The 103,178-nt window shown below is 44.1% G+C and overlaps 1 protein-coding gene across 4 annotated transcripts; it reads right to left on the bottom strand.

Annotated features, from left to right (window-relative positions):
- Positions 1–26,636: 26,636 nt before the first annotated feature.
- On the bottom strand, positions 26,637–74,759 carry LOC121566673 (matrilin-4-like). Of its 4 annotated transcripts, none has more exons than XM_045223978.1 (14): positions 74,493–74,759; positions 65,023–65,159; positions 64,590–64,765; positions 63,871–64,261; positions 63,329–63,451; positions 61,213–61,335; positions 48,268–48,390; positions 46,474–46,596; positions 34,340–34,462; positions 33,379–33,501; positions 31,760–32,164; positions 31,343–31,495; positions 30,862–30,966; positions 26,637–27,772 (listed from the first exon to the last, which is right to left on the bottom strand). In XM_045223978.1, exons 2-14 carry the CDS (start codon positions 65,090–65,092, stop codon positions 27,714–27,716), a joined length of 2,097 nt encoding a protein of 698 aa, XP_045079913.1. In that variant the 5' UTR covers positions 65,093–65,159; positions 74,493–74,759; the 3' UTR covers positions 26,637–27,713. The 4 variants fall into 4 exon arrangements, with proteins under 4 accessions (XP_045079913.1, XP_045079912.1, XP_045079914.1 ...); XM_045223977.1 differs by having other exon boundaries at positions 74,523–74,759; XM_045223979.1 differs by having other exon boundaries at positions 74,631–74,759.
- Between the last annotated feature and the right edge of the window lie 28,419 nt (positions 74,760–103,178).

Raw genomic sequence — 103,178 nt, 5'->3', positions numbered from 1 at the left:
CTGCACAGAGCGTTATCGACCCAGAGCATATCGGTTTTTCTGCCGGAATCACTGAATCACTGGACCTTTAACACCGGATCTGTAACGATCCCGGCAGTCTGAGTCGGGTCCTGTCTGTGGACTAGTTTGTTCTGCTCGTGATCTCCAGTTTCCCGAGGGTTCTGGAACGCTCCGGGGAGCTCTCTTGATTTCCGCACCTGCATCCCATCAGCAATCTGCACACCTGGTCCTGATCATCACCCTTCTTAGGCTCTGGCCTAACATCCATTCCCTGCCGGATCGTTAGCCATGAACATCACCCGTCCGGAACCTTCATCCAACCTCTGCCTGGTGGTCGGCGGCTGCCGACCCATGATGGGATCAACCACTGCACCCCCAACAACTAATCAACGCCGCCCGCTCTGTTCCCTGGATTATTCAGCATCACTCTTGAATTGTAAATAAACACTCACCTTCGTTTCAACTTACCTTGTCCTGGTCTGCTTCTGGGTTCTGGCTTTGCAACGCGTGACAGAACGATCCGGCCAGTAATGAACCCAGCGGACCTGGACTCTGTTCGCCATGCCATTACCCAGCAGGAGAAGATGTTGGGCCATCATAGCACGGTACTACAGGAGATCGCGTTGTCAGTTCGGAACCTTTCTACCGGTCTGACGGAGGTCCAGAACCAACGCCAGTTTCCGGTGGAGGATCCACTACCGGTTTCACCCATCTCGCCTGCCGCTTCTGGAGCTGTGTCCTTCCGTGAGCCCAAGGTTCCGACGCCGGATAAATATGAGGGGGAGCTGGGAAGATGCCGTTCCTTCCTTATGCAGTGTGGATTAGTGTTCGATCTACAGCCCTACTCTTATGCCACAGACAAGGCTAGGATAGCCTTTGTGATTGAGTTGCTGCGTGGTCGAGCGCTGGAGTGGGCTTCAGCCGTTTGGGAACGACAGGATCCCTGCATGGCTTCATACCAGGGGTTCACGGCCGAGATGAGGAAGCTCTTCGACCATTCCGTCCGAGGGAGGGACGCAGCTAGGCGCCTGTTTCGCTTCGCCAAGGAACTCGCAGCGTGGCCGACTTCGTGATCGAGTTCAAGACGTTGGCTGTGGAGAGTGGGTGGAATGAGGAGTCTCTGCAAGCGGCCTTTTACCAGGGTCTGTCGGAGCAGCTCAAGGATGAGTTGATCTCCTATCCGGAGCCTAGTGACCTGGACAGCTTGGTAGCCTTGTCTATTCGGGTGGATAATCGAGTCCGAGAGCGAAGGAGGGAGAAGCAATGGGTTCCGTCCAACCGATCAGCTTCTCAGGTTCCAGTCGGGTCGTCAAACTGCGCGGCTCGCTAAAGTTGGGAGGACTTTTAGCGAGCCAGTTTCGACCTCTCAATACCTCTGTCAGACCCCGTTTCCCGGCTACCCTTATGAACAGGAATCAGAGCTTAGCGATTAACGCTTTATCGATTCAGGTGCCGATGGAAGCTTTCTAGATGCCGAGTTGGTGGAACAGCTGGGGCTTTCCAAGGAGCAATTGCCGGAAGCCATTGAAGCTACCACTCTGGACGGCAGTAGTCTGGCACGTATCACGATGAGGACTGAACCGGTTAAGATGCTGTTGTCGGGGAATCATTCTGAGATGATTTCATTCTTCATTCTGCCGTCTTCCCATGTTCCTCTGGTCCTTGGATACCCCTGGCTGAAGGAACACAATCCCACGTTCGATTGGGTGACGGGCAAGGTAACGAGTTGGAGCCTTGATTGTCATGCTAACTGTCTCAAGACTGCCTGTCCCCATTCGGTTCCCAGTCAGGTGATTGAGGCTAAACCCCCAGATTTGTCCCTGGTTCCCGAGACATATCACGATTTGGGGGAAGTTTTCAGTAAGCAGAAGGCTCTGTCACTCCCTCCCCCACCGACCATATGATTGTGCCATCAACCTGTTCCCTGGAGCTGTCTACCCCAAGGGAAGGTTATACAGTATCTCCCGACCTGAACGTGAGGCTTTGGAGACCTACATCAAGGAGTCCCTAGCTGCTGGTCTCGTTCGTCCCTCGTCATCACCCCTGGGGGCAGGATTCTTCTTTGTGGGTAAGAAGGATGGCTCTCTTCGACCGTGCATTGATTATCGGGGGTTGAATGACATCACGGTCAAGAACAAGTATCCCCTGCCCTTGATGAGTTCTGCCTTCGACTCCTTACAGGGTGCTACGGTGTTCACCAAGCTAGACCTACGCAATGCGTATCACATGGTCCGGATCAGAGAGGGGGACGAGTGGTTGACGGGTTTCAATACACCGATGGGTCACATCGAGTATCAGGTGATGCCGTTTGGACTGACCAATGCTCCAGCGGTATTCCAGAGTATGGTGAACGACGTCCTGAGAGATATGATCGGTCTCTTTGTGTTTGTTTACCTGGATGACATTCTGATCTTCTCGAAGGAACCTTCCGACCACGTCCAGCATGTCCGGCAGGTTCTGCAGCGATTGTTGGAGAATCGCCTGTTCGTGAAGGCCGAGAAGTGCGAGTTTCACGCCCACACGACATCCTTTCTCGGGTACATCATCTCCAGGGGAGAGATTAGGATGGACCAGGAGAAGGTTAGAGCGGTTCTGGAATGGGCCCAGCCCGGTACGAGATTGCAGCTCCAGAGATTTTTGGGGTTTGCGAATTTCTACCGCAGATTCATCCGGGATTACAGCCGTGTGGCCGCTCCGTTAACTGCCTTGACTTCCAGTATCAGGACCTTCAAGTGGAATCCGGAGGCGGATCGAGCGTTTCTGGATTTGAAGAGGCGATTCACCAACGCACCGATTCTCTCTCAACCGGACACGGCCCGTCAGTTCGTCGTTGAAGTGGACGCGTCTGATGTGGGAGTTGGCGCCATCCTGTCGCAGCGATGCTCCACGGACAGTAAACTCCATCCCTGCGCCTACTACTCTCGTCGCCTTTCGCCTGCGGAGAGGAATTACGATGTGGGTAACCGGGAGCTTCTCGCGGTGAAACTTGCCTTGGAGGAGTGGCGCCACTGGTTGGAGGGGGCGGAGCAACCGTTTTTTGTCTGGACTGACCACAAGAATCTTGCTTACGTGCAATCGGCTAAACGTCTCAACTCCCGTCAGGCCAGGTGGGCGTTGTTTTTCGGACGATTCAAGTTTTCCCTGACGTTCCGACCTGGATCTAAGAACGGCAAGGCGGACGCCTTGTCCCGGATGTTCTCCAAGACGGAGGAGAGTGGGTCCAAGACCGAGACAATTCTCCCCCGGAACTGCGTCGTGGGAGCAGTTATGTGGAAGATTGAGGAGGAGGTGCTGGCGGCCCTTCGGACTCAGCCCGGTCCCGGTAACGGTCCACCCGGTCGGTTGTTTGTGCCTGAGTCGGTTCGTCCTGCTGTCCTCAAATGGTCCCACGCCAGCAAGATGGCTTGTCACCCTGGCGTGGCTCGGACAATGGCGTTTCTTCGCAGACGTTTTTGGTGGCCTGCCATGGCCGAGGATACTCGGGGTTTTGTTGCTGCCTGTCCAGTGTGTGCGCAGAATAAGAGTACCAATCGGCCCAGCTCTGGACTACTTCACCCCCTTCCTATTCCCCGGCGACCATGGTCGCATCTGGCCCTGGACTTCGTCACTGGGTTGCCCGCTTCTGAGGGGAACACGGTCGTTCTGACTATCGTGGACAGATTCAGCAAGTTCGCCCACTTTGTGCCAATTGCCAAGCTTCCCTCTGCCTCGGAGACGTCCGAGATCCTGGTTAGGGAGGTTTTCAGGGTCCACGGGTTGCCCAGTGATATCGTTTCCGACCGTGGCCCTCAGTTTACCTCTGCTGTCTGGAAGTCCTTCTGTTTGGCCATTGGAGCTACAGTCAGTCTCACATCTGGTTTTCACCCCCCAATCCAATGGTCAGGCGGAGAGAGCCAACCAGAAGATGGAAACCACGCTACGCTGCCTGGTCTCTTCCAACCCCACCTCCTGGGTCTCTCAGTTGCCTTGGGTTGAGTATGCCCACAATACTCTCCCTACATCTGCCACTGGGATGTCTCCCTTCCAGTGCCTGTATGGCTACCAACCTCCCTTGTTCCCTTCTCAGGAGAAGGAGCTCTCAGTGCCCTCTGTTCAGGCCCATATTCGTCGTTGCCACCGGACCTGGCATCGGGCCAGAAAGGCACTCCTTAGAGTTTCGGACCGGTATCAGCTCCAGGCGAATCGTCGCCGGATCCCCGCTCCCACCTATACCATCGGAGATAGGGTCTGGTTGGCCACACGGGATCTTCCGTTACGGACTGAGTCTAGGAAGTTGTTACCGAAGTTCATTGGTCCGTTTGTGGTGGAGAAGGTGATCAATCCAGTGGCAGTTCGACTCAAACTACCGAGGACGCTCAGAGTCCATCCCACCTTTCATGTCTCCTGCCTCAAGCCGGTTTTCCTCAGTCCTCTGTTGCCTCCTCCGCCTCCTCCTCCTCCTCCTCGGATGATCGGAGGTGGTCCTGCCTACACGGTGCGACGAATCATGGATTCCAGACGGCGGGGCCGGGGTTTCCAGTATCTCGTGGACTGGGAGGGGTATGGTCCTGAAGAGAGGAGTTGGATTCCGCGGCGACAGATCCTAGATGCTGACCTCATCCGTGACTTCTACCGCCTCCATCCTGGCGCTCCGGGAGTCCGCCCGGTGGCGTTCGTCGGAGGGGGGTACTGTAACGATCCCGGCAGTCTGAGTCGGGTCCTGTCTGTGGACTAGTTTGTTCTGCTCGTGATCTCCAGTTTCCCGAGGGTTCTGGAACGCTCCGGGGAGCTCTCTTGATTTCCGCACCTGCATCCCATCAGCAATCTGCACACCTGGTCCTGATCATCACCCTTCTTAGGCTCTGGCCTAACATCCATTCCCTGCCGGATCGTTAGCCATGAACATCACCCGTCCGGAACCTTCATCCAACCTCTGCCTGGTGGTCGGGCGGCTGCCGACCCATGATGGGATCAACCACTGCACCCCCAACAACTAATCAACGCCGCCCGCTCTGTTCCCTGGATTATTCAGCATCACTCTTGAATTGTAAATAAACACTCACCTTCGTTTCAACTTACCTTGTCCTGGTCTGCTTCTGGGTTCTGGCTTTGCAACGCGTGACAGGATCATCGCAACTAGCTAGCTGCAACCAATGGATGTTGTTATTGGCTAATCAGCCTTGAGCTAGCCTCAAGTCAGGCCCATCTCCCGGCCATCTACCTCTCTGTCAACCGGACAGGACCTCCTAGAGTCGACACGGAGCCCCGCCGATCCATCATGACTGGTCTGCCGACGTAATCGTCTGTGGTTTCAACGGGCTTCCCGTTGCGACGACCACGAAGATCCATCTGCTAGCCTGGCCCGCTAACACATGCAAACAACAGCCGTGCTTCCTGCTAGCCTGTGCTGTAGCACCAATTCGAACTGCTCTCGGACTCACATATTGCTGTTCACTGATCACTCAGCTGCACAGCTGATGCCTGCTGGACTGTTCCTTTACACGGTACCCTGTCCTGTTGAACTGTTTAGCCTCAGCCCAAACTTTCATCGCCATTACCAGTTGTTGTCTTAGCTCTCCCGAATAACACCTGTGATTGCTTTATGCCTCTCTCGCATGTCAATATGCATTGCCTATTGCTGTTCCAGTTAGTTCTTATTATACAATTTCACTGTAGACCCCCAAGTCCCTCTCAAACTGCCCAAATAGCTCCTTTGTTCCACCCCCCATACATGCGGAGACCGGCTCAATCGGTGCCTACAGTGATGCTATCTCTTTCATTGTTACCCAACGCTTAGGTTTACCTCCACTGTACTCATATCCTTCCATATCCTTGTCTGTACATAATGCCATGAATCTATTCTACAACGCCCTGAAATCTGCCCCCTTTATTCTCTGTACCCAACGCACTAGAAGACCAGATCTTAAAGCCTTTAGCCATATCCTTATTCTAGTCCTCCTCTGTTCCTCTGGTGATGTAGAGGTTAACCCAGGCCCTGCAGCCCCCAGTATCGATCCTACTCCCCAGGAGCTATCATTTGTTGACTTCTGTAACCGTAAAAGCATTGTTTTTTTTGCACGTTAACATCAGAAGCCTCCTCCCTAAGTTTGAGTTATTCACTGCGTTAGCACACTCCGCCAACCCTGATGTTCTAGCAGTGTCTGAATCCTGGCTTAGGAAGGCCACCAAAAATCAGAAATGTCCATCCCCAACTACAACATTTTCCGTCTAGATAGAACTGCCAAAGGGGGTGGAATTGCAATCTACTGTAGAGATAGCATGCAGAGCTCTATCATACTATCCAGGTCTGTGCCCAAACAGTTTGAGCTACTTCTAAAAATCCACCTTTCCAGAAATAAGTCTCTCACTGTTGCCGCTTGCTACAGACCCCCCTCAGCCTCCAGCTGTGCCCTGAGGATAGATGGGGGGCAATCAATTCACATATGGTGTATATGTGAATTGATTGCCCCCCATCTATCCTCAGAGTTCGTACTGCTTGGTGACCTAAACTGGGATATGCTTAACACCCCGGCCATCCTACAATCCAAACTAGATGCCCTCAATCTCACACAAATGATCAAGGAACCTACCAGGTACAACCCTAAATCTGTAAACATGGGCATCCTTATAGATATCATCCTGACTAATTTACCCTCTAAATACACCTCCGCTGTCTTCAACCAGGATCTCAGCGAACACTGCCTTATTGCCTGCGTCCGTAACGGGTCCGCGGTCAAACGACCACCCCTCATCACTGTCAAACGCTCCCTAAAACACTTTAGAGAGCAGGCCTTCCTAATTGACCTGGCCCAGGTATCCTGGATGGATATCGATCTCATTCCGTCAGTAGAGGATGCCTAGTCGTTCTTTAAAAGTGCTTTCCTTTCAATCTTAAATAAGCATGCCCCATTCAAAAAATTCTGAACTAAGAACAGATATAGCCCCTGGTTCTCCTCAGACTTGACTGCCCTTGACCAGCACAAAAACATCCTGTGGCGTACTGCATTAGCATCGAATAGCCCCTGTGATATGCAACTTTTCAGGGAAGTTAGGAACCAATATACACAAGCAGTTAGGAAAGCAAAGGTTAGCTTTTTCAAACAGAAATTTGCATCCTGTAGCACTAACTCCAAAAAGTTTTGGGACACTGGAGAATAAGAGCACCTCCTCCCAGCTGCCCACTGCACTGAGGCTAGGAAACACTATCACCACCGATGAATCTACAATAATCAAGAATTTCAACAAGCATTTTGCTACGGCGGCTGGTCATGCTTTCCACCTGGCTACCACTACCCCGGTCACCAGCTCTGCACCCTCCGCTGAAACTTGCCCATGCCCCCCTACAAATCATCTGGGCTAGCCAATCTGGACCCTTTCTTTCTAAAATTAGCCGCCAAAATTGTGGCAACCCCTATTACTATCCTGTTCAACCTCTCTTTCGTAACGTCTGAGATCCCCAGAGATTGGAAAGCTGCCGCGGTCATCCCCCTCTTAAAAGGGTGTAGAATGGCGCCGGAGAAGATGGCTGCCGTTTTACAGCCCTCTAACCAATTGTACTATTATGTGTGTTTTTCCGCGTTATTTGTAATTTATTTTGTACATAATGTTTCTGCCATCGTCTCTTATAACCAAAAAGAGCTTCTGGATATCAGGACAGCGATTACTCACCTCGTATTGGACGAATAATTTTTCTTCAACGAGGCGGCCGTGAAGGATATCCTACAGACATCTAACAAGGCCCAAATCCCCGTCATTCGTATGAGGAAGAGACGGAGATATCGTGGACGTAGGTCGGGGTGCCTTGTAAGGATCCGACGGCGAGCGAGTAAACTGCCGCTCCCATCAATCCTATTAGCCAATCTTCAATCATTGGAAAATAAATTGGATGACCTAAGATTACGGTTATCCTACTAACGGGACATTAAAAACGGTAATATCTTATGTTTCACTGAATCGTGGCTGAACGACGACATGGATAACATACAGCTAGCGGGCTATACGCTACCTCTGCAGGATAGAACGGCTGACTCCGGTAAGACAAGGGGTAGCGGTCTGTGTATATTTGTAAACAACAGCTGGTGCACAAAATCAAATACTAAGGAAGTCTCAAGGTTTTGCTCGCCTGAGGTAGAGTATCTTATGATAAGCTGTAGACCACACTATTTGCCAAGAGAGTTTTCATCTATATTTTTCATAGCTGTCTATTTACCACCACAAACCAATGCTGGCATTAAGATTGCACTGAATGAGCTGTATAAGGCCATAAGTCAACAGGAAAACGCTCATCCAGAGGCAGCGCTCCTAGTGGCTGGGGACATTAATGCAGGGACATTTACATCCGTTCTACATAATTTCTACCAGCATGTTAAATGTGTACCCAGAGGAATAAAAACTCTAGACCACATTTACTCCACACACAGAGACGCGTACAAAGCTCTCCCTCGCCCTCCATTTGGCAAATCTGACCGTAACTCTATCCTCCTGATTCCTGCTTATAAGCAAAAACTAAAGCAGGAAGCACCAGTGACTCGGTTAATAAAAAAGTGGTCAGATGACGCAGATGCTAACCTACAGGACTGTTTTGCTAGCACAGACTGGAACATGTTCCGGGATTCTTCAGATAGCATTGAGGAGTACACCACATCAGTCACTGGCTTCATCAATAAGTGCATCGATGATAACGTCCCCGAGGTGACCGTACGTACATACCCCAACCAGAAGCCATGGATTACAGGAAACATCCGCACTGAGCTAAAGGGTAGAGCTGCCGCTTTCAAGGAGCGGGACTCTAACCCGGACGCTTATAAGAAATCCCGGTATGCCCTCCGACGAACCATCAAACAGGCAAAGAGTCAATACAGGACTAAGATTGAATCGTACTACACCGGCTCTGACGCTCGTCGGATGTGGCAGGGCTTGAAAACTATTACTACTACAAAGGGAAGCACAGCCGCGAGCTTCCCAGTGACACAAGCCTACCAGACGAGCTAAACCACTTCTATGCTCGCTTCGAGGCAAGCAACACTGAAGCATGCATGAGAGCACCAGCTGTTCCGGATGACTATGTGATCAAGCTCTCCGTAGCCGATGTGAGGGCCAGACGGATTACCAGGACGTGTACTCCGAGCATGTGCTGACCAACTGGCAAGTGTCTTCACTGACATTTTCAACATGTCCCTGACTGAGTCCGTAATACCAACATGTTTCAAGCAGACCACCATAGTCCCCGTGCCCAAGGACACTAAGATAACCTGCCTAAATGACAACCGACCCGTAGCACTGACGTCTGTAGCCATGAAGTGCTTTGAAAGGCTGGTCATGGCTCACATCAACACCATTATCCCAGAAACCCTAGACCCACTCCAATTTACATACCACCCCAACAGATCCACAGAAGATGCAATCTCTATTGCACTTCACACTGCCCTTTCCCACCTGGACAAGAGGAACAAGCTTATCACTAAGCTAAGGACCCTGGGACGGAGCACCTCTCTCTGCAACTGGATCCTGGACTTCCTGACGGGCCGCCCCCAGGTGGTAAGGGTAGGTAACAACACATCTGCCACACTGATCCTCAACACGGGGGCTCCTCAGGGGTGCGTGCTCAGTCCCCTCCTGTACTCCCTGTTCACCCATGACTGCATGGCCAGGCACGACTCCAACACCATCATTAAGTTTGCCGACGACACAACAGTGGTAGGCCTAATCACCGACAACGATGAGACAGCCTATAGGGAGGAGGTCAGAGACCTGGCCGTGTGGTGCCAGGATAACAACCTCTCCCTCAATGTGACCAAGACAAAGGAGATGATTGTGGACTTCAGGAAAAAAAAGAGGACTGAGCACGCCCCCATTCTCATCGACGGGGCTGTAGTGGAACAGGTTGAAAGCTTCAAGTTCCTTGGTGTCCACATCACCAACGAACTATCATGGTCCAAACACACCAAGACAGTCGTGAATAGGGCACGACAAAGCCTATTCCCCCTCAGGAGACTGAAAAGATTCGGCATGGGTCCTCAGATCCTCAAAATATTATATAGTTGCACCATAGAGAGCATCCTGACTGGTTGCTTCACCGCCTGGTATGGCAACTGCTTGGCCTCCGACCGCAAGGCACTACAGAGGGTAGTGCGTACGGTCCAGTACATCACTGGGGCCAAGCTTCCTGCCATCCAGGACCTCTATACCAGGCGGTGTCAGAGGAAGGCCCTCAAAATTGTCAAAGACTCCAGCCACCCTAGTCATAGACTGTTCTCTCTGCTACCGCACGGCAAGCGGTACCGGAGTGCCAAGTCTAGGTCCAAAAGACTTCTCAACAGCTTCTACCCCCAAGCCATAAGACTCCTGAACAGCTAATCATGGCTACCCGGACTATTTGCACTGCCCCCCCCACCCCATCTTTTACCGCTGCTGCTACTCTGTTAATTATTTATGCATAGTCACTTTAACTCTACCCACATGTACATATTACTTCAACTACCTCAACTAGCTGGTGCCCCCGCACATTGACTCTGCACCGGTACCCCCCTGTACATATAGCCTCCCTACTGTTATTTTATTTTACTTCTGCTCTTTTTTTCTCAACACTTTTTTTGTTGTTGTTTTATTTTACTTTTTTATAAAAAATAAATGCACTGTTGGTTAAGGGCTGTAAGTAAGCATTTCACTGTAATGTCTGCACCTGTTGTATTCGGCGCATGTGGCCAATAAAATTTGATTTGATTTGATTTGACACTCTAGATCCAAACTGTTACAGACCTATATCCATCCTGCCTTTCGAAACTTTTTGGTAGCCAAGTTAACAAACAGATCACCGACCATTTCGAATCACACCGTACCTTCTCCACTATGCAATCCGGTTTCCGAGCTGGTCATGAGTGCACCTCAGCCACGCTCAAGGTCCTAAACGATATTATAACCGCGATCGATAATAGACAGTACTGTGCAGCCATCTTCATCGACCTGGCCAAGGCTTTCGACTCGGTCAACCATCGCATTCTTATTGGCAGACTAAATAGCCTTGGTTTCTCAAATCATTGCCTCGCCTGGTTCACCAACTACTTCTCAGATAGAGTTCAATGTGTCAAATCAGAGGGCCTGTTGTCTGGACCTATGGTAGTCTCTATGGGGGTGCCACAGGGTTAAATTCTTGGGCCGACTCTTTCTCTGTGTATATCAATGATGTCGCTCTTGCTGCTGGTGATTCTCAGATCCACCTCTACGCAGACGACACCATTTTGTATACATCTGGCCCTTCATTGGACACCGTGTTAACAAACCTCCAAACGAGCTTCCATGCCATACAACACTCATTCCGTAGCCTCCAACTGCTCTTAAACACAAGTAAAATTAAATGCATGCTCTTCAATCGAACGCTGCCGGCACCCGCCCACCCGACTAGAATCACTACCCTCGACGGGTCTGACCTACAGTATATGGACAACTACAAATACCTAGGTGTCTGGTTAGACTGTAAACTCTCCTTAAGCATCTCCAATCCAAAGTTAAATCTAGAATCGGCTTCCTATTTCGCAACAAAGCCTCCTTCACTCATGCTGCCGAACATGCCCTCGTAAAACTGACTATCCTACCGATCCTTGACTTCGGTGATGTCATTTACAAAATAGCCTCCAACACTCTACTCAGCAAATTAGATGTAGTCTATCACAGTGCCATCCGTTTTGTCACCAAAGCCCCATATACTACCCACCACTGTGACCTGTACGCTCTTGTTGGCTGGTCCTCACTAGGCCATCTATAAATCACTGCTAGGCAAATCCCTGCCTTATCTTAGCTCATTGGTCACCATAGCAACACGCACCCATAGTATGCGCTCCAGCAGGTATATCTCACTGGTCATCCCCAAAGCCAACACCTCCTTTGGCCGCCATTCCTTCCAGTTTTCTGCTGCCAATGACTGGAACGAACTGCAAAAATCTCTGAAGCTGGAGACTCTTATCTCCCTCACTAACTTTAAGCATCAGTTGTCAGAGCACCTTACCGATCACTGCACCTGTACACAGCCCATCTGAAATTAGCCCACCCAACTACCTCATCCCCATATTGTTATTTATTTTGCTCATTTGCACCCCAGTATCTCTATTTACACATAATCTCTTGTGCATCTATCATTCCAGTGTTAATACTAATTGTAATTATTTTGCACTATGGCCTATTTATTGCCTTACCTCCATAATTTGCTACATTTGCACACACTGTATATATATTTTCTGTTGTATTTTTGACTTTATGTTTTGTTTTACCCCATATGTAACTCTGTGTTGTTGTTTTTATCGCACTGCTTTGCTTTATCTTGGCCAGGTCGCAGTTGTAAATGAGAACTTGTTCTCAACTGGCTTACCTGGTTAAATAAAGGTGAAATTAAATAAATAAATAAATAAAGGTGACTAGACATCAGGATATATGATAACAGAGTAGCAGCAGCGTATATGATGATTGTGTTTCAGTGGGTATGTGTATAGTCAGTATAAATGTACGTGTGAGCAAATGATGGAGTGAGTGTGCATAGATTGTAGGTCCCTGTGAGTGTGCATAGAGAATAATAAAATACAAAGGTCAACTCAGATAGTCCGTGTAGCCATTTCATAGCTATTTAGCAGTCTTCTGGCATGGAAATAGGGGTGTTTCTCAAAGTGCATACTACCGTGCTCCGAGCACGTAAATTGGAGCACGGGAGGGTTGGATTATGAGTCTAAATCAAAGTAGCACGAAGGGCACTTCTCAAATGCGTACTCCGTTTGTACATATTTTGAAGCATGCATCGATGCAAGCTTCAACGGAAAGTATGCAAGTACGCAACCACGTAAAAAAGGACGCAAAATGTATTGAAATCGATGGCGGACATTATTTGAGCTGAAGTGACAGAAAATACACTCCGCGAATTCGGAATTAAATGTTGGCTGTTCACATCTCATATGTTGCCTGAGTCCAATATTTTATCTTGATACGTTAATAAATACATGCTGTGTTAATTCTGGCATGTTTACCTGCCTATGTACTGTAGATTGCAAAGCCATAATAAGTCAATACGGCTAACTGTTAGCTAGCTACCCACAAATAATCAACATCTATCTTGCAAAATATTTGTTTTAGGTCATTTTGCCTCTTAAACTATCTGGTTAGCTACATTATTAAGATTCACATATAGCTAGCTGATAGTTATGAAGTCAAACGGTTGCTTTGTGTATATGTTGTTTCGTATCTATTGCCATTATCCTGGCTGGAAGACGGTTCAATGAATGGGTAAGTCCAGGGCTAACGGGATAGATAGCTAGCCACGAAAAAATGTATATCTACCTTGCATAATATTAGCTTTAGGTCTCAAATGTAATGTTTTATGAATTTTCTACACTCTCGTCTTCACAAGAACATACTCAAGAGAATGTCGTCGGAGAATGCACTTGGAGCATGAGAGTGTGGAGCACGGTAGTATGCATATTGAGAAACATCCTAGAAGTTTTTCAGGAGCCTGTTGGTGTCAGACTTGATGCACCGGTACTGCTTGCAGTGCGGAGCAGAGAGAACAGTCTATGGCTTGTGTGATTGGAGTCTTTAACGACTTTCCGGGCCTTTATATCACACCACCTGATATACAAGTCCTGGATGGCAGGGAGCTCGGTCGGGGCTCTCCACACTATAGCGCCATGCAATTGATGGCAGTGCTATTGCCATACTACTGAAGTACAAGGAGAGGTTATTGTTCCTCACCACACTGCCAGGTCACTGACCTCCTCCCTGTAGGCTGTCTCATCGTCGCCGGTGATCAGGCCTACCACCGTTGTGTCGTCAGCAAACTTGATGATGGTGTAAAAAATGTTCCTCGTCAATCTACACACAAAAGCCCATAGTGACAAAGTGAAAACAGGTTTTTAGACATTTTTGCAAATTTATACCTGATCTGAACATGTCTGGAGAGACCTGAAAATAGCTGTGCAGCAACGCTCCCCATCCAACCTGACATAGCTTGAGAGGATCTGCAGAGAAGAATGGGAGAAACTCCCCAAATACAGGTGTGCCAAGCTTGTAGCGTCATACCCAAGACGACTTTACTGAGTAAAGGGTCTGAATACTTATGTAAATGTGATATTTCCGTTTTTTTTTTTTACTAAGCTTGCAAACATTTCTAAAAACCTGTTTTTGCTTTGTCATTATGTGGTATTGTGTGTAGATTGATGAGGAGAAAAAACGATTTAATCAATTTTAGAATAAGGCTTTAACGTAACAAATTGTGGAAAAAGTAAAGGGGTCTGAATACTTTCCGATTGCACTGTAGGTATTCCTCTTATCTAGGTGGGTGAGGGCAGTGGGGAGTGCGATTGCGTCGTCTATGGATCTGTTGGGGCGGTATGCAAATTGAAGTGTGTCCAGGGTGTCTGGGATGATGGAGTTGATGTGTGCCATAATCAGCCTCTCAAAGCACTTCATGATTACAGATGTGAGTGCTACAGGGTGGTAGTCATTGTGTCATGAAGCCTTAAAGTTCTTGGGAACAGGTATGATTGTGGTCATCTTAAAAATGTGTGGATTACAGACTGGGACAAGCAGAGGTTTAGTATTAGCGTGAATATACCTGCCAGCTGTTCTGCGCATGCTCTGAGAATGTGCCCTGGAATACCATAGGGCCCCGCGGCCTTGCGGGTATTGACCTGATTAAAGACTTTACTCACGTCGGCCTCGGAGAGAGAGTTCACCCAATCTTCTGGGTCGGTGGCCGCCCTCACACACTGCACAATGTTGTTATTGTCAAAACGTGCATAAAATTATTTGAGTTTGGTGGAGAGGCATCGTTGGGCAGATCACGGCTGGGTCTTCCTTTGTAATCCCCTGTAGCTCAGTTGGTAGAGCATGGTGCTTGCAACGCCAGGGTTGTGGGTTCGTTTCCCACGGGGGGCCAGTATGAAAATGTGTGCACTCACTAACTGTAAGTCGCTCTGGATAAGAGCGTCTGCTAAATGACAAAAATGTAAATGTTATCTGTAATGGACTGTAGCCCCTGTCACATTCAGCGGGCATCGGCGCCTGTGTAACATGTGACCGACCGCCATGATTCTGTCTTTAGTCAGCCACCAATTGTGCAAGTTCTCCCACTTAAAAAGATGAGAGAGGCCTGTAATTTTCATCATAGGTACACGTCAACTATGACAGACAAATTGAGAAGAAATAAATTCCAGAAAATCACATTGTAGGATTTTTAATGAATTATTTGCAAATTATGGTGGAAAATAAGTATTTGGTCACCTACAAACAAGCAAGATTTCTGGCTCTCACAGACCTGTAACTTCTTCTTCAAGAGGCTCCTCTGTCCTCCACTCGTTACCTGTATTAATGGCACCTGTTTGAACTTGTTATCAGTATAAAAGACACCTGTCCAAAACCTCAAACAGTCACACTCCAAACTCCACTATGGCCAAGACCAAAGAGCTGTCAAAGGACACCAGAAACAAAATTGTAGACCTGCACCAGGGTGGGAAGACTGAATCTGCAATAGGTAAGCAGCTTGGTTTGAATAAATCAACTGTGGGAGCAATTATTAGGAAATGGAAGACATACAAGACCACTGATAATCTCCCTCGATCTGGGGCTCCACGCAAGATCTCACAACGTGGGGTCAAAATGATCACAAGAACGGTGAGCAAAAATCCCAGAACCACACGGGGGGACCTAGTGAATTACCTGCAGAGAGCTGGGACCAAAGTAACAAAGCCTACCATCAGTAACACACTACGCCACCAGGGACTCAAATCCTGCAGTGCCAGACGTGTCCCCCTGCTTAAACCAGTACATGTCCAGGCCCGTCTGAAGTTTGCTAGAGTGCATTTGGATGATCCAGAAGAGGATTGGGAGAATGTCATATGGTCAGATGGAACCAAAATAGAACTTTTTGGTAAAAACTCAACTCGTCTTGTTTGGAGGACAAAGAATGCTGAGTTGCATCCAAAGAACACCATACCTACTGTGAAGCATGGGGGTGGAAACATCATGCTTTGGGGCTGTTTTTCTGCAAAGGGACCAGGACGACTGATCTGTGTAAAGGAAAGAATGAATGGGGCCATGTATCGTGAGATTTTGAGTGAAAACCTCCTTCCATCAGCAAGGGCATTGAAGATGAAACGTGGCTGGGTCTTTCAGCATGACAATGATCCCAAACACACCGCCCGGGCAATGAAGGAGTGGCTTCGTAAGAAGCATTTTAAGGTCCTGGAGTGGCCTAGCCAGTCTCCAGATCTCAACCCCATAGAAAGTCTTTGGAGGGAGTTGAAAGTCCGTGTTGCCCAGCGACAGCCCCAAAACATCACTGCTCTAGAGGAGATCTGCATGGAGGAATGGGCCAAAATACCAGCAACAGTGTGTGAAAACCTTGTGAAGACTTACAGAAAACGTTTGACCTGTGTCATTGCCAACAAAGGGTATATAACAAAGTATTGAGAAACTTTTGTTATTGACCAAATACTTATTTTCCACCATAATTTGCAAATAAATTCATAAAAAATCCTACAATGTGATTTTCTGGATTTTCTTTCTTCATTTTGTCTGTCATAGTTGACGTGTACCTATGATGAAAATTACAGGCCTCTCTCATCTTTTTAAGTGGGAGAACTTGCACAATTGGTGGCTGACTAAATACTTTTTTCCCCACTGTAATTGGTTGCACCAGATCTTATTTAGGGGCTTCATAGCAAAGGGGGTGAATACATATGCACGCACCACTTTTCCATTATTAATTTTTTTGAAATTTTTGAAAGAAGTTATTTTCACCAATTTGGATTATTTTGTGTATGTCCATTACATGAAATCCAAATAAAAACCCATTTAAATTACAGGTTGTAATGCAACAAATTAGGAAAAACGCCAAGGGGGATGAATACTTTTGCAAGGCACTGTACTTCCAGACACAAATGAGAGAACAACTCACTGACCATTACTCGCCCAAGCAGAGCTGATTAGGCTGTTTTTATGTTATCCAGAGCGTTGGTGACTGCAACTGTGCTGCTGACAACAATTTACGCATATTCAACGGGTGTTCATCGTTCGTAGATTCGTCAGTTATTCTGCGCTCTGGCACACTCAGATGATAGTGCTCTGAAATCGGATTAGATAGCCAGAGCGAATTTACCAGCGATGTCTATCAACAGTTGTCGAAGTGACATACTATTGAAGGGTGTGTTCGTGAAATGAATCTGGAGTGCCAGAGTGCGCTCTGGGCGTTCGTAAATTCAGAGCGTTGTCAGATTGTCCTTTCATAAATTCAGAGCGTTTTGATCTCGGAGCATTCAGAGTGCACACTGGACGCTCCGGCCGAGGAGTAGGGTTGATCTGAGCGTTCTGACCTCACAACGGAAGTCAAGCACCCAAGCTAACTGGCTAACATTGGCTAGCTACTTCCAGACACAAATGAGAGAACACCACTCTGACCATTTTACTCGCCCTTGCAGATCTGGTTAGGCTGTTTTCATGTCACCCAGCGCGTTGGTGACTGTAACTGTGCTGCTGGCAACACTTTTTTGCTAACGTTTTACTGACACCGGCCATATTCAACGGGTGTTGAGCATTCGTAAATTCATCACTTATTCTGCGCTCTGGCTCACTCAGACGTGCTCTGAAATCGGAGTAGACTGAATTTACAAAAGCACCCGAAATGGTTACTTAATCTTTTTTAAAGACATATAGCTAGCTAGACTATCTTACCCGTGCTCTGAAATCGGAGTAGATAGCCAGAGCAAATTTACCAGCTATGTCTATCAAAAGTTATCGCAGTAACATTCTATTGAAATGGATGCTTGCATAGTGGATACTTTTGTTAAGACATGTAGCTAGCTAGCTAGGTAAACAATGAACCATAATTCCAACTCATGACGTTACTACCCTGCATGAATCTGCAGGTAGCTAACCAACCAGGTTCAATGTTAGCTAGCTAACATTAGGCTATAACTAGCAAAGCAAATGGCTCTGAGATACGAATAATAAGATTATACACGTAACATTAGCTAGCGAGCCAGCCAGCTAACGTTAGCTAGTTAACAGTACACTTTAACTTGAAATGAAACCACTTTCTGTCCAAATTTGAAATGTGTAACATCTGAAAATGTAGCTAGCTAGACTATCTTACCCATATACATCATGGCTGGACGCGTCTCCCTGTCACGGATGCCATGGTTGCCCTTAGTTTGAAGATGTAATCCAGAGACAGGTGTTTTCTCCATCTCCTTAGCTATCATACTATAATTCCACTGATTTCAAAACTCGGTCCTCCAGAATGTGGAGAGCAACACTTTTACAGTTTTACTACGATATAAAAAAAAATGTAAAGCCGCGTTAGACAGGATTACGTACACATACTGACCAGCTCCAACAGACAGAAGCGTGCTATATGGCAGAACAATCCGAAGTCATCTCTCGGCATGTCCAGCCCGCTCATTATCTCAGCCAATCATGGCTAGCGGGAAGGTTGCTGTCTTTTTCTGTGGCTAAACCAAATAGGCTAGTAATTTAACAATTTTATTCATATTTACAGATGGCATTCAACTTTGTTATTAAGGCACATGCAAGTTTACATGTTCCAGAAGGCATTTCTACCAGAAAACGCATTTTGATTTAAAAGCAAAGTTTACGTTCAAATGACTCCCCTGTGAAGTAGTGACCCGCGACATATGATTCCACCTTATTCCTATATTGTCCTTTTGCATGTTTGATGACTCTGCAGAGGTCATAGCGGAACTTTTTGTACTTGTTCCTGTCCTCAGCTGTAGCCTCAAGGTTGTCTGCGATAGACCTGTGTGCGGTAGCCCTGTCCTTTAGTTTAGCGCCAACCGCAGTGTTAATCCAGGGCTTTTGATTGGGAAAGCAGCAAACTTTAACTGTGGGACAACGTCACCGATGCATTTTCTTATGAAGCCGGTGACGGAGGTGGTTAGCTCATTGATGTTATCTGCGGAGTCCCGAAACATAGTTGCTAGCAAAGCAGTCCTGTTGCATAATCTTGTAAAAAGGAAGCAGGAGTACGGAGTCATGATCTGATTTGCCGAATGGCGGATGAGGGAGGGCCTTGTATGTTTGCATCTGGATACAATAACAGTGGTTTAGGACTTTATCACCCCTAGTGGCGAGGGAGACGTGCTGATGGAAGTAGGGCATCATGTGTCTTAATGAAGCAGAATAAAAATCGCCGGCAACCAGAAAAGCAGCCTCTGGATGTACGTTTTCCTGCTTGTTTATAGCCTTATACAGTTTGTTATGTGCCAACTTTTTATTTTTCTTGTCTTGAGGTGGAATGTACAGTACCAGTCAAAAGTTTGGACACACCTACTCATTCAAGTTTTTTTTTTTTTTTTTTTACTATTTTCTACATTGTAGAATAATAGTGAAGACATCAAAACTATGAAAGAACACATATGGAATCATGTAGTAACCAGCTTTGCACACTCTTGGCATTCTCTCAACCAGCTTCATGAGGAATGCTTTTCCAACTGTCTTGAAGGAGTTGCCACATATACAGAGCACTTGTTGGCAGCTTTTCCTTCATACTGCGGTCCAACTCATCCCAAACCATCTCAATTGGGTTGAGGTCGGGTGATTGTGGAGGCCAGATCATCTAATGCAGCACTCCATCACTCTCCTTGATCAAATAGCCCTTACACAGACTGGAGGTGTGTTTTGGGTCATTGTCCTGTTGAAAAACAAATTATAGGCCCACTAAGCGTTTAAAATATAAACGCAACATGCAACAATTTCTAAGATTTTACTGAGTCACAGTTCGTATAAGGAAATCAGTCAATTGAAATAAATTAATTAGGCTCTAATATATGGATTTCACATGACTGGGAATACAGATATGCATCTGTTGGTCACAGATACCTTAATGCTATTTGCCATCTGCCCGGTACAGTTGAAACCGGGATTAATCTGTGAAGAGCACAGTTCTCCTGCATGCCAGTGGCCATCGAAGGTGAACATTTGCCCACTGAAGTTGGTTACGACGCCGAACTGCAGTCATGTCAAGACCCTGGTGAGGACGACGAGCATGCAGATGAGCTTCCCTGAGACGGTTTCTGGCAGTTTGTGCAGAAATTATTCGGTTGTGTAAACCCACAGTTTCATCAGCTGTCCGGGTGGCTGGTCTCAGACGATCCCACATGTGAAGAAGCCAGATGTGGAGGTCCTGGTCTGGCGTGGTTACATGTGGTCTGCATTTGTGAGGCAGGTTGGACATACTGCCAAATTGTTCAGTTTACTAGGGAAACATGCGTATGTATGGCATGCGCCAAGTTTATAAATCTCAATATTGTTGTGCTTGTGCAGTCTTTTCAGAAACAGCGCAGCAGATATTTAGTGTAAAATGTACGCAACAGTTATAAATGAGGCCCCTGGATGGTAGACTTGTTCTCACTGAAGTGCATTGCCCCTCATAAACCAGTAGGAGTCAATGTTCAGGCAGGAATCGTTGGACTGTGGCTTCATATTTGATTTCAATATACCTCTGTATTTAGATTTGATAGCATGACATTGAAACAATGAAGTTGATTCAAACATACCATTTTACTATCAACATTTAAACAAGGTGAAATAAAATATGTCTAATCAAACATGAAATTCAACATCATTTCAACCACCAAATACAGTGGGGAGAACAAGTATTTGATACACTGCCAATTTTGCAGGTTTTCCTACTTAGAAAGAATGTAGAGGTCTGTAACTTTTATCATAGGTACACTTCAACTGTGAGAGACGGAATCTAAAACAAAATTCTAGAAAATCACATTGTATGATTTTTAAGTAATTAATTTTTGCATTTTATTGCATGACATAAGTATTTGATCACCTACCAACCAGTAAGAATTCCGGCTCTCACAGACCTGTTAGTTTTTCTTTAAGAAGCCCTCCTATTCTCCACTCATTACCTGTATTAACTGCACCTGTTTGAACTCGTTACCTGTATAAAAGACACCTGTCCACACACTCAATCAAACAGACTCCAACCTCTCCACAATGGCCAAGACCAGATTCATTTGCATTTTATTGCATGACATAAGTATTTGATACATCAGAAAAGCAGAACTTAATATTTGGTACAGAAACCTTTGTTTGCAATTACAGAGATCATACGTTTCCTGTAGGTCTTGACCAGGTTTGCACACACTGCAGCAGCGATTTTGGCCCACTCCTCCATACAGACCTTCTCCAGATCCTTCAGGTTTTGGGGCTGTCGCTGGGCAATACGGACTTTCAGCTCCCTCCAAACATTTTCTATTGGGTTCAGGTCTGGAGACTGGCTAGGCCACTCCAGGACCTTGAGATGCTTCTTACGGAGCCACTCCTTAGTTGCCCTGGCTGTGTGTTTCGGGTCGTTGTCATGCTGGAAGACCCAGCCACAACCCATCTTCAATGCTCTTAATGAGGGAAGGAGGTTGTTGGCCAAGATCTCGCGATACATGGCCCCATCCATCCTCCCCTCAATACGGTGCAGTCGTCCTGCCCCCTTTGCAGAAAAGCATCCCCAAAGAATGATGTTTCCACCTCCATGCTTCACGGTTGGGATGGTGTTCTTGGGGTTGTACTCATCCTTCTTCTTCCTCCAAACACGGCGAGTGGAGTTTAGACCAAAAAGCTCTATTTTTGTCTCATCAGACCACATGACCTTCTCCCATTCCTCCTCTGGATCATCCAGATGGTCATTGGCAAACTTCAGACGGGCCTGGACATGCGCTGGCTTGAGCAGGGGGACCTTGCGTGCGCTGCAGGATTTTAATCCATGACGGCGTAGTGTGTTACTAATGGTTTTCTTTGAGACTGTGGTCCCAGCTCTCTTCAGGTCATTGACCAGGTCCTGCCGTGTAGTTCTGGGCTGAACCCTCACCTTCCTCATGATCATTGATGCCCCACGAGGTGAGATCTTGCATGGAGCCCCAGACCGAGGGTGATTGACCGTCATCTTGAACTTCTTCCATTTTCTAATAATTGCACCAAAAGTTGTTGCCTTCTCACCAAGCTGCTTGCCTATTGTCCTGTAGCCCATCCCAGCCTTGTGCAGGTCTACAATTTTATATCTGATGTCCTTACACAGCTCTCTGGTCTTGGCCATTGTGGAGAGGTTGGAGTCTGTTTGATTGAGTGTGTGGACAGGTGTCTTTTATAGAGGTAACGAGTTCAAACAGGTGCAGTTAATACAGGTAATGAGTGGAGAACAGGATGGCTTCTTAAAGAAAAACGAACAGGTCTGTGAGAGGAATTCTTCGGAATTATTTCAAATCAAATCAAATCAAATGTTATTGGTCACATGCGCCGAATACAACAGGTGCAGACATTACAGTGAAATGCTTACTTACAGCCCTTAACCAACAGTGCATTTATTTTTAACAACAAAAAATAAAACTACAACAAAAAAAGTGTTGAGAAAAAAAGAGCAGAAGTAAAATAAAGTAACAGTAGGGAGGCTATATATACAGGGGGGTACCGTTGCAGAGTCAATGTGCGGGGGCACCGGCTAGTTGAGGTAGTTGAGGTAATATGTACATGTGGGTAGAGTTAAAGTGACTATGCATAAATAATTAACAGAGTAGCAGCAGCGTAAAAAGGATGGGGTGGGGGGGCAGTGCAAATAGTCTGGGTAGCCATGATTAGCTGTTCAGGAGTCTTATGGCTTGGGGGTAGAAGCTGTTGAGAAGTCTTTTGGACCTAGACTTGGCACTCCGGTACCGCTTGCCGTGCGGTAGCAGAGAGAACAGTCTATGACTAGGGTGGCTGGAGTATTTGACAATTTTGAGGGCCTTCCTCTGACACCGCCTGGTATAGAGGTCCTGGATGGCAGGAAGCTTGGCCCCAGTGATGTACTGGGCCGTACGCACTACCCTCTGTAGTGCCTTGCGGTCGGAGGCCAAGCAGTTGCCATACCAGGCGGTGATGCAACCAGTCAGGATGCTCTCGATGGTGCAGCTGTAGAATTTTTTTGAGGATCTGAGGACCCATGCCAAATCTTTTCCAGTCTCCTGAGGGGGAATAGGCTTTGTCGTGCCCTATTCACGACAGTCTTGGTGTGTTTGGACCATGATAGTTGGTTGGTGATGTGGACACCAAGGAACTTGAAGCTCTCAACCTGTTCCACTACAGCCCCGTCGATGAGAATGGGGGCGTGCTCAGTCCTCTTTTTTTTCCTGTAGTCCACAATCATCTCCTTTGTCTTGGTCATGTTGAGGGAGAGGTTGTTGTCCTGGCACCACACGGCCAGGTCTCTGACCTCCTCCCTATAGGCTGTCTCATCGTTGTCGGTGATCAGGCCTACCACTGTTGTGTCGTCGGCAAACTTAATGATGGTGTTGGAGTCATGCCTGGCCATGCAGTCATGGGTGAACTGAGAGTACAGGAGGGGACTGAGCACGCACCCCTGAGGGGCCCCCGTGTTGAGGATCAGTGTGGCAGATGTGTTGTTACCTACCCTTACCACCTGGGGGCGGCCCGTCAGGAAGTCCAGGATCCAGTTGCAGAGGGAGGTGTTTAGTCCCAGGATCCTTAGCTTAGTGATGAGCTTAGAGGGCACTATGGTGTTGAATGCTGAGCTGTAGTCAATTAATAGCATTCTCACATAGGTGTTCCTCTTGTCCAGGTGGGAAAGGGCAGTGTGGAGTGCAATAGAGATTGCATCATCTGTGGATCTGTTGGGGCGGTATGCAAATTGGAGTGGGTCTAGGGTTTCTGGGATAATGCTGTTTATGTGAGCCATGACCAGCCTTTCAAAGCACTTCATGGCTACAGACGTCAGTGCTACGGGTCGGTAGTCATTTAGGCAGGTTATCTTAGAGTCCTTGGGCACGGGGACTATGGTGGTCTGCTTGAAACATGTTGGTATTACAGACTCAGTCAGGGACATGTTGAAAATGTCAGTGAAGACACTTGCCAGTTGGTCAGCACATGCTCGGAGTACACATCCTGGTAATCCGTCTGGCCCTGCGGCCTTGTGAATGTTGACCTGCTTAAAAGTCTTTCTCACATCGGCTACGGAGAGCGTGATCACATAGTCATCCGGAACAGCTGGTGCTCTCATGCATGCTTCAGTGTTGCTTGCCTCGAAGCGAGCATAGAAGTGGTTTAGCTCGTCTGGTTGGCTTGTGTCACTGGGAAGCTCGCGGCTGTGCTTCCCTTTGTAGTCTGTAATAGTTTTCAAGCCCTGCCACATCCGACGAGCGTCAGAGCCAGTGTAGTACGATTCAATCTTAGTCCTGTATTGACTCTTTGCCTGTTTGATGGTTCGTCGGAGGTCATAGTGGGATTTCTTATAAGCGTCCGGGTTAGAGTCCCGTTCCTTGAAAGCGGCAGCTCTACCCTTTAGCTCAGTGCGGATGTTTCCTGTAATCCATGGCTTCTGGTTGGGGTATGTACGTACGGTCACTGTGGGGACGACATCATCGATGCACTTATTGATGAAGCCAGTGACTGATGTGGTGTGCTCCTCAATGCTATCTGAAGAATCCCGGAACATGTTCCAGTCTGTGCTAGCAAAACAGTCCTGTAGCTTAGCATCTGCGTCATCTGACCACTTTTTTATTAACCGAGTCACTGGTGCTTCCTGCTTTAGTTTTTGCTTATAAGCAGGAATCAGGAGGATAGAGTTATGGTCAGATTTGCCAAATGGAGGGCGAGGGAGAGCTTTGTATGCGTCTCTGTGTGTGGAGTAAAGGTGGTCTAGAGTTTTTTTCCCTCTGGTTGCACATTTAACATGCTGGTAGAAATTAGGTAGAACGGATTTAAGTTTCCCTGCATTAAAGTCCACGGCCACTAGGAGCGCTGCATCTGGATGAGCGTTTTCCTGTTGATTTAAGGCCTTGTACAACTCATTCAGTGCAATCTTAATGCCAGCATTGGTTTGTGGTGGTAAATAGACAGCTATGAAAAATATAGATGAAAACTCTCTTGGTAAATAGTGTGGTCTACAGCTTATCATAAGATACTCTACCTCAGGCGAGCAAAACCTCGAGACTTCCTTAGTATTTGATTTTGTGCACCAGCTGTTGTTTACAAATATACACAGACCGCCACCGCTTGTCTTACCGGAGTCAGCCGTTCTATCCTGCCGATGTAGCGTATAGCCCGCTAGCTGTATGATATCCATGTCGTCGTTCAGCCACGACTCGGTGAAACATAAGATATTACAGTTTTTAATGTCCCGTTGGTAGGATAACCGTAATCTTAGGTCATCCAATTTATTTTCAAATTATTGAACGTTGGCTAATAGGATTGATGGAAGAGGCAGTTTACTCGCTCGCCGTCGGATCCTTACAAGGCACCCCGATCTACGTCCACGATATCTCTGTCTCTTCCTCACACGAATGACGGGGATTTGGGCCTTGTCGGGTGTCTGTATGATATCCTTCGCGGCCGCCTCGTTGAAGAAATAATCTTCGTCCAATACGAGGTGAGTAATCACTGTCCTGATATCCAGAAGCTCTTTTTGGTTATAAGAGACGATGGCAGAAACATTATGTACAAAATAAATTACAAATAACGCGGAAAAACACACATAATAGTACAATTGGTTAGAGGGCTGTAAAACGGCAGCCATCTTCTCCGGCGCTGTTTGGTAGGTGATCAAATACTTATGTCATGCAATAAAATGCAAATTAATTACTTAAAAATCATACAATGTGATTTTCTGGATTTTTGTTTTAGATTCCGTCTCTCACAGTTGAAGTTTACCTATGATAAAAATTACAGACCTCTACATGCTTTGTAAGTAGGAAAACCTGCAAAATCGGCAGTGTATCAAATACTTGTTCTCCCCATTGTATATATTGAAAAATGGAATTTTCAACCCAATCTCAACGTATACATAGATCTGATGAATATGTTGGAATTACATTGATGTAACAGTTAGGTTAAGTCAATGTATTTAAGCAGAAGTTTTATCCTAATTTCAATATCTACACTGCTGGTTGAAATGAGATGAAAACAGTACTGGTTGATTACTTTTTTCAAGTCTAATGTATTTTCCACATTGATTCCATGACACAATACGTTGACAAATTTTGCTGAAACAAAGTTGATTCAACCAATGTGTACCCGGTAGGTTGCTACCATGCTATGTGCCAAAACATCCTTGTCTGAGCTCCTCTGTTTCCTGCGCTCACTTGGTAATGTTACATCAGTCTGAAAACTTTAGAAGCAATTTGTTGTTGAAAAGTATTTGCTTATGTTTTTCCACAGCTCCTTGTGAGAGTCGAAGGCCAGGCTACCTTTTGGGACAATTAACATGTCTTCACCAAGGCTTGGGGGACCATCTGGCATTTCACATTCTCCACAGAGTCTTGGCTGGAAGTCAGGAAACACGGCAATGGAAAGAGGAGCTCCCTCCCATTAGCCTTAATTAGAAGGTACTGACAAAGGTCATCCATGGTGGGACACTTGTTGTGAAAATAACACATGGCATCCCAGGGACTTATTAGACCGTCTATGGAGATAGGAACTGAAGTTCATCACCATAAAGTATGTCTCTGTTTGAAAACAATAATGAAGCAAAATCCCATTACACATCACTCATCAATTTAGCCCTCGAGGGTACACCATAACTCATCTCTGCCCAATTACAGGGTGACTGCTCTCAGGTTGCAATGATCCTACGAGTCTGTTCAGAGTTATGAAGAAACAACACAGCGAACATTTCAGTCTTTATTCTGTGCCAGAATACAGAGAGTCTATGAACATTACAAAATAGGTAAATACATAAGAAGGACAGGTTACCAAATATAGGGGTAGAAATCTTTCCATCACGTGGTCGTTTAATACAAGACTAAACAAAGAACAACAAGAAACTAAAAAGGCCATCTTGTTCATTTACATAGCTCAGTGACATTCTCTCTATCCCTCAGAAATGCAGTAAAATGCATAAAAGAGAGGGCAAATCAATTAAACTGTAAAAAGCTCACTCCATTTAAAATAAACCATAGCAAAGGTGGGGCATAAACTTCCCTTTGTTTTGGGTGGTAATTTGATTTCACATAATATACCAATAAATTAATGACCTCATTCAATTTCATACATAGTTACCCAGTAAGACAATTAATGTGATCAAATTAATACAGTACTTGATCTCATCCTCTTGACAGTAATGTTTTGGTTTGATCTGGGTAATTGTGACGCTTGATTTCACTTTTGTGAATCCAGGAACCATTCGTTGTACTCTTTTTGACTGTGCTATCATTCATTCCTCTACAAATATTGCATTATATTACTTTCTATGAATCACTGATTGGTGCTTTGAAATTGACATTGGCTAGATCATATGGAGTGGTAATAATAACATTTCTTAATTTCTCTTTTCTCAGATACCTACTGCTGGTATAAAAATAGCCATAAATACATCACATTTAACAAACCATAATAAACAGATCAAGTATAAATAGGGCACAGAGAAAAACTGGTATCTGGTGTGTGAATGGAAAAATACTGTGTTTAAGTTATAAGCAATGGCTGTACTTTCTAGTTGCCTGTGCTTACATCTAGAGTAAGTAGTGTGCCAACTGTTCCTATTGATGTGCTTGACATTACTTAAGTCCAGTGAATGTGCACATTCATGCTCTGATACGAGATACTGTACATGAAATATTGTTTTGGGTAATTTACATCATGGAAATTCAATAGGACTTGTTTTCCCCCGTTACATTCTTGACAGGAAGAGTGCTCTATACTCAATGCATCTCCACATCCTTGTTGGGTTACATGGATGACACCCCTCATTTTCGTGACAGCAGCTGGTTCTCCAAGTGCTCCAATCGAGCAGTCATCCCTGCCAGTAGAAAAGGGTTAAGGAAATATACACATAATTCAATTTTATGGTCAAACGGGCTGTACGAATTAAGTTGGGCTGAGTTAAATGTTGAATTGAATGATATTGTGGTCAGTAGTAGAATAATCGGATGGTATTATAATGGGATTCATTTTGGTCCGAATCCTAACTTGAAATGTGTGCACTAAACTTGGACTTTGGCATAAATCATGCATTGATGTTGACGGGAAGATCTGTGCAAAAACTTGAGTTACACACACTGACGTAATGGGCCAACAGTATATCACTTAAATGCATATATATTAAGAACCTAAGGTACATTGCCTTCGGAAAGTATTCAGACCCCTTGACTTTTTCCACATTCTGTTAGGTTACAGCCTTATTCTAAAATGTATTAAATAGTTTTTTCCCCTCATCAATCTACACACAATACCCCATAATGACAAAGCCAAAACAGTTTTTTAGAAATGTTTGCTAATTTATACAAAAACAAAAAACTGAAATATCACATTTACATAAGTATTCAGACACTGTACTCAGTACTTTGTTGAAGCACCTTTGGCAGCGATTACAGCCTCGACTCTTTTTGGGTATGACGCTACAAGCTTGGCACACCTGTATTTGGGGAGTTTCTCCCATTCTTCTCTGCAGATCCTCTCAGCTCTGTCAGGTTGGATGGGGAGCGTTGCTGCACAGCTATTTTCAGGTCTCTCCAGAGATGTTCTAGTCCGGGCTCTGGCTGGGCCACTCAAGGATATTCAGAGACTTGTCCCGAAGCCACTCCTGCGTTGTCTTGGCTGTGTGCTTAGGGTCGTTGTCCTGTTGGAAGTTGAACCTTCACCCCAGTCTGAGGTCCTTCGTGCTCTGGTGCAGGTTTTCATCAAGGATCTCTCTATACTTTGCTCCATTCATCTTTGCCTCGATCCTTTCTAGTCTCCCAGTCCCTGCCGCTGCGTCATGCTGCCACCACCATGCTTAACCGTAGGGATGGTGCCAGGTTTCTTCCAGACGTGACTCTTGGCATTCAGGCCAAAGGGTTCAATCTTGGTTTCATCAGACCAAAGAATCTTGTTTCTTATGGTCTGAGAGACTTTAGGTACCTTTTGGCAAACTCCAAGCGGGCTGGCATGTGCCTTTTACTAGGAGTGGCCTCTGTCTGGTCACTCTACAATAAAGACTTGATTGGTGGAGTGCTGCAGAGATGGTTGTCTTTCTGGAAGGTTCTTCTAATCTCCACAGAGGAACTCTAGAGCTCTGTCAGAGTGACCATCGGGTTCTTGGTCACCTCCCTGACCTAGACCCTTCTCCCCTGATTGCTCAGTTTGGCCGGGCGGCCAGCTCTAGGAAGAGTCTTGGTTGTTCCAAACTTCTTTATTTAAGAATGATGGAGGCCACTGTGTTCTTGGGGACCTTCAATGCTGCAGACAATTTTTGGTACCCTTCGCCAGATCTGTGCCTCGACAAAATCTTGTCTCAGAGCTCTAAGGACAATTCCTTTGACCTCATGGCTTGGTTTTTGCTCTGACATGCAATGTCAACTGTGGGACCTTATATAGACAGGTGTGTGCCTTTCCAAATCATGTCCAATCAATCGAATTTACCACAGGTGGACTCCATTCAAGTTGTAGAAACATCTCAAGGATGATCAGTGGAAACAGGATGCACCTGAGCTCAATTTTGAGTCTCATAGCAAAGTGTCTGAATACTTATGTGAATAAGGTATTTCTGTTTTTTATTTTTAATAGATTTGCACAAATTTCTAAAAAACAGTTTGTGCTTTGTCATTATGGGGTATTGTGTGTAGATTGCTAAGGATGTTTTTCCATTTTAGAATAAGGCTGTAATTTAACAAAATGTGGAAAAAGTCAAGGGGTCTGAATACTTTCCGAAAGCATTGTAACTACTGTATGGTTATAAAAACATTTTTTTAAATATATATACTGTATATAGACTTCATAAAGCATTTCGTTATAGTAATTGATATCACAAAACAGTAAAGTGTTAGGACAAAATAACAAGGTAGTATCTGAAAAATCTGGATCAATGGCCATCAGTAAATCTACTCATACTTGTTAATCAATAGGCTACACTTTATACTCTCTAATAACACCAGTGATACCTTCTGCAAAAATGTCATAATAGGCTCTGCACAAAGAAGATGTCCTCCCAATGAAAAGTAGCCATGTGCATAATCAATCAAAAGATCGTTATGTGCTACCCAGTGCAATAGCATGATGGGGACTGACGTCGAATTCCACTGCAACAGAAGTGCCGTTGTAGGTCCTCATCACCTCTAACCGCTAAGCATTTACAAGACAAATAAACAATTGGTCTTAGAAACAAAAAAACGCTCTCAGACGTTGTCCTTTCAGATAGTGTTCCCTCTTTGGACAAATCTGTTTCTAGAGCCCTTGAGTAGACATTGATCCATTTTCCACAGTGATGAATTGGGGGCTAGTGAAAGATTTGGTATGTTATGCTTGAGTTAAAAGTGATAGTTTCCCATGAAGAACAGAACAGACATGGTCATGAATGTTACCTTTTACCGTTAATGAAAGTGATCAGAATCCAACACAAATGTACTGTATACAGATGAATTTAACCAAATCTTTCTTTTCATTTTGGGCCAATTCCCGGACACAGTTTAAGCCTAGTCCTGGACTAAATAGCTGAATGAAGAATCTCCATTGAAATAACATTTTCATCCAGGACTAAGCTTAATCTGTGTCCAGGAAACTGGACATTAACGTATAGATTGATGATTGTTTTGAGTATTCTTTATGCCCTTTGATGTCCAATCATGTTTAATATTGTCCAGAGAGCTAAACAATCATTTTACCAGAGATAACAAACACTGGTTGATTTTATGTTCAGGGCAATTTTCTGGCTTTGTGGGGGGAAGATTTTGGCAAGTGCAAAATCAAAGAAATAGACTAGAGGAACAGGCACCCTGACTAGTGTAAATGAACAATATTTGGGTGTGTGTTAGTTTTGCCTCAGCTGCGAGTGTGTACATAATTCATCATGCTACAACAGGTAAAGGACAAGCTACAAAGTTCACATTAAATGAACAGGAACTGTGTATAAAAGGATATGTTTCGTTGTCAGCTGCTCCAGATTGGTCATTGTGGCTTGCTGGAACTCAACCAGACTCTCACAGGCACATGGGTTTTTTACCTCAATCTCTCCCTGGCTCTCCTCTGAAAACACACATTCACATTTAAGTCATTTAGCAGACACTCTTATCCAGAGCGACTTACAGTAGTGAGTGCATACATTTTCATACTTTTTCCATACTGGTCCCACATGGGAATTGAACCCACAACCCTGGCGTTGCAAGCGCCATGCTCTACCAACTGAGCCACACGAAACCACACACACACAGTGAAAAAAAAACATTTCTATTTAATTCTATCACTTTCATAAGCTCTCCAAATTAAGAAATGTAAGGAGGTGTCTATTGTGTAAAAAGTATTTAACCTTATCCTCTCTATTATCTTTGCCTGACTCTAGATGGTGCTCTAAAATAACAAATTCTGACTGGTTGTGATTTGATTTGATCATAGAATAGAGTACCTGCACAGATGTTGAGCTTGAGGTTCTCTGCTATCTGGTTGATGAAAGTGAAGTCAGTGGTATAAAAGAAGTGCTTGTCTAGTGGTTCCGAGGCAATCTCGCGCAGCTCATCCTCCACGGCCTTCCCAACGCCAACAGCATACATCGTGATACCTGGCACACAGGACAATGCAGTATCTCACTAAAGTGGTGGATGAAGTCCTGAATTGTATTTGATTGCAAGTATTGTTTTGTTTAAAGAGCTAGCCACACACCAAAGTAGTAAGTAGTAGGCTTTTACATTTCAAAACCATCTTATATGACTTCTCATTATAGAACGATAATCTCATCTTAACACTCTTGGTCCTATGTAAACATTACTGCAGGAGCTTTATAATAAATCAGGCAAATAAATATTACAGCCCCTGTGTCACCTACCTGCTTCTTTGGCTTTCTTGGCCCACTCGGTGATGTCGTCCTGAGAGCGGCCATCAGTGAAGACCAGGCCCACGCGAGGGACGTTCTTGCGGGCGCCCTCGGCCTCTGAGAAGCTGTTCTCCACCATGTGCTTGAGAGCCAGGCCCGTCATGGTGCCCTTCTCCATGTACTCCACGTTCATCACCGCCTTCTTGATGTCATCCGCCGTCTGGTACATGTTGAGGGCGAACTCGGTGCGCACGCGACTGGAGTATTGCACTAGGCCCACTCGTGTCCCATGCGCCGACACGTCCAGGGAGTCCACCACCTGGTTGACAAACTGCTTGACCAGCTCAAAGTTCTGGGGACGCACACTCTTGGAGCCGTCGATGAGGAGGACCAGGTCGATGTTGGCTGATCTGCAGGCTGGGTGGGACATGGGGGGAATCAGGGCACTTTTCATACAGTAACATGCCCTTGTTGCATTTACCATGCAAGGATTGTAGGTATTTCATAAAACACTGTGGGATTCATCAGAAACAACAGCTCCTGGGGCTGTATTATCTCTCGATGAAGAAAAAGCTTTTGAAAATGTATATAAGGAAAGACGTAGGAGGACTATTCGTACCAAACTATAAATTGTATTTCTAGGCGCTAGCATTTCGCCCAATCCTAAATTAGTTTAGACATGATTCTTCCACCCCCTGGCTGAGTATAGAGAGAAATATGTTGTCTCCTATTGCCCTGGAAGAGGTGGTCTTCACTGATATATCCCTTAAACAATGTAAACATCGCTTCGGTCCTATTATTGCTCACACAATTTCTATTGGCGCAAAACGGTATGCCCATGCTCCCTATTTCACAATAATGCCTTGTGATCTGGAGGGCAGTCTTTTGCATCCCCCCAATAGTCCAAATGTGGAATCAGTACCCTTGCCAATATCATGGACAGTAATGGTTTGAGAACATTCCAAGATTTGAAAGATACATACACATTATCAGTCAAATAATCGTTTATATATTTACAAAATAGGTCAGCTATGCTGGCCTATGGAGTCCCTTGGGAAACCCAACTACCGAACCACCCAATGATGGGATTTATAAATACATTATCTGGGATGGTGACATGTTGGCTGGGCGGGGTTGGGAGAATGAGATGGGAGGTTGGGGGTGGAGGCCCACTTCTTTTTGATTTTATTTTCCTGTTTATACTGAATGTATTATTAATTAAACTCTGTATATATTTCTTAGTTTTTCTTCTTCTTTTGAGTGGTAGCCTGCAGGTAATGGATAATGTACCTATAACCTACCGAACAAAAAAACAAAACACATTTGGTATTTGTTTTTAAATAATACACTGTGGGATGTGCAGTTATTATGCATGTTACCAGGTACTTATTGTAAAACAATTATAATTCTCAATGACTTACCTGGCTAAATATTTTATTTAGGAAGAGGTTTTATTTGTAGGTTATGTAATTTCAGTTCTAGTCCTAGAGCACATTAGATATGATATTCTAGATACTACAGAGGGACAACTGAATAGTAGTAGTTGTATAGAGCCATTGCATCCTGGTGAACCACAGGAGTTGTAGAGGGTATTCATTATTGTACTCAGTGGGTGTGTGAAGTATGCTTACTTCCACAGCCTTTTCCATCCTCCGCCAGTAGCTGTGCCTCAGGGCAGATGCAGTAGTAGGATCCTGGGGTACTGACACACTGGTGCTCACAGCCATGCTCCACTGTGTTACACAGGTCAAGATCTGTGGACGACAAACACACATGGAGAGACTGACAAACTGAGGGGCAGTGGATGAGAAGTGTGTAGTGTCGTAGGTTATGTCCAGGATCAATGGAACGCCGTGGGGGATAGCACAAGGACACTGTCATTGGCAACCATTCAAAAAAGCTCATACTAACAAAGTGCACATTTATCAAATTTCGAAGAGGCTTACAATGCGGCAACTAAAATCAGATTTTGATAGGTTTGGCTGTTTCCGCTGCATAACATTTAGAAGTTGTCATTTTCGGGTGTAGAAAAATATTTGCTAAATGCTAACTCTTGTTCGGATAAGCTGGTAGCATAAGCTAGCCAGTAATTGCATTCTGTTACTAATGTAGTTAAAGATGAACTACATGGCTTAAAGGCAACTTAATGTTTTTTGATTGTGACCAACAGCACATATGTTTATATAAGAAACAGACCTGGGTTCAAATAGTATTTGTATTGTTTTGAATACTTTGGCTGCTTTTGATTGAGCTTACTTGGAGCACTTCAACCAATGACATAGTCCCAAATGTGCAAACTGGCACTCCTGGCAGGCTCAATCAAACGCTAAAAATCTAAGAAAGAAAACACATACTATTTGAACTCAGGTCTGATCAGAAATTTCAACAAAGTCCTGTTGTGTGCAAGTAATAAGGACAGAAAATATGTATTTTAATGGCGGGTCTCAAGCTTGATAAATACAGAATAGTATGTAGATTTGTTGAGCTCGCAATGTTCACCACAAATCTCACCCAGCAGCCACCTCAAATACGCTGTTGTATACATCTACCCCTATGCATTCTACTGTTTGGTCTGATGATGGCCTCACTAACGTGTGCAGGTCTTTTTGCCAGTGTTGAGGGTGAATCCAATGTTGCAGTCACAGGTGAAGGCGCCTGGGGAAGCGATGCAGATCTGCTCACAGTCATGCTTCCCCTCAGCACACAGGTCTGTCACTGTGTGACAGAAAAAAAAACAGAGACACTCATGTCCAGGTTACACTTCACTAAGACGTATAATGCATTATCCTGCAGTCATTATAATCATGTATCACATTCTTATAATGTCTTAGTATCATCCCATAATGACCCAGGGTCACCAGGGATCACCACCTTGCCGTGGTCAAGTTGCTGAGATGCTGTCTGGAGCTTAAGCTCCTGGTAGGGGCTCACCCGTGGCGGTAAGGTCAGAGGTTACAGGCAAAGTGTGATCCAACAAAGACCTTAACTGCAGAGCAGGCAGAAGATAATGGTCACAATGGTTGTAAAGGTGGAGGAAGACTGCAGTAGCGAGAGGTCCTCAATCGTCACGGCCTCCATGCCATTGGAGTTGCCAATAGGATCACCTCTTCTTCAGAAACCAAACATTTTCATTTTGGAGCGTGGAACGTTCAAACTCTGATGAACAATGTGAACAGTGATCAACCTGAGAGATGAACTGCGATCATTCAAAGAGAATTGAGAAGATATTGGATTCACAGTGCTGCCCTCGCCAAAACCCAACTGGCAGATGAAGGGCAACTGAAGGAAGACAAAGGCAGCTACACCTTCTTCTGAAAAGGTAAACCAGCTGATTAACCAGGAATTCATAGGGTTTGGCTGGGACCACAACCATTGAAGAGGCACAATTGAAAAGCAAGGTACCGGCAATACCAACTAAAATGTAGTTCTTCACCTAACCAAATGCAATACACTCTTCTGTCAGAAAAACTAATACAAAATATCCTGAAAAAGCTGCTGAAGGATGATTAATCAATCTAATCCCGGTGGAGAGAACTAATTACATTGTTTTGTTTACCTTTATTTGCTTCCTCTGTAAACGCTCTCATGGCCATGTGGTTGTTGCAAAGGATCATTAGTAACAGTTGATATTATTTAAAAAATGACATGTAGGCTTATTCAATCGTTATGGAGCAGAGCGCAGACCAAGCCGTAACAGTTTGAACCCGATGGAGACAATAGACGATGGTACTGTATAGCCTATACTGTACACTATTCTCCATATTATAATTCTATGTACACTGATCTTCCAACATTACCATGGGTTGTAGAACTGAATATCGCAACTTTCAGAATGAATCAAACCATTCAGGGACACCCTGATCTTTAAAATGGGGTAGGAGGCAGATTTGTGGGAAATACAAAGGCATTTCCCTCCTAAATACCACCAGGAAATTACTTACCTGCATACTGGCCAACCGACTCCTACTCCTGTCAGAAGAAATCCCATAATCGCAGTGTGGTTTTCTCCCATCCAGAGGGAAAACAGACATGATTTTCAAAGCACAACAACAGCAAGGGAAATGATGGGAGCAAAAGCAACCATGTGGTCATTTTAGACTTAATATAAACTTTTGACTCTTAGGCTAGATACCTCTACCCGAGGTAGAACAAAACACAACCATGTTTTTTCGCATCTCTAATGTCTCCCGTTTATGAAATTGTCCCTGATCTGGCAGACGAATTGTTCTTGCGTCTCTGTCTGCTTGAGGTAGCAGGTCTGTTAGGAAATGCCTTTGTCACACAATCTGGATAAGGGCATTTCTGTGCTGCGCCACAAATACTCTGAATGGGGAGATGGAGAAACTCTATTCGATTGGTATTATTATATTCCTCTTTCATTTACAAATCTCATGACTATGAGACGTGGCTGTATATTGGGGAATTTTTATTTTGCTGAGCCTGCTAGCTAGCCAGCTATCAATTGCTGTGAAGTCACCAAAATGATTTAAAATAATGATTGAGGTAGCTACACTATATATACAAAAGTATGTGGACACCCCTTCAAATTAGTGGATTCGGCTATTTCAGCCACACCCGTTGCTGACAGGTCGTGGTCAAAAGTTTTGAGAATGACACAAATACAAATTTTCACAAAGTCTGCTGCCTCAGTTTTGATGATGGCAATTTGCATATACACCAGAATGTTATGAAGAGTGATCAGATGAATTGCAATTAATTGCAAAGTCCCTCTTTGCCATGAAAATGAACTTAATCCCCCAAAAACATTTCCACTGCATTTCAGCCCTGCCACAAAAAGACCATCTGCCATCATGTCAGTGATTCTCTCATTAACACAGATGAGAGTGTTGACGAGGACAAGGCTGGAGATCACTCATGCTGATTGAGTTAGAATAACAGACTGGAAGCTTTAAAAGGAGGGTAGTGCTTGAAATCATTGTTCTTCCTCTGTTAACCATAGTTACCTGCAAGGAAACACGTGCCGTCATCATTGCTTTGCACAAAAAGGGCTTCACAGGCAAGGATATTGCTGCTAGTAAGATTGCACCTAAATCAACTATTTATCGGATCATCAAGAACTTCAAGGAGAGAGGTTCAATTGTTGTGAAGAAGGCGTCAGGGCGCCCAAGAAAGTCCAGCAAGGGCCAGGACCGTCTCTTAAAGTTGATTCAGCTGCGGATCGGGGCACCACCAGTGCAGAGCTTGCTCAGGAATGGCAGCAGGCAGGTGTGAGTGCATCTGCACGCACAGTGAGGCGAAGACTTTTGGAGGATGGCCTGGTGTCAAGAAGGGCAACAAAGAAGCCACTTCTCTCCAGGAAAAACATCAGGGACAGACTGATAGTCTGCAAAAGGTACAGGGATTGGACTGCTGAGGACTGGGGTAAAGTCATTTTCTCTGATGAATCCCCTTTCCGATTGTTTGGGGCATCCGGAAAACACCTTGTCCGGAGAAGACAAGGTGAGCACTAAAATCAGTCCTGTGTCATGCCAACAGTAAAGCATCCTGAGACCATTCATGTGTGGGGTTGCTTCTCAGCCAAGGGAGTGGGCTCACTCACAATTTTGCCTAAGAACACAGCCATGAATAAAGAATGGTACCAACACATCCTCAGAGAGCAACTTCTCCCAACCATCCAAGAACAGTTTGGTGACGACCAATGCCTTTTCCAGCATGATGGAGCACCTTGCCATAAGGCAAAAGTGATAACTAAGTGGCTTGGGGAACAAAACATCGACATTTTGGGTCCATGGCCAGGAAACTCCCCAGACCTTAATCCCATTGAGAACTTGTGGTTGATCCTCAAGAGACGGGTGGACAAACAAATACCTACAAATTCTGACAAACTCCAAGCCTTGATTATGCAAAAAATGGGCTGCCATCAGTCAGGATGTAGCCCAGAAGTTAATTGACAGCATGCCAGGGCGGATTGCAGAGGTCTTGAAAAAGAAGGGTCAACACTGCAAATATTGACTCTTTGCATAAACTTAATGTAATTGTCAATAAAAGCCTTTGACACTTATGGAATGCTTGTTATTATACTTCAGTATACCATAGTAACATCTGACAAAAATAACTCGTAACACTGAAGCAGCGAACTTTGTGAAGACCAATACTTGTGTCATTCTCAAAACTTTTGACCATGACTGTATAAAATCGAGCACACAGCCATGCAATCTCCATAGACAAATATTGGCAGTAGAATGGCTTTACTGAAGAGCTCAGTGACTTTCAACCTGCCACCTTTCCAACAAGTCAGATCGTCAAATTTCTGCCTTGCTAGAGCTGCCCTGGTCAACTGTAAGTGCTGTCATTGTGAAGTGGAAACGTCTAGGAGCAACAACGGCTCAGCCGCGAAGTGGTAGGCCACACAAGCTCACAGAACGGGACCGCCGAATGCTGAAGTGTATAGCGCGTAAAAATCGTCTGTCCTCGGTTGCAACACTCACTACCGAGTTCCAAACTGCCTTGGAAGCAACGTCAGAACTGTTTCATGAAATAGGTTTCAATGGCCAAGAAGCCGCACACAAGCCTAAGATCACCATGCGCAATGCCAAGTGTTGGCTGGAGTCGTGAATCACGCTTCACCATCTGGAAGTCCGATGGACGAATCTCGTTTTGGTGGATGCCAGGAGAACGCTACCTGCCCGAATGCATAGTGCCAACTGCAAAGTTTGGTGGAGGAGGAATAATGGTCTGGGGTTGTTTTTCATGGTTCGGGATAGGCCCCTTAGTTCCCAGAAGGGAAATATTAACGCTACAGCATATAATGACATTCTAGACGATTCTGTGCTTCCAACTTTGTGGCAACAGTTTGGGGAAGGCCTTTTCCTGTTTCAGCATGACAATGCCCCCGTGCACAAAGCGAGGTCCATACAGAAATGGCTTGTCGAGATCGGTGTGGAAGAACTTGACTGGCCTGCACAGAGCCCTGACCTCAAACCCATCGAACACCTTTGGGTTGAATTGGAACGCCGACTGCGAGCCAGGCATAATCGCCCAACATCAGCGCCCAACCTCACTAATGCTCCTGTGGCTGAATGGAAATAAGTCCCTGCATCAATGTTCCAACATCTAGTGGAAAGCCTTCCCAGAAGAGTGGAGCCCATGATTTTGGAATGAGATGTTCAACTAGCAGGTGTCCACATACTTTTGGTCATGTAGTGTATATGCTCTGCTCTTGAAGATCTGGCACAAGGAGAACATCTCCACACTCAGGGACACTCTGATTACCATCTTTTAAAAGGCATATTTGTGGGAAATACAGAGGCCTCTCCTTTCTGTACACCACCAGGAAAATACTTACACCAACACAAGCAAGGGGGGCCTTGTTTTTCAAATCCAAACACTGAGAGGTTTCAACCCCCAAAGAAAAAAAGTTGGTGATAACCAATCAGTGCAATCACTCAAAACGTATCACTAAAACTATTGTTAACATATCAACAGTTGACAGTCGGTACACAGTACCATGTGGTCTGGTGTAAGCCAGGCTAGCCATCAACTTCACAGGCCAACATTTGCATCAGGGAGTCCAAATGATGTACACAACAGCAGACTCTTTAACCTCAATAGATTGAGGTAAATAGCAAAGTCTCCACCGCATACAAGCTCCTACATCAGGGACTAAACATAAAAAGACACATATCCTCCACCAGCCATCTACCGTCAAGATAACACCAGGCGAAAAATACACATTGACAATCCCACCCTTGCAAATGGGGATTACATTTCCTATGGTGAAAATATATCAATTATAATAAAAGCACTGCATGAATCTATCATCTTATTTGCGGTCCAAGAAAAACATTTATTTTATAAATGCATTTAATGCAATTCTACGTCATTTTACATGACTGGAGACAAGTATAATATTTTGTAATACCACAACAGAGCATGACAACGAATGCGGGCATGCTGCAGAACCGGAAATTGATTTATTTCTATACAGGCTATTGTTAAAAAGGAGGATAGTCTAAGTTTGGAACAGTGCTAAAGTTGTCTATCAACTGTAAAAATGTATCGCAACAGAACCAGTTACAACTGAAGTATCTGATCATCAATGAATTCGAGAAAAAGCCATTCATTGTTTAACACAGCAGCCACATATCATCAGGTAGGCCTATATGCACTTCAAACAATTTTTTGGGGGGGAAATATAATTTTCACATTTATTCTATTTCATTCCATGATATTGTTGTTACAAAATAGATGTGTGTTGACTGTGATTAGGGCATTTGGAAAGTATTCAGACCCCTTCACTTTTTCCACAATTTGTTACGTTACAGCCTTATTCTAAAATGGATTAAATTCCTTTTTCCCTCATCAATCTACACACAATACCCCATAATGACAAAGCAAAAACAGTTTTTTTGACATTTTTGCAAATTTATTAAAAACAAAAACAGAAATACCTTATTTACATAAGTAACCAAGCCATGAGGTTGAAGGAATTGTCCGTAGAACTCTGAGACAGGATTATGTTGAGGCACAGATCTGGGAAAGGGTACCCCAACATTTCTGTTGCATTGAAGATCCCCGAGAACACAGTGGCCTCCGTCAATCTTAAATGGAAGAAGTTTAGTACCACCAAGACTCTTCCTAGAGCTGGCCGCTCGGCCAAACTGAGCAATCGGGGGAGAAGAGCCTTGGTCAAGGAGGTGACCAAGAACCCAATGGTCACTCTGACAGAGTTCCAGAGTTCCTATGTGGGAATGGGAGAACCTTCCAGAAGGACAACGATCTCTGCAGCACTCCACCCATCAGGCCTTTATGGTAGAGTGGCCAGACGGAAGCCACTCCTTAGTAAAAGGCACATGACAGCCCGCTTGGAGTTTGCCAAAAGGCACCTAAAGGACTCTCAGACCATGAGAAACAAGATTCTCTGGTCTGATGAAACCAAGATTGAACTGAATGCCAAGCGTCATGTCTGGAGGAAACCAGGCACCGCTCATCACCTGGCCAATACCATCCCTACGGTGAAGCATGGTGGTGGCAGCAACATGCTGTGGGGATGTTTTTCAGCGGCAGGAACGTGGAGACTAGTCAGGAGCGAGAGAAAGATGAACGGAGCAAAGTACAGAGAGATCCTTGATGAAAACCTGCTCCAGAGCGCTCAGGACCTCAGACTGGGGCGAAGGTACACCTTCCAACAGCACAACGACCCTAAGCCCACAGCCAAGACAACGCAGAAGTGGCTTCGGGACAAGTCTCTGAATGTCCTTGAGTGGCCCAGCCAGAGCCCGGACTAGAACCCGATCGAACATCTCTGGAGAGACCTGAAAATAGCTGTGCAGCGACGCTCCCCATCCAACCTGACAGAGCTTGAGAGGATCTGCAGAGAATGGGAGAAACTCCCCAAATACAGGTGTGCCAAGTTTGTAGCGTCATACCCCAGAAGACTCAAGGCTGTAATCGCTGCCAAAGGTGCTTCAACAAAGTACTGAGTAAACGGTCTGAATACTTATGTAAATGTGATATTTCCGGTTTTTATTTTTTTCCGTGGCCCCTTAGGGTTCTGCCGAGGTACTGCAGGTGGTCCACGAAAATATATATGTTTTTTAAGTGAAACAAATAATTATATATATTTTCGTGGACCACCTGCAGTACCTCGGCAGACCCCTATGGGGCCACGGACCCTAGGTTGAATACATTCATCAAATGCTATGCAAGAGCTCATATTTAGTTATCTTAATAGATGCAACATTACAATGACAGCATAGTGTCATCATTATGGTGCTTCTGCCAGTTAGTGATTATGCCAAAAGGGATGAAATGTTTTAGTACATTTTGAAAAATAACTGAACTAAATGACTATTGCCCGTGGCACTCACTTCTGTCATCATGAAGTGCTTTGAGAGACTAGTCAAGGATCATATCACCTCTACCTTACCTGCCACCCTAGAACCACTTCAATTTTCTTACCACCCCAATAGATCCACAGACGATGCAATCGCCATCACACCGCCCTATCCCATCTGGACTAGTGGAATACCTATGTAAGAATGCTTAGCTCAGCATTCAACACCATAGTACCCTCCAAGCTCATCATTAAGCTCGAGGCCCTGGGTCTGAACCTCGCCCTGTGAACCACTGCCCCCAGGTGGTAGGTAGGAAACCACTCCTCCACTTCGCGGATTCTCAACACTGGGGCCCCACAAGAGTGCGTGCTCAACCCCATCCTGTACTCCCTGTTCACCCATGACTGCGTGGCCAAGCACGTCTCCAACTCAATCATCAAGTTTGCAGCCAACACAACAGTAGTAGGCTTGATTACCAACAATGATGAGACAGCCTACAGGGAGGAGGTGAGGGCTCTGAGAGTGTGGTGCCAGGAAAATACCCTCTCACTCAACGTCAACAAAACAAAGGAGATGATCGTGGACTTCAGGAAACAGCAGAGGGAGCACACCCCTATCCACATCGACGGGACCGCAGTGGAGAAGGTGGAAAGCTTCAAGTTCCTCGGCGTACACATCACTGACAAACTGAAATGGTCCACCCACACAAACAGTGTGGTGAAGAAATTTGTCTTGGCACCTAAAACCCTTACAAACTTTTACAGACGCACAATTGAGAGCATCCTGTCGGGCTGTATCACTGCCTGGTACGGCAACTGCACCGCCCGCAACCACAGGGCTCTCCAGAGTGTGTTGCGGTCTGCCCAACGCATCACCGGGGGCAAACTACTAGCCCTCCAGGACACCTACAGCACCCAATGTCACAGGAAGGCCAAAAAGATCATCAAGGACAACAACCAACCGAGCCACTGCCTGTTCACCCCGCTATCATCCAGAAGGCAAGGTCAGTACAGGTGCATCAAAGCTGGGACCGAGAGACTGAAAACAGCTTCCATCTCAAGGCCATCAGACTGTTAAATAGCCTTCACTAGTACATTAGAGGCTGCTGCCTATATACATAGATTAGAAATCACTGGCCACATTAATAAATGGAACACTAGTCACTTTAATAACTGTCATGACTCTCTCCTTGGTGAGGATCAAAGATAGCCAGACCTCCCCTCTCTCCCACAGGAGAGGAGAAGGGGGTTGGGCCGGTTTTATGACTTAACAGCCGGTCATAAATAGTTTGCAGAAAAGGACACCTTTTGGTATCTAGTATGGAAAGAAAGAAATCAATTATCAACTATGCACAGTGACTAGCCACGCCCCGAGTGACATCAGAGATTGTGTGATCATAATGGAATGTCCCTTTTACCCAGAGGGCATAAAAAGCCTTGAAAAACAAATAAACCTTTAGACCAGAAAACGGGAGAGTGGCGACTGCACGTATAGAATGGTTAGAACATTAACATTAGACCAGGAAGCGTGGAGCTGTGGCTACATGGCTTAAAATGGTTAGACCAGAAAGACCAGAAAACGTCAGCGTGGCGACTGCACGTTTAGAATGGTTAGAACTTTGAATGAGAAAGACCAGCCGATGTGCAGCGGGAGCTGGACTTTACAAATGGTTGACACTCAACAGACCAGAAAACGTGAGACCGTATTCCATACGTTTGAAATTGAGAAACTTTGAAACTCTCAATCTCTACACGAGAAGAAGAACACGCACTAGACCTTATCACATCAGTCTGCAGCTGTACATGCAAAGTTGTCTAGAACTTTCACTAAAGACACGAGTTGGGAAGGACAATCCCTCTCAGACAACCGTTGGTACATCTGAAGTATCTATCTAACGAACACTCCAATCGAAGACACGCCGAGTCTCACCGAAGTGGGATAGGACACTCAAACCCCTTTTGAGAAAGTGTTCAACAGAGAGACGACGATCAAGGACAGCTACGCGTAAATATGCATTGCATTTCTTATCCGATTGAGCGGTGGTTTCCAAATGAAACAACGATAAGTTGAATCTCTGTCTCTCCCTTTCACTCGCTTTCTATTGACCCCTCCTTCCCCTAACCAAACAGTCATGCTATTGTTAGTCCAGTCAACTAGGGACCTGTTTCATTGTATTATGTTAGTAATCAATAACCTATACCGTGTGTGTGTGTGTGTGTGTGTGTGTTTGTATTCTGTGTTATTATTTATTTAGTTAGTAAATAAATAATTAAGCCAATTTGTGTATTGCTGATTCATCAATAAGGTTAGGGTTCTTGCAGGTTCAATGATTATGCGACGTTCAGAATGAGACTGATGAGGTAATGTCACGCCCTGACCTATAGAACTCTTGTTAGTTTGGTCAGGGTGTGCATGTTTAGTATCTATGTTATGTTTTCTATGTGTAGAATCTAGGTATTGTGTTTCTATGTGTGGCCGAGTGTGATTCCCAATCAGAGGCAGCTGTCGCTCGTTGTCTCTGATTGGGGATCATACTTTAGTAGCCTGTTTGTCATCATTGGCTGTGGGATCTTGTTCCGTGTAGAGGATTGTATTGGTGTTTAGCCTGTGGACTTCACTTCACTTCACGTTGTTTTGTTGTTTTTGTTTGTGTGTTTATTCTTTATAATAAACATGTATGCATTTCACGCTGCGCCTTGGTCTGACCCGTCCTTCAACGAACGTGACAGGTAATGATTTAATAAGTGACTGTTATCGGTATATAACATATACAGTGGGGAAAAAAAGTATTTAGTCAGCCACCAATTGTGCAAGTTCTCCCACTTAAAAAGATGAGAGAGGCCTGTAATTTTCATCATAGGTACACGTCAACTATGACAGACAAATTGAGAATTTTTTTTCTCCAGAAAATCACATTGTAGGATTTTTAAATTTATTAGTAAATATGGTGGAAAATAAGTATTTGGTCACCTACAAACAAGCAAGATTTCTGGCTCTCACAGACCTGTAACTTCTTCTTTAAGAGGCTCCTCTGTCCTCCACTCGTTACCTGTATTAATGGCACCTGTTTGAACTTGTTATCAGTATAAAAGACACCTGTCCACAACCTCAAACAGTCACACTCCAAACTCCACTATGGCCAAGACCAAAGAGCTGTCAAAGGACACCAGAAACGAAATTGTAGACCTGCAGCAGGCTGGGAAGACTGAATCTGCAATAGGTAAGCAGCTTGGTTTGAAGAAATCAACTGTGGGAGCAATTATTAGGAAATGAAAGACATACAAGACCACTGATAATCTCCCTCGATCTGGGGCTCCATGCAAGATCTCACCCCGTGGGGTCAAAATGATCGCCAGAACGGTGAGCAAAAATCTGAGAACCACACGGGGGGACCTAGTGAATGACCTGCAGAGAGCTGGGACCAAAGTAACAAAGCCTACCATCAGTAACACACTACGCCACCAGGGACTCAAATCCTGCAGTGTCAGACGTGTCCCCCAGTTTAAGCCAGTACATGTCCAGGCCCGTCTGAAGTTTGCTAGAGTGCATTTGGATGATCCAGAAGAGGATTGGGAGAATGTCATATGGTCAGATGAAACCAAAATATAACTTTTTGTTAAAAACTCAACTCGTCGTGTTTGGAGGACAAAGAATGCTGAGTTGCATCCAAAGAACACCATACCTACTGTGAAGCATGGGGGTGGAAATATCATGCTTTGGGGCTGTTTTTCTGCAAAGGGACCAGGACGACTGATCCGTGTAAAGGAAAGAATGAATGGGGCCATGTATCGTGAGCTTTTGAGTGAAAACCTCCTTCCATCAGCAAGGGCATTGAAGATGAAACGTGGCTGGGTCTTTCAGCATGACAATGATCCCAAACACACCGCCCGGGCAACGAAGCAGTGGCTTTGTAAGAAGCATTTCAAGGTCCTGGAGTGGCCTAGCCAGTCTCCAGATCTCAACCCCATAGAAAATCTTTGGAGGGAGTTGAAAGTCTGTGTTGCCCAGCGACAGCCCCAAAACATCACTGCTCTAGAGGAGATCTGCATGGAGGAATGGGCCAAAATACCAGCAACAGTGTGTGAAAACCTTGTGAAGACTTACAGAAAACGTTTGACCTGTGTCATTGCCAACAAAGGGTATATAACAAAGTATTGAGAAACGTTTGTTATTGACCAAATACTTATTTTCCACCATAATTTGCAAATAAATTCATTAAAAATCCTACAATTTTTGTCATTTTGTCTGTCATAGTTCACGTGTACCTATGATGAAAATTACAGGCCTCTCTCATCTTTTTAAGTGGGAGAACTTGCACAATTGGTGGCTGACTAAATACTTTTTTCCCCCACTGTATATATCTTCTAAGAGTTTAATTCGGGAGATGGTACTCATTAAACAACTTCTTCCGTGGTGCCCCAAATTCCAAATGAGTTAATTGTTACATGATTCATTTAATTGAGTGACAATTAAACATAGTTAGTTGATTCGATAAATAACAGTCATCACATTAATGCAAGTCACGTCACGACATAATGTTTACATATCTTGCATTACTCATCTCAGATGTATATACTGTATTCTATACTATTCTACTGTATCTTAGTCTATGCCTCTCTGACATTGCTCGTACATATTTTTATTTATATATTCTTAATTCCATTGCTTTACTTAGATTTGTGTGTATTGGGTACTGTATAGTCAAAGTTAATCGTTACCAATCATTTTGATTGATTGATTGACATTTTAGCACAGATTTTCACTATTCATATTTTAAAGGCGGGTTTCGGGCTTGATCAATATGGAACAGTATGTAGATTTGTTGTACTCGCAATGATCACCGCAAACCTTACCAAGCAGCCGGCTTAAATAAGCTGTTGGATAAATATGCTCCTAGCTAAATGCATTCAACTGTTTGGCCTCACTAACTTGTGCATGTCTTCTTGTCGTTGTTGAGAGTGTAGCCAGCATTGCAGTTGCAGGTGAAGACGCCTGGCGAGGCAATACAGATCTGCTCACAGTCATGCTTCCCCTCAGCACACAGGTCCATCACTGTGTATCATAAAAAACAGAGACACTGATTACTGCATTGCTGTGGTTTCATGTACAGATTACACTTCACTAAGGCACACACGTATTATGCATTATCATGCAGTTATTGTGAGCAGTTATGACAGTCTTAAAATGTCTTATCATTCCATAATGATCCTGAGGTAAAATATTTTGAGTCGTGGTGAAAAATTGCCAAATTGCGTTGACAGTAAAACAGTATGAGCTCATACATACTTATAACTAGTAATAATTTATTATGCATGTGCACCTTAGGTGAAGTGATACCCATTTACTTTATACTGGCAGTCCAGCTTACTACTAATGGCAGATCATCCCAACCATCTTGAACGTTATGCAGATTTGAGGATCAGCTGAGAAAAATCTTCCGTCAGTCTGTCTAATGTACTTTCTGACTGTTTTCCATGTGAGTTATTGTATTACCAATGATGTGTAGATGTGTATAGCACATAATTGTAGACACGTCTGGCACAAATAAATAACGTCCAGAACAGTACAAAAGTATCGGAGATACTTGCATACATTTCTGCGCGTATGCATGCGTGCATGTGATGGACCAATTGGAGAAATAACCAATACACTTTTTTTGGCAGATGTATGATGACGTAATAAATGAATAAAGGCTTTGATATTACGTTTGGCGGTATAGTCATCATTGGATGTGGCCTGGGGAAAATATAAGGTTTCACTTCATGGGACCTATCTGTCAAAGAGTAGTTTGATCTTGAGACCTTCTTGAGTATTCTTAGGTAAGTGACCATATCCAGTTGAGTCCAGTGGAATTTATTAAGTTAGAAAACTCAATGAACGTGAATTGGATAACAAAGGTTTAGCTGGAGAGCTTTTTTATTTGTTTGTTTTTAAGTAGAGAGGAGTAACTACTGTAGGTCGCTTATTAAGCTATTGTTTATTAATCTAGTGTTGGTTCAGAACATACGGCACATTAAGATGTATGGACTACCTGTAACAGTACACACAGATAATGGTCACCACTTTTTACATCCAAATTAGAGTAATTATTTTCCCCATGTAAAATAGAACAGCTGTACACCCAAATGGCTATGTGTAGACTCGTGTAAAAAAAGTTTTTTGTCAATTAATCTTACATAGACTTCAGTATTTGGCTTAAATAGTTGTTTCTATTTGTCAGTTTCCGCTGAAGCGGACCTTTGGCTTTATGAAGATTCAAGCCTCTTAAAGGCCCGGTGCAGTCAAAAACGTGATTTTCCTGTGCTTTATATATATATTTCCACAATATGAGGTTGGAAAAATACTGTGAAATTGATGATAATGCCCTTTTAGTGTAAGACCGCCTGAAATTTCAGCCTTGTTTGGTTGGATGGAGGTTTGGCCTGCCTGGTGACATCACCTGGCAGTAAATTAGCTAATAGACAAATAAGAGAGTTCCAAACCTCTCTGCCAATACCAGCTAGTTTTCAGTTTTCCCCTCCCCACTCAGACCACTCCCACGCAGTCCTAGCTAAATTCTTTCTTGAGAAATTGCTCTTTGCTAAGAAGCTATTTTTGTTTATTTTTAACCATTTTAATTGAAAACAATCTCAGTAAGGTACTGTACTTAATTGTTACCCAGAAATGATTTCATATTGAGATAAAAACGTCTGCATTGGACCTTTAAAGTGTGTAGAAACTTACTCTGGCAGGTCTTTCCATCCTCCTGGAGCGTGTATCCCACAGCACAGCGGCAGAAATAGCCATTGAGTACACCCACACACTCATGCTGACAGCTGTGATTCCCAAATGAACAGTAGTTGATCACTGAAGAAGGTAAAATGCAAGCAAAAATTATATGCTTATAGAAATTATATGAAGTTATAATGCATAATATTAAATAGTAATTCAATAATGCTGTTGATAGTATTTGTCACACATTTATGTAGTGTTAATGAAGGCTTTATGAAGGCTTTATAAGCTGCATGTCATTTAAAGCGGGACACTTAAGTCTATAGGAAATATTGCTTTAAGGTATGTATTATGGGACTTGCTTGGCCAGGATATGAGAAATATGCATGTCTATGATAAGCTGCTTTGTAAGCTCTATCTTAATGACCCCTTTGCATTTTCATATTTCTGCATGAAAACAAGGGTGAGGAAATGAATGAATCATGTTTTTGAGTGGAAGTACAGTATACTTACAGTGGATTTTACTGTTTTTTAAAAAACTATTTCCTCACACTTGTTCTCATGCAGAAATATGAAAACTCAAAGGGGTCATTAAGATAGAGCTTACAATGCAGCTTATCATAGACATGCATATTTCTCATATCCTGGCCAAGCAAGTCCCATAATACATACCTTAAAGCAATTTTTCCTATAGACTTAAGGGTCCCGCTTTAAATGACGTGCAGCTTATAAAGCATTCATAAAGCCTTTATTAACACTACATAAATGTGTGACAAATCATCTACAACTGTATGTCATGCACTATAAACGGTTCATAAATGTGGCATAACTGTGTGACTATCACCTATCTCAAATGTGACATAAACCTGTGCTTTATAAAGGGTGGCATAAGCACTGCTTAGTAAAGGCTATATAAATCATATCAAATTGAGGCTTCACAAAGCCTTTATAACCTTGTCATGCATCTTGGTAGAGCATTGCAAAGCCAGGATAGTGGGTTTGATTGCCGGGACCACCCATATGTAAAATTCTATACACGCATGACTGTAAGTCACTTTGCATAAAAGCGTCTGATAAATTGTATATACACTATATATACAAAAGTATGTGGACACCCCTTCAAATTAGTGGATTCGGCTAGTTCAGCCACATCCGTAGATGACAGGTGTTTAAAATAGAGCACACAGCCATGCTATCTCAATAGACAAACATTGGCAGTAGAATGGCCTTACTGAAGAGCTAAGTGACTTTCAGCACTTCCGTGTTATCGTGCTGATGTGCTGTTTGTTGTGACTTGGTTACCTGCCAAACTTTTCATTTTTTACTTTTAATAACTGTTTAATCAAAACTCTGCATTTAACACATTTACAAACTTCCGTTTTATCCTCGCGCAACTTTTTTCATTCAACTTTTTCACCCAGCTTTATTACCTGGATACCAACAACTGAGCCAGGCTACGAAAAGCTCAACTCATACAACGCTCTCTATAAAACGACTAAAGGAAAGTGCTAATTTCCAGCATATGAGTGTGACTCCAATTGTTGGCCAGTAAATACTGTAATTGTATGTTTTGTATCCCCCACGACTACAGACACTGGGAACACACCTGACACAGCTCTGAGAGGCTACACTGAACACAAACATGCAGCCGGGCCGGTGCGTAGAAAGGAACAGCCGGCGACCTGCCACTGATAACCGACCCACACATCACCCGCCCCCCTGCGCTTCTCTCTCGCTCTCACATTCAACGAGGGACAGACAACAACACAGTTGTGCGGGGAGCTGGTGGGGGCGTCCACGGCCATGGAGGGAGCATCTAAGTCCCCGGTGGAGCTGGGAAAAGTTTGATCCCTTAGACTGTCGGCGTGCTGCAGTCAAAACACATTTGAATCTGCTGGGTACTCGCGAGCTATTAAATGTATAATATGCGACATGTTCGTTGTTGTCACAGGGAAAGGTCCGATGAATACCTTCATTTGTGTATGAAAAATGTTTTGAACTTGATGCAGCTAAAGAAATGATTATTACTCTTCATGAAGAAATAAAACATTTGACCAAGCGCCTTGAACTGAATAAGGATTCTATGAGAATGTCGACATCTTCAAATGCTTCCTATCAAAACATCCAAGAGGATCATAATGGGACCTTCCTGGACTATGAACAATTTCCACAACTGCACCCCTCTACTAGCTTGAACCAGAAAATGGCTGCTCACTGTTCAACTCCAGGTGTCCCGCGTCCGGACTTAAGACCTTCAAATCGCTTTGAACCCCTGTACCAGCTGTCCTCTGTCGGGGGCTTGGGTGTTCCCTCCATGGCTGTGGATGACCCTCCAGTTACCTCTCCCTGTCCTAGTCAATCAACTGCCTGGGCACAGCCTGGGCCACCGTGGCCCCCCTCCGCTGGGCCGTGCTCTCTGGATCAGAGCTCTGTCCCTTTGGCGGTTGTGGCCTGCACGCAGTCTCAGCAGCCCACTTCTCAGGTGAGTTCTGTGGCTCTGGCATTGCAATCTGCTTCGAGACACGGCAGAGGCCGGATCATTTCGCTGATTGTGATAGAGAGTTCGATGGTGAGGCATATATCTGTACCTGGGGCAAAGACTTTGTGTTATCCAGGGGCAAAAGATCAGGATATCGCCAGGTTGCTTCCCAAGGCTGTGAGTCAGTCACCGGGGGCTGATACTGTCATGGTTCATGTGGGGTCAAATTACATTATGAAAGGCAGCTCAGAACAGCTGAAGATGGATTTTAAAGAACTGATTGGGTCTCTACTTGACACCAACAAACGCCCCATAATATCTGGCCCTCTGCCCTCCCTAAATCGTGGCATTGAACGGTTAAGCAGACCTTTAACCCTCCATAACTGGCTACAAGACTATTGCAGCTCTGTGGGTGTAACATTTATTGACAATTTTGATACCTTCTGGAAACAAAGCTTGTATTATGAGGATGGGATTTACCCAAATCATTTGGGTTCCTGGATCCTTTCACAGTATTATAAGTCTGTGTTGAGACAATTTCTTAATTTAGCAGACAACACTTGCGTATACTCATTTAATCCCTTACATTGCTTCGCTGAGTTGTCATAATGATTCAGCAAATGTACATTATCCTAGGGGTGTTGGAAGACACAATATAAATAACCTAATTTATGTCCCTCTAACTGCCCGGAATGCCTCTGCTGATCCTACAGGTATTGTATGAAGTAATCATATTTTTTTACATTTTAGTCATGTAGCAGACATTCTTATCCAGAGCGACTTACAGTTAGTGAGTGCATACATATTTTTTAATTTTTTTCATACTGGCCCCCCGTGGGAATCAAACCCACAACCCTGCCGTTGCAAGCGCTATGCTCTACCAACTGAGCTACACAGGGCCCATATGCCTATGAACCAGAGTAATACTGTTAGCACTAAGGTGGTGTGCCCTAGTAGGAAGTCCACTGTGTGCAGCTCTCCCTGCACTAATAAAAATTACCTGAGTATGTCTAGCTCTGCTAAGCTTCCCAGTAAAGCAAGAAGAAGAATCAAGCATCCCAGAAAAGTGTTAAAAATAGTCCACGTTAACATATGTAGCTTAAGAAACAAGGTTCATGAAATCAATAATTTGCTAGTAACAGATGACATCCATATTCTGACAATCTCTGAAACTCACTTAGATAATACATATGATGATACAGTGGTAGCAACACAAGGTTATAACATTTACAGAAAATACAGAAATGCCAATGGGGGCGGTGTTGCGGTCTATATTCAGATCCACATTCCTGTAAAGCTTAGAGAGGATCTCATATTAAATACTGTTGAAGTAATATGGCTACAGGTTCACCTGCCTCACCTAAAGCCCATTCTGGTGGGAAGCTGCTATAGACCACCAAGTGCTAACAGTCAGTATCTGAATAACGTGTGAAATGCTTGATAATATATGTGATATCAATAGAGAGGTATACTTTCTGGCCGATATAAATATTGACTGGCTTTCATCAGACTGCCCACTCAAGAGAAAGCTTCAAACTGTAACTAGTGCCTGCAACCTGGTTCAGGTTATCAATCAACCTACCAGGGTAGTTACAAACAGCACAGGAATGAAATCACCAACATGTATTGGTCATATCTTTGCTAATGCTGCAGAAATTTGTTTGAAAGCAGTATCCAAATCCATCGCATGTAATGATCACAATATAGTAGCCATTTTTAGGGAAACCAAAGTTCCAAAGGCTGGGCCTAATATTGTGTATAAGAGGTCATACAAGAGGTTCTGTTTTGTTTCATATGTTGATGTGAAGAATATTTGTTGGTCTGTGGTGTGTAATGACGAGCAACAAGACGCTGCACTTGACACATTTATGAAATTGCTTATCCCAGTTACTAATAAGCATGCACCCATTAAGAAAATGACTGTAAAAACTGTTAAATCCCCGTGGATTGATGAGGAATTGAAAAATGGTATGGTTGAGAGGGATGAGGCAAAAGAGATGGCAAATAGGTCTGGCTGTACAACCGATTGGCAAACGTACTGCAAATTGGGAAATCATGTGACTAAACTGAATAAAAAGAAGAAGAAACTACGCTATGAAACAAAGATAACTGACCTAAAGAATGATAGTAAAAAGGTTTGGAGCACCTTAAATGAAATTTTGGGCAAAAAGGCAAACTCCGCTCCATCATTCATTGAATTAGATGGCTCATTCATCACAAAACCCATTGATATTGCCAACTACTTGAATGATCTTTTCATTGGCAAGATTAGCAAACATAGGCATGACATGCCATCAAAAAATGCAGACACTACGCATCCAAGTATATCTGACCAAATTATGAAAGACAAGCATTGTAATTTTGAATTCCGTAAAGTAAGTGTTGAAGAGGTGAATATATTATTATTGTTGATCAACAATGACATGCCACCGGGGTCTGACAACTTGGATTGAAAATTACTAAGGATAATAGCGGACAATATTGCCACTCCTGTTTGCCATATCTTCAATTTAAGCCTACTAGAAAGTGTGTACCCTCAGGCCTGGAGGGAAACAAAAGTCATTCCGCTACCTAAGAATAGTAAAGCCACCTTTACTGGCTAAAATAGCCGACCAATCAGCCTGTTACCAACCCTTTTTAAACTTTAAAAAAAGGTGTTTGACCAGATACAATGCTATTTTACAGTAAACAAATTGACAACAGACTTTCAGCATGCTTATACGGAAGGACATTCAACAAGCACAGCACTTGCACAAATGACTGATGATTGGCTGAGAGAAATTGATGCGGCTTTTGACATTATCGATCATAGTCTGCTGCTGAAAAAATGTATGTGTTATAGCTTTACACCCCCTGCTATATTGTGGATGAAGAGTTACCTGTCTAACAGAACACAAAGGGTGTTCTTTAATGGAAGCCTCTCCAACTAAATCTAGGAATTCCCCATGGCAGCTGTCTAGGCCCCTTACTTTATTCAATCTTTACTAACGACATGCCACTGGCTTTGAGTAAAGCCAGTGTGTCTATGTATTCGGACAACTCAACATTGTACACGTCAGCTACCACAGTGACTGAAATGACAGCAACACTTAACAAAGAGCTGCAGTTAGTTTCAGAATGTGTTGCAAGGAATAAGTTAGTCCTAAATATTTCAAAAACTAAAAGCATTGTATTTTGGGACAAATCATTTACTAAACCCTAAACCTCAACTAAATATTGTAATGAACAATGTGGAAATTGAGCAAGTTAAGGAGACTAAATTGCTTGGAGTAACCCTGGATTGTAAACTGTCATGGTTAAAATATATTGATACAACAGTAGCTAGGATGGGGAGAAGTCTGTCTATAATAAAGCGCTGCTCTGCATTCTTAACAGTACTATCAACAAAGCAGGTCCTACAAGCCCTAGTTTTGTCACACCTGGACTACTGTTCAGTCGTGTGATCAGGTGCCACAAAGAGGGACTTAGGAAAATTGCAATTGGCTCAGAACAGGGAAGCACAGCTGGCCCTTGGATGTACAAAGAGAGCCAACATTAATAATATGCATGTCAATCTCTCCTGGCTCAAAGTGGAGGAGAGATTGACTTCATCACTACTTGTATTTGTATTGACATGTTGAATGAACTGAGCTGTCTGTTTGCACTACTGGCACACAGCTCGGACACCCATGCATACCCCACAAGACATGCCGCCAGAGGTCTCTTCACAGTCCCCAAGTAAAGAACAGACTATGGGAGGCGCACAGTACTACACAGAGCCATGACTACATGGAACTCTATTCCACATCAAGTAACTCATGCCAGCAGTAAAATTAGATTTCAAAAACAGATAAAAATACACCTTATGGAACAGCGGGGACTGTGAAGCAACACAAACATAGACACATGCATACAAACACACGATAACATACAAACTATACACACATGTACACATGGATTTTGTGTTCTTGATATGTGGTAGTAGAGTAGAGGCCTGAGGGCACACACTTAATATGTTGTGAAATCTGTTATGAATGTATTGTAATGTTTTTAAAATGTATAACTGCCTTAATTTTGCTGGACCCCAGGAAGAGTAGCTGCTGCCTTGGTAGCAGCTAATGGGGATCCATAATAAATACAAAACTGGCACCGTCATAGGATGCCACCTTTCCAACAAGTCAGTTCGTCAACTTTCTGCCCTTCTAGAGCTGCCCGATCAAATGTAAGTGCTGTTATTGTGAAGTGGAAACGTCTTTGAGCACCAACTGTTCAGCCGCAAAGTAATAGGCCACACAAACTCACAGAACGGAACCGGTGAGAGCTGAAGCGCGTAGCGAGTAAAAATCGTTTGTCGTCGAGTTCCAAACTGCCTCTGGAAGCCAGGTCAGCACAAGAACTGTTCGTCGGGAGCTTCATGAAATGGGTTTCAATGCCAATCGTCGGCTGGAGTGGCGTAAAGCACGCCGCCATTGGACTCTGGAACAGGGGAAACACGTTCTCTGGAGTGATTAATCATACCTCACCATCAGGTAATCCGACGAATGAATCTGGATTTGGCGTAGTGGCAACTGTAAAGTTTGATGGAGGAGGAATAATGATCTGGGACTGTTTTTCATGGTTCGGGCTAGGCCCCTTAGTTCCAATGAAGGGAAATCTTAACGCTACAGCATTCTAGACGATTTTGTGCATTCAACTTTGTGGCATTAGTTTGGGGAAGGCCATATCCTGTTTCGGCATGACAATGCCCCAGTGCACAAAGCGAGGTCCATACAGAAATGGTTTGACGAGATCGGTGTGGAAGAACTTGACTGGCCTGCGCCGCAGAGTCCTGACCTCAACCCCATCAAACACATTTGGAATGAATTGGAACGCCGACTGCGAGCCAGGCCTAATCGCCCAACATCAGTGCCCAACCTCACTAATGCTCTTGTGGCTGAATGGAAGCAAGTCCCCGCAACAATTTTCCAACTTCTAGTGGAAAGCCTTCCCAGAGAAGTGGAGGCTGTTATAGCAGCAAAGGGGGGACCAACTCCATATATATGCCCATGATTTTGTAATGAGATGTTCGACGAGCACGGGTCCACATACTTTTGGTCATGTAGTGTATTATGTTATATTACTCTAAAACATTTATCCTCATCAATCTACACACCATACCCCGTAATGACGAAGCAAAAAAACTTATTTTTGAATTTTTTGCAAACATACATTAATAAACCACTGGAAATATCACATTTACATAAGTATTTAGACCCTTTACTCAGTACTTTGTTGAAACATCTTTGGCAGCGATTACAGCCTCACATCTTCTTGGGTATGACGCTACAAGCTTGGTACAACTGTATTTGGGGAGTTTCTCCCATTCTTCTCTGCAGACCGTCTCAAGCTCTGTCAGGTGGGATGGGGAGTGTCACTGCACAGCTATTTTCAGGTCTCTCCAAAGATGTTCAATCGGGTTCAAGTTCGGGCTCTGGCTGGGCAACTCAAGGACATTCAGAGACTTGTCCCAAAGCCACTCCTGCGTTGTCTTGGCTGTGTGCTTAGGGCTGTTTTCCTGTTGGAAGGTGAACCTTCGCCCCAGTCTGAGGTACTGAGCGGTCTGGAGCAGGTTTTCATCAAGGATCTCTCTGTTCTTTGCTCTATTCATCTTTCCCTCGATCCTGACTAGTCTCCCAGTCCCTGCCGCTGAAAAACATCCCCACAGCATGATGCTGCCACCACCATGCTTCACCGTAGGGATTGTGCCAGGTTTCCTCCAGACGTGACGCTTGGCATTCAGGCCAAAGAGTTCAATGTTGGTTTCATCAGACCAGAGAATCTTGTTTCTCAATGTCTGACAGTCCTTTAGGTGCCTTTTGGCAAACTCCAAGCGGGCTGTCATGTGCCTTTTAATGAGGAGTGGCTTCCCTCTGGCCACTCTATCATAAAGGCCGGATTGGTGGAGTGCTGCAGAGATGGTTTTCCTTCTCAAAGGTTTTCCGATCTCCACAGAGGAACTCTGGAGCTCTGTCAGAGTTACCATTGGGTTCTTGGTCACCTCCCTGACCAAGGCCTTTCTCCCCCGATTGATCAGTTTGGCCGTGCGGCCAGCTCTAGGAAGAGTCTTGGTTGCTCCAAACTTCTTCTATTTAAGTATGATGGAAGCCACTGTGTTCTTGGGCACCTTCAATGCTGCAGACATTTTTTGGTACACTTCCCCAGATCTGTGCCTCGACACAATCCTGTCTCGGAGCTCTACGGACAATTCCTTCGACCTCATGGCTTGGTTTTTGCTCTGACATGCACTGTCAACTGTGGGACCTTATATAGACAGGTGTGTGCCTTTCCAGATCATGTCCAATCAATTGAATTTACACAGGTGGACTCCAATCAAGTTGTAGAAACATCTCAAGGATGATCAATGGAAAAAGGATGCACCTGAGCTCAGTTTTGATTCTCATAGCAAAGGGTCTGAATACCTATGTAAATAAAGTATTTCTGTTTTTGTTTTTTTTATACATTTGCAAAAATTCTCAACCTGTTTTCGCTTTGTCATTATGGGGTATTGTTTGTAGATTGATGAGGAAAAACATTAATTTAATCCATTTCAGAATAAGGCTGTAACGTAACAAAATGTGGAAAAAGTCAAGGGGTCTGAATACTTTCCGAATGCACTTTATACAGCCACGTCTCATAGTCACGCCATGAAATTTGTAAATGAATGATGAATATAATAATACGAATCGAATGGAGGTTCTTCATCTCCCCATTTAGAATATTTCTGGCGCAGCACAGAAATGACCTTATCCAGATGGTGTGACAAAGGCATTTCCTTACAGACCTGCTAACTTTCTTTGCTGTTACTTTTAAGGTTGGATCCAGCTCAGGGACAATGTACACTATTCACAACCCCGTGTAATGTTCAATGTAAATGTATTGCTGGACTTCTTGAAACTTAATGTATTTTTGTATTGTTTAAAACATTTAAAAATAAAAATAAAATGTATGGTTTAAATGTTATTTGTTTTAGCTGTTAGTGATAATTCCCTAAGTGTTAATACATTTGTATTTACATCAAGTAAGCCTTTATGTATGTGTTATGAATGACCAAAGGTGTCTGACTTTATAGTAAGTACAGCTTTATATGATACAAGGCATTTATGTATGTGTTATAAATTACCAAAGTGGTCGAACTTTAAAGTAAGTTCAGCGTCATGCAATATAGAGTCTTTATGGATGTGTTATGATTGACCGAAGGTGTCTCACTTCAAACAAAGTATTACAGGACACTACATAAAGTGTCAATTAATAGGTTATTAATGTTCTGTTGATTTATTAAGGTTCTCATGATCTACAGGAGACCAGGGCTTGATTACAACCTGTTACAATGGTGGCAACATTTTGTGGCTGATCTTTGAGCGGGGGAGTGGGTGAATGTGTCAAAGACCTGACGGCCCAGCACCGCATGGTATGGTTCGTCATATTGTTGGCTGCATATTTGTGTACTGAAAAACATGTAACTTGGTTCCAGAAGGAAGCCACTTTCAATTTCCTTATGTTGGGGACTTTCATCAAGGTAAGTGTTTCTTGGTGTAACGCTGTCCCCAGGCTATTGCACACACAGCACATATAAGCCTGGGATATCATCCATTCAAAGTTGGCCTTAGTGGGAGTGACCATAGAATTTTATGGGAGTGACTACTGAGTAAAGTATTTGTCATCAGGCTATGTCCTTTGATAGCAAAAACATTCCCCCTGGTCATCACGAGTTAACACAGCCACAAAGTATTAATTATGGCTGAACCCTGCCCATTTCCACAATTTCTCTTCTTCACATTTTATTGTAAACCTAACCCTATCTAATGAAGGCCAAGATTGATGTGTTCGTCCACCAGACCTTCCGCGCATTTGGGTGGAAGTGTCTGGGAACGAGATTAGGTGTAATGTGACTAACACGACTTCACTTTAGAGCGTGTGCCATCCTTCAGCATAACATGTCACCCTTTATAAAGCACATGTTATGTCACATTTGACATTGGTGATTATGTCACACACATACGGTTATAGATACTTTGTAACACATTATGTAGTAACTGGGGGGGAGGGGTTAAATGGGCAATCTGCAGATCAAACAAAAACAAAGTGGTCGCCCCGCTACTGTTTTGGTAAACAGCTGAAGGATGGGACTGGAGAAATGTAATTAATTGACAGAGCTATGGATGTAAGGACTGACCATCCATGAGATAAAAATTCTAGTTTTAACCATGTTTTGAGGCTATTATTACATTCTTTACAAACAATAGTGTAAATCAAGCTTATATTTTTGGATCAGATGGGGTATCACAGTTGAAGTACACTCGTATTAAAAAAGGTGCTAAGTAGAACCATGTAGGGTTAATCGGTTTGTCCCTATAGGGGAACCTTTTTGGTGCTAGGTAAAACCCTTTGCGTTAAACAAAAATGTATTCGTTTCGCTTTGTTGGCGGTAGGTGCACTTGATTCAGCAGGCCTTGCAAGGGGAAAGCAAAGTGTTCCCATTTTGAACCATTTCATGTGTATGAAGGTAGAACTCCGCCTACCCGGCAGGCCCAGAGAGCAAATCAAGTGCACCTATAGGCCTGCCGCTGGCCAATCAGATAGCTCAGATCATTGTGTCTGCACAATGAGCAATAGACGGTATAAAGTTTTGAGATTTCAAAACTTAAAAAACCATGACTAGAGAGAGACGCAAAGAATACAGCAAAGAGCTGCTCTTTTTATGAGTAAGTTCATGTTTAAAACTCCCTAGAGTCGATGGCCCCATGGAAATCTAATTATCATAATAAAAAACTCCCCATAAAAATCTGTCAGTTTAAGCTAGAGATACAGTATCTGGTATTTTGCATGGGCTGCGTCTCAATCCACCACATCCGCCAGTGTAGCCCTTCCGCATCTGCGGTGAAAGATGTCAGCGCTAGAGCAGTGTTTGTCAGACCATGAGACATCCGGAAAATCAGTCTTCTAACGAAAGCGTCTGTAGCGTCTAAACCGTTTGGGCTACACACTAATATGGTGGAAAGGTGAGTCTCTCACGAACACGTACATGTCGGTTGTTTTGCTCTATGATGCCCACAAGACAAGTCTGAAGGTAGCCGGGTACCAGTGAATTGTTTTTTATGGAAGTACAGTACCAGTCAAAAGTTTGGACACACCTACTCATTCAAGGGTTTTTCTTTATTTTTACTATTTTCTACATTGTAGAATAATAGTGAAGACAACAGTTGATGTTGAGATGTGTCTGTTACTTGAACTCGGAGAAGCATTTATTTGGGCTGCAATCTCTGAGACTGGTAACTCTAATGAACTTATGCTCTGCAGCAGAGGTAACTCTGGGGCTTCCTTTCCTGTGGCGGTCCTCATGAGAGCCAGATTCATCATAGCTCTTGATGGTTTTTGCAACTGCACTTGAAGAAATGTTCAAAGTTCTTGAAATTTCCGCATTGACTGACCTTTCATGTCTTAAAGTAATGATGGACTGTCGTTTCTCTTTGCTTATTTGAGCTGTTCTTGCCATAATACGGACTTAGTCTTTTACCAAATAGGACTATCTTCTGCATACCACACCTACCTTGTCACAACACAACTGATTGGCTCAAACGCATTAAGAAAGAAAGAAATTCCACAAATTAACTTTTAACAAGGCACACCGGGTTGAGAGAATGCCAAGAGTGTGCAAAGCTGTCATCAAGGCAGGGGAACCTTTTTGGTGCTATTTGAAGAATTTCAAATATAAAATATATTTTGATTTGTTTAACACTTTTTTGGTTACTACATGATTCCATGTGTGTTATTTCATAGTTTTGATGTCTTCATTATTATTCTACTGCTCGCTATTGCACAGTGACCTGTTGGCATTCAAGAAGGTAGAAGTTTCCATATGTTCTTTTAGTACCTAAAATAAGTGGTTCAATACATGGGCACTATCTGTTTATCCATGTAAGAAGCTGTTATTCAATGCGTTTCTATGGGCTAATAGTAGTAAGGCCAAATTCAGTGTTTCAATGCTGGAAAACTCCAATGAATGAGTATAGCAAAGTGTTCCTACAAATTAATTATTATGCACACTCAGCTGTGCCTCAGAAGTAATACAACTAATGATCTATTACCTTGTGTGATCATATACCTAATTCATATACCTAAAATGTTTTAATATAATTTCTAAATGATCTGAGAAGAACAACATTAGCAGGGTAATTCAGGCATAGCCAATATGCAGTGATAATGTATTGGGCCTATAGCTTACTGCACAAACCTCATTGCTACAGAACTGTTTTTAATTGGTTAATGTTGCATAGGGTTAAGTTTTTTAAGTAATGTTTGAAATAAATCTGAGCGGTAGATCTCGGCTTGCAATTTGACTCAAAAAGTGATCTTGACTCAGAAAAGGTTGGTGACCACTGGTCTATGGGTTTGGATGGATTATGCTAACCATGTTTCTTTTATTGCATTATATTGTTTGGCCTGATGATGGCCTCACTAACTTGTGCAGGTCTTCTTGTCGTCATCGAGGGTGTAGCCAGTGTTGCAGCCGCAGGTGAAGGCTCCAGGGGAGGGGATACAGATCTGCTCACAGTCATGCTTCCCCTCAGCACACAGGTCTATGGCTGTATCATACAAAGAGACAAAAATCACAGTTGCTGCTAAGTCTGTAACTGCTGGATCCTAATTTGACATAGGGCTCTATTCAATCTGAAGTGTTAAAGAATCTGTGATAGAAATGTAATGATAGTTTCCGATTGAGCCGACATATGCAGTGTTTACCGTGAATGCAGTCTCTGCTTAAGATGGAACATTGCCTTTAAATTTCAATCACGCTGTAAAGCTGAAATGCCGCAATGCATATTGAATAGAGCCCCTAGGCTACATGCTCACAGTTAAAACTTTCTCACAAATGTCCCATTGATATACAGTACCAGTCAAATGTTTGGACACACCGACTCATTCAAGGGTTTCTCTTTATTTTTACTATTTTCTACATTGTAGAATAATAGTGAAGACATTAAATCTATGAAATAACACATATGGAATCATGTAGTAACCAAAAAAGTGTTAAACAAATCAAAATATATTTTATTTTTGAGAATCTTCAAAGTAGCCACCCTTTGTCTTGATGACAGCTTTGCACACTCTTGGCATTCTCTCAACCAGCTTCATGAGGTAGTCACCTGGAATGCACTTAAATTAACATGTGTGCCTTGTTAAAAGTTAATTTGTGTAATTTCTTTCCTTCTTAATGCGTTTGAGCCAATCAGTTGTGTTGTGACAAGGTAGGGGTGGTATACAGAAGATAGCCCTATTTGGTAAAAGACCAAGTCCATATTATGGCAAGAACAGCTCAAATAAGCAAAGAGAAATGACAGTCCATCATTCCTTGAAGACATGAAAGGTCAGTCAATCCGGAAATGTTCAAGAACTTGTGCAGTCGCAAAAACCTTCAAGCGCTATGATGAAGCTGGCTCTCATGAGGACAACCACAGGAAAGGAAGACCCAGAGTTACCTCTGCTGCAGAGGAAAAGTTCAGTAGAGTTAACTGCACCTCAGATTGCAGCCCAAATAAATGCTTCACAGAGTTCAAGTAACAGACACATCTCAACATCAACTGTTCAGAGGAGACTGTGTGAATCAGGCCTTCATGTTTGAATTGCTGCAAAGAAACCACTACTAAAGGACACCAATAAGAAGAAGAGACTTGCTTGGGCCAAGAAACACGAGCATTGGACATTAGACTGGTGGAAATCTGTCCTTTGGTCTGATGAGTCCAAATTTGTCTTCGTGAGACGCAGAGTAGGTGAACAGATGATCTCTGCATGTGTGGTTCCCACTGTGAAGCATGGAAGAGGAGGTGTGATAGTGTGGGGGTGCTTTGTTGGTGACACTGTCGGTAATGTATTTAGAAATCATGGCACACTTAACCAGCATGGCTACCACAGCATTCTGCAGCGATAAGCCATCCCTTCTGGTTTGCGCTTAGTGGGACTATCATTTGTTTTTCAACAGAACAATGACCCAAAACACACCTCCAAGCTGTGTAAGGGCTATTTGACCAAGAAGGAGAGTGATGGAGTGCTGCATCAGATGACCTTGCCTCCACAATCACCTGACCTCAACCCAATTGAGATAGTTTGGGATGAGTTGGACCACAGAGTGAAGGAATAGCAGCCAACAAGTGCTCAGCATATGTGGGAACTCCTTCAAAACTGTTGGAAAAGCATTCCTCATGAAGCTGGTTGAGAGAATGCCAAAAGTGTGCAAAGCTGTCATCAAGGCATAGGGTGGCTGATTTGAAGAATCTAGTTTAACACTTTTTTGTTACTACATGATTCCATATGTGTTATTTCATAGTTTTGATGTCTTCACTATTATTCTACAATGTAGAAAATAGTGAAAATAAAGTAAAACTCTTGAATGAGTAGGTGTGGCCAAACTTTTGACTGGTACTGTATGCAAGAACCAGGCCCAGTTACTGTTAAATCCAAGTGCTGTGATGAAATTGTATACACTACAGTTATGCATGCACTTGACTGACATTATATATCGTTCATTATTTATTTTGTAACTATTACGTTGGCTCATGTATAGCCCAATGGACAGCCTACCTGTGCAGGTCTTGCCATCCTTGTTGAGAGTGTACCCTGGTAGACACAGGCAGTGGAAAGAACCAGGGGAGCTCTCACAGAGGTGCTCGCAGTCATGCTCAGACTCCAGGCATAGATCCATCCCTGGAACCCCAGCAATTGAGCAAAAAAATCTACCTTTAATCACTCTAACATTGGCATTAGGAAATATCAAGGATTTGCTCATACTGTTTTGAAAGATTATCAAGTTCCCTAAAGCTAGTGATGCATGTTAATTATAATCAAATGCTTGATATTGTGCTGCCAAGGATGTAACTTATAGCGAGAGCTGAAAATGAGTTGAGTTTATGAGGATAAATTAACATTTTACAAGCTTTAAAAGTCTCAGGTACGAATACATACCTTTGTGAACACTGGTGACCTTGACACTTCAGCAACTGTAAAGTGCGATTTTCTCAATACTATTGAAACTGAGTGGTATCTTGATAATTGCGTAAATCGCGTATATCGCTGAACACACATTTGATGATAATTCAATAATATTGCATATCAACCCAACCCACCGCAGAGCTTGTCCTGGAACTGCAGGCCAAACTGGTGTATCAGGTCAAAGGACTCCACCAGGAAGACATGATCCTCGAAGGGCGGCGATGCCATGGCGCGCAGCGAGGTCATATCCGCCCGGGCCACGCCTACCGTGTAGATCTCAATGCCCTTGTCCCGAGCCTCGGCCGCCACTTCCGCCACGCGGTCCTGGGGCCGCCCGTCCGTTACAATGACAGCCACATTGGGCACCTTGGGTCTGTCACCCTCAGGTGCCGTGAAGGCATGGTTCATGACGTACTTGATGGCCAGGCCCGTCATGGTGCCCTGCGCCAAGGGGATGATCTCATTGATGCCTTTCACCATGCCCTGCAGCTTGGCGTGGGTCTTGAGAGAGAATTCGTTCTGGACCTAGAGTCATAGAAGCATGCAAAGATTCAGTCACCTCTTCATGTGCAGGGTTTGCATGTCTAACTATCTCTATTTAGGTACAACTGAGTCTTTACCAGTGGAAAAAACTGTTTAGTTAAACCCTAGGAAAAAAACATGTGCATCGCAAAAGCTTTTAGCCTTTAGCTATAGTTCTCTAGACTTTGTTTGTGGAGCTACAAGACTGCGATTGAAAATGGAAGACAAGATAAGAAATACATGCCAAGAACTATCTTCCCTTTCCAAGCGTAGTTCTTCGCTAAGGTGTAAAAACACAGATCAATTAAGAATATGATACGAGGTTGTGGACCTGGCTGGAGTACTGCACCACGCCCACCCGGGTGGCGTTCGCCCCCACGTCCAGTGTGTGGATGATGTCGATCATGAACTTGCGCATGGTCTCGAACTCGTGGGGTCGCACACTGCGAGAGCTGTCAATAACGAACACCAGGTCCACTGGACCGGACTTGCACTTCTGCTCCGGTGCTGGATTGGGCGATGTGAGAATGTATGAAGCCAGAGTTGAAAATTAGCTGCAAGTTCATCACAAGCTACATGAATATGACATTATCTACGTACAAGTAAACAGTCATTTTGTATTCATTTCATTAACTTCCTCGCAATGCCGGTTCTCATTCTGATTGAATCTAAGAAAAAATTATGAGGCAAGAAGCAATTGAACGTGTGCCAAACTGTAATGCATTCATGGTCATTTTATTACTTCACAGTTGGATTTGGCTAACCTGCTTTTGGCCTAGCCACAGCCAGGGCCAAGGATAGCAGGACAGACACACAGACACACAGCTGTCTCATGTTCAGGCTGGGAGCCGGACCTCTCAGGGCTGGGTAAGAGCTGGGTTTAGGCAGGCTTCACACTGCACTGCAACGAGAGAACACAGAACAAAACATGTCAGAGACATCTACGGCTCCTTTACCACCAGCACATTCCTGCCCAGATCTGCCATAAAAACCCTTGACGCCAAACAGATGGCGGAGGTATACAGGAGTCAGTCCTATCCTAATAGACAGCTGCACACAGGACTAATCCTTCACATCACCGCAGGCAAGGGTTCAAACGCTGCACAGGAGTAATCGCTGGAAAATAACACTGTCTGGGTCATGTTTATGCGAAATGGGCATTACAAAAAGCACTTCTCTTCTTGGGTCCTGAGAGAGGGGTCCTGGTGAGGTTTATCGTTATCACTTAGATAACCGTACCTTGGAAAGTGGTTGTGGTCATTCATTGGCCTCATTTTGGTCAATTTGTGAATGCCCAATGGAAGCAACTTCCTCAGAGAGAGTAGACCGATACCACATCAAAGACAACAACTGTGGAGTGTGCTATGCCTACTTGGCAGCTGTTTTAGTGAACCATTAAACTGATGCCAATTGACATCAGCCTTCTGATATGAAGACGTATGTGAAATCCCACAGACTAATTTCATAGATAGCAAGAGAGCGATGGAATAAAGAAAAGAGGGATACAGACAGAACTAAGTGTGATGAGAAAGATAGATCAGGCCCTTGCAAAGAGCTCAGAGAAACCCTTATGCATTGTGGTCTTGATCAGTCTCACTTGGTCTCCTCTCAGACCCAGTGCAGAACTAACTCTAGACGTGTGTTTCAGAAGCTTCCTGCTGTAACCCTGTGCATGTGTGTGTGCAAGTACAAAGAAGCCTCAGTGTGCCCCACTACCAGAGTATGTGAGCGGAGGAGCTGTTGGAAATCCCGCTCATCACTCATGGAGCAGTGTGCGCTCTGGCGCTCCACGTACTTTCCGCTCCGCTAAAAACTGCTCGGCACTCGCAGGGAAAAAAAACTGCTGCTCCAAATTCTCTCCATTCATTAAAACCACAATTTAACCAACACCCATTTTTGTGACTACCTGGACCTACCATTTGGTTTTGAAGTATTGAAACCAAACCATATGATTTTTATGAAAAGTATTTGAATAAACATGAAAAGGGGAATGATCATTTCAAAAAGGCTACATGTCATATTAAACAGCATATAAACACTCTAAATAGGTCAGGAGCCAGACAGGGACCCTAAGAAGGAACTAAAATGAATTATTTAGGCTATATTATTTCAAGGCTATAGCCTACATAGAAATACATTGTGAAGCATTTGCGAGTGCGACACAATAGTCTGGTAGGGACATAAAGGGCTCAGCATTTAAACAACATTTAGTTGTATTAAATCATTATAGTCTATACATTGCAAATATAAGCTGTGACTTACTTAGAATGCAATACAAATTAAACGAAAAATTACTTATTAGTGCCTTTTGAATTCATTTTTTAAAATTTTGGCCAGTCTGTGGCTTCAGGCTCATGGTGCCTGGAGAACAGGCCAGCAGCGGAGAATATCCTCTCCACACTTGCAGAGCCACTGGGGATGCTAAACACCCCATTGGCCACTCTTGTCAGGCTGGGCAGAGATGCAGTTTTTTAAAATATATTTTATTATAGGTAGGCCTAAAGGTTTTTAGGCAAAATAACCCAATCAAAATGGAAATCTCTTTGAACGTGAGAATATGCCAGGACTATTGTGCCAAAATCAATGATGGCCTATTGTATAGACAATAGAACAAAAATAAACTAAATGTTTAAGAGATCTGATTTTTAGTTCATAAATACTTTGCTACAATGAAACAATTAGTTATCTACCCACCTTGTTCATTTCTTTTAGCATGTGCACGTTGTACTTTTCAGATTCCACAATGATTCTTTAGTTGTGGACACTACATCACCGCACTCACTCTCTTGCTCTTGGTCCTTATCTTAAGCACATCTGTGTTTTATCAGCTTCTTCATGAAAACACAGTTCATTCGGAAAGTATTCAGACCCCTTCCCTTTTTCCACATTTTGTTACGTTACAGCCTTATTCTAAAATTGATCAAATCAATATAAATCCTCATCAATCTACACACAATACCCCATAATTACAAAGCAAACACAGGTTTGTAAAATGTTTTGCAACTGTATTAAACATAATAAAACAGATACACTTATTTACATAAGTATTCAGACCCTTTGCTATGAGACTCGAAATTGAGCTCAGGTGCATCCTGTTTCCATTGATCATCCTTCAGATGTTTCTACAACTTGATTGGAGTCCACCTGTGGTAAATTCAATTGATTGGACATGATTTGAAAAGGCACACACCTGTCTGTATAAGGTCCCACAGTTGACAGTGTATGTCAGAGCAAAAACCAAGCCATGAGGTCGAAGGAATTGTCCATAGAGCTCCGAGACAAGACTGTGTCGAGGCACAGATCTGGGGAAGGGTACCAAAAAATGTCTGCAGCATTGAAGGTCCCCAAGAACACAGTGGCCTCCATCATTCTTAAATGGAAGAAGTTTGGAACCACCAAGACTCTTCCTAGAGCTTGCCGCCCGGCCAAACTGAGCAATCGGGGAAGAAGGGCCTTGGTCAGGGAGGTGACCAAGAACCCAATGGTAACTCTGACATTGCTCCAGAGTTCCTCTGTGGAGATGGGATAACCTTCCAGAAGGACAACCATCTCTGCAGCACTCTACCAATCAGGCCTTTATGATAGAGTGGCCAGACGGAAGCCACTCCTCATTAAAAGGCACATGACAGCCCGCTTGGAGTTTGCCAAAAGGCACCTAAAGGACTCAAGATTCTCTGGTCTGATGAAACCAAGATTGAACTCTTTGGCCTGAATGTCAAGCGTCACGTCTGGAGGAAACCTGGCACCATCCTTACGGTGAAGCATGGTGGTGGCAGCATCATGCTGTGGGGATGTTTTTCAGCAGCAGGGTCTGGGAGACTAGTTAGGATTGAGGGAAAGATGAACGGAGCAAAGAAATCCTTGATGAAAACCTGCTCCAGAGTGCTCAGGACCTCAGACTGGGGCGAAGGTTCACCTTCCAACATGACAACGACCCTAAGCACACAGCCAAGACAACACAGGAGTGGCTTCGGGACAAGTCTCTGAATGTTCTTGAGTGGCCCAGCCAGAGCCCGGACTTGAACCCGATTGAACATCTCTGGAGAGACCTGCAAAAGCTGTGCAGCGACGCTCCCCATCCAACCTGACAGAGCTTGAGAGGATCTGTAGAGAAGAATGGGAGAAACTCCCCAAATACAGGTGTGCCAATCTTGTAGCGTCATACCCAAGAAGACTCGAGGCTGTAATCACTGCCAAAGGTCCTTCAACAAAGTACTGAGTAAAGGGTCTGAATACTTATGTAAATGTGGTATAATTTTTATTTTTTTGCATATATATATATTTGCTACAATTTCTAAAAACCTGTTTTTGCTTTGTCAGTATGGGGTATTGTGTGTAGATTTATGAGAAAAAAATGATTTAATCAATTTGTGTGCTGCTTTAGCCCCTTGCTTTAGCTACTGTCATGGAACATTTCAAGGGGTCTGAATACTTTCCGAATGCACTGTATTTAACGAGCTCCATGACAGTAGCAAAAGCAAGGGGCTATAGCAGCACACAAGTAGACTACACATGCATGATGGCATGCCCTGAGCTCGTGAAGTAGGCCTACTTGGAGTGCTACTGGAGCGAAATAGGAGCGGGCGAGAAAGCCGGCGCTCCAGTCTTTGGGAATCTCTCTCCGCGCTCCAGTCAAATTGGGCACGCTCCGCTCCACTCCACTCACATACACTACACCCACTACAACCTCACCAACACAGCAGCACCCATACTCCCTGGCCCCCTACTCTCCAGCACAACATATAATTAGGCATTAAGAAAAAAACGTAGTGCACTTTACTGTTCCACCTCACTGAATGGACTAATACTATGGGTGGTGGAATTCTATATTATGTGATGGTATTTGTTGTGAATAGCATATATCATTTATTTAATAATATTTGATGTTAAATACTAGAGCAGTAATAATGCAATGAATAGGACACTTGGGGAAAGAAAACGAAGAAGGAAGGATGTATCTACAGTGTTGACATTGGCACATATGGAAGCTTTTTGTGACATGCAAAATAGTGGTCCTTTCTAGAAGGATTTACACACAAAAAAAGTATTTGGATCTACTTAATTCAATTTACAGTTACAGTTAATTAGAAACAGGTTATTTTTACATTAAATTATTAATACAGATCTTAATTTAATTGTGTTATTGAAACACTATTAAATTGAGAAATAATAATGATAAATTATTATGTCAGATTGACAAAATGTATTCAGGTATTCAGGTAATCATGTTTAAACTCAAGTACCTCCCAAATGAATCAATTGTGTCAGTTCTAGCTCTTTGAGTTTTGTTAGTCCTAGCTACTAAATGAAGCACTTCTTTACATTCAAAGTTTTATTTCCAATTAACAATGGATGGTATGGGGAAGATTTCAGTAGGGAGCTTTATGCTCCCATCTGCCCCACATAACAAAATACTACTGTTTATTAAAAAAAATACTATAGTGCTTTCTGTAGCATTCTATAGTATTATGTAGTAAATTGTAGTATGCTATACACTCTAGTATCCCTCGATCATGTGTAGTACGTACTATAGAATTTTGTAGTATACTGTAGAATACTATATTACACACTGTATTATCCCTTGATCGTGTAGTGCTTACTATATAATGTTGTAGTATACTGTAGAACTGTACTATATAGTATACTATACTACACAAATTGCCTTTGCCCTGCCCATTCCCCTCCCCCATAAATCAAAACAAATCTTATTTGTCACATGCGCCAAATACAATCAGTGTAGACCTTACAGTGAAATGCTTACTTACAAGCCCTTAACCAACAATGCAGTTTTAAGGAAAAATATGTGTTAAGTAAAACATTTATTTGTAAACAATTAAAATAACAAATAATTAAAGAGCAGCAGTAAAATAACAGTAGTGAGGCTATATACAGAGGGTACCGGTACAGAGTCAATGTGTGGGGGCACAGGTTAGTTGAGGGAATTTAGGTAATATGCACATGTAGGTAGAGTTAAATTGACTATGCATAGATAATAAACAGAGAGTAGCAGCAGCGTAAAAGAGGGGGTGGGGTGGGGTGGGGGGGTTGCAATGCAAATATTACGGGTAGCTATTTGATTAGCTGTTCAGGAGTCTTATGGCTTGTGGGTAGAATCTGTTAATAAGCCTTTTGGACCAAGATTTGGCGCTCCAGTACTGCTTGCCGTACAGTAGCAGAGAGAACAGTCTATGACTAGGGTGGCTGGAGTCTTTGACCATTTTTAGGGCCTTCCTCTGACACCGCCTGGTGTAGAGGTCCTGGATGGCAGGAAGCTTGGCCCCAGTGATGTACTGGGCCGTACGAACTACCCTCTGTAATGCTTTGCGGTCGGAGGCCAAGAAGTTGCCATACCAGGCAGTGATGCAACCAGTCAGGATGCTCTCTATGGTACAGCTGTAGAACCTTTTGAGGATCTGAGGACCCATGCCAAATCTTTTCAGTCTCCTGAGGGGGACTAGGCTTTGTCGTGCCCTATTCACGACTGTCTTGGTGTGTTTGGACCATGATAGTTTGTTGGTGATGTGGACACCAAGAAACTTGAAGCTCTCAACCTGCTTCACTACAGCCCCGTCGATGAGAATGGGGTCGTGCTCGGTCCTCTTCTTTTTCCTGTAGTCCATAATAATCTCCTTTATCTTGATCACGTTGAGGGAGAGGTTGTTATCCTGGCACCACATGGCCAGGTCTCTGACCTCCTCCTTATAGGCTGTCTCATCGTTGTCGGTGATCAGGCCTACCACTGTTGTGTCGTCTGCAAACTTAATGATGGTGTTGGAGTCGTGCCTGGCCATTCAGTCATGGGTGAACAGTAGGGGACTAAGCAAACACACCTTAGGGGCCCCCGTGTTGAGGATCAGTGTGGCAAATGTGTTGTTACCTACCCTTACCACCTGTGGGGGCGGCCCGTCAGGAAGTCCAGGATCCAGTTGCAGAGGGAGGTGTTTAGTCCCAGGGTCCTTAGCTTAGTGATGAGCTTTGAGGGCACTATGGTGTTGAATGCTGAGCTGTAGTCAATGAATAGCATTCTCCGCGTGGGTGTTCCTTTTGTCCAGGTTGGAAAGGGCAGTGTGGAGTGCAATAGAGATTGCATCATCTGTGGATCTGTTGGGGCGGTATGCAAATTGGAGGGTGTCTAGGGTTTCTGGGATAATGGAGTTGATGTGAGCCATGACCAGCCTTTCAAAGCACATCATGGCTACAGGTTACCTTAGTGTTCTTGGGCACAGGGACTATGGTGGTCTGCTTGAAACATGTTGGTATTACAGACTCAGTCAGGAACAGGTTGAAAATGTCAGTGAAGACACTTGCCAGTTGGTCAGCGCATGCTTGGAGTACACGACCTGGGCTCCCGAGTGGCGCAACGGTCTAAGGCACTGCATCTCAGTGCTTGAGGCGTCAATACAGACCCCCTGGTTTGATTCCAGGCTGTATCACAAACGGCCGTGATTGGGAGTCCCATATGGCTGCGCACAATTGGCCCAGCGTCGTCCGGGTTTGGCCGCTGTAGGCCGTCATTGTAAATAAGAACTTAAAAATCTTTAAAAGTCTGTCTGGCTCTGCGGCCTTGTGAATGTTGACCTGTTTAAAGGTCTTACTCACATCGGCTATGGAGAGCGTGATCACATAGTCATCCGGAACAGCTGATGCTGTCATGCATGCTTCAGTGTTGCTTGCCTCAAAGTGAGCATAGAAGTAATTTAGTAGTTATTTACTCTTCTGGTAGGCTCGTGTCACTGGGCAGCTCACAGCTGTGCTTCCCATTGTTGTCTGTAATAGTTTGCAAGCCCTGCCGCATCCGACGAGCATCAAAGCCGATGTAGTACGATTCTATCTTAGTCCTGTATTGACGCTTTGCCTGTTTGATAGTTCGTCGGAGGGCATAGCGGGATTTCTTATAAGCGTCCGGGTTAGATTCCCGCTCCTTGAAAGCGGCACTACACTTTAGCTCAGTGTGGATGTTGCCTGTAATCCATGGCTTCTGGTAGGGGTATATACATACGGTCACTGTGGGGAAGACGTCATCGATGCACTTATTGATGAAACCAGTGACTGATGTGGTGTACTCCTCAATGCCATCGGAAAAATCCTTGAACATATTCCAATCTGTGCTAGAAAAACAGTTGTGTAGTTTAGCATCTGCGTCATCTGACCACTTCTTTATTGACTGAGTCACTGGTGCTTCCTGTTTTAGTTTTCTTGCAAGCAGGAATCAGGAGGATAGTTATGGTCAGATTTGCCAAATGGAGGGCGAGGGAGAGCTTTGTACGCGTCTCTGTGTGTGGAGTAAAGGTGGTCTAGAGTTTTTTTTTCTTCTGGTTGCACATTTACCATGTTGGTAGAAATGAGGTAAAACGGATTTAAGTTTCCCTGCATTAAAGTCCCCGGCCACTAGGAGGGCCCCCTCTGGATGAGCATTTTCCTGTTTGCTTATGGCCTTATACAGCTCATTGAGTGTGGTCTTAGTGCCAGCATCGGTTTGTGGTGGTAAATAGACAGCTACGAAAAATATAGATGAAAACTCTCTTGGTAAATAGTGTGGTCTACAGCTTATCATGAGATACTCTACCTCAGGCGAGCAAAACCTTGAGGCTTCCTTAATATTAGATTTTGTGCACAAGCTGTTGTTTACAAATATACACAGACCGCCACCCCTTGTCTTACCGGAGGCAGCTATTCTATCTTGCCGATGCAGCGTATAGCCCGTATAGCCAGCTGTATGTTATCCATGTCGTCGTTCAGCCATGACTCGGTGAAACATAAGATTTCACAGTTTTTAAGGTGCAGTTGCAAAGAATACTGGGTATTGTTCTAATGAGCTCTACATCCAAAAAGAGAAACTCTTTGACGAAACAAAATTTGGTCAGTTCATTTCTACATGAATGAATCTGGTGCACATCAAGTTCCACCAAGTTAAGTAAAGAGGGGAGAAAGAGGTGGGAGAGGAAGGGGGAGAGAGAGAGGAAGGGGGAGAGAGGGGGGAAGAGAGAGGAAGGAAGAGAGAGGGAGAGTGAGCAACACACATTCAGAGTGAGTGAAGAGAAGAGAGCAGTTGTGGCTGGCTCTGTGGCTGGAAGTGAGTTGAGTGACAGCTTGAGCACATATTCAGATTAAGACACAACAGCTTCTTGTTCCTTCTCGATTGGAAGCAGATGTGGACTTTGCTACTGTTAGCAGTTTCTCCTGCTTCTTCACCTCCAGGCTGTGGCTCCACTGTGCACCCACACATACAGCCAGTTAGCACCCTCCACACCCTCTCACTCTACAATACACAACGTTGCATTGATAACCAGGTTGTAAAGAAGAAGAAAAATTATCTAGAACTAACTGCAATTATCATTATATACAATTTAACTGGGAGATGTGGGTTTGTTGGATATTATCCTGTTTGATGATAGTTTCTAAGCAATGAATTGTACTAAATGATAGAGTAAGCCAAGTTTTGTTTAAGCTATACTTTTTAAACTGCAATTTAATAATAGCATTTCATCAAACAATGAGCATAATAAACACAGATTGGCAAATATAGATTTGACTAATTCCATCCTATCCCAAGGAACTTTTAAAAGATACCATCATCATTATCTAATCCAGCACAAACAGATAGGCTACCAGCAACTGCTGCAGCAATTTCTACTACAGTAATGTACTTGCCTAACACTAATACTAACAAGTTGTAATAATAATTGTCACAGTTTTACTTTAAAAAAGGTTTTTCTCAAAGTGTAGGGTACCATGACTGCACAGTGGTGCATACATAGTTTTGATATGATATGACTGAGCAGTATAGGTGTATATAATTTAACCTCCTCTGTAGCTCAGTTGGTAGAGCATGGTGCTTGCAATGCCAAGGTTGTGGGTTTGATTCCCACGGGGGGCCAGTATGAAAAAGTGTATGCACTCTCTAACTGTAAGTCGCTCTGGATAAGAGCGTCTGCTAAATGACTGAAATGTAACTACACCTCATATTGGCAACTCTTATTATACCAAATGATGGTAACATCAGAAATGAAAATCCCATAGCGCAGCTAATGAAGGATCAGAAAGGCATTTCCTTACTGGGTCATGTTGCCTGGTTGACCAAAATATTTATTTGCCTATAGAGTAGTAAAACAAAACGCACTTACACTGGTCTATAGATATGCAGTCAGTGAATACTGATGAATAAAACAAACATGCTCTCTCCATTATATTTTCAGCATCACTGCAGATAACGAATTCCATGGATGCCACTCACCTGTACCCACCCGGGGATTCGCTCACTCACCTGGGGATGCCGCTGGGTAGGATGGAACCTCGGGCCGTTGGAATGGAACAGGTAGGCTACTGCTGTAAATGCAACTTTAACACACACAAAACGCCTGCTGTGACTCACAAAATGTCCAAGCAAAAGCAATGGTATCCAAGATTCTCCAAAATCACCAAGCTGGGAGGAATGAGTGTTCCGGTGAGGATTTAGCCTCGTCTCAACTGGTATTCTGTCATGGAATGAAGGAGCGGAGACTCATGTAGGTATTAAAATACAGGCAATGACAGTGAAAGTGTAGACCCCACCCCCCTTTGAAATAGGAACAGCTGGGAAGACGCAGGAGGGACACAAGCCAGGACTGGGATGCTCTTGCACCTTTTGTGTAGAATACAATAAATTCAAACTTATTGAGATGACTATATAAAGTTTGATAAAACTATTTAATTTAATTTACCCACTGCTTTTCTTAATGGCCAATGGTAATACTGTAACAACAACTTACCAATGACAACAATAACAGTAATTTTTGCCTCGTTTTGGCATAGTTTCGTAACTGTTGGAGTGCATTTTGTTTACTTCATGCCTTCTGCATGGTGTGAAAAACCAGTAGGTCTGTGCTCCTGACACCGTGACCTCTAGGAGAAAGTCTAATTTAAACTCCTGGCACCCTGGTGTTTAGGCAGACAGCTCAAGTCAACTGTGAACCCAGGGTCAAATAAGAGCTCAGTGATCTGGACAAGACATTCTCTGAACATAGAGCCCCACTCACCTCTTAACCTCTACGGGATCAGTGTCCCGTACACGTGACGGTTGAGCTAACGTGCGCTAATGTGATTAGCATGACTGTTGTAAGTAACAGCAAACTTTCCAGGACATAGAAATGTCTTATATGGGCAGAAAGCTTAAATTCTTGTTAATCGAACTGCACTGTCCAATTTACAGTAGATATTACAGTGAAAAAATACCATGCTATTGTTTGAGGAGAGTGGACAACAACAAAAAAACGTATCACGGCAACTGGTTTGATACATTCACCTCTGAAGGTAAATAATGTACTTACATTCAGTAATCTTGCTCTGATTTGTCATCCTGAGGGTCCCAGAGATAAAATGTAGCATTGTTTTGTTTGATAAAATCAATTTTTATATTCAAATGTAGGAACTGTGTTCTACAGTTTGAACCCTTGCTGTCTCTGGCTCAACATCCACCCTGCCCGGCCATCTAGATGTGTGAAAGTTAGTGTATAAGCTAATGATCCATCATTCCTGAGAGTGTGTAAATGTACATTTTGTATTACCATATAATTTTTGTATGTTCTCTATAGTTATGTACTTGAAAATGTATCAATTGACCAATTCGGCGCATTTGGGCAGACTCGATACAAAATAGTCCAGTATTGCAATGCTTCACTGGATCAATCTGAGACTTTGCACACACAAGTCTAAATTGCGCCTAAACTGCAATGTTATGTTGTGGCCTTTCTCTTGCATTTCAAAGATGGTTTGTATTATCTTTTACCAGATCTAATGTGTTATATTCTCCTACATTCATTTCACATTTCCACAAACTTCAAAGTGTTTCCTTTCAAATAGTATCAAGAATATGCATATCCTTGCTTCAGGTCCTGAGCTACAGGCAGTTCTGAGCTACAGGCAGTTAGATTTGGGTGTCATTTTAGGTGGAAATTGAAAAAAAAGGGTCCGATCCTTAAGAGGTTAAAGTCTATATAAGGGGAAAATAACAGTTGTAAGAAGTTATTGTGAGACGATTCAATGAGATGAGCAAATAAAACTGAACTTAAACGTAAAGTCAGTGGGAAAACTGTACTGTACATAAGCTTGTATTGTATTGCTATAATATGTTTAGCCTATGGGTTTGCCAGTGATGGACAGTTGTTGTCCTGTGTGTTTTTATTATACTGGGCCCGGTTTCCTGTTAGCAATGGAACTTGGGCTTCTGAGTGTTTTAACGATGCATCTTTCCTACAACGGCCGAAGATGTAACATGCTTTTCCCAAAACACCATGCAGAGAGAACGTTCGCTAAGTGCATTGTTGAGGCATGTGTCGATACTGATACAGATGTCGGATCTTATCTTGATCACTCTTTTGCCACAGAGAATTTTCCTGATGCATCAAGACAAGATAGATATTGGTCTCCACTAAGCTATGACATACGTGTCTAGTGTATCTTAAGGTTATGAATGAACTCAAAATGTATCTCAACTGTCACCTGGGGTGGGCTAGTGGTTCGGGCGACTACATTCAGCATGCACATATAGGCCTACTGTGTTGATATGGGTTTGATTGATTTAGTTACACATTTCAAACATGGACAGTCCAGGGTTATTTTACCCCCGATCTTCATAAGAAATGACCATACCAGACACTTTTGGATAACATTAATAGGAAACAAATAAAATAATAAGTCAGTAGGCTACACCAACATTCAAAGTGTCGAGCAAATTGCCACAGTAGATTTGCGTGGTAAACAAGGAAGTACTTTATTTATATTGTCCGGAATGCTTGTCAAATAGATAAATCACTCTTGGCTTAGTTTGTTCAAAAAGGACTAAGTTCTTACGATGCAATACCAACCAGACATCGAACATATCTTGAAAGACTTTGGTTGCAAGCATCTTTTAGGGAGCGGTAATGAGGTGACCAATAATAGTTGCAATTGAGATCAGCTGTGCGTGTAAATTTAGCACGTATGGATGGTTTAACGAGACATCAGCAGGCAATAATAAGGATGCTGCCTTTTGAGGCAGAATTTCTAGGCAGGACGTCAAAATTGGCATGCCCCAATCCCATGTATCGCCAGGGAGGCTATCCCATAACACCTTGTGGCATAGCGAAAATGTAAAAAATATTAAACTTAATGGAGGACAGTCCCCACTTGGTTTAACGTTTCCCATAAGAATAAGGAAAGACGTAGCAAAATGTAAGTATAACATTAATTTATTAAACATATTATGTTAAAATGCTCAACAAATTACTTTCATATGAATTCAAATGTTGAGTAACTGGTGTATATCAGCCCGTTGCGCTAGCTAGCTAGCTAACACATCGGAAGTGAAAGCTAGCTAGTAGGCGATCTCATCCTGCTTATCGGCTGTTAAGAGATGAACAACTAAACTAACTAACCGTAGATTCAGCAATGTGTCAATTGTGAAGACCCGGACAGTTTTTAAATCAGGAATTGGTGAACTTGCTAGCCAGCTAAAGACATGTAGTAAAAAAAAAAATCCCATTTTTTTTCAGGGACTAAAGTGGGTACCAGATCGTGTTTCACTCCATTGCATTGGCTTGGCAGGAGAAAACAGTCCTGCCCGACTCATTTGGAAGTAGGACATTTTAACAACATCAGATGAAAAACTAAGGAAATGCAGCCAGCTGTGTAATGTTCAATCTAGTCTTGCTAGCCAGCCAAGTTATTTGTGCATTCTGTTGAGTCTTGTTTTCTAGCTAGTTGCATGCAGTGTCTGTTTACCTAGCTAACGTTATCTAACTTTCTATTTCCACTTTCCCTTCCCCTATTGTGCTGCACCATTGGGGTTGGTGTTAGTAGTTAAAATTAGAGGCTACGTTATTCTACTCTTACTGTAAACAACTTGACCCTGCAGATGTAAAGAACTTGTTATGAACCTCCCAGTCACCAGGATAATCACCATATCCCAGGATATTATTCAGGTCTTTGCAACATCACAATGTTAGATAGAAATAGATTCACCCATGTTATTGTTTATCATGCAAATTTGTCAGGACATTGTAACTTATGAAGCTCATTCTAAAATACAGATGTGATTCATGTCCCAGGGGATTGCACTGTGTGCAAGTCTTGAAATTAGGCCACAATTAGTTGAATTAGGGGTGTTAGTGAAGGTTAGGGCTGTGATGATACCAGTATCACAATATTTTTTCTATGGGAAAAAATTAATCAGGAAGCAGACCAACTCTTTGGTCCTTTAAAAACCTGCTGTATGTAAAATATTGTGTGATCTAGCTTGAAAAATAAACAAATGTGACTGGATGACAACATTAGGGCTGTTTTCCTAAATAAGTTAAATCCGCTTCATGTTTTGTTTCCTTGCCACGATACTAACAAGTATCACGATACTGGTATCGTCCCGGCCCTAGTTAAGGGCTGGAATAAAGACCTGTAAACTCCTGTCCTGTGTATTTATAAAAAACGGTCGCTATCATGACTACATTTGCCCTTAGGTACTGAACAAGTTTATGAATGTTAGAGGTTAATCTCCTTGAGATGTCCCTCACTTGGGTATTACTTATTTTGTTTTAAGGACTGATGCACAGATACAGGAAAACCAATAAAACATTTCAAAATGACATGTGTTGATGTCTCCACATGCTTCTAGTTTTGAGGCTCGGCATTTGGTGACTGTAGTTAATCTGTCTAATCCCCTACAAGGAAAGAGAAAGACATCAATAATATTACAATGCTGTATTCATTTCATTAAATATATATATTCCTGTCTGATATGGATTTATATAATTATATTGGACATGTTATCCTTTATCACATGCCAGTATTTGTTTTGTATCCAACGCATTTATCTTAAATTAGGATGAAGTAGCCTTCTAATCTACTTAGATTGCATCATATCACCTTTCAATATTAGTTATCAACGAATATAAAGTAGTGTTATCTTGAACATCAGCGTCATTTAATAATACAGACCCCTTGACTTTTTCCAAATGTTGTTACGTTACAGCATTATTCTAAAATTGATTACATGTTTTTTCCCCTCATCAATCTACACACAATACCCCATAATGACAAAGCAAAAACAGGTTTTTAGAAATGTTTGCAAATGTATTAAAAATAAAAAACGGAAATATCACATTTACATAAGTATTCAGACCCTTTACTCAGTACTTTGTTTGTATTTATTAGGGATTCCCATTAACTGCTGCCAAGGCAGCAGCTACTCTTCCTGGGGTCCAGCAAAATTAAGGCAGTTCATACAATTTTTAAAACATTTCAATACATTCACAGATTTAACAACACACTGTGTGCCCTCAGGCCCCTACGCCACCACTACCACATATCTACAGTACAAAATCCATGTGTACGTAAGTGTGTATAGTGCGTATGTTATCGTGTGTGTATGCATGTGTCTGTGCCTATGTTTGTGTTGCTTCACAGTCCCTGCTGTTCCATAAGGTGTGTTTTTACCTGTTTTTTAAATCTAATTTTACTACTTGCCTCAGTTACTTGATGTTGAATAGAGTTCCATGTAGTCATGGCTCTATCTAGTACTGTGCGCCTCCCATAGTCTGTTCTGCACTTGGGGACTGTGAAGAGACCTCTGGTGGCATGGGTGTCTGAGCTGTGCGCCATTAGTTCAAACAGACAGCTCGGTGCATTCAACATGTCAATACCTCTCATAAATACAAGTAGTGATGAAGTCAATCTCTCCTCCACTTTGAGCCAGGAGAGATTGACATGCATATTATTAGTATTAGCTCTCTGTGTACATCCAAGGGCCAGCCGTGCTGCCCTGTTCTGAGCCAATTGCAATTTTCCTAAGTCCTTTTTTGTGGCACCTGACCAAATGACTGAACAGTAGTCCAGGTGTGACAAAACTAGGGCCTGTAGGACCTGCCTTGGTGATAGTGCTGTTTAGAAGGTAGAGCAGCGCTTTATTGTGGACATACTTCTCCACATCTTAGCTACTGTTGTAGCAATATATTTTGACCATGACAGTTTACGATCCAGGGTTACTCCAAGCAGTTTATTCACATCAACTTGCTCAATATCCACATTATTTATGTTTATGGTATTAGTCCCAAATACAATGCTTTTAGTTTTTGAAATATTTAGGACTAACTCATTCCTTGCCACCCACTCTGAAACTAACTGCAACTCTTTGTTAAGTGTTGCAGTAATTTCAGTCGCTGTAGTAGCTGACATGTATAGTGTTGAGTCATCCGCATACACAGACACTCTGGCTTTACTCAAAGCCAGTGTCATGTCATTAGTAAAGATTGAAAAATGTAATGGGCCTAGACAGCTGCCCTGGGGAATTCCTGATTATACCTGGATTATGTTGGAGAGGCATCCATTAAAGAACACCCTTTGTGTTCTGTTAGACAGCAACTCTTTATCCACAATATAGCAGGGGGAGTAAAGCTATAACACATACATTTTTCCAGCAGCAGACTATGACCGATAATGTCAAAAGCCGCACTGAAGTCTAACAAAACAGCCCCCACAATCTTTTTATCATCAACTTCTCTCAGCCAATCATCAGTCATTTGTGTAAGTGCTGTGCTTGTTGAATGTCCTTCTCTATAAGCATGCTGAAAGTTTGTTGTCAATTTGTTTTCTGTAAAATAACATTGTATCTGGTCAAACACAAATAGATTGCTAAGGGTTGGTAACAGGCTGATTGGTCAGCTATTTGAGCCAGTAAAGGGGGCTTTACTATTCTTAGGTAGCGGAATGACTTTGCTTCCCTCCAAGCCTGGGGCACACACATTCTAGTAGGCTTAAATTGAAAAAATGGTAAATAGGTGTCAGAAGGGAACCGATGTGGATGTGGTGGAGGAGTCAGGTGCAGGACACAGAGGTTAAGTCCAACAGACTTTAATAATCCAAAGTCAACTGACCAAAAATAACACGACCTCGACAAAACAAGAGGCGAAGGAGAATTACGCAAACACGCGTAAACACTAAACATAAAACAAACAGAGTGCAAACACGTAGCTCCGAAAAACATGACAGTGAAAACAACACACAATAATACTAACACAAAACAAGGAACTTATAGGGCACGCAATCAACACACAAATGGCCACAGGTGATACAGACAGACAAAAGCAATCGACTGACGAAACAAAGAGCGGTGGCAGCTAGTACTCCGGGGACGGCGCTCGCCGAAGCCTGCCCGAACCAGGAGGAGGAGCAGTCTCGGCCGAAACCGTGACAGTACCCCCCCCTTGACGCGCTGCTCCAGCCGTGCGCCGACCCCGGCCTCGGGGACGGCCAGGAGGACGCGGACCCGGGCGCGTGGGATGCCCATGGTGAAACTCAGTCAGGAGGGATGGATCGAGGATGTCCCTCCTGGGTACCCAGCACCGTTCCTCCGGACCGTACCCCTCCCACTCCACGAGATACTGGAGACCACTCATCCGGCGCCTCGAGTCCAAGATGGTCCGGACCCGGTACGCCGGGGGCCCCCTCGATGTCCAAAGGGGGCGGAGGGGTCTCTCCTATCCTATCTTCTTGGAGTGGGCCAGCTACCACCGGCCTGAGAAGAGACACATGGAACGAGGGGTTAATATTTTTATACTCTATAGGCAGTTGTAACCTGTAACACACCTCGTTCAATCTTCTCAGGACTTTGAAGGGCCCCACAAACCGCCGACCCAGCTTCCGGCAGGGCAGGCGGAGGGGCAGGTTTCGAGTCGAGAGCCAGACTCGATCTCCCGGTGCGTACACCGGTCCCTCACTGCGGTGGCGGTCGGCGCTCGCCTTTTGTTGACGGATGGCACGCTGCAGATGGACATGGGCAGCATCCCACGTCTCCTCCGAGCGCCGAATCCACTCGTCCACCGCAGGAGCCTCGATCTGGCTCTCGTGCCATGGTGCCAGGACCGGCCTAAAACACACTGGAAAGGTGATAAATTGGTGGAGGAGTGGCGGAGAGAGTTCTGGGCCATCTCTGCCCAGGGGATGAACCTAGACCACTCCTCCGGCCGGTCCCGGCAATAGGACCTCAAAACCTACCCACATCCTGGTTGACACGTTCCACCTGCCCATTGCTCTCTGGGTGGTACCCCGAGGTAAGGCTTACCGAGACCCCCAACCGTTCCATGAACGCACCCCCAAACTCTGGAGGTGAACTGGGGACCTCGGTCAGACACTATATCCTCGGGGACCCCATAGTGCCGGAACACATGGGTAAATAGGGCCTCAGCGGTTTGTAGGGCAGTAGGGAGACCCGGCATGGGAAGGAGACGACAGGCCTTAGAAAACCGATCCACAACGACCAAAATGGTGGTATTCCCCTGGGAGGGGGGAGATCGGTTACGAAATCCACCGATAGGTGGGACCATGGTCGTTGTGGAACGGGCAGGGGGTGTAGCTTACCCCTGGGCAAATGTCTAGGCGCCTTACACTGGGCACACACCGAGCAGGAGGAGACATAAACCCTCACATCCCTGGCTAACGTTGGCCACCAGTATTTCATGCTAAGACAGTGCAGGTCCGGCCAATACCTGGATGTCCAGAGGAGGGTGATGTATGAGCCCAATAAATCAGTCGATCACGAATCTCGAGCGGAACGTACGTCCGCCCCACAGGACACTCGGGGGGAGTAGGGTCGGTACGCAGTGCCCGCTCGATTTCCGCATCGACCTCCCATACCACCGGAGCCACCAAACAAGACTCCGGCAATATGGAAGTAGGCTCGTTGGACCTCTCCTCTGTGTCATACCGCCGTGACAGGGCGTCTGCCTTACCATTCTGGGACCCAGGGATGTATGTGATCTTAAAACGAACCGGGTTAGGAACATGTTCCACCTAGCCTGACGAGGGTTCAATCTCCTAGCTGCCCGGATGTACTCCAGGTTACGGTGATCAGTCAGAATGAGGAAAGGGTGTTGAGCCCCCTCAAGCCAATGCCTCCACACCTTTAGGGCCTGGACTACGGCTAACAGCTCCCTGTCCCCAACATCATAATTACGCTCCGCCGAGCTGAGCTTCTTAGAGTAGAACGCACAGGGGCGGAGTTTAGGTGGCATGCCGGACCGTTGTGACAGAACTGCCCCAATACCGGTCTCGGAAGCGTCTACCTCTACTTGGAAGGGTAAAGAGGGATCCGGATGCGCCAGCACCGGGGCCGAGGTGAACAGGTTCTTTAGTTTGACAAATGCCCTGTCCGCCTCAGCCGACCACTGCAAACGAACCGGACCCCCCTTTAGCAGGGACGTAATGGGAGCTGCAACCTGTCCAAAACCCCGAATAAACCTCCGGTAGTAATTAGCAAAACCCAAGAACTGCTGCACCTCTTTTACAGTGGTTGGAGTTTGCCAATTACGCACGGCCGATACTCGGTCTACCTCTATCTCCACGCCAGACGCAGACAACCGATAACCCAAAAAGGAGACGGACTCCTGGAAGAACAGGCATTTCTCTGCCTTGACATACAGGTCATGCTCCAACAGTCTTCTCAACACTCGGCGCACCTGGGCTACATGCTCGGTTCGTGTAGAAGAATACACTAGGATGTCGTCGATGTAAACTACTACACCCTGCCCATGCATGTCCCGGAAAATCTTGTCAACAAAGGATTGGAAGACTGAAGGAGCATTCATTAACCCGTATGGCATGACGAGATACTCGTAATGACCCGAGGTGGTACTAAATGCTGTTTTCCATTCCACCCCCTCCCTTAATGCGCACCAGATTGTAAGCGCTCCTGAGATCCAACTTTGTGAAGAACCGCGCTCGCGTAATGACTCCGTCATCGTCGCAATCAGTGGAAGTGGGTAACTGTATTTAACTGTGATCTGATTGAGACTCCGGTAATCAATACACGGGCGCAATCCCCCGTCCTTCTTCTTCACAAAGAAGAAACTCGAGGAGACCGGGGAAGTAGAGGACCGTATGTATCCCTGTGCCAATGACTCGGCTATGTAAGTCTCCATAGCCGCTGTCTCCTCTTGAGACAGGGGATACACATGACTCCGTGGCAGAGCCGCTCCTGTTTGGAGATTTATCGCACAGTCCCCCTGTCTATGAGGAGGTAGCCGTGTTGCCCTCGATTTGCTAAACACAAGTGCTAAATCCTCATACTCAGGGGGAATGCGCAGTGCGGGCACTTGGTTCGGACTCTCTACCGAGGTCGCCCCTACGGAAACACCTAAACATCTCCCCTACACACTGGGCAGACCACTCCATAAGAGCTCTCTGTTGCCACGCTATGGTAGGATCATGGGTCATTAACCAGGGAAGGCCCAACACCACGGGGTACGCAGGAGAGTCAATCAGATAAAACTGAATGATCTCCTCATGACCCCCCTGCGTCGTCATCGTCAGTGCTGCTGTGACTTCCCTGATCAGACCCGACCCCAACGGCCGGCTGTCTAATGCGTGGACAGGAAATGGAGCTTCTACCGGCCGAAGGGGGATTCCTAACCTACAACAAAATGCCCGATCAATAAAGTTCCCAGCTGCGCCTGAATCTACTAGCGCCTTATGCTGGGAATGAGGTGCCACCTGTGGAAATTTCACAGGAATACTCATGTGACCAACAGAAAGCTCTGGGTAAGTGGGGCGCCTGCTCACCTGAAATGACTCCCCAGTGCGTGGCCTGTTGTCACCTCTCCCAGGAGACCCTCCCCAGCACCTGGCCGCGGTGTGTCCTCCACGACCACCGGTGGTGCAGGGGATGGCCCCCCTCGGGTTACCTCTCCTCCTCTCTCTAGCGCCAGCACCCCCGAGCTCCATGGGAATCGGCTCGGAGGTGCTGGAGGGCGGAATGGACGACCCCCACTCGGGACGTCCGCGGGTAGCCAGCAGGGTGTCTAGACGGATGGAAATGTCCACCAACTGGTCGAACGACAGGTTGGTGTCCCTGCAGGCTAGTTCACGACGAACGTCCTCTCGTAGGCTACACCGGTAGTGGTCGATGAGGGCCCTCTCATTCCACCCCGCATCCGCTGCTAGTGTCCGGAACTCCAGTGCGAACTCCTGTGCGCTCCTCTTCTCCTGTCGGAGGTGGAACAGACACTCTCCCGCCGCTTTCCCCTCAGGTGGATGATCGAAGACAGCCCTGAAGCGGCGGGAGAACTCCGCGTAGGTGATGGTTGCGGCGTCTATTCCCCTCCATTCGGCGTTGGCCCACTCCAACGCCTTGCCGGATAGACAGGAGATGAGGGCGGAGACGCTCTCGTATCCCGAGGGCGCTGGGTGTATGGTGGCCAGGTAAAGCTCCACCTGCAGGAGAAATCCCTGACACCCGGCTGCAGAACCGTCATATGCCCTCGGGAGCGAGAGCCGAATGCCACTGGGTTCCGGTGCTGAGAGAGGAGGACTGGCCGTTGGTGATGGGATGTTGTGAGAGTGCGTGGGCACCTCTCTATTCACCAACCGGCGCAGAGTGTTGGACACATCCTCCATGGCGGCCCCGAGTTGCCGTATCATGGTGTCCTGGTAATTGATCCGGTATTCCAGGGATTCGGGTGCCGCCGCTGTTCCTGCTGACTCCATGTTGGTGTGTTGTTCTGTCAGAAGGGAACCGATGTGGATGTGGTGGAGGAGTCAGGTGCAGGACACAGAGGTTAAGTCCAACAGACTTTAATAATCCAAAGTCAACTGACCCAAAATAACCCGACCTCGACAAAACAAGAGGCGAGGGAGAATTACGCAAACACGCGTAAACACTAAACATAAAACAAACAGAGTGCAAACACGTAGCTCCGAAAAACATGACAGTGAAAACAACACACAATAATACTAACACAAAACAAGGAACTTATAGGGCACGCAATCAACACACAAATGGCCACAGGTGATACAGACAGACAAAAGCAATCGACTGACGAAACAAAGAGCGGTGGCAGCTAGTACTCCGGGGACGGCGCTCGCCGAAGCCTGCCCGAACCAGGAGGAGGAGCAGTCTCAGCCGAAACCGTGACAATAGGAGTGGCAATATCGTCCGCTTTTATCCTCAGTAATTTTCCATCCAAGTTGTCAGACCCCGGTGGCTTGTCATTGTTGATAGACAATAATTGTTTCACCTCTTCCATACTCACTTTACGGAATTCAAAGTTACAATGCTTGTCTTTCATAATTTGGTCAGATATACTTGGATGTGTAGTGTCAGCAATTGTTGCTGGCATGTCATGCCTAAATTTGTTAATCTTGCCAATGAAAAAATAATTAAAGTAGTATCAGTTGGTTTTGTGATGAATGAGCCATCTGATTCAAATGATGATGCAGCTGAGTGTGCCTTTTTTCCCAAAATGTAAGGTGCTCCAAAGCTTTTTACTATCATTCTTTATGTAATTTATCTTTGTTTCATAGTTTAGTTTCTTCTTCTTCTTTTTATTCAGTTTAGTCACATGATTTCTCAATTAGCAAAACGTTTGCCAATGGTTGTGCAGCCAGACTTATTTGTCATTCCTTTTGCCTCATCCCTCTCAACCACACAATTTTTAAATTCCTCATCAAACCACGGGGATTTAACAGTTTTTATAGTCATTTTCTTAAATGGTGCATGCTTATTAGTAACTGGAATAAGCAATTTCATAAATGTGTCAAGTGCAGAGTCTGTTTGCTCCTCATTACACACCACGGACCAACATACAGTATATTATTTACATCAACAACATAGGAATCACTACAAAACATATTGTATGACATCTTATACACATTATATTAGACACAGCCTTTGGAACTTTAGTTTTCCTAGATATGGCTACTATATTGTGATCACTACATTCAATGGATTTGGATACTGCTTCCAAACAAATCTCTGTAGCGTTAGTAAAGATATGATCAATACATGTTGATGATTTCATTCATGTACTGTTTGTAACTATCCTGGTAGGTTAACTGATAACCTGAACCAGGTTGCAGGCACTGGTTACAGTTTGAAGCCAGTCAATATTTAAATCGCCCAGAAAGTATAACTCTCTATTGATATCACATACATTATCAAGCATTTCACAGATGTTATCCAGATACTGACTGTTAGCACTTGGTGGTCTATAGCAGCTTCCCACCAGAATGGGCTTTAGGTGAGGTAGATGAACCTGTAGCCATATTACTTCAACCGTATTTAACATGAGATCCTCTCTAATCTAACAGTCTAAATCTGGTTCTTAGGCACATGATTACTGCACACACTAGCTGTATGATCAGCAGAGGCATTCAGGGCAGTTACAGGGACATAAATTAAGTTACTTACACTACCAGTCAAAAGTATGGACACACCTACTCATTCAAGGGTTTTTCTACATTGTAGAATAATAGTGAAGACATCAAAACTATGAAATAACACATATGGAATCATGTAGTAACAAAAAAAAGTGTTAAATAAAAATATATTTTATATTTGAGATTCTTCAAATTTGCCACCCTTTGCCTTGATGACAGCTTTGGAGATTTAACGATGCTCTTATGAAGGTTCTAACGATTAATTTAGCCTTAAGATGCTTTTGGGAAACCGGGCCCTGATCTGGTATCCAAGCACTCGTCTTGGAATTTTCTCACATTGTCTTTGGTTGTTTGTAGTTTGACCTCTGAGAAATTACGAGAAGGCCCTTCACAGGAACTCTTTTACTCAGGCCCTATGCACAACAGCCACAGCAAAAGTGTGCCAGTGCCAATTATGGGTCCTCCGTCTTCAAGTTGCCGGGATGCCACGTGCATCCACTTATATTAGTACATTCGTAACAACTTAAACATTACGAAACTTCTATTCAATCAAATAAGCCTCACATAGCAAATTAGCAATTCAATTCAACCAAACTCTGACAGCACACAGTAATTTGCTCAGAAAATGAAGGGAAGGAATGACAGAGGGTTTCTGTTTATAAAATGCACCATCACTCTATGGACTGTTTAGCAAAAGGAATGCAATTATGTCTGCTAGGAAGAGGATAAAATGTGTGTGTGTGTGCATGTGCACGAGAAAGAGAGAGATTTTACTGTTTCCCAACTCCGGTCCTCGACTACCCCCAACATTACATATTTTTGTTGTGGCCCCGGGCAAGCACAGCTGATTCAACTTGTCAACTAATCATCAATCCCTTGTCAAGTTGAATCAGGTGTTTTTGTCCGGGGCGTACTCGAGGACTGGAGTTGGGAAACAATGTCGTAGTGTAGTGGAGAAGTGGTTTCCTGCCACGGCATTGGTCAGGAATTAAAACACAAATGTTCTCTCCTACCTGTCTGCACACCTAAAATCATAGTGGAAACTATCTTAGGCATTTTGTTGTATGTACAGTGGGGGAAAAAAGTATTTAGTCAGCCACCAATTGTGCAAGTTCTCCCACTTAAAAAGATGAGAGAGGCCTGTAATTTTCATCATAGGTACACGTCAACTATGACAGACAAATTGAGAAAAAGAAATCCAGAAAATCACATTGTAGGATTTTTAATGAATTTATTTGCAAATTATGGTGGAAAATGATCACAAGAACGGTGAGCAAAAATCCAGAACCACACGGGGGGACCTAGTGAATGACCTGCAGAGAGCTGGGTCCAAAGTAACAAAGCCTACCATCAGTAACACACTACGCCGCCAGGGACTCAAATCCTGCAGTGCCAGACGTGTCCCCCTGCTTAAGCCAGTACATGTCCAGGCCCGTCTGAAGTTTGCTAGAGTGCATTTGGATGATCCAGAAGAGGATTGGGAGAATGTCATATGGTCAGATGAAACCAAAATATAACTTTTTGGTAAAAACTCAACTCGTCGTGTTTGGAGGACAAAGAATGCTGAGTTGCATCCAAAGAACACCATACCTACTGTGAAGCATGGGGGTGGAAACATCATGCTTTGGGGCTGTTTTTCTGCAAAGGGACCAGGACGACTGATCCGTGTAAAGGAAAGAATGAATGGGGCCATGTATCGTGAGATTTTGAGTGAAAACCTCCTTCCATCAGCAAGGGCATTGAAGATGAAACGTGGCTGGGCCTTTCAGCATGACAATGATCCCAAACACATCGCCCAGGCAACGAAGGAGTGGCTTCGTAAGAAGCATTTCAAGGTCCTGGAGTGGCCTAGCCAGTCTCCAGATCTCAACCCCATAGAAAATCTTTGGAGGGAGTTGAAAGTCTGTGTTGCCCAGCGACAGCCCCAAAACTCTAGAGGAGATCTGCATGGAGGAATGGGCCAAAATACCAGCAACAGTGTGTGAAAACCTTGTGAAGACTTACAGAAAACGTTTGACCTGTGTCATTGCCAACAAAGGGCATATAACAAAGTATTGAGAAACTTTTGTTATTGACCAAATACTTATTTTCCACCATAATTTGCAAATAAATTCATTAAAAATCCTACAATGTGATTTTCTGGATTTCTTTTCCTCATTTTGTCTGTCATAGTTGACGTGTACCTATGATGAAAATTACAGGCCTCTCTCATCTTTTTAAGTGGGAGAACTTGCACAATTGGTGGCTGACTAAATACTTTTTTCCCCACTGTATTATAACCTCCTTGCATTGCCAGGTACCTGTATTAATGGATCACTCATCCTTTGGGAATATGCTTATATCATTGTGGGTTCAGAATTACTCAGAGTGAAGGCATGCCAAAGTCACACTTCCATGCAATGGCGATCAAGAAAAAAAAGTTTTCCTAATGGTGAGCTAATTTGTTGTTTTATTTTTATATGAAAAAATAGACAAAAATAAGTTCACCTAAATCAATCATGGAATTTTAAAGCTGTTTAAATTATTAGAATCTTGAATTCTGAGTAGTAGCCTACATTGGAAGTGTCAACCATTTCCATAACTCTTCTAACAGAAAATAAACAATGGAGAGTTTGTCTCTTTTTGAATTGAGTTCCATTCATTCAGCAGACCGTACCAAGGTTTCTCTCCACTGCCAAGAGTCAGCAGGTAGTCAGTGAGACAGTATCTGCAGTTTCACCCTGAACAGTCTGTGCAAATACTCCATGCAAAGGCCCCCACCGGTTAAACATCCTCCAAATGTCTCACATCTCTCATCTAGCTCTGTCTGTGACCTATTGCCTGGTTGAAGAACTTTACCCAACCTCCATCATACAGCCTATATAGTCTACATTATACTGAACCTTAGTCACTGTTCTGTACCTTAGAGAGTCATTGAACACTGGTCACCTAATTATGTTTACATACTTTTTCACTCACTATATGTACAGCGCATTTGGAAAGTATTCAGAGCCCTTGACTTTTTCCACATTTTGGTAAATTCAATTGATTGGACATGATTTGGAAAGGCACACACCTGTCTATATAAGGTCACACAGTTGACAGTGCATGTCAGAGCAAATACCAAGCCATGAGGTCGAAGGAATTGTCCGTAGAGCTCCGAGACAGGATTCTGTCGAGGCACAGATATGGGGAAGGGTAAAAAACAATTGCTGCAGCATTGAAGGTCCCCAAGAACACAGTGGCCTCCATCATTCTTAAATAGAAGAAGTTTGGAACCACTAAGACTCTTCCTAGAGCTGGCCGCCCGGCCAAACTGAGCAATCGGGGGAGAAGGGCCTTGGTCAGGGAGGTGACCAAGAACCTGATGCTCACTCTGACAGAGCTCCAGAGTTCCTCTGGCACCATCCCTATGGTGAAGCATGGTGGTAGCATCATGCTGTGGGGATGTTTTTCAGCGACAGGGACTGGGAGATTAGTCAGGATCGAGGGAAAGATGAACGGAGAAAAGTACAGAGAGATCCTCTAGAGTGCTCAGGACCTCAGACTGGGGGCGAAGGTTCCCCTTCCAACAGGACAATGACCCTAAGCACACAGCCAAGACATCGCAGGAGTGGCTTCAGGACAAGTCTCTGAATGTCCTTGAGTGGCCCAGCCAGAGCCCGGACTTGAACCCAATCGAACATCTCTGGAGAGACCTGCAAATAGCTGTGCAGCGACGCTCCCCATCCAATCTGACAGAGCTTGAGAGGATCTGCAGAGAAGAATGGGAGAAACTCCCCAAATACAGGTGTGCCAAGCTTGTAGCGTCATACCCAAGAAGACTCAAGGCTGTAATCACTGCCAATGGTGCTTCAACAAAGTACTGAGTAAAGGGTCGGAATACTTATGTAAATGTGATATTTCATTAATATTTTTTAAATTAAAAAAACCTGTGTTTGCTTTGTCATTATGGTGTATTGTGTGTAGATTGGTGGGGAAAACCCCCAATTTAATCCATTTTAGAATAAGGCTTTAACGTAACAAAATGTGGAAAAAGTCAAAGGGGTCTGAATACTTTCCGAATGTACTGTATATACTGTATTCTAGTCATGGCTCATCCTATATAACTGTTGTTGTTTCTTTTCTGAATTATGTGTGTCTTGTTTTTTTATTGCTAGGTATTACTGCACTGTTGGAGCTAGAAACACAAGCATTTCGCTGCACCTGCAATAAAATATGCTAATCTGTGTATGCGACCAATAAACATTGATTTGATACTGTCATGAACATGACAAATGGGGTAATAAGTCATAGCAACTCATGGCAATGCATGACAAAGGATTTAACACGGTCCTGTCATCATGACACATGCGGGGAATTTAGTGGGTTAGGTTGTCAGCAAACTAGCCTTAGCCAGATTGCAGTTGCTTTTAGTATGAAGGAACGTTGTGTATCCACATACAATAGGTTGTTCTGCCCTCCTCCTTGTGTTTACGTCAGTAGCTCAGGATGGAAACTGAAACAAGTCCTTTTGAAGGGTGAGACTGAGAATGCATGTTCCCCCACACATTTGGCATTTATTTACCTATACTACATGATCTGACAAGCTCTGTAATCTTACCCAGCCGCTGGTGCAGTGGACTCCTGCTACAGACTCTGTGGTTATATGGGCCTGGACAGGTCCAGTGTCGCCCATGCAGACACCATCAAACTAGCCTTCGAGGACCAACCTGATGCCTGGGTGAGAGGTGGAATCGAAATAAAAAGAGATCAAGGTGAAAAGGGTCTCCCGTTTTATGACAAAAACATGGCCTCCTGTGTTTCCAGACCGACCTCAAGACTGACCGCTATATTGACCCAGACAAGGTCTTAAAACATTTTATTACAGAAGACTGTTGACAGAGCAAACACAGTGTCCGAGGCATTCCTGACCGTTTTAATAAATATTTTTACAGATGTTTGCCTGTGCCAAGTCCCTGTACATCTCCGACACAGACAAAAGGAAGCACTTTCGCCTGTTCCTCAAGGTCTTCCTCTGCATGAGCAGTAGCTGATGAAAGTGATCTCCAAGCCAAGTTGGCAGGTTGACGTTTATTGTCATGAGTCTTGTCCTGGAGGCAGAACTGAGCAATTTCCCCTTAGGATAGCCCAACTGCAAAGTCAAAATTGGCTATATTGAAATAAAATCATTATTTTGGGGGGGGCTTTTTGGTCTTAATTTAAAATTAGGGATAGCGGTGTGGTTAAGGTTAGGGTTTAGGTTTAAAATCAGATTTTATGACTTTGTGGCTGTGCCAATTAATGACCACTCTGCAGAGCTGCCTCCAGATCAAGATTCATGACGTAAAACGCTAATCTGCTACAGGTTGCCACTCCTAGTTAGTCCAGATATTTGACCTTATGATCCAGGAGCACACACTACGAGTCCAGTTGTGTTGATGTAAGCTCCTGTTCCTTGTAAGATAAAAAGGAGAGGCGCCAGAGAGGCTGAGATCACAAGTGGGGTGACTTTGAATTTCTCATGTTGCCGTGGGAGAATGCGCCACGGCGCACTGTGTGTGAAAGTAAAACAAACCTGCGTTTCTCATGCTGCGTCAATCACTAGTAAGAAGGGTGTATGCTTATTTGTGGGCTTACATGTGGTGTATTTGAGGTGGGTACAATGCGTTGTGCACAATGTGTGGAAGTGAAAAGTGTTTATTATGCTGCGTCAAAACAAATCAAATCAAATGTGTCATGCTGCGTCGGTCATCTGTACTATAATAATATAATAATAATAATAATAATAATAATAATATGCCATTTAGCAGACGCTTTTATCCAAAGCGACTTACAGTCATGCGTGCATATATTTTTGTGTATGGGTGGTCCCGGGGATCGAACCCACTACCTTGGCGTTACAAGCGCCGTGCTCTACCAGCTGAGCTACAGAGGACCACATCTGTCTGCGTGTTTATGTGTGTGCGCGTCTGAATGTTTGCACGAGTGTGTGTCCATTTGCAGTGTGTATTTCTGCGGTTTCGAGGGTGGCCCTGTTCAACTGCTTGCAGTCCTAAATGGTCAGCACATGTTACCTGGCCGTAGAAGGAAGGGCCTTTGTAGCCAGTGCCAGACAGTGGGCCGTGTTTACAGTCACTCTAGGTATGAATCGCTATCTCAACCACTGTCTGAACTGCTGTCTCTCAGTCCTCCATCCATCTGCACACTCACTCTCTTTTTACTGCTGTGGGCAGAATAACTTGGCAGAGCCCTTATGAAAGGAAGAAGTAAATACAGTGAGGGAAAAAAGTATTTGATCCCCTGCTGATTTTGTAAGTTTGCCACTGACAAAGAAATGATCAGTCTATAATCTTAATGGTAGGTTTATTTGAACAGTGAGAGACAGAATAACAAAACAAAAATCCAGAAAAATGCATGTCAAAAATGTTATAAATTGATTTGCATTTTAATGAGGGAAATAAGTATTTGACCCCCTCTCAATCAGAAAGATTTCTGGCTCCCAGGTGTCTTTTATACAGGTAACGAGCTGAGATTAGGAGCACACTCTTAAAGGGAGTGCTCCTAATCTCAGCGTGTTACCTGTATAAAAGACACCTGTCCACAGAATCAATCAATCAATCAGATTCCAAACTCTCCACCATGGCCAAGACCAACGAGCTCTCCAAGGATGTCAGGGACAAGATTGTAGACCTACACAAGGCTGGAATGGGCTACAAAACCATCGCCAAGCAGCTTGGTGAGAAGGTGACAACAGTTGGTGCGATTATTCGCAAATGGAAGAAACACAAAAGAACTGTCAATCTCCCTCGGCCTGGGGCTCCATGCAATATCTCACCTCGTGGAGTTGCAATGATCATGATAACGGTGAGGAATCAGTCGAGAACTACACGGGAGGATCTTGTCAATGATCTCAAGGCAGCTGGGACCATAGTCACCAAGAAAACAATTGGTAACACACTACGCCGTGAAGGACTGAAATCCTGCAGCGCCCGCAAGGTCCCCCTGCTCAAGAAAGCACATATACATGCCCGTCTGAAGTTTGCCAAGAACATCTGAATGATTCAGAGGAGAACTGGGTGAAAGTGTTGTGGTCAGATCAGACCAAAATCGAGCTCTTTGGCATCAACTCAACTTGCCGTGTTTGGAGGAGGAGGAATGCTGCCTATGACCCCAAGAACACCATCCCCCACCGTCAAACATGGAGGTGGAAACATTATGCTTTGGGGGTGTTTTTCTGCTAAGGGGACAGGACAACTTCACCGCATCAAAGGGACGATGGACGGGGCCATGTACCGTCAAATCATGGGTGAGAACCTCCTTCCCTCAGCCAGGGCATTGAAAATGGGTCATGGGTGGGTATTCCATCATGACAATGACCCAAAACACACGGCCAAGGCAACAAAGGAGTGGCTCAAGAAGAATCACATTAAGGTCCTGGAGTGGCCTAGCCAGTCTCCAGACCTTAATCCCATAGAAAATCTGTGGAGGGAGCTAAAGGGTCGAGTTGCCAAACGTCAGGCTCGAAACCTTAATGACTTGGAGAAGATCTGCAAAGAGGAGTGGGACAAAATCCCTCCTGAGATGTGTGCAAACCTGGTGGCCAACTACAAGAAACGTCTGACCTCTGTGATTGCCAACAAGGGTTTTGCCACCAAGTACTTAGTCATGTTTTGCAGAGGGGTCAAAAACGGATTTCCCTCATTAAAATGCAAATCAACTTATAACATTTTTTACATGTGTTTTTCTGTTTTGTTGTTGTTGTTATTCTGTCTCTCACTGTTCAAATAAACCTACCATTAAAATTATAGACTGATCATGTCTTTGTCAGTGGGCAAACGTACAAAATCAGCAGGGGATCAAATACTTTTTTCCCTCACTGTACTAGGGATACCGGAACCGAGTCAATGTGCAGGGGTATGGTTAGTCGAGATAATTGAGGTAATATGTACATGTAGGTAGGGGTAAAGTGTCTATGCATAGATAATAAACAGAGAGTAGCCGCAGTGTATGTGAGGACTGTGAAGGAATTTGAATATGTGTGTGTGTGCGTGTGCCGTCAGTATGCATGTGTGTGTGTGTGTGTGTGTGTGTGTGTGTGTGTGTGTGTTTTGTGTGTGCGTGTGTGTGTGTGGTTAGTGTCCAGTGAGTGTACATTGAGCCTGTGCAAGAGAGTCAGTGCAAAGAATGATAATAAATAATAATAAAATAAGGGGGTCAAGGCAAATAGTCTGGGTAGCCATTTAATTAACTGTTCAGCAGTCTTATGGCTTGGGGGTAGAAGCTGTTAAGGAGTCTTTTGGTTCCAGACTTGGCGAGAACAGTCTATGACTTGGGTGGCTGGAGTCCTTGACAATTTTTAGGGCCTTCCTCTGACACCGCCTGGTATAGAGGTCCTGGATGGCAGGAAGCTCAGCCCCAGTGATGTACTGGGCCGTACGCACTACCATCTGTAGCGCCTTGCGGTCGGATGCCGAGCAGTTGCAATACCAAGCGGTGATACGACCAGTCCGGATGCTCTCAATGGTGCAGCTGTAGAACTTTGAGGATCTGAGGTCCCATGCTAAATCTTTTCAGCCTGCTGATGGGCACTCTTCACGACTGTGTTAATGTGATAGGTCATTATTGATGTGGACACCAAGGAACTTGAAGCTCTCAACCCACTCCACTGCAGCCCTGTTGATGTGAATGGGGACATACTCGGTCCTCCTTTTCCTGTAGTCCACGATCAGCTCCTTTGTCCTACTCACGTTGAGGGAGAGGTTGTTGTCCTGTCACCACACTGCCAGGTCTCTTACCTCCTCCCTATATGCTGTCTCAGCAACGTCTGTGATCAGGCCTACCACTGTTGTGTTGTCGGCAAACTTAATGATGGTGTTGAAGTCGTGCGTGCCAATTCAGTGAACGGGGAGTACAGGAGGGGAATAAGTACGCACCTCTGAGGGGCCCCCGTGTTGAGGGTCAGTGTGGCAGATGTGTTGTTGCCTAACCTCACCACCTGGGGGCGGCCCGTCAGGAAGTCCAGGATCCAGTTGCAGAGAGAGGTGTTCCGTCCCAGGGTCCTTAGCTTAGTGATGAGCTTGGAGGGCACTATGGTGTTGAACGATGAGCTGTAGTCAATGAACAGCATTCTCACGTAGGTGTTTGTTTTGTCCAGGTGGGAAACGGCAGTGTGGAGTGCAATAGAGATTGCATCATCTGTGGTTCTGTTGGGGCGGTATGGAAATTGGAATGGGTCTAGGGTTTCCAGGATGATGGTGTTGATGTGAGCCATGACAAACCTTTCAAGGCATTTCATGGCTACAGATGTGAGTGCTACAGGGCAGTAGTCTTTTAGGCAGGTTATCTTGGTATTCTTGGGCACAGGGACTATAGTGGTCTACTTTAAACAGTAGGTATTACAGACTGGGTCAGGTAGAGGTTGAAAATGTCAGTGAAGACACTTGCCATCTGGTCAGCGCATGCTCCTTTTGTAAACCGTGATAGTTTGCAAGCCCTGCCACATCCGACGGGAATCAGAGCCGGTGTAGTAGGGCGGCATGTTGTGTCAGAAACCAAAGGGTCGCTGGTTCAAATCCCTGAGCCGACTAGGTGAAAAATCTGTCGATGTGCCTTCGAGCAAGGCACTTAAACCTAATTGCTCCTGTAAGTCGCTCTGGACAAGAGCATCTGTTTGATGGTTCGTCGGAGGACGTAGCAGGATTTCTTATAAGCGACCGGATTAGTGTCCCGCTCCTTGAAAGCGGCAAGCCTTTAGCTCAGTGCGGATGTTGCCTGAAATCCATGGATCTGGTTGGGATATGCACGTACGGTCACTGTGGGGACGACGTCATCGATGCTCTTATTAATGAAGCTAGTGACTGATATGGTATACTCCTCAATACCATCGGATGCATCCCGGAATATGTTCCAGTCTGTGCTAGCGAAACAGTCCTGTAGTTTAGCATCCGCTTCATCAAACCACTTCCCTATTGAGCGGGTCACTGATACTTCTTGTTTGAGTTTTGCTTGTAAGCAGGAATCAGGAAGATAGAGTTATGGTCAGATTTGCCAAATGGAGAGTGAGGGAGAGCTTTGTATGAGTCTCTGTGTGTGGAGTAAAGGTGATCTGGAGTTTTATTTCCTCTAGTTGAACATGTGACATGCTGGTAATAAGTAGGTCAAACGGATTTCAGTTTTCCTGCATTAAAGTACCCGGCCACTAGGAGTGCCACCTCTGGATGAGCATTTTCTTGTTTGCTTATGGCCTTATACAGCTCGTTGAGTGCGGTCTTATTGCAAGCATCAGTTTGTGGTGGTAAATAGACAGCTACGAAAAATATAGATGAAAACTTTCTTCGTAAATAGTGTGGTCAGCTTATCATGAGGTACTCTAACTAAGACAAGCAAAACCTCGAGACATCCTTAATATTAGAGATCACGCACCAGCTGTTGTTGACGAAAGAGACACACCAACATCCCAGGTCTTACCGGATGCTGCTGTTCTGTCTTGCCAATGAATGGAAAACCCAGCTAACTGTATATTATCAATGTTCTGTTTCAGCCAAGACTCGATGAAACATATCCCGTTGATAGGATAGTCTCGAATGGAGCTCATCCAGTTTATTCTCCAGTGGTTGCACGTTCGCCAGTAGAATGGAGGGTAAAGGCGTGATTATCCACTCACTAATGCAGTCTCGCCAAGCATCCAGCTCTTTGACCCCTGTAACGGCGTCTCCTCTTCATATGAATGACGGGGATTTGGGCCTGGTCTGGGAAGAGCAGTATATCCTTCGCGTCCGACTCATTACAGAATAAATCCTCGTCCAGTTCGAGGTGAGTAATCGCTGTTCTGATGTCATAGGAAACAATGGTGGAAACAATAATTACAGAAGAAACAAACCGAGCAATAAACCACAAAATAGCACAATTGGTCAGGAGCAAAATGGCGGCCATCCCCTCAGGCGCCATTGAGGACTCATCTGTTCTTCATGTTTTCATCCTACTGCTACAACTGACATTATGTTTTGACTTAAGATTTGTATGTGTGTGTGCATGCGTGCGTGCGTGTGTGGAAGAGCAGCATGCTGATCCGGGGGAGTTCACGGTATGTGAGGGCTTCATCTGCTATGGCTGTGTGGTTCAGCTGGTCTGCACCGACTCCTCGGTGGTCCTGCCCCCCATGGTAAACACACACACACACACAGACACACACACACAACAATCAGATACCACCGCAGTGGTACCATTACACTGGAGGCCTTGATAGCTGCAGATCAGTAATCTTTTCATGTTTTAGTCTTAATTACACTGTATTTCATAATTGGGAAAAATAATCATGTATTACTGTTTTTCCTTCTCGCAACAAGTCTGAGTAGATGTTATATGGTTTGCTGCACAGCAGATTTCTGTTGTTATTATTGCTTTATCCATGTATATACAGTGCCTTCGGAAAGTGTTCAGACCCCTTGACTTTTTCCACATTTTGTTACGTTACAGCCTTATTCTGAAATGGATTAATTTTTTTTATCCTCAGCAATCTACACACAATAACCCATAATGACAAAGCAAAAACAGGTTTTTAGACATTATTGCAAATGTATTAAAAAAAAAAAATAAACAGAAATACCTTCTTTACAGAAGTATTCAGACCATTTGCTCTGAGACTCGAAATTGAGCTCATGTCTGAGCAAAAACCATGAGGTCGAAGGAATTGTCCATAGAGCTCTGAGACAGGAATTGTGTCTAGGCACAGATCTGGGTAAGGTTACCAAAAAATTCCGGAAGGACAACCATCTCTGCAGTACTCTACCAATCAGGCCTTTATGATAGAGTGGCCAGACGGAAGCCACTCCTCAGTACAATGCACATGACAGCCCACTTGGAGTTTGCCAAAAGGCACCTAAAGACTCTCAGACCATGAGAAACAAGATTATCTGGTCTGATGAAACCAAGATTGAACTCTTTGGCCTGAATGCCAAGCGTCACGTCTGGAGGAAACCTGGCACCATCCCTACGGTGAAACTTGGTGGTAGCAGCAACATGCTGTTGGGATACTTATGTAAATGTAAATTTCCAATTTTTTTATTAAAAAAAACCTGTGTTTGCTTTGTCATTATGGGGTATTGTGTGTAGATTGATGAGGGAAAAAAAAAATATTTAATCAATTTTTGAATAAGAGTGTAACGTAACAAAATGTAGAAAAAGTCAAGGGGTCTGAATACTTTCCGAAGGCACTGTATAGTAGGATGGGATTATTTTTTGATAACCCCTCATGGAAATTCACTTTTACATACCCTTTTACGTACTCCAAAATTGATGATGGTTTAGAGTAACATATACCTACATTGTACACAGGAGGTTGGTGGCACCTTAATTGGGGAGGACGGGTTTGTGGTAATGGCTGGAGTGGAATGAGTAGAATGGTATCAAATCCATTCCATTAACTCCGTTCCAGCCATTATTATGAGCCATCCTCCCCTTAGCAGCCTCCACTGATTGTACACCTATACATGTTTTAGTTGAGGCAAATTGCTGAGCGTTTTCTTTTTTCAAGAGGCCTGTATATTTTCCTATTTAAACTCTAGAGTGCTCTCCACCACGTCTTGTGTTTGTTTACGGTTTGGTTCAGCTCAGGGGTTTGGAGGGAGATGAAATAGCGTGAGCCCACCGCCTTGCTGTAGGCCGCTACCCCAGTGAAGCTCTCAGTGTCTGTAGCTTTGAGGGGTGAACAGGTCCCATTAGTTATAGTAGCTCAGGACCAGCCAGGAGTTCTCTATGATGGGAAGAAGATACCTTAGCTTTCTCTGACAGGAAGTCAATCTTATTCAGGGGCCTCCTTCAGACATAACACCATCTAAGCCCATCTAAGTTCTGTTATTAACAAAGCAATCATATAATACATGGATTCAATAGAGGTCCAGTTTATTTTAAAAAGAGAGGAAGCCAACAATGTGTCATATTGGATGATGGATTCCATTAGATTCCTATCATACTAGTACATACACTATATATACAAAGGTATGTGGACACCCCTTCAAATTAGTGGATTCGGCTATTTCAGCCACACCCGTTGCTGACAGGTGAATAAAATCGAGCACACAGCCATGCAATCTCCATAGACAAACATTGGCAGTAGAATGGCCTTACTGAAGAGCTCAGTGATTTTCAACGTGACACCGTCATAGGATGCCACCTTTCAAACAAGTCAATTCGTCAAATTTCTGCCCTGCTAGAGCTGCCCCGGTCAACTGTATGTGCTGTTATTGTGAAGAGGAAACGTCTAGGAGCAACAACGGCTCAGCAGAGAAGTGGTAGGCCACACAAGCTCACAGAACGGTATCACTGAGTGCTGAAGCGCGTAGCGCGTAAAAATTGTCTGTCCTCGGTTGCAACACTCACTACTGAGTTCCAAACTGCCTCTGGAAGCAACGTCAGCACAATAACTGTTCGTCGGGAGCTTCATGAAATGGTCCATGGCCGAGCAGCCGCACACAAGCCTAAAATCACCAATGCCAAACGTCGGCTGGAGTGGTGTAAAGCTCGCAGCCATTGGGCTCTGGAGCAGTGGAAACGCGTTCTGTGGAGTGATGAATCATACCTCACCATCGGCAGTCCGATGGACGAATCTGGGTTTTTTGCGGATGCCAGGAGATAGCTACCTGCCCAAATGCATAGTGCCAACTGTAAAATTTTGGTGGAGGAGGAATAATGGTCTGGGGCTGTTTTTTTTATTGGTTCAGGTTAGGCCCTTTAGTTCCATTGAAGGGAAATCTTAACGCTACAGCATACGATGACATTCTAGACGATTCTGTGCTTCCAAATTTGTGGTAACAGTTTGGGGATGACCCTTGCCGGTTTCAGCATGACAATGCCCCCGTGCACAAAGTGAGGTCCATACAGAAATGGTTTGTTGAAATCGGTGTGGAAGAACTTGACTGGCCTGCACAGAGCCCTAACCTCGCTTTGATGAATTGGAACGCTGACTGCGAGCCAGGCCTAATCGCCCAACATCAGTGCCCAACTTCACTAATGCTCTTGTTGCTGAATGGAAGCAAGTCCCAACAGCACTGTTCCAACATCTATTGGAAAGCCTTCCCAGAAGAGTGGAGGCTGTTATAGCAGCAAAGGGGGGACCAACTCCATATTAATGCCCATGATTTTGGAATGAGATGTTTTTGACGAGCAGGTGTCCACATAGTGTAGATTTCTTAGTGACTAAATGATTCCAGCTGCATCAGAAATCCATAAAGTGTTGACTTCAACTTCATTGTGATATTCATTAAATGTATTTGGATAAACAAGCTTCAGTCTTACTGCTAAAAGAAATTATGCAGGGAGTTAGTTTATCATTTCAACTTTAATTTGTTGGCAAGTAAACATATTTTAATAAAACAGTAGATTAGTCTGTCAATATAGCAAGTACGTTTATTTGCTCTGGAGACCGAGGTGAGTTTACACAGCAGTATGCAGGAACAGTTATGGCAATGTATAACATATACTTTAAACAGTAGGAGAAAAATATACTACTAACGCTTATAATAAATACTACAATTCTACAAAGGGAATACTTGCATATGGTGTGTTTGGGTGGTGCAGTGAGGTGTTTGGAGTCACTTTGATACAAGGGGAGATTGTTGTTATGGGACATTTCACATCTCCTCTTGAGTCATCAACTTCTTTGTATCCAAGCAGTATTGTCTGCGAGAGAAAGACTAAAAAAGCTATTACACATTAATGGCCAATCATTGTTTACTGTCTGTATTTCTACTGTAGCAGCATGGTGTAGAATATGAGACATCTCACAGACACACGTTAGCTAGCTAGCTAGCTACAACACACAGGTATAGTTACTCCAAGACTTATATGAGTCATCAAGCCAAATTCAACCCGTTACTCTCCGCAATCATCATCAAAACAGTTTTACTCCTAATGAGAGACACTGAGGCTAGCTAGGAAAGTTAGCTAGCTAGGTAGGATAGTTAGCTAGCTAGCTATAACGTTAGACTCCAGTATATTTTAGGTATAGCAAACACAGCTAGCTAGGCTGGTCGTGGTACTAGCAAGCCCCATTAAGGCCGAATTGATCACCAAATTGTACTGTACTGAACAACACTGCCTCATGTAAAAAGAGAGCTAGCTAGCTACCGACAGCAAAACAACTTACTCTTTTGTCATTTACCCTCCTGAGTCCTGGTCCAGCTGGTCTAGACTGTCGCCGCAGCTTGCTGGTCTCGCAATTATTTTTCTCGCCATCTCAACTCCTCTTCAATGTTTTCCAGCTCAAATAAATATGGCTGTATGTCAAAGAACATAAAAATATATTTTGTCGTCCAGCTCTTCTTGGAAAGACGAATCATCAGAAGCAGCCATTGTAGCTAATTATGTAGCAATCTCAGATAGACAATGCACGGTAACATAGCTCCTGTGAACCTGTAAACTAGTACCGCACCCGATTTGAAAAGCCTGCCTTCGAGGGTGGGAACAAGGAAGTATGGCTCTGTCAAAATGTGGTCTATACACATTCAGGGAAAATGTGTCAACCTAGATATCCTGCAATGTCCTGGCAGATAGGAACATCGTTGAGACAAGTCCAATGGCTCTATTGTACAAGGACAACTATATCTATAATAATATAATGCCATTTAGCAGACACTTTTATCCAAAGCGACTTACAGTCATGCGTGCATACATTTTTTGTGTATGGGTGGTCCCGGGGATCGAACCCACTACCTTGGCATTACAAGCGCCGTGCTCTACCAGCTGAGCTACAGAGGACCACTACTCGCTGCTAGTGTGATTGTGCAATCGGCAAAACACAAAGGCC

This window comes from Coregonus clupeaformis, chromosome 12 (assembly GCF_020615455.1).
Source record: "Coregonus clupeaformis isolate EN_2021a chromosome 12, ASM2061545v1, whole genome shotgun sequence".
NCBI lineage: Eukaryota > Metazoa > Chordata > Actinopteri > Salmoniformes > Salmonidae > Coregonus > Coregonus clupeaformis.
Note: the sequence above shows the minus strand (reverse complement) of the source record. Positions and strands in the feature narration are given on the sequence as shown.

What these genes read in the sequence shown, in the direction of transcription:
- LOC121566673 (XM_045223978.1), bottom strand. Translation starts at nt 65,092, where the DNA reads ATGAGACAGCTGTGTGTCTGTGTGTCTGTCCTGCTATCCTTGGCCCTG. An exon ending in TGGCAAAAAGACCTGCACAC is followed by an intron (nt 33,502 to 34,339) that starts GTTAGTGAGGCC and finishes TGTCGTCCACAG; the next exon opens with ATCTTGACCTGTGTAACACA. An exon ending in CAAGAAAGCCAAAGAAGCAG is followed by an intron (nt 31,496 to 31,759) that starts GTAGGTGACACA and finishes CCTGTGTGCCAG; the next exon opens with GTATCACGATGTATGCTGTT.